A 144,179-nucleotide genomic window follows, 5' to 3' on the forward strand; every position below is an offset into this window, starting at 1 on the left:
GGATTCTCTGAGGTGCCAGCTTTTTAAAAAGCTGTAACGCCTTTTTCTGCTTTGACCCAGCAATTCCGCTTCTGGATCTCTTTACGGAAACAGTGTCTCCCAAACCTTTATACATCAAAACACGTGCTGCAGCATCGTTTGCAGCATCAGCCAAAAAGTGGAAACAACCTAAAATAAATGCCAGTGACTGTGTTACACAAATTACACTATGTCCATTTGATGAACTATGATGTCACCCTCAAAACAGCGTTCAGAAAGGGTTTATGACAGTCTGGGAAACGCTTACAACGTTAATTGATAAAAGTCGATCCCTGGGTCATAGAGCTCTCTCCGTTGCAATGACAATGATTACTACTGCCATCATTTTTCTCGTTGTTATTAGAGTGGCAGCCTCACTCTCCCCAGCTAGCGGAATCATGGCGATACAGAACTGAATGCGTTGTAATCTAGGCTTTAGCAACAGAGAAACCAATAGTCAGTACCTGCCTATACTCTTACCTGAAGCCTGGATATCTTTAGGCCTTTGGACCTTTTAAAGTCTCTTGAGAGTTTTAAAAGGAATAAAGCTTTTAAAAAGCTAAAAAAAAAAAAAAGTCTTAAAAGTGAAGGTGTGATATGAAGGAAATGCATCAAAATGCTTGCCTGACTGTCTTGGACTGGAGGCAATCTCTTTCCTCTGTTTTCCACCTGTCTGCACTTCTCCTTGTCTGCGAGGAGCCCGACTGTAAGGCTACACTGCGGTTAGGTAGCAGATTCTGAATGGGCTACTTGGATGCTAAATTATTCTTCACTTAGGAGTCTGAATTTTCTCATCTGAAAGCAGGGCTCATGACAGAATTTTTTCCCCTCCTAAACATGCATTCTCTGCGATGGATCCCCACAAAATCCCGTGAGGAGGCATTCCTATCTCCATATCACAGATGGGGAAGTGGAGGCACAGACAGGGGAAGTGTTCGCCCAGAGGCAGCTCAGAGAGCAGACCCCTGGTGCTTGGCCATACTGGGAGTACGTGAGCCCCTTGCTCATGTCATCTTGATGCCACGGCGCGGGGAAGTGGTGCTGCTATTGTCATCCCATTTTACACAGGAGGAGCTGGAGGCACAGTGGGTTAAAGGGCAGAGCTAGGGTGCCCCCCGGCCCCAGCCCCACCTGTCCTCTGGGTCTCAAGAATGCACTCAGCACGCTGTTAGCAGCTGCTCTCTTTGTGTATTATTTTCATCAAGAACCCACTCTCCACATTTGCTTGTACAGAAACAGCATCCTCTTCCCAGGTTGTATTCTGCATAAGATGACTTAAATAATTAGCCATAATGAAATCAAACCTTGCGCTGTGGACGGCATTTCCGGACATTCTGTTCAGTGCTCCTATTTTTAGCTCAGTTGCCTTTTTTCTTGGCTTTCTGACAGCCTGGATTCTTGCTCTCTCCTTTCAGGCTCAAGTTATCCCCCAAGAGGCCTGTCTGTGCCCAAGCCTCCTGTCCCTCACCTGTGTCCCTGCTCCATGGGGGTGGGAGGCAGGGAGCAGGAGCTGTCACCTTGCTGGAGGCCCTCCTCATCCTCCATCCACCTTTTCGGGCTGTTCTTGAGCCCAGGGAGCCACCCCCTGCCCTGGTGGCAGAAGGCAGCTGTGGCCTGGCTTAGCCATGGGAGCAGGCCAAAGCCTCTTGTGCCAGCCTCTGGCACATCTAAAATCGGGGTGACAGGGGCAGAAGAGGGTGGTGGAAAGAGAGGGCATGTTAAGGGCCGGGCCACCCAGAATGCCGACCTCCAAAACTTCATTGGAATAGGCGAGAAGGCTGGTGTCAGCTAACTCAGAATTCCATATGTCTCTTCCCTGCCAACTGGCACAATATAAATTATCAAGTCACAGTGGCCTGTGTGGTACACACAGACTCTAGCAGACGTGTTGTGTGCCCAGGCCACATGCCCGCAGCTCACTCTGATTCAACTGCAGCTGGGCGGCCCAGGCACTGGGAGGGTCCCACCCTCAGAACGTGCTGGGGGATCCCCTTTTCTGCCCCAGGCCTGGGACCCTCTTCAGGCGCCCAGATCAGGCTGAGCAGGACGTGGTGGGGAAGCGACACCACCAGGCCCTCCCTCATAGTGTGGGTGGATAAACGTGCAAACCGTCCTTTGCTCAGAGTGCACTGTGCACGGCCTCCGAGAGGGCCAGGCAGGGTGGAGCCCGCAGAGAGAACCAGCTCCATGACAGTCACGGTCGTGGCTCCTTGTCCTTTCCTGCCTCCCCCTCCCCACTCCCTTCCTCGCCTCTCTGGGGCCACCAGCAAATAACCTCCTGCGCCCAAGTCCTCGCTCACACTCTGCCTGAGATGCAGCCAGTCGGTAACGGGCGAGGTTCTGCTGCACGCGTGCTCCCACTGCCAACCTGAGAGGGCACCACGGCTGCCCCACAGTCTACAACAGACGCATCCGTGGCCTGGTCGCTGAAAATCAATGATGCGTTTATGACCTGAATGTTAAATGTTTAATACACTGCCCTGGAACTTGGCTGGCTCGGAAAATCACAGGTAACAAATGCATCATTTTGAACGTTCAGAGTACTTAATTGTCATTGATAGAAAACCCAGTTTCTCCCTGCCTCCTTTAAATGAACGCGGAAGCGATGTTTGAGGACCGCAGCTCTGTGGGGGCCGGGTGGCTGTCCTGGCCAGGCTGCCCGCCTGCCTCAGCCCAGGTGGGAACCAAAGGCCTCCCTCTAAGCGGTCAGCCAGCTGTCCCTGGCAGGACAGGCCAGGACTCCAGACCAAAGGCGACAGACAGCTGTAGAGCGGGGCTGGCACGGTGTCGGTGGCTAGCTTGCCAAGGCCCGTCTGTCCTGCTCTGGGGCAGCAGGTGGGTTTTCTGAGTGCAGGGCTTGCTGTTGTCGATGTGGCCCTGGCTGCTGTCTGACCTCAAGGGCTGCTTCCCCTTCCCTCTGACCCCGGGGCTCCTCCCCACCCCCTCCTCTTCCTTCCTTTGCAGAGATTTCTACAGACACATACAACCAGAGAAGATGGCCAGGGGAAGAAAACACACTGTCCTCGAAATTTCAGCCAGAGGGTTTGCTCCTGGGAGGCTACTGCGTGGAGGAAAGAAGCAGATCTTTGTTTAAGATACATTTGCATGTCCGGAGACACAAAAAGAAAGGCTGACCCCTCTGTAGGGGGAGAATTTATTCTGTGTCTCTTAGTCCAAAGCAGAATTTTCTCCTAAACAACTCTTGAGTCAAAGAGCAAATATAAACCCACCTGCACAATTCCCAAGAACCTAAGATAATGAAAACACGACATATTAGGGCCTGTGAGCAGGGCTTCGTGGAAAACAGCCTGAAATTCAAACATATTCATTTTTTAAAAAGGAAGAATGGATATAAACGAATTCAGCACTGACTTAAAAGATTAGAAAATGAAAAACAGAAATAAATGATAGGAAAGTAGAAGGAAGAATTTGATAAAGACAGAAGCAGAAGGAAGTGATGAGAAAATAGAAAACAGTAGAAAGAAATAATCTGGCACTTTGGAAAAAATAAGTGATGAGCTAATTGAGTGAAGGAAAAGAGGGGAGACTGCGCAAGTACACAAAATAAAAAAATGACAAGGTGAGAATAACCACAGAGACAAGAAAAAAATGTTTTTACTTAAGTAACTAATCTGTACTAATTTAATTTAAGCAACTATTTGCTTAAAATAAATTTTAAACTGGTACGAAATTTAATTTTCTAGGAAAAAACTGACTCTGGAAAATATAGAAAGACAAACAATTTCCAAATAAGAAATAGAAAAAATTGTTAAAGAGCCTCCCCCTCAACCCCTGCCAAAAAAAATCCCACCCAACCAGAGGGTTTCCCAGGGAAAGTCTACCCATCTTTAAACTATGTCAGGGCATAAAAAAAGAGGAAAACTTATTTTAATTAAAGAAGTATAATATTGATGCCAAAACCTGATAAAGACTGCACACAGAAAGAAATCTAGAAACCAATGTAACTGACAAATAGCAATGCAAAAGTCTTAAATAAAATATTAGCAAGGAGAATCCATCAACTGCTAAAGAATAATCTATTACCAAATGGAGTTTGTTGCAAAAGTGAAAAGGCAAGTAATATTAGAAAGTCTATTCATATAACCCATCATATTAATAGATTTAAGGAGAAAACTCTTATGATTATCTCTGTTAATGCAGACAAGTCATTTACCAAATTCAACAGTCATTCTTGACTTTTAAAAAATGCTTAATAATATATGAATTGGTAAATTCTTCTTTGACATGGCAACATATATAACATGATACTCATATAAATACCAGCCCAGAAGTCAACATCATACTTAATGAGGAAACTCGGGAGTCATTCCCATTCAAGTCAGAAACAGGAATCCCCAAACCATTACTACTCTTTAATATTGGACTAGATACTGGCTGGTGTAATTAGACAAAAGAAAGAAATTAGAGGCACAAAAGCTATCACTATTTGGGAAATTATATGACTGATAAAGAATCCATTTTAAATGAGCACAATAAGAGAATTTAGTAGGTTACTTGTAGTATTAAAATTAATATACAGAAATCAATAGCCTTCATATATATCTATAGTGGTCAACAGATAATGTGCGTGTGTGTGCACCTTATAGAACATATGATGGGAGAGAGGCCCCTGCAACAGCAACAAAAAAAGGTAGAATATCTGGGAACACATGTAACAGGTAACGTGTAAAAGATACATGAGGAAAACCTTCAAAGACCCCAAGGCTGACTTGCACAAATGAAAATACAAACCATGCCCTTGCCTGGAATCACTCAACATCGTGGATATACCAACTCTTCCTGAATTGATTTCTAAATTTAATGTGATCCTTATAATAAAAAGTACCAACAGGCTTATTTTTCTGTAACTAGAAAAGCTGATTTCAAAAATGATGTAAAAAATAAATAAAAAAGGACAGACAGGAAAACTCTGTAAAGGAAAAGTGATGAGCAAACCCTGTCAGGCAGAAAAGCACTCTACGAAGCCTGAATAACTGAAGCGGAGTGGTACGGACAGCGTGCTCCCGCCAGACCAGCGGCACAAAATTAGGAAATCAGAGAGAGACCCAAATACACATGGGAATTTAGTATGTGATAAAGTTGGAATTTCAAATCAAAGAGTGTACAGATGGACTTAAATGAAACTCTTTTGGAAGTATTAGGAGACACCAGCACCGCGAGGCATTGAATAAAGAAGCATAAGCTGTATTTCTGTTCTTTTTATAACTATTCTCAGGAGTAGGGCCGAATTAGTGCAGCAGGACAAGACGACGTTCCTGTCTGCTGCCACCACTGCCACCACTGCCACCACTGCCACCACCCAGGCCGCTTTTGTGACTCAGGGTAGCAGAGTGATTCTGATTTTGTACAGTGATTTAAAAAATACTATCTGTTAATACTGGCTCGGTGCTAGGGGATTTGGGTATATTTATCTCGTTGAATCCCAGCCACTGATAAGATAGATCTTATCCCCATTTTATTGCTGTGGATCTATTTATCGAAGAGAATCAATACCAATCTGATAGGGCTTTTGAGAGGCTTATCAGATATTTGAAAATGTCACCCTAAAGACAGACACTTAATAAATGATGTTGGGACAACTAAGTACCCCAATGAAAACAGATGAGATTAAATCCACACCTCACATTCTAAGCAGGATACAGTCCAGGAAATAGAAAGTGAAACCATGAAATTATAAGAAAACACAATGAATTCCTTTATGACCCTGGAGCAGAGAAAGCCCTTCTAATGTGTGTCAAAATCCAGAGACCAAAAAACAAAAGATTGATGAATTTAACTGTGTAAAAATAAATATATATGCCTGAAAAAAAAAATCATAAGCAAATGATAAAAAACAAGCTGAGGGGGCTGGTTCGGTGGCATAATGGTTAAGTAGGCGCGGTTCACTTTGGCGGCCCAAGGTTTGCAGGTTCGGATCCCAGGCGCGGACCTAGGTACCGCTTGTCAAGCCATGCTGTGGCAGGCATATAAAGTAGAGGAAGATGGGCACAGATGTTAGCTCAGGGCTAATCTTCCTCACCCAAAAAAAAAAAAAAAGACAAGCTGAAAAAAAAAGATAAAGTATATCACAAAGGGTTAATCTTCCTAATATATAATGTATATATTAGCTCCTAAAAATCAAGAAGAAAAAGAATAACCCAATAAAAATAAAGACATTAGTGCCCCCACTTCAGATGATAATCTCAAGTAGTCAGTCCCCAGGCTCCCCACAATTTGTCCGACTTGGCTACAAATCGGAGGTTCCCATGACCCCTTCCTCAGGTTCCATTAATTTGCTAGAACAGCTCACAGAACTCAGGGAAACAGGACTTAAGTTGACCAGTGTATTAAAGGATATGATAAAGGACACAGAGGAGTAGCCAGAGGAAGAGATACCAGGTCTGGGAGGGTCCTGAGCACAGGAGCTTCTGTCCCCGTAGAGCTGGGGTGCGTCACCCTCCCAGTACATGGATGTGTTCACAGCCTGGAAGCTCTCTGAACTCCATGCTACTGGGATTTTATGTAGGCATCCTCACATAGGCATGATCAATCATAACCTCCATTTCCAGCCCCTCTCCCCTCTCTGGAGAAGTTGGGGGGTGGGGCTGAAAGTTCAAGCTTCTAATCATGGTGGTTTTTCTGGTGATCAGCCCCCATCCAGGAGCCATCTAGAGTCACCTCATTAGGACAAAAGATGCTCCCAGTGCTCTTATCACTTAGGAATTTACAAGGGTTTCAGGAGCTCTGTGTCAGAAACTGGGGGCAGAGACCAATAAATGTATATTTTCTATTATCTCACACCCATCAAATTGGCAAAAATCCAAGTTTGACAATATACTCCATGGGTAGTTTCGTGGGAAACAGGCCTCCCATGCATTGCTGATGGAAGGATAAAACGCAGCCATCAAAATTACAACGCCTTCACCCTTGATCAGACCAGACCACCAGCAGCTGAGAGATGTGTGGCTGCAGGCCCCACCTGTCCACAGGGAGTAGGGGAAGGAGACAGGGGAGACAGTTCCCGGGAGGCTGGGACCTCTCCATGTGTACTGGGCTATATAGTGGGTGTATTAACTACTCAGAAAAATTAAATAGACTGTATTTAACCCCTTGTATCATTTGAGAACCCTCCTGGGAATGATTTTTCTCATCTAAATGCTATATGCAGCCAGACATCCTAACTAAATAAAACCAGATGAGTTTGAGGTTCTTGATAATAATAAATCAGGCAGGCCCTTTCCTCAGAGGCTGGACCCCTGTGTCCCTGGCAGAGGAGGTATGGTAACCATGGCAACTCCTGCAAGCCGGCCTTTCTCAGGCAGCTGTCACTCACACTGGAGGGTCCTGGGCGCACGGAGGCTCCTCAACTCCCAAATACGTCTCTAGCCAGGTTGCTCAGGCCTCGCTTCTACCACTGGAGGTTCGGCCCTGGGCTTTGGGTTCTTGAAGCTCCTTACACACTCCTTGTGGTTCGGAAGGTCAGGGAATGGGGGCATTCCTGAGAACACCGGTGCTGGGATGTTGTGGCATGTTTCACAGCCTCCACCATGGACGCTGGAAAGCCGAGCGTGCACATTACCAGCCCCCCTTCAGCCTGGGCTGGCTGTGGCACACTGAGGTGCAGGTGGTCATCTCCCGGGCCAGACGCTGCCCGTGACCTTGTCGAGCTGCTGAGGCAGGACCCAGCTCCCAATTCTCATCACAGGAGAACACCACCCCCTCCTGGTTTAGGCCACTGTTAGCAGGGTCTCCTGTCACTTGCACACGAGTCACAGACGGCAGTGTGGGCCCAGCTGAGAGAGGAGGAAGGACCCGCCCCCCCAGGCTGGGCAGAGGGCTCTGCTAGGTGATGACTGAGTACTGGGACAGAGTGACGCCCACTGGGCTTGGGGTGCAGAGCGTGGGCTCGTTGGGGCCCTGAGGTCTTGGCTGTGCTGGTCACGGAAAAGTCCTGCAAGAGAAGACTAGACTCAGACTCAAGGGGCCGCTCTGAGAGCAGAGAAGCTCCAGGAGATAGTGTGGTCTCCGCCTGGGACTCGGCGATCAGAATCCACTCCGCCTCCTGTAATCTGGTGCCTCTCGAGGACGCAAGAGCCGAATCCGCACTTAAGCTGAGGCTGGTACGAGCTGGGAGCCAGCTGGAGAGCAGAAATGAGACACAGCTGTGGGGGTCGCTGATGCTCTTCGTGCGTTGGAGCGGGAAACGGGCCAAACGGGAGCCTTGGTCCTTCCAGCCAGGCGGTCAGTCCTGATGCCCAAAGACACGTGCAGGTCCTGCAGCCTGCTGGGCAGAGAAGTCACGAAACAAGGGAAACCTGTGACAGAACTCGGGGTGGCAGCATTGGCCCCCAGGAGGCGAAGGGGAGGTGGGTGGGAGACTGAAGCAGATGCAGACCCCGGGGCTCCCCGGGCCCTGCCGGAGAGACCCCAGGATCCCTCCTCCCAGTGTTGCCAAGGAAGTGGCAGGAGCCGTGGTCACGCATTTCTAAGTGGCCATTAGTCTGGGCCACCTCTAAAAGGGTTGTGTGGCCACAGTGGCTCCGGCTGGTGGCAGGAAGGCCCTGGGGTGGCTGCAGGACGTGGTTACACCTCCACCTGTGATGGCCTCCAGGCAGGATCCCAGTGTGCCCGCCAAGAACAGGCCCCTTGGTTTATCCTCACTTTGATACATCGTGTCCCCGGGTCACTTCTCAGTCCGTGCTAGAAAATGAGCATCTGCGTAACAGTGAGAGGAGCGCAGGGCCTGGGACATGGCTCAGTCCCTAAAAGGAATTTAACCTCTGTTCCCAAATTAACTAATCTCACTGCCTCTAAATTTGTTAACTCTTAATTCTGCATTTTTAAAGTAAATGAAACCAAGGGCCAGCCCCGTGGCTTAGCGCTTAAGTTCTCACGCTCCACTACTGGCGGCCCGGGTTGGGATCCCGGGCGCGCACCGACGCACTGCTTCTCCAGCCACGCTGAGGCTGCGTCCCACATACAACTAGAAGGATGTGCACCTATGACATACAACTATCTACTGGGACATTGGGGAAAAAATAAAGGAGGAGGATTGGCAATAGATGTTAGCTCAGAGCCGGTCTTCCTCAGCAAAAAGAGGCGGATTAGCATGGATGTTAGCTCAGGGCTGATCTTCCTCACAAAAATAAATAAATAAATAAAGTAAATGAAACCACCTGTTGCTTACTCTTGGGGTCCTCAAGTTCCCCTTCTTTGGACAGAGTTTTAATTACGAGATGTTTCTCTGATTTAAATGGCAATGGTTTCAGCAGGTTAATGGTTTCAGGCAGGGCGCTGACAGGTGTGCTGCCAGCAGGTTTCCCAGAATCTGTCCCTGGAGACTTAGCCAAGGGTCTGACCCAACCCTGCCATTCCAAAATATCAAGTGGTCCTCTGCCCTTTGGTCTCCTGAGAAAACAACATCACATCACCCCAAATTCTGCACCTCTGTGTGTTTGTGTGCACTGCAGGTACATGGGTGTGTGCATGAATATGCATCTAGGCATGTGCGTGTACAGGCATGTGTGTGCACATGTATGCGTGTGCTGGTATATCTGTGCGCTGAATTCAGGGTATATTTTAAAAAATAAATCGCAGCTAGAGGTGGACTTGCCAGAGTTCCCATCTGAGCCCGGCCTTTCTTGTTCTCAGGAGGCCTGAGCTGAGCATGGACAGGGGCCGGTCCCCACTGCCGCCGGAACAAGACGGCCCCAGAGCAGAAAAGCACATCGTCAGAGGCCGTTCCCAGAGCATCAGTGACACCACGGTTCTTTTAGCTCAATTTATTTTCAGAAGACAGACAAATGAGACCCTGGAATAGCTCTTGGTTCTAACAAGAGTTCTTTTCTTTATAAAGAAGAAAACTGGTTCCTTGGTTTTCTCCACAGAATAAACTTGTTTTTACAAAAAAATAGTTTTTGATATATACATGCCTACTTTGGAAATCCTTTTGTCCTTGATGGCTTTAAGACCCATTTTTAGGCACATCCTTTATGCACCAACTGATTTCTCCCTTGCTTTGGCCAGGCGATCACTCTCCTTCTCGATTTCCCCTTCCGAAAGCAACTTATGTGAAATGGAGAGGCTTGGAAAGTGCACTGGGCAGGACAGCCTCAGAGAGGGCAGGCCCAGCTGTGGGAGGGTCTGTGCAGGTGGGTGACCCCGCAGCCATTAAGTGCCTGGAGGTCTTTACTTCCCCTGGGAAAAATCTGTGCAGACTAGAAACAAAGGGACAAAAGGAGGCCGACAGTCATTTTCTCTTCTATTGTGGACATTTTATCCCTCTCTTTCACAGCAGCAGTTTTAATAAACAAGTACGATGTCTGCAGCATTTTATCTAGAAAATACCGGCACCCAGGCAGGCTCCTGCAGGCCCGAGTACGAGGTGATCTTTGCAGAGCATGGCAAATGCGGCCAGTTTTTGGGACACAGGCTTTCTAAAGTCTAAGTTAGTCCCCCCACCCGTACCCCTCACAAACTCCTAGAGACCAAAAATACTGCTATCCTCAACTACATAAAGCTCGAGAGTAGCAAAACTTGTAAAAACGAAGTGTACAAAAGGAACCGTCCATATAATACATTTGCACCCTGTATACAAATTATCACCCTTTGAAACTGGTCCACGGTCAGGTATGGCAGAGTATCAATAATAGAAAAAGAACCCCAACATCCATCACACACACTTGAGCAATGGTTTGCATGGTTTTCCAAAGAGAGATATTTTCATTTACAGTTACAGTACTTGCTGACAATCTTTATGATTAAGAAGCCAGTTGAATCCCCTGGCATTGAGGCAAGTAACATCTGATTGTCACAACATACAATTCTGAGACAATAAATACAAGTAGATCAGATGCATTTCTTCATTGGATCAAGTAATTCCAGTTTAATACAATTTAGTGCATTTCAGTATCTCATTCACAGTTTGACTTCTGTCCAAATACTTTCTCAACAAAAAGTTAAGAAACTGAAAAGTTTATAGGAAAAGAAAACTCCAGGTAAACTTGTCATTACAAAGCTTAAAATTTTAAAGCAATTCAGTTGTCTTTGAAAAGAATAAGCGGCTGCTGCCGGTTGACTGTGTCAACTTCTCTGGTAATTTCCTAGGCTCCCGAAAAGGGTTCTCGTCCTTTATTTCCCAAGTGGACTATGAGAATGCCGCCGTTTCCACTGTATTAGCTACGGCAAATGCTTGTGGTAAAATAATTCATGTGTGTCCACCCCTCAATCAAGCAAAACTAAGCGTGACATCTTCGATCCAAACACTGTCCCTATGTTTTTGCGTCCTGGCCCTGATCTGCAAGAACATGGGACTCGAATGTCCGCACGCACCCTGGCAGCCCCACTCGGGGTTTGGGACAAAGCCAGGGCGAGCCAGTGGTGTGGCTGGCCCCACAGCCCACGCCCAGGCGCTCGGAGAGGCTAGAGAAGGGGGCAGAGATGAAGGCCAGGGCCGTGCTGCCTCCAGAGAGAAGGCAGGTCGGCGTGTCAGGCCCACTGTTTTAACCCTAAGCCTGGTTACACTGCAGAAAGGTTAGAAGCCACATCACACCATTGAACGCTAAGCATCGCATGCCTGGGAAGCATGCAGCTGTTGGTGAGAAATTCGCAGCATGAGTTTACGCACACGGTTGAACAATTCCGCTGAACGTCAGTCAGGCTGAGAAGATTCTATTGGGCTTGTCCTATAGGTGTCTTGGGCAGAGACGAAGCAACATGCAGAGAGTTACTTACTCCTCACCCCCCATCTGATACACATCGGCAGTCACATGGGCGTGGAGGACCTAGAGAGCTCCTGAGTTGCACGTGAGCACATGCACCGCGTTTTCTTCAGTGCTCTTTAACTGAGTGAGTGTCAGGGAAGGTTCTCATGCCACAGAGGGGAAGGAACAGGGACAGACAAGACAGATTCAAAACTGATCAATGATCCGATCTGTTTTATACAAGAAAGTGCTGCTTACATTGTCTTCTGCTATTATTTAGTGGTTCGTATAGCCAGAGCTCATCTCTTCAGCTAGTCTGTGCTTCTTGAGGACAGAGACCATAATAAGGCCATGCATCTAGTACGCCGTCGCCAAGTACCCGATGACCAGTGTCACTTCTTTCTCCGACTTAAAACTCTTATCAATGGGTAGCCATTGCAAACCCTCCTCCAGGTTTCAGTTTGGAGAAAAAGAGGGCGTACAGAAACAGTGTTCACAGATCTACAACACGCTTTCCCTCTGACCCGCTAAGCCTTTCCCCAGCGTCTGCTCACGTGCATGCAGTGGGGACAGTCACTGCTTACAATGCTATCAGAAAGACCCCAAAGAGGGAAGCCAGACCGTCTCTAGGTGCTGGTAGCTGCCACAAGTCACCAGGAACTGCCACAAGCACCCTAGAAGACCCTGGAACTTCCCAGAGGGGGGCAAAAGAACTGTGGCCTTCTCCCGAGCTGGACACATAGGGAAGGCCCACAACCCAAACTCCACTCACTGGGCCGGGCTAGAATACACGCGTGGAAGATGACAAAAGTCTCGGCACCAGAGGCCTGAGAGCAGGGCCTGGGCCTGTGCTGAGAAACATGCCAGCCAGCTGCCTCCAGGCTCTGAGCTCAGCCTGCTGGGCACTCATGGGAGGGGCCCAGGGCCCTCTCTCTGTGTGTTTTCAGCAGGGGTGGGTGGCTCTGGATGTGCACTGCAAGCAACAGAGCAGGCCCCAGCAGAGGGTCAGCAAACACCTCTCCCCAGCAGAGAGGGTCAGCAAACACCTCGCCCCAGCAGGGAGGGTCAGCAACCACCACCCCCAGCAGAGAGGGTCAGCAAACACCTCCCCCAGCAGGGAGGGTCAGCAAACACCACCCCCAGCAGCAGCGAGGGTCAGCAAACACCACCCCCAGCAGGAGCGAGGGTCAGCAAACACCACCCCCAGCAGCAGCGAGGGTCAGCAAACACCTCCCCCAGCAGCAGCGAGGTTCAGCAAACACCTCCCCCCAGCAGGGAGGGTCAGCAAACGCCTCCCCCCAGCAGGCAGGGTCAGCAAACGCCTCCCCCAGCAGGCAGGGTCAGCAAACACCTCCCCCAGCAGGGTGGGTCAGCAAACACCTCCCCATCCTTGCCTGACCCAGGACCCAGCGGGGAGGGCACCAACAACTCCAGGCTTAGAGCTCACTGCCCCCAACCATGACAGCCTGTACCGTCCCAACATTCAGCCTGACATGACAACATCAGCAACAAATGAAGCTCGGTGGTAGACGTAAAGGAAAAGGGAAAAAAAAAGCACTATTCTGCGATTTACTAGTTTAATTTAAAAAATTAAAGGAGCTTCCCTCCCCCTCTCCTTCTGAAGTGGATGAAAAGCAAAATCCACCCCTCTAAAAAAAAAAAAAACCCCAAACATTCATAGGGTAGTTTTTATTGCTCTCGAAGGGCTTGGTATTCAAATACACAAGCTGACCTGGGTTAAATCAGAAGGAAGTCGCTAAGATTTAAAACCCACCCCGGGGGTCTCAATCTCCATTTGCCTGGGAGTCTTCACAGAGCATTCATTGACTCAATGCAGAATTTACACATTATGTATTAACTTCAAGGGGAGGGAACTTATCTGGGAACTATTAATTAGATAGTAAATGATCTAAATTTGCATTTTCCTGGTAATGTATCTGCCCGGTAGTACTCTTCAACTTTTTTCCTCTAAGATTCTTTAGGTATTAGGGAATTAGCGAGTGACACATAGGCAGATAAAGACAGAGGAGCAGCATTTATGTGAAGAAAACTCAGACCCAAGGTTGTCGCTCACTGCAGTGGAAGCCCACGCTCTGCTCAGGGTTCGGCTACAGGAGCTGGCGGAGGGAGGGAGGGGAAATGTGCTGTGAGACGGAGGGAAGCTCACTTCTAAGGGCATTTTAAAGCTGCTTTGTTTTGTTTTAACCCTTTGAGCTCACAAGGAATTGTGTTCATCCGCTATCACTCAAGAGCAAGCATAAAATCCTGGTGTCTTCTCTGCCTGCTCCCTCCGTCATGGTTACCAAATAAAATTCAGTAGACTGTCGTCGTCATGAAGAACATATGCTGTCTCAAGGAATCTTCCCAAAATACATACTTAGGGCCAATGCACCATTATGTTCCCAATTCAGTTTATAATTTTTTCCATGCCTCTTTCCTCTATTTTTTTTTCCCTAGAAAATTCAACCTGCCTCCATTCAGAATGCTGGTTACGGTTTATCAGAGATAACACCCATTATTTTTCTTTCCCTTGCTAAAAAAGAGGAGGGGAGTGTGACTTTAAAAAAGCAAGTTGAAAGTTTAGGAAGAAAAGTACAATGCAGGTGCAGTTTATGGTGGAATGATTTAGCTGAGCCCAGGGAGGACTGGGGTCTGCCCACTCCTCCAACCAGCCCCCGCAGCGGGCATCAAATACACCTTCATTTGTGGAACAGACATCTCCCACTAGGGCTGCAGGCCCAAGGGAACGCTGTGAGGACATAAGCCAAGCAGAGGCTGTCAGGACCCTCTGGAGACACCCCTGTAGCAGGGAGGAGCTAAGGAGGAACTGGCATGCCCGCTGGGCACCCGCGGGAGTTGGGGCTCACCGTCTCTAGTTTTCACTGGGAAGTTGAGAGCCATCAATTGTAAAAATTAAATCTCTAAAAGCCAATGAGCTCCGTGTTAACAGTCTCCACCCACCTCTAGAAGACAGAGGTGTCACGGTGACACTGCTTTTTAAAAAGCATCCAGGAGTCCCATGGGCTGCAGGGCAGAGGTCAGCATGTCAGGGCTCCCAGTCTGCTGGGGCAGAGGGGAGCCGGTCCGGCATGGCCTCCCCTGCGCCCAGTGGAGGACTGGAGACTGAGGCCACAGGGAGAAGGGACAGAGCAGATCTGGGTACGGGAGGACTGTATGTTTCACCGAGTTCTAGGGGCCCATTCACTTTAAAACCAGATTTCAGATGTTTCCACCCAGGGTTAGGGAGGAGACAGGCAGGATGCTCTGGAAAATAAAATGGGGCGTTTGCCTACAGCCAGCCGGGTGCAGGGCTACGACCCGACCGACACTCAGCGTGTGCTTATCACCAAGAGACCTCTCTCCACGGCCACCCCACTGTCTGGAAGCGAAGGTGCCGTGCCATGCCGAGCAGAGCAGTGAGCAGGCGCTTTGGGGCGGGACCCTGTCGCATCCGTCCCCAGGAGGACAGAGGGAGAGTCGCGAAGAGAAAGTTCGCTGCGGGTGCAGGGCAAGAGGTGAGGGGCCAGGGTAAGCTCCTGAAATTACTAATAAAAAACAAAAATGGGATCTAAGTTTAAGAAGAGGAAGCGTCGAAAGGCTCCCTCCGGCAGGCAGAGTTCTTGAGAGCTGACATGGGGTACGGCCCGGTGTCCCCGGAGCAGACGCCTGTGAGCGCTGCTCCCCGAGGGGGCCCCGCGGCCCGCGCAGCGTGCTGACGGCTCCGTCTGCCGGCCTTCCCACTCCTCTACCCTTGGCTCAAGTTTTATTGTTAATATTAGTCACCAGTTAATAAGAAAAATAGTTTCTAAGTGTCTTTTTTTCCGCTCTGTGTGTTGTTCTGTTTTTAATTGAGTTAACTGGATACCACCGTCCGATCATGTGTGTTCAATCAGGGCCATTAATTATTCCTTTTTCTTAAATTCTTGGTTTCCGTAGCTGGAGCCTTTTTCTATTTCAGTTACTCCTATTAGTCGTCGCACTCCAAAGGAAGCTTTAAAGCAGGAAAAAGCGGAGGTTAGACTGATGGCTTTGCCCGACCTCCCTCCTCCCTCCTCCCCGCACCCGCCAGGTCAGCCTGTCCTGGGGCACAGATGGCCTCTGCAGCGTAGTGGCCAGAGCCCACTCTCAGAGGCCAGCAAGGCTCGGGTTGGATCCCAGCTCCCCGTGGGCTGTCACCCTGACCGGCACACGGAAGACCCCCAACCTCGAGCTGCGTTGTCATTCGCATTTGTTACCTGCCCCCACAAACCCCAGGAACATCAGGATCAGGAGGGGAGATCCGCTTGCGAAGACGCCCAGGACAAAACTGAAGAGAGGCGACAGGAGAATCGTGGCCCAGGCGAGGAAGTTGAGGAGCGTCCAGGGCCTTCGGGCGGGTTTGAACTGCTCCCCTGGAAACACCCCCTTCTGGTTGTACATCTCCTGCAACGCATCCTGAAAGAGTCGACCAGAACAGCGGTCTCTTCATCTGCTATTCTTTTAACACGAGAGAACAGTATTGATGGTGAAAAATGACTCAACTATAAAGGAGCCACGTAAATAAAGTGGAGGATTATGTACGCTGCGGATGGGAGGGGAAGCTGGCACAAGCTGTGTGGAGAACCTTGGCTGCTTGAACCAAAAGCCTGAAAAAATACAAACCCTTTTACCCGGCAAGTTTCCTAGGAAAACAATCAGTCCGTGCCTGGCACATGGTGGGTACCTCTGACCCCCAGGACTGCCGGTGTTGGCCAGGCCCCTCAAGAACCCCCGCTAGGTCTCAAGGGCGGGGATGGTGGCCATGACCCCCTGGGAGTCCAGCGGCCTGGGCACAAGTCTTGGTGTCACTCATCAGCTACATTGCCCACAGAAAGTTACTTAACCTCTCATCCCTCTGTTTCCTGGAGGCTGATGATGGGAGGAGAGATGAGCGAGGGAAGGCCCAGTGGGGAGAGGATGCTGTCAGAGCCTTTCCATCAGCGGGACGGGGGACGCTCCACACTGAGCAAGGCTGACAGGCCTAGCTCACCGACTCCTCTGCTGCTGTCACACGTAATATGGTTGTACGTTAACAGGGAGACGAAATCATGATACTTTAAGATATGTGAAGGAAGATGTTAAGAACCATATGATTCTATTTAAATAAAAACTGTGTATGACTGTGTCTGTTTGTATGGGACCAAGTTTGGAAAGACGACAGCAACAGAATCTTGGTGGTGACCCCTGGGGGCGTGGAATGTCATCTGTTTTTATCCTCTTCTATTTTGTTTTCTGCACACAATTTTCTACAGTTGTGCTTTGTACTATATAAAAATGGAGGGGCCTTAACAAACACCCAGCCTCGCAGCCTCATCCAGTCTGTGGGTAGGCACCAGCTGCTCGGCCCTTCGATGGGGCACATGGCCTGCGTTACGGGGCCTCGTGTGGTCAGGACCTGTGACCTCCAGGGCGACTGCACACGCTCCCCCCACCACCACCTGGAAGGCCCTTCCCTGCACGGCCCCCAGAACATTCCAGCCATTTCCAAGCACAATTGGCCTCCTCCGCTCTGACCACCCTGACCCTACGCACAACAGGACCTGCCTTGCTCTCTCCACCCAGAGCTGCACACGTGGCGTGGGAGCTCAGCAGAGCCTCCCCACGTGTTTACAGTACATGGTGGGTAAGGTGATCCAGGGCCCGAGACGATGACACAAAACGAGAAGGCAGAAGCTCTCCCTTGCGTGAGAGTGTGTTGTGACAGGTTTATATGAGGTTTGTGACAGGGTTTGTTTCTTTTGATCATCTGAATCTCACAGACACACACGATCCTAACACAGACGTGCTTGTATAAACTCTCCCCAGAGACCGTCAGTGTTGCCCACACACTGGGTTGTCCCCCTGGTGAGGCTCCCTGTGGGGTGAACCCTCAGGCAGTGGTGGTGCTAACCTCTGACCTTTCCTGACTTGTCAGCAATTCCACACACAAGCAAATGAGCTGCCCTCATTGCCGCCTGTTTCCACCTTCTTTCATGTTCCCGAGGCCTCGCCAGCCCACCCCCAGTAGACAGCCCACACATCTTGGGCAGCACGGCCGTGGTCGCCTGGGTCTCTTCGTGTCACCACATCCCGCTTCCTGCAGGAATGCTTTCCGTTCCCAGCGGTTACTCCAGGAGCCCCAATCCCCCTGCCCCCCCAACTCCGTCCCTCTGGGAGGGCCCAGAGCGGTGGTCCAGAGGCTAGCCTGGCTCTGCCAGCCACTAGCCGGGCCACCTCCAGCCGGTCACTCGACTCCATGAGCTGGAATCTCGCCTGTATCGGGCGTGATGACAGTGTCCCCCTGGCAGGTGTTGGTGAGGTTAATGAGGTGAATTACGGAGAAGGCCTGTTCTCCTAGGGATGGACCAGCCACACAAACACTGCTGCCTGCGATGACTCGTTGTGTGCACCTGCCATGGCTTCTCCCAGGAGGCAGCACACCATCCTTCTGAACTGGGACCCAGATCAGGAAACACATTTTATGCTGCAACCCAGTGCCCACATACGCACGCAGTGTGTGTCTCTGCAGCACATTTCAGGAGGCAACAAAACTCGCCCCGCCACGGGGGAGCATTCAGGCACATTCACTCCAGCCTGCTTCCCTGGAGGAAAGAGCTGGGCTGACGTGCAAAATGATTCCTGGAGCTGGCTCTCCAACAGTGTCCTCTTGCCTTGTCCCCAATCCCCGCCTGACCAACCTCCTCTGTCCTCTTTCAAAGCTCTGCTGAATGTGCTCATTCCGGGACTTGAGAGAAACTGAGACTCTTTCGACCCTCATCACCTCCAGACTCCCTAATGGCTTCCAGGCCCTCTCCCCCGTTCCCCAAAGCCCGGGCTCCCTGGAGAGGCCCCAGGGGCCCTACCCTCTCTGTTACTATTGGGCCAGAGTGCACGTGATATTGTGACGGTGACTCGAGTTGCCAGGAGGCATGAACATGGGAAGCTGGAACTTGGACCCATTTCCCTCACCAGCCGCTGCCTGGTCAGGGCCGGCCATCCCTCCACGTGGCACAGGTGTGGTGGAGAGTGTGAGGGGCGTGAGGCCAGGAGACCTGGGGACAGCTCCAGCCCGGCCACCCACAGGATCGTCACTTCCTCCTCAGGACCTTAGTTTCTACATCTGCGAAATAGGGAAATTGTATGGAACGACCTTTGAGGCCCTTTGGTGACCCTGTGGTCTGTTTCTATGTTATGATCGGAGCTAAAGGTAAATAACCAAAATGTAAGGGGTCACGCCTTTTGGAAGCATGGATGTTACACCAGGACCGAAGCAGAGAGTCTGGTCACTGCGGGATCTTTGCATATTCCCGGGGTGGAGGCAATGGGGCCGCAGGTGATCCAGACGCTCCACTCACAAGATGGGGAGAGAAGGGGGGACTCACACTCCACTGGGGGGTGTGGACTGGGCAGGCTCTTGGAAGCATGACCTAGAACAAGTTCACGAAGGAAGACAGCTACCACCACCAGTCACAGCATTGAGGAGACGTCTTACAGAAACTCCCACGTGGGCCTGGCCGCGCCGGGAACAGCAAAAGTGGGACACAAGCTAAAAGCTCACAGTGGGAAAACGACTGACGAAAATGGGGCCTCATCATGTGGCGGAATGCCACACAGCACCGAAGAGTGAATTGAGTCTATTTATGTCAGTGTGGACACATACAAAAACCATGGGGACTGAAGAAAACACAGGAGAACACCACACACAGTACGGTGTCCTCGACGTGAATTAAAATGTAAGAGACACGGAAAACAACTGAAATGTGGCATATTTCAGTACTATAGAAAAACAGCAAATAACATAAAAATATCCAAAATAAATCAGTTATGTCAAAACTTATCATTTGCTGCATTTGCATCAGATTATTTTAGAAAGTGAACCTTGGAGATGGAAATGAGGCCTGCGCTTCCTTCACCCCCAGAAGTCATCATGCTCGGGATGTGGCGGTTTACCCGGCACCACACACGCACGTGTCCGTGGACGGTGACTCACGGTCCCACGTGCCTGTCCTGTGAGCTCTGTCAGTAGCAGCATACCACACGCACACTGCAATCTGCTTCTGTCACATTACATTCTTGAGATTTAGTTATGTTGATAATATGTAGTTCATTCATTATATTGAGTCACAGCATACGAATACACATATACAGTGTATCTATTTCCTGATAAAGAACTTTTAGGTTTTTTTTTTGTTTCCTGCTAAACAAATGCTGTTACTTGCAAATGTCTGTGTAAGAGTTTCAAGCCTTTAAAACCTGACCCAGGCTCAGAGATGCATTCTCCTTCGCAACCTGGTGCATACAAGCCCTCTCTGCCTGTCTATCTCCATGGTGCACACACTATATTTTTTTTTCATTTAGGTTTTCTCTTTCTCCTAGAGAGAGTTATATTGTTCTTGGAAATTACAACATTTTATCTGAGCATTCAAATGTCCGAGCATAAAGTGAGTCACACTGCTCTCATATGACTTTCACTGTCTGCGCTTCGGTGGGATCACCTTTTTTATTCCTGTTAATGCCGTCACTCTTCTTTAATTGGTCAGTCTTGCCCAAAGCTTTCTATTTTGTTAATACTTTTAAGGGAAAAGCTTTTGGTGCAGTTGATGCAGTCTTTTGTAGTCTTGCTTTCTGTTTCAATAATTTATGCTATTCTTATTATTTTCTTTGCTCTACTCTCTCTGGGTTTACTCTCTTTTGTGTGTGTATATGTATGTGTATATAACGTATGTGTGTGTATGTGTCTGATTATTAAGAGGATAAAATGTGTAAGACATTTAGAAGAGATTCTGATATATAGCAAGTGCTATTTGTCTAATATCAACCTCACAGTCACTCCTGTGTGGGCAGTATGTCTCTTCTCTTTGGTTATTCTAACATCTTCTCATTGTCTTTGGTGTTCTGCAGTTTCATTCCTAAGCAGGCGTGGATTTCTTTCTTTCTTCTTTTTTTTTTTGTGAGGAAGATCGGCCCTGAGCTAACATCTGCCAATCCTCCTCTTTTTTTTTTTTTTTTTTTTTGCTGAGGAAGACTGGCCCTGTGCTAACATCCATGCCCATCTTCCTCCACTTTATATGGGACGCCTGCCACAGCATGGCCTGACAAGTGGTGCGTCGGTGTATGCCCAGGATCCGAACCGGTGAACCCTGAGCCGCCACAGCAGAGCGCAAGCACTTAACCGCTTGCGCCACCGGGCCGGCCCCTTGGATTTCTTTTTATTTATCCTATTCTAGACTTGTATTTCTTGACCCTGATGAAATCTATGTTCATCAATTCTAGTTTTAGGGCTATCATCTCTGACCATTGTTCTTCACCATTCTTTCTACTTTCTCCTCTGGACCTTCTAATAGTTACATATTTGACCTCTCAGTTTATTCTCTATATCTTTTAAGCTTCCTTTCATATTTTCACTGAAATATGCTATACTCTGAGTAATGCAGCATTACTGCATTACTGAGTAATGCATTCTGAGTAATTTCCTCAACATCTTCCAGTTTATTAATTCTCTCTCCAGCTGTATCTAACCTATTTAATCTGTTAATTAAGATTTTATTGTCAACCACTAGATTCGTCACGCCTATAAAGTCTACTTGTTTTTTCTCAAGTCTTTCTCATTTTCTCATAGGTCTTGCTCTTCTGTTTTCAATTCCTTCTTTTGTGCTCAGTCATTTCAAACACACTGATGTTAGTCTCTATCTGACAGTTCCACTAGCTGAGGCGTCAGGAGGGTTTGATCCTCCCGTTTGTCACGTCTGCCGTCCCTTGCCCAAGGTGGGTTTTGGTTACGAGCGCATCTCCAGCAGGATTGCAGCCCGGAGATCTGGGCGGCTCAGGCCTGGAGTTGTGTTCTTCTGGTTCCACACTCGCCTCTCCCAGGAACTCCAGCGAGCTGTGCCTAGAACCACTTTCTATGTTGATATTTAGGCTGTATTCTTCTGGGACTGTGTTGTTAGAATAAATTCAAACCCCAAACCTGTTTGAGGACAGGCCTGTGATTCTGAATTCCAGGGGAGGCCTTTCTAAGACCAAGGGGACAAAGGCAAGCTTCAAGGTCATTTCCCCGTGCTGGTAGGTAAATTCTCTCCAGTTTAACCTTTCTAAGGGTAAAACTCTCAGAGCGTCCCAGCTTCATGTGAGGTTTTCAGCTCTAACTTCCTGCCTTGAATGAGGTCAAACCCTTATCTTCTTTTCCAGGTAGGCATTAAAACTCACGACTTTAGGTTACAGGGACCAGCAAACCCTGCCATCAGAGAGTGGCAGCATCAGCTCGCAGGCATACCACCTGGTTTCCAGTTCCCATCCCTTTTTTGATCCTAGAAATTTCCCTTATTTTCTTGAGAGGTCGTCAGTGCATTTAAAAAGATATTTATTAGATACTGGAAGGATTTTCTGATTATCTAAGCTCCTACAACGCTGAAAATGAAAACCTAATGTCCTGTATGTTTGTGTATATGAAATAAACTGGAAGTAAGAGTCAGGGGGTGAGGCATGCAATGGGGGAATGGAGAACGGACCGGGTGTGGTTGTCACAGAATCCTTTCATGTCATCTATATTGTGTCTCATATATTAAATCACATATACACACACCCCCACATAATACATGTGTGTTAAATATCTAGAATTTCTTTTACATAAAAAAATGAAACAAATGTGATAAAATGTTATCAGCCATGGTTATATAAACATTATGTTATCCATTATACTTTTCTCCAGTTTGTTAATTTCTCAAAACATAAGAAAAAATGAAAGAAAAAAGAAAAGAAAGATTAGAAAGAAGTATCAGGGAACTGCATGTACTTGTCCCCAGAGGAAGTCAACGTGCCCCCGCCTGCCCCATCAGCTGCCCCTGCGAGACCCTTCACAGCCCCCTGAGGGAAAGTGGAGCCTTTACCTTCTCCTGGTAGAGTTTATGAAGCCACTGGGCCGCTTCCTTTTCATCCAGCGGGATCTCTTCCAGAGGAAATCTCCTGTTTTACCGAGAAGATTGAGAGCAAAGTGAATGACTAGACAACATCAAGCTGAAAAGGGGAAATAAGTTATTGTGCATCGGGGCTACTTGTTGGCCTGCTGTTTCCATTCCAGTCTCACCCTCGGTTTCTAAACACACATGAGCATCAAAGCAACTCCTCGGGCACCCACCCCGAGGACGTGGAGTCTCCTGGCACTCTGGGGGATGGCAGGGGCCTCGGGGGGCGGCTGAGAGATGCATGTATGTTCACGGGATAGCTGAAGTATTTCACAGGGATACCATGAACAGCTTACTCAGCAGATCAGGCCCCCAGTTCCACTGCGAAGGGTGACCATTTATTAGCTTCCGCAGGAATTTTGTTCTTTCTTAATAGTTCATTCTTTGGAAATAATCATGAGTGAGAGTGTATTTCATTAGGCAAAGAAGATCACGTATTTCACCAATGAAATCTACTAGCTTCACATATGAAAAGCAGTAGAGATTTAGAACTTTAATCTCAGTACCAAACAGCTGACTTCAGTTAGGACACTAATTTATTTATAAACCTAATCACCAGCGGGATTACCAGCCCCAGGGTGGAGGTGTCTACCTTGTAAGATAAAACAGGCCAAGAACCACCATCCACAGCCACTGTAGTGCCTCAAGAAGGCCAGCAGGGGGCGCTGAGCACACGCACGAGCCAAAATAGTTAAGGGGACATGGTCATCACCGGGGCCTGGCTGCCCACCTCAGTGGGCCCACAGTGAGAGAAGAGCCAGGAGAGACCTTCACAGCCAGAGGTAAATCTCCATGTTTCAAGGTATCTCAACCTTTTTGTCTCAAAGAATTGAGAACTTTGGTCTCTGCTGATCTTGACCACATCAGAAATGAACAGAATTTTCACAACACACGAGATCAGACATTGGAGTGACGCTGTGCCGCACGTCACGTGGCCTCTGGGAAAATCCCCTGTGTGCTCAAGGGAATGAAGAAGGCACATAACCTCCTAGTAAACAAAACCAGCTCAACTTGGTGAGCCCCGGAAGGTCTTGGGGACCTCCAGGAGACCCCAGACCATACTTTGAGAACTAGAAGGGTTTGGCACACAGGGACCATTTCAGTAAGGAAACCAAGTTCAGAGAGGTCTGTCTACAGAGAGGTGACTGCCGTAAAGTTTCCAACTCACTCGACTCTTCTCCCAATTTCACGTGTTTATCATAGATACACCACACACGGGTTCTGTTGTGTGTGTGTGTTACACGCGGTATGAAATATATAAAATAAGAATGAAAAATGATGAGTAAGAAATAAATACAAACATGAGCACCTACCTCCTGGAGTGGACTCAGCCACTCTGAGGACACTGCCCCAAGCACCAGCGTGAACCAGGAGAGCCCCAGGCCACCATCCCCACAGGCCCCACAGGCGAGGACAGGGATAGAGGCAAACTCCATCAGCTGTGAGAACCTTGGCTTGTTGGATTACAAATACGTGTGGACTCACTGGAATTCTGCTCTTACTTAACAACACACAAAACACTAAGTTGAAGCTTTTAGAAGTTCTGAGAATATATCTATTAAAATGAGATTAGGTAAAATATAGCCCCCCACTCTCTGCCACAAAGGGGAAATGAAGAGATTAAAGCACAGGTCCTCTCCTGCTGGAGCTGAGGGTGCACGCGGAGGCGCAGGGCAGCCTGGTGGGGGGGCCGTGGGAACATTCCGGCCTGACAACTTCCCCAGAGGAACGTAACACAGAATTGGAACAAAACCAGAGCCTCCCTTTGTACTTTCCCTTCTTTGTGCTCTGCCAGAGTGGCCCTTAGAGCACAGCCTGCCTGTCCGGAGGGGCCAGGAGGAATCCTGGAGGAGACTCTCCACCCCGTGTAGCTCCCAGGGCAGATTTCAGACGGGCCTCCCATAAGCCGGAGGGGCCGCCCGCCTTCCCTCCACCAGCCAATGCCTTTCAGAAACTTGGTTCTCTGATCCCTCTACTGCCCACCCCACCCCTGCCTCTATCCTCTTGCTTTGCACCCAGTAGGCACTCAATAAATGCTCAGTGCACAAATTAACAGGAATCGTTTCTGATAATCTCAGGATGTTGTAAGGAAGGGCTCCATAGGGCCCTACCTCAGACTGAGCTCCACTTCTTGGGGATTCTGGGGGGTCTGTAAGCTGGCTGAGCAGCTGTGCCCTGACCAGCTCCTCTGTCCTTCTGGCAGGACTGTCTCTGGACAAATGGGGTTGAGGCTGGCTGGGCAGACCCTGCTGGGCTCAGTCCCATGGCTGCCAGGAGCTGGAGCCGAGCGGGACTGAGGTCAGCCCATGGCCCTGACCTCACCTTCTCTCCTGGGCGGTCTGCATGAGCTGCGGGTCTACCCAGCTGTACACCACAAAAAAGGGACCACGTGGGCGTCCCCCTCAGGCTGGGATAGCTTATCCTTCTCCTGCCCATGGAAACAATGGTCACTGTGCAAGCTTTAGCTCACACCTCTTTCAAAAAGCCTCTGTGCTCCCTCCAGTGGGAGAGGGTCACTCCTCCCTTGGAGCATCCGGAACATTCTGCCTTCACCCCCGGACCCACTCACTCACTTTGTGCGACAGGAGTTCTCATGTCTGTCCCCAAGTATGCACCACCTCCACGTAGGGGCAGCCCGGGAGGTGGGACGGGCCCATGTGTCAAGGGGTGACGGCGAGCCAGCCCCCCAAGCCTCTGTCCCAGAGCTGGGAAGGCTCGGGGAAAGGGCAGCCAGGTCAGGCCCAACGTGTCCCCACGGCCCCCCTCGGACCACATGGGCCCCCACGGCCCCCGTGGGCAGCTCTCGGATCTCACCTCACACACATGTCCGCCTCGTACTTCTTCCCGTAGAGGATGCCCAGCAAAGACGGGTTCTTGTTCCCTCGGAAGTTCAGCGTCACATCGTAGACAGCGGCGACTGCAGGGGAGGGGGCAGAGGTGACATACTTTAGAGGACGAGCCCGCCCCTGCATCCCCGAGCAGAACCCATGAAGGCTTTTTATACGGATTCCGTCTTCCTTTGCCGGTCCTCCTCCTCCAGCCGGGCATTCAGCTGACCCACCCACTGTGTGCCCTGACCATCCGGGACATCCACCGCCTGGCCTGTTTCCCTCTGTCCGGTCTGGTCTTTGTCTCTTTCTTTTATCTTGCCTTTTTGATTAATTAGATATATTAATTTTTCTCCCTTACAAGGTTTTCAGCTACATACTTTATTATTATTTTAGTTATTTTCCATTAAGCAGCATTTTATCACCTCAAAAATGATACCAGAATCTCACAACGTGTTAACCCACTTACTTGATTCTCCCTTTTACACTACTGTGTCCTGTATTTTATGTGTAATTCACTCATGTAGTTTTGGACAAATCCCTGTTTTCATTTCTCGAAGGGCCCAGGGAACAGCGGCGGTCCCCGGCTCGGCAGTGGCCACGCTCACCTGTCCCGCGGAGGCACTTGACCGCGGTGGTGAAGCCCTTGGTCCGGGGCAGCAGGTGGTACTTGAGGGCGGGCAGGCCCTTGGAGGCGGCCACCTCCATGCTGACGCGGTGCTTCTTCTCCGTGAAGCGCGTGCCCTCGCAGTACAGGAGAAACTAGGGCGTGAGCACAGGACAAGGTTACTCCAGGTGGCGTCAGGTCGGGGACGCAGGCCCTGACGGGCTCAGACGTTTCCCACCCACATGCGGCCTCGACTGGCAGCTACACGTTTGCCGCTGAGTTTATAGAAGTGACAGGACCACTCCAGTGACAGGCCAGCACGTGGCACAATTTGAAACGTTATTTTATTTTAGGACTGCGATCTGCACTCCAGCCACACCAGGTCCCTCACAGAACAGCTCACGGCATTCCACTTCTTCTCAGAGGATGCAAAAAGACCACTTTCCAGAAAGCAGTGGAACAGGAAGGAGTTCCTGGGCAGAGCCGTCTGATTAGTGAGGGGAACTTATAAACTATTATCCATTCGCCTCAACATGCGAGCTAGAAATGCTTCACGAGAGCCAGTCCTCACAGAGCTGCCACCAGAGACCAGGAAGGAGCGTCAGAAAGGGAAATGATATGCAAACTGACTGATATCGACAATTCAGACGGCTGCCCCGTCAAACTCCAACTGAGGGGCTCGGAAAAACCAGCGGAGCCCCCACCCTGCCATGGAAGGGTGTGTGTTCTGGAGTGCAGGGTAAATCTGCTATGTGCTGAGGTATAAATGTTCCCACAGCACTGTAGCGTCACTGGGGTTTGTTTTGAAACCCAGCTCTAGCGAAGACCCTCCCTTAGAGGGGGCTCCCCAGCCTGGGAGCTGGGCTGGGCACCAGGCAGACCCCCACACTAACACTCCTCAGGGACTCCCAGATCAGCCGAGCCACGTGCTCCTCTGCACAGGGCCGGGCGGCAGGGGGTGCAGGGAGGGCCCTCAGCAGGGGTCTGGGTCCCAAGTGGGGCCGGTGGGAGCATGTGGCCCAAGAGATGTCCCCAAGCCTGCACACCCAGAGGGGGGCCCTGGCCCTGCTATGAAGCAGCCTCCCTGCTTCTTTCGGCTTTACAACTAGTCATTTAATTATTATTTATGCATTCGTGACAACTGAAATAAACCAAGCGGTCTTCTCCCAAAACGGGTGGCTTCAGTCCCAGCCACAGCGGCCGTCTCTGCAGGCGGCACTGCGCCTGGCACTCACCCACATGGACTCAGGGTAGTCAGACAGGCGCTTCAGCCCCTCGATGACTGTGTCCCGGTCCTCTTCCCATTTCCGTTTGCAGAACACGATCTCCAGGAAGTACCACGTCCAGCCGATGAGGGGCACGTACAGCAGCTCCCTCTTAGCAAGGACTTTGGAACTCTGTGGGGGGAGCAATGAGTGCACCTCAGGGCCATGAGGTCGTGCAGGTGCCCCCTGGGGACTGGCGTGGTGCTCAGTGACCTCACTGTCCCCGGGGAGACCCTGACACTTGGGTGTGGCGCCGCTGGGATCTGCTCGACCTCGAGAGTGCGGGGGTGCCGTCCTGCAGTTGAGGAAGCCGAGGCACAGACCTGGGGGACGGCGGGTGAGGCCATGGAGGGGCCCAGGGTGTGGCCGGCCTGGACTCCAAGGCTGCTCTGGCCGCCAGGCCCACGCCTTCCTTAGGATAGCTTGGGGCTGCCATCTACAGGGGCTTTCCCAGCAAGGGACACCTCAGTGTCTCAGTGGGGTCATTTACCTTTCTCCTGAGGCAGCTTAGCTAACGGAGGGAGCCCTGGGGGGACTCACAGGGGTGATAAGTGAGGGTTTATGGGAGGAGATGCGGTAACGGCTAGTCTCATGAGTAAGTCCCAGGGCCCCCTCGGTCAGCCGTGTGCTCCACCCCTAGCTCAAAGGGACCAGGGGCTAGAAACGGAGGGAAGGACCAGAGCCGTGGAGACTCCAGACCCTAGGGAGCCATGCCAGCACCTCCCTGGGACCCCACATCGCTCACCCCCACACCCTCCCAGGACCCCAACATCACTCACCCCCACACCCTCCTGGGACCCCCACATTGCTCATCCCCCCACCCTCCCGGGACCCCAACGTCACTCACCCCCACACCCTCCTGGGACCCCCACGTTGCTCACCCCCCCACCCTCCCGGGACCCCCACGTTGCTCACCCCCCCACCCTCCCGGGACCCCCACGTTGCTCACCCCCACACCCTCCCGGGACCCCCAAGTTGCTCACCCCCCCAACCCTCCCGGGACCCCCACGTTGCTCACCCCCCACCCTCCCGGGACCCCCACGTTGCTCACCCCCACACCCTCCTGGGGCCCCCAAGTTGCTCACCCCCACCCTCCCAGGACCCCCACGTTGCTCACCCCCCCACCCTCCCAGGACCCCCACGTTGCTCACCCCCAGCACGCCAAACCGCTCACACATGGTCCACCCACAGAGGAAGTCGATCTCGAAGTTGTGATTGAGGATGATGACCACGTGCTCCTTCCCGAAGCGGTCCACCGTGGCCTGGTCGGTGAACAGAGTGCACTCTGTACAGGACCACCACTCCAGGAGCATGACGAGCTCTGCAGACACACACGGAGGGACGCTGGCAAGGTGCAGGCCGCCCCGCTACAACCGGGACCCCTCCCCACAGGAGGCCAGGCCAGGCCCCGGGCTCTCTGATGCCGGGGGAGAACCTGGGTAGGGACTTCTATAGTACTTTCAGCCAGAGTGGGATTTTCTGCCAGAAATGAGTTTTGATGGTTTATGTTTAACAAAATAAGTTTTCCAAAATTATAGTTACCTTCTCTAAGCAAAAGTCAAGGCAGAAGACAAATGAAACTTTCAGAACGCGGTGAAAGGAGCGGAGGAGATAGAGGAGGAGAACCACCATTTTGGATGGACTCCTTCCTCTTTACGTCCACTAGGATCTCACGTGTGCTCCGGTTTGATGGACTGGCACACATTTCATCCACGGGACGGGAGGAGGGGGTGGTGCGTGCACACAGCCAGCCCCAGGACCCCCGTCGTCGGCAGCCCTGGCTGTGCTGGAGCCACCACAGTGGCATCACACCCACCACGGTCAGGCGTCTGAGAAGGGTGACCTCACAGACCAGGAAGCACGGCTGTCAGGCTCAGGGTCGCCACAGGACAGCCCTGGTCTTTTTGTCCTGGACTCCAACCCATCCATCTTCTGAGGGGACCAGCCCTTGGGGATGGGGCCAGGGAACGCTGATGGGACAGGCCAGGGCTTAGAGAGCGGGCTCCAAGCCTGACTGCCTGGGCCTCAGTTTCCCTATTTATAAAAAGGGGATAATAGTGGCTTCCTCACAGGGCCACTGGGAGGACTAAATGAGATACGGCACGTGAGGCTGACACCCGAGAACCAGAGGACCGAGGCTGGTTTCCCCTTCCTGACCAGTGTTCCACCAGCCCAGGCAGAAGTGGGGGACGAGCAAGCTCCCCCCCCAAAATGCTGCCCATCATGTGGCCTCTGGGTCTCAACTTCCTTCTCTGTGCACGACGGGAGCTGGACGGAGGGTCCGTCTCTCAGACACCTGAACACTCAGGAGCCACAGTTGTTTCTCCCCAGGGGCAATCAGAGGAGGAGACCATGAGGGGTCAGATCCAAGGACCAGCTTACCAGAGGGTAAGGTCCCCTCAGGGGACGCGGGCCAGGTCAACAGACAAGGCCACTTGTCAGAGTCAAACTCAGCACCTACAGTGAACCTGTCAGCCACGGGTGCTTTTCCATCCAGCTCAGGTGTGCTGAGCAAAGGCACGAGGAATGGAAAGACAAACGGATCTGAACACGGTTCTCCAGAGCTCACGTACAACAAGCACACGAGGAGATGCCCCACATCGTTAGTCATCCGGAAAACGCAAACCCAAACCACAGTGGGGTACCACTCACGCTCACCAGGATGGCTACCATCGAACAGCCGGACACGGTGAGTGTGGGCAAGGACAGGAGACGCTGTGGGTGGGAACGCAGAACAGTGCAGCTGCTTTGGGAAAGTGTTCCAGACACGGAGTTACCAGAGGTCCCAGCAACTCCTCTCCTAGGTATACGCCAGAGAAATGAAAACATGTCCACGCAAAAGCTGGTATGCAAAGGTTCACGGCAGCATTCTTCACAAGAGCCAAAAAGTAGAAACAACCCCAATGTCCACGAGCTGACGGAGGGCTGGGTCAACAGTGTGTAGCCAAACAGCGCAACATTATTCAGCTGTAAGGGGAACGCAGTTCTGACACACGCTACAACATGGAACCTTGAAAACATCATGCTTGGCGACAGGAGGCAGACACAAAGGACCACACACTGCATGATTCCATTGATATGAAACGTCCAGAACAGGCAAGTCCACAGGGACAGGAAGGTGATGAGTGACTGCCAGGGGCTGGGGGAGCGGGGAATGGGGAGTGACTACCTAATGGGGACAGAGTTTCTTTTTTGGGGTGAAAATGTTCTAAAATTAGATTGTGGATATGGTTGCAGAACTCTATTAATATACCAAAACCACTGGACTGTACACTTTAAATGGGTGAGCTTTATCTCAGCAAAGCTGTTTAAGAAAAGAAGAGCAGGGGGCCGGCTGGGTGGCGCAGTGGTTAAGTGCACGCGCTCTGCTGTGGTGGCCCAGGGTTCGAAGGCCGGGATCCCGTGCGCAGGCCTACGCACTGCTCATCAAGCGATGCTGTGGCGGCGTCCCATATAAAGCAAAGGAAGATGGGCATGATGTTAGCCCAGGGCCAGTCCTCCTCAGCAAAAGAGAGGAGGATTGCCGGCAGATGTTAGCTCAGAGCTGGTCTTCCTCACAAAAAAAAAAAAAAAAAAAAGAAGAGAAGAGCAGGCCCAAGGTAAGGCTGACTTGTGCCTCTGAAAGCACAGTTCACGGTGGGGGCTTTCCACCTCCCTCCCGGAGCCGGAGCTGAGACAGCACCGATGCAGCCTGGCGCCGGCTCTGTCCTACTCCCCCTCTCCACCCGACTCTTATTTAACTGATGGAGGCGGCCCTCCGGCAGGGCCTGGCCAAACTCCCACGTGTGAACTGGGAAGGAGGAGACTGTTGCTTCCACAGCCACTTCCTAGGGAGTGGGGAAGGTGTTTTTCACTATTGTAGTAAGAACACTTAACCTGAGACTTACCCACCCTCTTCCCACATCTCCAAGTGTGCAGTACGGTCCTGTTAACTGTAGGCACGAGGGTGTTAAGTGGAGCTCGAGACCTACATTGTCTGAGTGAAACTTTACAACCACCGAACAGCCACTCCCCGTTTCCCCCTCCCCCAGCCTGCCAACCACCCTTCTCTTCTCTGCTTCCATGGGTCTGACGTCAGATTTCTCATGTGAGGGGAATCATGCAGTATTGGTCCTTCTGTGACCGGCTTATTTCACTCAGTATAATGTCCTCCAGGTTCATCCATCTTGTTGCATACAGCAGGATTTCCTTCCTTTTTAAGGCTGAATAATATTCCATTCTAAGTATATACCACTTTTTGCCTATCCATTCATCCATCAATGGACATTTAAGTTGTTTCCACATTTTGGCTATTGTGAATAATGCTGTTATGAACACACGGGTGCAGACATCTCTTCGATGGGGAAGTTTTGCAATGCTTTATCATTAGTTTGAGAGGAATCAACATAGCTCAACCTACTGATTTTAAAAACACAAGGGCAGTGAGTGCAGCCCACTGGACGAGAGCCTGACCCCGGAACTGCCCCTCGTCAGCTGTGCAGCCTCGACGTGTGAGAAGGGGCGTCACAGCCCCCCAGGGCAGGGCTGCAGGGAGGGTTGGGAGAGCTCACACGTGCTCAGGAACGTGCCCGCCACACAGTGAACGCTCAGTGAATGCAGGCTCTCGGGGCCCTCCTGTGTTAAACAGATGCAGACACACCTGGAAGCCCCAGAAGAAGGGAGGAACGGCGCAAGTCTAAGACCCACACAGGACACTGAATCTGCTAAGAGAGATTCTTTTCAAAAGCATTTCTTCACTTTGGCTTGACGATACCTGCCTCGCTCCTGCAGGCGCTCACATCCCCGTCTACACGCCCCTCGTGTCCACGACTGCCTCCCAGGAATAACCTGCAGGTCACATGCTGGAAACCGTGACACGGGCTCCGAACAGCCGCCTCCTGGCGCATAAACGTGTGCCCTCTGCAAGGGGTTCTTCGTGCTGATTACTAACAGCTGGACAAGACACTGGAGACAACCCCGAGGACGCTCCGCACAGGCGGACAGAGGACTCCTACCTGAGACCTGCATCTATCCCGAGGCGCTCGGAAACACGGGCGCACAGTGTCAGAACGCAGAGACACACGCGGTTACTACTGCCTTCGAGGCATCTTCAGGTCGTCACGAGTGCTGGGTGGAAGCACAGGTGAGCAGCCAGGATGCAAAAAGCAGGCAGACAGACGCAGGTAAACCCCCTACAGATGTTCTAATGAGAACAAGCCCAGCTTGTCCTGTCCTGCAGAATGGTTCTATCAGAGGCTCGCTGGGGGAAGGTGGAATTCCAAGGCAGCCCTTTTCCACCAGCTGTCAGCACACGAGGCAGGGCCTTCTCAGCCAATTTCAAGACGTGTCAGTCTCTCCGTAGATCCAGCTGCCAGGGCTGAGTCCGAGAATCCGCTCACCTTCAGGCTGGGGGATATTCGGAATTAGGAGTTTTGCTGGTTGGCTCCTGGGCTCAGCACCAATCTCTTTTAGTGGTTTCCTTCATTCAAATATATGCTTGCCCTTACAAACAATGAGCAAGCCATTCTCTGTATATTTCATCCACTGATTAAAAAAAAATTCAAAATTTGCCTAATAGTTATCATTTATTACACATTGTTGTATACACACTCTGTGCATTCATTTCATGTTGACAGTTCAGCTGAGAGGCAGGCGATCTTATCTCTGTTTTACAGATGAGAGAGTTAAAACCTTGGCCGAGGTCAGCAGGGAGCCAGGGCCTGAGCCCTTAGCCACAGCACGACTCCATTGGCAGGACAACAGAGTCGCACTAGAAATGGGCTCAGGGAGCAGTGAGGAGGCCCAGGCGTCACAGAATGAGAATAGGAACATGTGTAGAGTTGAAAATAAAACAGTAGCTCATTATTAGTGGTTATTAAAACTCTAATGTGATCCTCGCTCTCACCATATGCCCACGGACTCCAGGAAAGGCTTCACTCAGCTCTAATTCAAGAAGGACTCCAACTCATATATTTAAGAAATAAACTTAGGGGGAGAACATCCCCAAACTCAACAGGTCACTTGGGGGGAATCCCATGGGCCTGCAGGTTCAGTGGACTGGGGGAGACTGGGGCTTTCCGTGGGTGTCTGTGTTCCTTCCAAATATTAGGGGATTTTACATTAATCTTCTTAACTTCTAACTCGTGTTCTTATTCTTATGGTTTTGTCTACTTTCTTGCCTTTTTTAAAAAAAATCAACTTGTCTTTGCTTTTTAATCCATCTTTTTCTACTAGTTAGGAAGTTATGTTTGCTGTCTCTGTTTTCCTACCCTAAACTTAGTTAATGCAGTCTAAAGGTAAGCTCTCCACACTCTTCCTGACAAATCCAGGAACGGTGGAATCCTGACTCTCATCATCCCTGTGCCTGACAGATAGGCCACCCTGGCTGTTAGTGGCCCCGTCTTCAGCCTCACAAATCAGGCATTATCATTATTTCATACGGTTGTTTAGAATGACCGATTTACCAGCTTCTCTGGCTACCGTTCTTTCTGTAACTCAGACTCCACATTTGTGAGAGCCCCTGTGCTTACTGAAGCACACCCTCTAACAGAACGGCAGGCGACGATCACCTAAGGCCATCTAGTTCTTGTTGGCAAGGTCGCCTTGCTGGGTGTGGAGTTCTGGGCTAACGGTCGCCTCCTCTCAGGGTGGAGGTGTCCTCGTTGTTGTGCCCAGTCTGCTGTCTGTCTGTCATCTTCATAGGCACCAGCTCTCCCGTCTGGGTGTTTTAAGATCTCCTCTTTGTCTCTGTGGCATGTGATTTCGCTGTGATGGGTCTAAGTGTGGATTTCTGTTTATTTACCCTGCTTAGGACACATTAGCATCCCAGAGCTACAAAATCCTGTTTTTCATCAGTTCAGGAAAATTCTCACCTCATCTTTTCCAATGTTGCTTCTCCTTCCTCGCTCCTTCTGGGACAGGAGGCCAAGACCTACTTCATATAAACACAGACCTTCTCATCCTTTCCTGACTTCTAACTCCTATTTCATGTTTTCATCTGTCACTCCACCGCACTCTGGATGCCCGCTTCATGTTTATGTCTGGTTTATGCGGCCTCTCACCAGCTGTGTCTAACCTGATGTAAAATTCATTCATTAAGTTTTTACTTTAAAAAATATTCTACAATGATGATTTTCATTTATAGAAGTTCTATTTGGTTCTTTTTCAAATGTGGTCACTTTGGGTAGTCTTTCATCAAAATCTGCTGTTGTATGTTTGCTGTTTTTCATTGTTAGCTCATATTTGACTATCTTAATCTGTGTGCTTCTTTGGGCCTGTACCCAGGATATATTCGTGTTTGCCTCTGCTGAGTCCAAGGGGCACATCAATCTGCTCCCCCTCGCCATCCCTCGGGCATCCTGGTTTAGAGCCAGTCCCCTTCCTACAGCTGCCCAGGCTGGGGCTCTTGAGAGGCAGTGTCAATATTCCATTTCAGCGCCACCTCCTTTCTACTAAAGGGATGGGGGACGGGGCTGAGAGATTTCCTTTATGTACTATGAACCCAGCAATGCATTTGAAGCCAGTTTTACCCAGGATTTAGCTGTTTTGTAGTGTTTTAACCTCAGAATACTGCTGATAAATGGTCTATAATTTAGGTTTTATTAATTGGTATGTGCCCTTTTGGTATGTATTCACCTTACCCAGTAATACTCATGAATAACTCCTTGGTATGTTTTATATGATAGGATTTCTAATTCTCCCTTCCCGCAAAAAAGTGGACTTTTATTTAGGAAAAAACTCCTGGGAACTGAAGCTATTACACGTTTAAGGCAAGCTGAAAGTAAAGACTAGGCTGCTGTTCTGTTCAGAGGCTGTGGGACTCCTGTGCAGACGGCTCAGCCGACACCGGCAGCCTCCTCAGCCGCCTCCTCTCATCTGCGCCTGAACTGGGAGGGGTCACGGAGGCCGTGGGACATAAAATGTGCATTATTTTCTCTGTATTATAAAGAAGTATGTTCTCATGCTTAGAAACCTAAGCGGCACAACGGCATGAAATAAAGAGCAGAAGTCCCCGCCTCCCCCACTCCCTGGACAGCCACCGTGTTCTTGCTCATCCTTTCAGGGTTTGTCTGTGCAGGCACAGCACCTATGGGTGTATACACATCATACGCACGTTATCCTTAAAAATAAACAAACAAATGGTAGCATACTACATACTTTGTTGTATACCTTCCTTTTTCACTTAAAAATATATTTTGAAGATGGTTCTCTGTCAGTGAGGAGAGACTGCCCTTGTTTTCCTTATGGCTGCATAGGATTCCATGGACATACCACAATTAGTCTCCACTAACGGCATTTAGGGTGCCACCAGTTCTGTGCTAATAAAAAAAAATGATAAAATGAGAATATCTGTACATATATGCACTTTTGCAGATATCTCTCTAGGTTACGTTCTTATTTTGTGGCATAATTGGGTCAAAAATCATAACCGTTTAAACTGTTGAGAGCTACTGGCAAACTGTTTTTTAAAGATGTACCTAATTGCACCCTCTAACCCACAGTGGCTCAGAGCCCCCCCGTGTCAACCGTGGGTCTCGCCATCAAGTCTCTGTCCACCTGACAGCTGAAGACCGATTTTGTATGTACAAATACACACACATACACAAGTACACAGAGAAAGCAGATACATCTACACACATATATTTAATTAAGAGGGGGAAAGAGTCCTTTTCTTTCAGATACTGAAATATTCACAAGTGAAATGACGGGCCACCTGAGGTTCATTCATAATACTCTGGTGTCGGGGTAGCTGGTGGCAAGGGGAAACAAGCCTGGTCATGTCCTGGGAGCTGTTGGAGCTGGGTGATGGCATACCGAGTTTATTATTCTCTTTATTTCTATTTGTTTTCAAACATCCGAAGTACTATGTTAAACCATACGATATTGCCATCTCTATGGGTCTAAATGGTCGAATGTTGGAAAGTCACAAGGTTCTACCTAACGAGAGTTTGGGGTTGAGCATCTTTCCACATGTCTGCTGGCTGGGAATAAACCTTTAGTGCTTCTGAGCAGCCCTCAGTCCCCGGTCTGGGGGACGAAGCCAGGCCCATTATCTTCCTGTCACACTGTCATAAGCATTCACCCCCCAGGAGCCCCCATGTGGGACTGGTTTGGGATCATCTAGCAGAAGGGTCTGCTTTCCTTACCTGCTCCCAGGACCCCACCTCCCAGCGTGCGCAGCGGGCAATACTCACGGCTCCAGAGCGAGTAGGCGAGGCGACAGTTGAGCCGGCGGTACAGCTGCTTGTTCAGGGGCCAGAGGACTAGTGTGCATAGCTGGACGGAGTTGATGACCAGCCCGCTCACCACGAAGACGAACCCGATGAGGAGGTGCACGATGAACTGCGTCTTCAGGTAGGCGAGCAGGCCCATGGTCGCTACTCAGTAGCGAGTGCAAGGTCCTTCACTGAGAACAGCCGTCCTGGAAGGGACGGGACAGCGTCAGGAGATGGGCCGGGATCCAGGGCCGGGGGCTGCAGGCGGTCCTCACACAGAGCCCCAGATCAGGAGTGCCCGAGAGCAAGCAGCTTGCCCACCAGGCACTCGGGGACCTTTCCCTTCTGAAAGTAACATATAGGGTAGATGGGTGAAGTGACACACACGTCATTCATACACGCATCACGCACACTCACACCATGCACATACCAGACACACACACACACTGCCACAGACATACCCATGCATACAGGAAAGGAAGAAAGAAAAGACTAGAAGGAATGAATCCAAGTATTAGTAGTGATTATCTTGAGGGAAAGGCATTACAGGTAATTTTTATTTTATTTTTTTAGCATCTTATTTAAAAGATCAAAACTGCACATGAAATCTTTATAAAGACATATCCATAATACCTCAACCAATGCCTTTTAATTGCCAAGCTGTTGTGCACTTTTTTAAGCTGAAAGGCTTTTGTTTTGGTTCTAACACAAAAGTGGTGACTCCCTCAAGAACTTATCCAGTTTTTTCCCCCTTTTCAACTCGCATTTCTTGGTTTCAAAGGTGAAGCCAGAAGCTCACATTTCCTGATTGTGCTTGTTCTGTGAGCCACCCTATAATCCCATGTGGACAGAGACCAGCCGGAAGCTGTGATTCAAATTCAGGCCTGGCCCGTGACGCCCCCGCCCCCTGTGCTGCCCGTTGTGGACCCTGCAGACCCGGTCCTCTGGGAAGGTGCCCCGTGGGCTCTCTTTGGTGGTGGGGAGTGGAGCAGGCCCTGGAGAGTGATGAAGGCTCCCCCTACAATCCAGGGTTGCCCTGCTTCACGTCATGTGCTGAGCACACCTGGGGGCACAGGGATGGCTGCCCACAGTGGTTTGAAAACGTGTCTGCGAACGCTCCGCTCCTCCCTTCAGAAGGTGGAGCCTGACTCCCTTGCTGAACGTGGGCTGGACACAGGGATCCGCTCCTAACGAATGGACCGTGCCAGAAACGATACAACAGGATTTCCGAGGCTGAGCTAGACCAGGGGCGGCTTCCTCCCAGCTCTTGGTCCCCGCCTGGTTGGCTCTGGGAAGCCGGCCGTCGCGTCAGGACAACACTCGAGCAGCGGGTCCCGCGTGTGGATGAAGCTGGGACCTCGCGCCAGGGGAAGGGGCCGCAGTGGAAGCGGATCCTCTGGGCCCAGCCAAGCCCGCAGAGGCCCACAGCCCTGTGAGTGACCCCGACCCACCCAGCCGGTTGTGTCTGAAGTACTGACCCCGAGAAACTGAGGGTGAGGAATGTGTGGTGCTGTCTTGTGCCACTCTGTGCTGGGCCATTTGTTACGGAGCAACAAAAATCTAATTCATTACTCAGGTGAGTAGCGTAACTAACACACTGCTCTGAGGGGAAAGGAAAGAAAAGGCAACGGGGTAGCAAAGACGCTTCTTAGGTGCGGGGTCCGGTGCAGACACTTCCCACATACCATCCCCTGAACTCGCACACACCCCGTGAGTGGACACTCACATTGCCCCATTCGACAGGTGAGCAGAGGAAGCACAGAAAGGTTAAGGGGCTTGTTCAGGGTCACACAGTGAGCAGCAGGAGAGCCGGATTCTGATCCAGACAGTGAGACCTGAGCCCTTGCTCCCTCCATGGGGCCCTCTACGGTGGGCTCCCCTCTGTAAGGCAGAGTCTCAGGCCCAGCCCAAGGCGGCACCTCTTCTGGCACTAGAGACACTGGCTTTGAGCAGACCTGGCATGGCCACACATCACCCGGCACTCGGCCGGCTCTCTGCACCCCAGTGCTGCTGGAGACCGGCTCTACTCCCACCTCTACGGTCCTGGGTGGGGGTGCACGCTTTGCCACCAGGGCAAGAATAACCAGGGTCCCCAGGAGCCAGCCTGCAGACTGGGACATTAGCTGTGATGCTTTTAAAAACACATTCCCAAGTTCCACGCTGGACCTGCTGATTCCATCGTAGGGCATGAAGTACAAGAATCCGATTTCAAAACCAACTTCCTTGAGGTACAGCTAACACACAACTCACAGGCACGCACTGAGCGCGCACACGCGTCTGTGTGGACGTGGGCCTTCATCCAGGAATCTACTTTAACCACCGTCCTCGGGGTTGGGAAGCGGCCAGCGCCTGGTCTGTCCCCGAGTCTGGTCTAGTCCATCCACAGAACCCCAGGGAGCTGCAGCTGCTCTCGATGCGAGTTTCTCACAGCTGCCCACTGCACGCCGCAGGATGGGCCAGCCTCCACCTGCCAGGCCCCGAGGTCACCCTGACATGGCTCTTCTCCCAGGTGAGAGGGGCAGTTGGCATCCTCTGAGGCCCCGGGGTGCTCACCCAGGTTGTCGTATTTATTCAGGGTGATGGGAAAACGCGAAGAGCTGGGTGCTGGGCCTTTTCTCAAGGGAACCCCCATGTGAACCCTGTCTTCACACGTCAGACGCACAAATCACCCCATCCCGTTCATGTGGCGCTTTTCATTCACATTCAGACGCTGTTGCTGGGGAGCGAGGAAGCCTGAGCCTGTTTCTCAGTCCCTCCATTAGATAAAGATGGATTGTTCCAGAAGCCTGGCACCTGCACAGCCTGGTTCTGAGGGTGAGGCGGCTGCCTCCTGGGTTTGTGGCCCCTGTACAAGCCGCCAAGACCCCACCTCCTCAGGGCAGAGGACGAGCCGCACTTAGCACCTGAGGGGAGACACGGGTGGCATAGCCTCCTCGGCACAAAAGGGACAGAATGGACTGCTGGCCAGTCGGAGAGGGGGCGTGGGCCAGGGGCTCAGCAAGGCTGTGCAGAACACGGCTCCACAGCAGGTACCCGCACCGAGCAGCAACACGACGCTTGGTTCTAAACATGTCCTCCAGGACACAACCCCAGGCCCTTGGGGGCACCCGGCCAGAGTTCTGTGGGGCGGGAAGGGCTGGGGACCCCAACCAACCCTCCCCCCAGCTCTCACCTTCCGAGAAGGGGACCCTTGGTGGTTCTGACACTGTCCCTCCAGGTGCTTTTGCTGCTAATTCCGAGCCTGTGGTTCCTGTCGCCAAGCTGCTCGAGGCTCAGGGCCGCGTGGTGAAGGGCAGAGCGGGGAGCCAGGAGCCCGTGGACCAGCTCCCCACCATCTCACGAGGGGCCTGGCCCCGCCAGCTGGGCACTGCCCTGGCCACTCTCAGACTCGACTCTGGTGCCTCTTATTAAGGGTGAATTGTATCCCCTCAAAAAGATATGTTGGGGTCCTAACCCCCAGTACCTCAGAATGTGGCTGTATCTGGAAATATGGTCTTTACAAAGGTAATCAAGTTAAATGAGGTCATTAGGGTGGGCCCTAATCCAGTATGACTGGCGGGTATCCTTTTAAGAAGAGGAGATCAGGACACAGACACACAGAGGGGCGACGGCATGAGGACACAGGGAGAAGATGGTGTCTACAAGCAGATTCTCCTTCACAGCCCTCAGAGGGAACCTGCCCTGTGGACACCTGGCTCTCGGGCTTCCAGCCTCCAGACTGTGAGAAAAGAGATGTCTGTTGTTTAAGCCCCCAGCCTGTGGTGCTTTGTCACGGCCGCCCTAACAAGTGAACACACCTCTCTTACAAACATCCAGGCCTCTTCGTTCCCAGATCCTGTAATTCTGGAAGTACACAGGCCCCTTCCCACATCCCGCTTAAACTTGGCCCTGCTGTCCAGGCGGCCCAGGGCCTGCCAGCGAACCCTGGCCCGGCCCCACTGTGCTCAAGGGCAGACCCCCTCAGTCCCCTGCACCTGCCTCAGGGTCCATCACCAGACGCCCCTAGAACCCTCTCTCCCCAGCAGTGGTCCCTTTGTCCCTCCTCCTCAAGAACTAGCTAGTCAGATGGTCTGACCTTCGGATCTTCCCAGGCACCCCCCCACCTTTCCCGAAACCGCCATATTTCCAACAAAGCCTTTCCACAGAAAAAGAAATTGAAGTTGAGTCCACCATCCTCCACACTATCCACAGTGGCGGCAAGGTGCCTCCATTTCTTCACTCTATGCAGAGAAGGGAATGGCTTTCTTTGCGTGTGGAGGGCTGCTATTTCATCTACACACGGGCTCACTGTCTGTCCATCCATCTGTGTGCCTTACACGCCTCTGCCAACAGTGTCTAAACCCCACAGGCGGGGGAGCAGCACCGCATCTGAAACTGCACCATCATCCTAAAACAACAGCAAGTGCCACCCACGGCGCTGGAGCAGGAGCCACCCAGCACTGTGGGGCACCACTTCAGGTGACCCGCTGCCCTGGTTCCCGAAATCCAGGGAGAAGGTGCAGCCGTTGATGACCACTCTGGGACCAATCACCCCTTGTGACTGTGCTCAGAGCCCTGCAGCCTCCCCTTGCTCTCTCTGAGCGGTCTTTCCGAGAGCAGCTCTAACCTTGAGCAGATGGCGGCTGGGAAGGGAGAAGACATTAAATATGCCAAAAGTGCATCATTTCTGATGTTCTCGATGGGATGTCTGAAGTACAGGATAAAAGGAACTGTTCAGGTGTATGTGGATTTCAACGATCCAAATTCAAAGTCCATAATGAAAGAGAACCAAGAAATGGCTGTTACTTTCCCTCTTTCCTTCTTTCTCTCCCTCTGTCCCATACACCCACCCATCGACACAGGACCCTTCCCACGTCCTGCTTAGACTTGGCCCCTACCCATCCACTGACCCATCCATCCACCCATCTACCCTTCCTTCCTTCCATCCATTTACCAATCTACCCATCCATCCACCCACCCACTCACCCATCTATCCATCCATCCATCCATCCACCCACCCACCTACCTACCCACCCATCCACCCATCCACCTATCCATCATCCTATATTTGAGTGCCTATATGTGCAGTGTGCAGAGCAGACCTGGTCTGCTATGAGGCGGCAGAACGGAAAGGGCATGCTGGCTGACTACAGGGCAGGATACTGGGGCTGAGCCCTAGGTTTTTGGTTTGTGTATGAATAGTTCTGTTGTTTCCAAGTCAGGAAACTCTGGAGGAGAAAGTCTGAACAGGACTGACTGGTGGAGACGAAGGACAGTAGGGAGATAACACCATATCAGATATTTTTAAAGTATCTTAAAATAATTTAGGTGGCAACGTTTACTGTTTAGAACATAGCCCAGAACCAGGAATAACCCCCGATGCCTGCTGAGCTGTCAGCCTAGGTATTACTAGTGAAGGGCACACCCTTTACTCACAGCAGGGCTCCTCAGCTCCCAGCGGCCCCTCCCTACTCCTGCTTTAAGCACAGCTGGGACCAGCGTGACTGGGCGGTCCCCTGGCCCACAGCCAATCTGAAGCGCCAGACGAGAACAGAGGGAAAGGCGGACGCTGGAGGCAGACATCCTGCTGACCGTGGCACACGGGGCAGTGGCAAGCCCGTGACCTGAGACGGCACCACCTCAGAGGGTCCCAGTGCTGGAGAGCAGGTTGGCAGACCCTGCGGCCCTTCGATGACATCACAGGTGAGAACATAATGCAGCAATTGTCCCCCTGACCCCACACAGTGCAGAGAGAAAGGGCTGGATCACACTCCCTGGGTTATTTAGGAAGGCTGGGAAGCAGGAAGGTATTTCCACAAGTCCAACTAAAATTTTAGATTAGACAAACATGATCCTGTTTTTGAGGTTTAAAGGGGCCAACTTCAGTTCTTGGGTAAATTCACTTATAGGGACTACCTTATCTTTCAATAAGGCTGAAAAAACATTACTTTTTTTTTGGCTAATAATCATCTGTTGCCATTCCAACCTCATCAGCATTTGGAATCACCAAGAGGTCTAGAGATCGAGCAGGAGAAGTGAAATCATCACTATTCGCAGATGGTAAGTTTGTACCCTATAGACCCAAGAGAACCCACTGTCACCAAAATGCTACTATAAACCATAACAGATCACAGTCATGTTGAAAGGAATAAAATTAACACAATGTACAGAAATCAACATTCTACTAATGTTCAATAACTAGTCCTAACTGAAGTAATAGAAAGGACTAAGACAATAGAGAAGTTTCTTTCTTTCTGACTTACCAGCTCCAGGTCACTGGCCCCAGGTGGTCATTTGGGACAATGGAGCAACCTAGGAAGCCATGCACTGAAGATGGGGGAGCTCCCAGCATGTGATCCCAGCTCCCAGGGTCCTGGGAGCTCTGCCCCCCATGGTCATCTGGGGCCCAGAATGCTGGGAGCTCCCCTATCTTCAATGCATAGCTTCTACGTTGCTTCACTGTCCTTCTCTAGCAGGCAGAAAGGGGGAGAATTGGAAGCCCAGGACTAGGGATTCCTCTAAAGCAAATGGTGTGCAAGCTCACAGTCCAAGCGCTTAGTGACCAGAAGGAGGACACAGCCCCATCGAGTGTCCAGGCAGCCAGGGGAGTGCGGCCCAGTGGGCACACTCCATGTGCACATGTAAAACGGAAGGCGCGGTGGAGGAGAAGACCCCGGGCACATTTGCAATAAAAAGACAAAACACCTAGTCACAAACTTCACAGGAAATAAACAAAGTCTATACAAGGAAGCCTGAGAACATCCTGAAAGATATAAAAGCAGAACTAAACAAATGGAAAACATAGGCAGCAACAATCGCCCTCCCCGTGCTCACGCCCAAGCAGCAGCTGCCAGCCCTCCCATCAAGATGCAGAGTCAGGCCCCCCGGCCCTGGAACCGGGGCTGGCTTCAGGGCTCACCCCAGAACTAGAATGCATGGGAGTGACGTCACACGCTCCGAGCCTGTGCCTTCAGAGGCCTTGCAGCTTCTCCTACACCCTCTGGGCCACCAAGTGAGGAAGCTCGGGCTAGCCCACCCAAAGATGGGCCACATGGAGCAGAAACGGACCCACAGCGCCAGGCAGGCCGACTGCAGCCACAGGAATGACCCCAGGTGAGACCAGCAGAACCACTCTGCTGAGTCCAGCCCAAACAGCTGACCCACGGGATTGTAAGCCAATCAAATGGCTTTTAAATTGGCTAAATGGCAATAAAATGGTTGCTTTAAATTGCTACATTTTGAGGTGGTTGGTTAGATATGAATACATAAATGATACACCAACCCTTCTTTATAAGTTAATTTATAAATGTAATTGAATCCTAATTAAAATATCTCACCCCCAGAACTAGACATGCAGCTTCTACAGTTCACATGGAAAAGCAAACAGGAAAGAAAGGCCGTGAAAAGAACGAAGGAATAGCCCTAAAAGACTTCATGACATACTGCAAAGCCTTGATAATTAAATGAGCGTGGTCCTGGCCTGTGAACAGACTCGCAGACCCGTGAGACAGACCAGAGTCACCAGTGTGCTGACCATGAGGGCCGTCTGGAGGCCCTGGGCACCTGGAACAAGTGTGACCTGCAGCCGCTGGGTGGGGACTTGGAATCCATGTGCACTGAGCATTGCTGCAGGCTAAGCAAACAGCACACCACACACAGGTAACCACTCTCCATTGTATTTGTGTTTAGTCGAGTTTGTATTTCTATTGTATTTAGATACTGTTACACCAAATAGAATACAGAATTAACTTAAAACCATTACTGGGCTCATGGGAATCCTTTAGTGTTACATAATTTCTCCATCAACTGGTATAGTCAAATTGATGCTGGCTCTGATATCAGTTCCCCTATATTAAACCAAGCATATATGAGGTTAAAACCAAAAGCACTCATCCTTTTTCCCTGTTTCTCTAAGTTACATTCACATGTAGATATTGGTTGTGTTACAAATTATTAAAAGCCTGGGTGGCCTCAAGCTGGGCTCACACTGATGTTTTGGCTAATTACCAGTTCTTGAGGTTTGTTACAGGGAAACTGATATCAAGAAGCTAAAGCTTCTCAGACCTCAACTCCTTGGCTTCCTGGCACCAGAATCCACCATCCACCACAGAGACACAGATGGCTGAAGGACACCCACCTGTGATTCCCTTATCTCACCCTCCTCCTCCCTGCCGGCAGCCTTACAAGGCCAAACGCAGGCTGGTGGGAAAGCGCTGACCAGCAAGGCCACAGGCTCCCCCTCCCTACAAGCAGTTACATTCCTCATTACCTTTAAACCCATTGCCTCCCATCTTTCGGGGAGACAGGACAAATTGGAGAGCTCTTGTCTCCCGGCTGACGTCACCCAAGGTAAAAATTCTTTCCTTGCCATAAGCCTGGTGTTCTAGCTTTATTTGGCCCCTCTTGCGTGGCGGGTAAAGAACCTGGGTATGTATCCGGTAACAAAATGACATATCAAACCACCCCTCAGGCCTCGATAACAGAACTCTGCCTTTGGAGCATGGGGTCACTGTGGGCTCCCTCCCACCACCTGGTTCCTGATGCGAGAGCTCTGCTATTACAGCAGTGCCCATTCTGGGAGTGGAGCCCCTGCCCCAGATCTCAGCCACAAAGGTAACCTCACCCCCAATTCCAGCAACTGATCCAGAGATGGGCATGCAGCCCAGTTCCAGGCAGTGGGACATCGGGGAGCAGTCTGCAGGGGCTTCCAGGAAGGCGTTTGCTTTCTTAAAGTGAGACAATCCCTCTAGCACTGCCCCTTTGCCCTTCCGCCCTCTTGGAGTGAGGGAGGGGCGTCTGAGGTGGAGCAGCCAACTCAGGGGCATCAAGCGACAAGCCTGAGGACAAGGACCCCACGGTGGGCAGAAGTGGAAGAGATGGGTCCTCCACGGCACCAGTGAGCAGCTGCGACCATGCCGGCGGCTGCCCCCTTCAAGAGGCAGAGAGGACAAGAGTCGCTGGTATTTAAACCGCCATTTCTGGGACTTACAGCCAAAATCCCTCCTGGGGCACCACCATCGTTTCTGTTACTGTTACTCCCAGATGTCTGGCAGACAATACATTGGTGCTCGGTCAAAGTTTGCTAAAGGATGACTCATCTTTACTATACATACATTTGTGACAAACAGCAGCATGACTTCTTAATCTCGTGCCACTCACATGTCATTACGAGCCGCCTCAGTGAGAAGTTTCCTGAAAGAACAAGGTGACAGGAGAGGCCGTGCAGCACTGCACCTGACAGTCTCTCTGAGAATCGCAACATCCTGTCAAACACGCAACAGGCCAGGCCAGGCGGCTAGAAGGAGGTGACTGGACTCAGGAGAAAGGAAACTGCCGATGTTTCTGATCTCGCTGGAGACACGTGGGGGCATCATTCCAGGTAGTAAAGGTCAAACAAATAACTCTGGGTGGCCTGGGTTGAGGGCAGGAGCCATGCACAGCCAGCACCCATCCTGACCGCAGGCTACTGGAGGAGCCACGTGGATCAGGGGGTCCCTGGGGCGCCAGGCCACTTCTGAAGGAGGCAAGAAGCCCCCAGCCAGGTGCCATCTGAGAAGGGAATGAGAACACAGACAAGGACCAGGATGGCAGAGAGCTGTCACTTCCCCAGTGTGTCTGCCTCTGGGACTGTCTCCACTGCAGAAACGTGGACCCTGGCAGGGAGGGGGTGGCTGGGCAAGGAGAGTGTGAGGCCATCGCCAGCCTGTGGACAGTGAGGGCGTGGGGCAGAATCCTCGGGACAGAGAGGGCCATGGTGCCACCAGACGAGAGGCAACTGTGAAGGACCTCCAGGGCCCCTCACACCCCACCTACCCCAATTCCCTGAGCTCCAGAATCTTTTGTCTTTTTGAGGTTGTTCTGATGGTTCCACCAGCTTGAGTAGTGGCGATGTTTGTGGCGGGAGGTGGGAGGGTGTGCAAAGCTCCTAGGCCTGATGACTGCACAATAGACTGTGACAAGCATCTGGGCCTGCAGGACACAGCAGTGCTCCTCACACCAAGGAGGCTCGCGGGGCCACAGCAGAAGATGCTCTCCAACCTGGGCCGATTGTGGGACCGAGTCCCAAAACACACACCCATGCACATGCACACATATGCACACACACATGCACTCACACACAGGCACATGCATACACGAAAAGTCACAGCTAAGCTGACTTGGACGTAATCTTGTGACAATGAACTGCCCACTATAATAATGACATTTCACTCAGAGAAACAGATGGGTGTTTCTCTATAATTATTTATATTATTTCCTCTCTCTCTATACATAATTATATTGTTTGCTCTATAATTATTCAATAAGTTGGTTGTTAATGCACTTTTCTACACATACATTATATTTCACAATTTAAAAAGTGACATCAGAGTTCTGGCTTCCCCTTGGGAATGCAGAGAGCTCGTCACGCCCACTCTAGGACAAGAATAAAGCCAGACAAATTGCAGTTCATGACTTTTCTTGACCCCATCAGAGATCTGAGGTGACAGGACAACCAACTACCAGGAAATCTGGGGCAGATGGGCACCTGTCTGGAGATGGCACTGAGCATGGGTCCCTGGGGCAGCTGCGGACGTTGGTAGCAGGAGCTCCGCCAGAACAACTGAGACCTGGGGGAGCCATGCGGCCGGGAGACTGTGAGCCCCAGAGCTGCCGGCGGGGCTCACCTCCTGCAGGCTTTTCCTCCATTACCCCGTCCATCCCTCCCCTACCAGGTGTTACAGGGATGCGGTGAGGTCTGAGAGAGCTTCTCCCAGACAAACATAGCGACAGAGTGCGTAGGTATTTAACAGTGTTTCTATAACAAGAACACAAACCTTAAAGGATGAACAAGGCCATTTACAAAGACAAAAAACGTTGTCACATTTGCTATTAAAGAGGCATCATGAGTCACTTAAAAAATAGATTTTAAAAAAGGTAGGGATTCAAAACGGAATAAACTAAATGGGTTTCAAATACCCATCCTCAGCTCTGTTCAGAGCTCCCCACACATCCTCCTCCCCTGACATGTCACTTCATGGATCCAACCACAGCCCCCTGAACCTGGTATGGTCTGGAAAAGGTCAGACTTATCCCCAGTCATAGGAGGAGGTGTGTCTCCTATTTGAACTTCCTGTCTGAATATAAACTGAGAATGTCTCAGACACACAAATCTGAGATGAAGTATAGTTTCCAAAACATTAATCAGACCCATAAATATAATGTTAAGTAGAAAGTGAAAGGAAGACTGTCCTCAGTGAACCCCATGGTACCCACCTTCTTTGGGGGGTGGTGTTAACAAGGCGTGCAGTGCACTGAGCAACCAGCCTGGAGATGGCACACGGCCTGTAGGCAGCAGAGCTGAGGCGTGACCCCGGGACCCGAGACCCCACGACCCAGGGAGCCAAACCCAGCCCTCTTCCTCCCTTTCCCACATGTCGTTACTTCCCCAGACTGGACGATGGAAAAGGCCTGTGGTGGGGGGCTGGACACGGGCATTCAGGACCACAGGCACGCGCCACACTTCCCGACCCGGGGCTGGCCCGTGCTGCCCCTCCTGCTCCATTCCCACTTTGTCACTGGGGTCGGGGCTTCCAGGACAGGCAACAGAACCTATAAGCCTACTAGTGACCCCCTCAGTCGCCTGGGAGGGGCCTGGGTCTGGCTTCAACAGAAGGAGACGCTCACCTGGGGGGTGGAGCAGGTGCCTGAGGTCAGAAACGACCGCTGCTCCCCTTCTGCTGCACCCCTACGATGAGAGCCTCACCCTGAAATCAGTTCTTTCAGTAAAAATAGGAAACGCCAGTGGGGTCTGATGAGATCTACGGGCAGTCCCACCTCTGCGAGTCCTTACCGGCTCCCCTCCTGTCTTGAAGAAAAGACACGATTTACAGACACGTAGGTCCTATACCTACATTTCTCCTCACTCTGTTTCCTTCAACATGAATCCGCCCCTTTCTCAGGCTTTCTCTTTTCTTCTGCTTTCCACCAATCCCACACAGTTTACATCAAATCCGTGTGTTCTCCAGTCTCTCCCTCATACTGTGGCTCCGCAGCCATCAGGACGGACCGCAGGCATCTAAGGCCCGGCCCTAGGCGCTGGTGTGACGCCTCGGCCATCTTCCTGTGAAATGGGCGCATCCTCGGTGGGAAGGAGCCCTCGCGCTCTTGGAGGAGAATTACCAGGGATGTGCTGAGCACTCTAGAAAGAACACGGCTGTTTCTGAGGAATAAGCCTTGCTTTTCGTTCTTTTTGGGGGAACCAACCTCTTTCTGCGACCCTTCCAGGTAACCCGGCTGAGGGAGGACAGGTCAGCAGCTTAGGGACGACAGCTCCTTCAGAGCAGACCTATGCCCACAACTTCCTTCCCTAAAAGTCAGAGAAAACCCATGGCACAGGCTGGCGGGCACTCTGCCCCTTCCCCACCCCAGCGATCCTGCAGGGCCGTGAGAGGGGACAGCAGGGACCCTGCAGCACCTGCAGGGGTCTGGCCCCGTACCTGGCCTTTTCTCTGTCCTTCCCTCTCTGCTCGGAGTCTCAGGCAACCAGGGCCCCAGCTGGGCGTGAAGCAGCGGGACTCAGGCAGCAGGACGCGGGGACAGGGCAGGAGTGGCCCAGGGCCCACCTGGCACGCACCTCCCGAGCATGAAAACAGCCATGGGCTGGCGGGCTGCCAGGGCGAGGGGCGTGCCCTCGCATTTCTGAGAGCACTCCTGGGGCGTCCGGCCACAGAAGTGGACTGGGACACGCATTCTGCCACGGGGGTGACGTGTCGGGGCCGGGGCCCCGCTGGGCTGCAGGCTTACATTCACGCTTGGCACTGAGGCCGCAGCTGGTCACAGAAGGAAGGAGCGAGACGGGAAGACGGACACATCTGGGGCCAGCGAACGTCGAGGTCCACACCCTGCACGGCCCCCTCCAGGCAGTGTTGCCAGTGCCCTTCCCTGCGGCCTGCCTGTCAGCACTGCCCGCTTAACACGCGGAGCCCCAACCCCGGGACGGCAAGAAAGCGGTCACACAACACCATCACCCACAGCAACCTTTCCATCCGGTCCCCTCCTCACGCTTGACCTTAAGTGAAGCTGTCTGCTGACCTTGCTAAAAACGTCCTTCCACCTTCACTAAACGTGGGGGTCCCCTCCTCACGCTTGACCTTAAGTGAAGCTGTCTGCTGACCTTGCTAAAAACGTCCTTCCACCTTCACTAAACGTGGTGCCAAACGACGCCCCTTGCCCCAGCATTCCCTTCTATTTCTGGAAAGAACTGGCTGAGGTCACTGTGGAGACACGAATGCCCACGTCCCCTTGTAACAGCTACAGTGCTGCCAAACACAGAATCTTCTCTACGGAGGACCCAGCAACCAGCCTGAGGCTCAACGTCTCTGCCCTCCAAAAGCCAACCCCCCACATGCCCTGCAGGTCAAACTGGATTAGCAGAAGCCTCAGGAGCCCACAGGTTCCAGAGGCTTCCAGGTCGCATTGAATGGCACCTGGTATATGCCATTGTAACTCTGAAGACACCTCAAGAGTCGTTAAATTTCATAAACAACTTTCTTAAGACCAAGCTTTAAAACAAAAGGGCGGATTCACATTTGCTGTGAGCTGAGAAAAATGAAGTGTAATGCGTGCCCTTGGGCCCTCCCTCCTCTTCCGCGGGGCCACCTGCACACTGGGCTCCAATACTCTGAAAGTCATGACCTACAGCCCAAAGTTCAAGGAATCCTTGAAGTTAAGGAATCCTGAGGAAATCAAGAGAGGAGTGGGAAGGTGAGCGTTTAAGGACAGGTGTTGTGTGTTATGGATAATACGAAAAAACCAGAGACACGAGGAGCAACCCACCTCACGGGCTGCTTTCAGCCACCAGAAATCAAGCTGTGGAGAGTACTTACTAACATGAAGACGCATCCACCACACTGCTGGCTGAAAAAGGTACATATAACTTATATACCATACATATACGTTATTATAAAACACACACACACCCAGGAAAAACCTGAACCAGAACGCTGTGGGGGTATCTCTGGGTAATGAATAGTAGGAATTTTTTTGGTACTTTTCTGTTTTTCATTTAAATATTTTGTCATGGACTAATTATTACTTATATAATTATAAACTGTTATTAAAAGCAAAAAGACATCTTTGAAGTTAAAAATTGCTTCAAAGGGTCATTGATAGCAGATAAAGATGAAAATGTTTCATAGATGCCACTGTTTAAGTTAACCGTTTCTGAGCCTGGCCCAGATCGGCAGGATGCCCACAAGCCCGTGAGTGGCAGCAAACGCTTGTTGTTCTCTGCCAGCTACTTTGGCGATGTTTGTCGTGCCGGTATGGTAATGATACCACCTGCTGTTACTCCAGAGGTTCATCTTGTGATAAAATTACTCTTTCTCCTAGGCAAGCATTCCACCACCAAGCAAGGTGACAAATGCTTAGAAGCGACACCCCTCTTGGGAAAGCTTTCAAGGCCTGTCTGCAGAGGATGTCAAGGAGGGAGCCAGAAAGAGGATGCCCAAAGGCCCCCAGGAACACTAGGGAGGTGGGCGTATTGGCTCTGCCACTAGAGAGGTGGGGCATCTGTCACACTAATCTTAGGGATCTTTCTTAGATTAAATGAAACTAAAAAGTTAGACTAGAACTTGCTGGCTCCATGTGTGTATTCAATTGGTCCACACAAGGCACTTCCTGATTCCATAAATGTTTGGGGAGACCTGCCTACAAGTTTTACCATCCAAATCAATCTTTCAAAAATACGAGACGGCCTTTATCTAAAAAATGCCAACGGCTTAGGAATGACTTTGCAACATTTAAATTTTTTTAATTGCTTTTAATTTTTAATTCCTTCTAATTGCATAGAAACTCCAAGTCCTCCCTCTTACATCTGGCAGAGCTGCTGGAAAATTCTAACAGAAGTGGAACACTTGCGCCCACTTCGCATGAAGGGCCAGGCACTCAGCCCAGTCTCCTTTGGAAAATGCACCCGGAATTATGGCTCTTCTTTCCTGTGTAACTCCCGCACTCCCACTACACTGATTTTTCTGAATTGTAACATATACACCAATTAACAGGCCTACTGACTGAACCAAGATAAGAACAATGCCTTTCTACTACGGACGGCTCCTTTCATTATGAACATCCTGAAACGCTGAAGCGCCCACCAGCAGTGGCCACTTCACCCGCGCTCTCGGGCTGAAACCTTCAGGTCAACAGCAGGAACGCAACCGGGTTTTCTCTAGAATCTGATGCCTGAGCACAATCCAAAACGTGGTCACTCTACACATTTCACAGACTTTGGACCCTGGCACCAAGAAAAGTAAAATTTCGTCCCATGATCCTCCTCCTACTTTCCCCTGGACCCTTTCCTTTCCCATGAAAATCTGGCTGAAATAAGCCACACTATCAGCAAGAACACTCTGACTCAAGTTCTTTTACTTTCTTATCACTTTCTCTAATCCCTGCCCACACCTTTGTAAATAGCCCCTTTATTAACTAAATCCTCGCTTTACACAGCTCCAATACCATTTGTTTTCTCTCAGGATCCTGAGTGATACAAAGAATGAAAACAGAAGTTATGGCAGTCTCAAGGTTTTCAGAAAATTCAACTTCTGCTCATCCTTTGTGAAAAGATTACTTGAGGACATAGTTGAGCAAAACAAGGAAGAAGCTAATAAAGGGGAAGACATGGGATTTAAGAAAAAGAAGAAATAGCCCCGTTACACAATGAAAAGAAGTGCCAGGACAACAACTTTATAGATGGCCTGGAAGGAAAGTGGTCCAAATTAGAACAGAAGTCTTTCAAGAAGAAAGTAGAATTTGTTCAACAAAGAATATGATCAAGGAGCTGGAAGGTTTTGATGTTGAAGAAAGAATATGTTTCTTTTCTCAAAAATAAAAAGCAAAGCAATTAAGATTTTCAAGTAATAAAAAATGCTATGCAAGGAAATTGTGATCCAAATGTAAATCAAATTAACGTGGGGCATGATTCTCCGCAATTGGTTTAATAAAGAGCTTAAATCTTCCTCCTCCAGCAGCAAAGACTTAACACCTTGGGATTCTGGTTCCTTCCCTGGAGTGTCTGAAGCAACTGACTTTTAAAAATTTTATTGTGAGTACTGTTTCTAGACTTTCAATATTTAGAATCAACCTATGAAAGAAGCATGGAGAACTTAATTATAACTACAGAACAGAACATAAATGTCATAAACCCCAAATATTTTACATAATGGGGGTCAAGAATTATTTGTCTAAGTTGATGCAACAAAAAGTGAAAGTTTAAGTACATGAAGGTTTTAAGGGAACAGTAAGATAACTAAAAATCATAATCTAACTGAGAAAACGGAGCGGCAGCACTGGTGAGGAGGTAGGAGGCATGTTAGTTGACTCAATCCCTAATGGCGCACAGGTACGTTTGTGAGGGTGAGGGGTTGTCTATTGTATTCACTGATAACCAGAAATCTAGAGCAGCACCTGGCACGTGGTAGATGCTCAGTAAATATCAGTCAGGGAACTGAATAAAATTAACAAATCAAGAAACAGAGGCATACGCAAACTATTCAGAATGAGAACAGGACTAATTCTAAGTGGCTACCTTTGCAGGGCAGCGGTGTAAAGAGGAGGCAGCTGGGAAACTGACTGTTCTTTGAACCAGTGAGTGTTACGATTTTTATAGTAATAGAAGTGTAAAAACATTTTAGTGCACAGATTAATGTTGATTATGAAATAACATCATCTTTAACAATAGAAAACAGGTCCTTCTGTAACCTAGTCAAGCAAAAATGATCTACAGGAGGTTTCAATTCAGTCCACGAGTCCATGTCCACCGCCAGCCCCCACACACCAACTGCAATCTCTCCACCAAAGAGGAGTAGCGTGTGCTGGTCACAAGCACATCGGGCCCAGCGTTCAGGAACTGGATTCTTGTCTGTGGCCTTGGCATGTGACATGATCATTTTGAATTTGTTTCTTGTTTGAAGATAAGAATAAGATAAACTTTCTACCAGTACCACAGCGTGGCTCTGAGGATCAAATAAGAACAAGCATGAAAGTTCTTGAAAAATCTTCCAGTTATAGGATCCCTCCCTACCTTGTAAACAGACTGAGGTCTAAAAGATCCTTTAAAAGCCAATTTTTAAAGGATATTCAGGTTCCCAGGCCGGCAAACAAAGGTGCTATTTCCCCTACGAATAATAGTGTTTGAATCCTCTAGAGCAATTGTAAAACTGCACAATACAGCTGCTAATTCCCAAAAATCACTTGCTACAAGAGGGTCTCGTTGTCACATTAGTTTGGGAATTCTGCGTGCCCCACTCCATTGTGACAATTGATATGCACTCGGAGAAGTTGTGCAGGAAAGAAATGGTCTGACCAGCTACTTTCCCACGCTGTGTGCTCCGTGAAGCCTGTGCTCTCTCTTGTAAGTTTCCCCAGTTCAGACTCTTTCCCTTGGCAGTCCGCATTAGCGAGGTTTTAACACTCACACACGTTTCGTCTGGAAGGGCACGGTTGGAATCTGATTCTTGAACATGGTTATAAATCACTAATATTAAAAACAGTTGCTGCTAGGTTTTGGTGCTAGTTTGTCTTTTTAAAGACAGCCCAGAGGGATGGGTACACTTTAACTGAGATAATGGGGAAACTTACCAACAAACCAGCCCTGGGAGCCCTTGACAGGCGGCACTGACTACACCAACCACACCAACAGGGTGTGTGCATGTCCGTGTGCGTGTGTGTGTGCGTGTGTGTACGCAGGAGAGTGAGCTAAAGTGCGATTTCTGCTGGGGCCTCCCCTCACCGTCTTCATACTGTACACAAGCTGCCAAAACGTCTCTCTCCTATTAAGGTATTTCTCAGGGGCCCGAATTCTTTTCTTTGAAGATGAGGAGAAGGCTTAAGCCAAATATCGAATGGCTTCAGCAATAAGGTCAATGAACTCATGAAACATTTGAGATTGAGAGGAGGGCAACCCAGCTCTTACTCTTTTCTCCACAAAGAGCGTGCGGCTGCCCCCATCTCGGCTCCCCCCCATCTCGGCTCCCAGACCGCCTCCTGCTCCCCGCTGTCCTCAGCACAACGCCTCTCCTCGGCAGCGGGAAGGCGCAACGTGGATTTTACCAGGCTCTCAGGTCATGCCCAATAGTACGTGGGTCGGCAGGTTACTTTAACCTCACTATTATCTAACAATTTAAAGAAGCATACTTAAGAGTTTATGGTCCAGTGTGCATTTCATGAATCTTAATAAAGTGCAACGTCTGAAAGCATTTACTGCTGACATTGTTTGAATAAAAACAACAGTGACCTACGAGAGATGGCAGATGCATAGTTGAGAGTCGGAACCAACATTTCTTACATATCCAAGGTGCGTCCTGGGGATCTTACATCGAAGCTGGAGCAGGGCTTACCGAGCAAAGTGTTGCAGCCCAGCCACTGTGCCCCAACGTGCCAGCTCTGCAGACAGACCCGCAGGGGACATGGCTGGGCTCCACGAGCTCATTCACCTGGTCAGAGGCTCCACGTGGCACCTTCTGTGACCTGGCAGCTTTGCCAGACTTCCCTTCAGAAAGAGACCCGTCCTCAGGGTGCAGGGGCATTTACTTCCCCAGACCACACGCTGACCACGTCCAGTGCCCTTGCTAGCAAAGGGTTCACACCTGGGCCTGAGGAGACTCTACAGGAAGAGTTCTCGCCTGCAAGAGCAGCAGATGCGGAAATGGTCCCTCTCCTGGACGCTGCGATATCGTAGCTGCTGCAGCCATCCGTGCATGGCAGGAAGACGGGGCCACAGAGCAGAGCAAGGGAAAGAACAAGGGTCTCGGCTGGCTTCTTGGAGCCAAGATTTACATTATCTACAGCTCAAAACACCCCAGTGGAGGCCGCGAGCCTTTTCCTTGGAGAGCTTAAAAACTCACGAAGTGGAGCATCCTCAGTGGAATGGAGGTTTCCTCTCCAGCACCTTCTGACGCAGAACTGAGCCTGGACTTTGTCACGTGAGTGGCCGGGCTCCCAGTCAGTGCTGGTCACAGGGGGGCAGGAGGAGCCCAGTCTGCAGGAAGGCCTTCCACCACGCCAACTCGGAGCTAGTGCCAGCCCGGAGCAGGACACGGGGTCACCGGGGAGAACAGCAGCTGAAAAGGCAGCCCAAGTCCAGTAATAACTGGGGAGGAGACAGTTCTGTAGACCCCGAGAAGGAAAACCTCAACATTTTCTCCCAGTTCTGAGCATCAGGGACGAGGACAGGGACTCGGAAGGGCTTGGCTGGGGCTGCCTGACTCCTCCAGTCAGGTCACAAGCTTCAAGAATGTCCTTTGAACAGAGTATCTACCCACTTGTGGATCAAGCGATCATTTAGTGGCTGGGACAAGTGTCAGAAGAGGAGACGTCAGAGGACAGACGGGACTAGAAAACCAGCGTGCACCTCCCCTGGAGAGGGGGGCGGTCTGCTGGGGGGTCGTTCAGACGGCGCCCCTTCTCAGGTCAGGCCTGACTGACCAGCCCCACCACGCCCCGTGCGGGACCAGCAGGGAGGCGGCCTTCAGAACCTGCACAAGCCGCCTCTCCTCTTGCTGTCTCGGTGGGCCGTCAATAACAAAGTGACGAGGTGGAGCAAGCCCTCGCTGCCGACACACCTGCCTCCCACCCAGGTGCCCAAGGGCGGCCCCATACGGGGAGGCCACCTGTGGGTGGGGGTGCAGCACACCTGTGCCAGGGCCCTTCACTCCCAAAAGTGTCCCCAAGTTCATGACAAAGTAAGTGGTCGCTCCTCCTGTGGGGGCCTCCTGGGGTGTGAGGAACCTCCTCACCAACAACTGCCTTCCCTCACACTCACCGAGGCCCAAAACTCCTGCAACAAGGGACGAACACCTCTCTTCCCCTCACCGGGGCTAATTCCTCCCTAAACCCCACACTGAGGTGTCCCTCTGTCAGTTCCTTGTAATTCTCTTTGTAAACTGTACCAATCATTTTTACCTAAGACCTAAAATGCAAATACCTCTGGGGCATAAACTCATTCTAAGAAGTAAATGACTACAGAGTCTGGGAGGACGGGGCTCCGAGCTCGTGGCGTGGGGCAGGAAAGGGCCACGCTGCGGCCTGGGCACACGGGTCGCAGGGGCCCTGGAGCCAGAGGGACAAGCCCTGCCCCGTCTGACGGCCTTGCTGCCTGCAGCGCGCCGCCTTCTCAGAAACAGAAGCAGCATTAATCGGATCAACAGAAGAGAAAGCTTCCTGATGGGAGACGAGAATTCCCAACCAACCAAGTGTGTCTCAGGGAACAAAAATAATCCAGAGACAGAACCTTCGGGACAGCAGACGTCTCCTCACAGGAAATTACCACGTTCTCCAGCTCTGGAAAATAAAGTCAGCCCCAGACCTGGGGTTCTGGTTTTCCCCACGGCCCCCTGAAAACACCCACCATCAGGCAGGTGCTGGCCCCGTCTGGATGACACCCATCACGCGGTGCCATTATCATTGCCCCGTGTACAGAGGTTGTCATGTGCAGAGACAGGGCAGACATCAGTATCCCATTTTACAGACGCAAACTGGGGTCTCAGAGCACACATGCCCATTTACCATCACAGCCTCGTGAGTGGTCGGGCTGGAACTGAGCCTCCAGAACCCCAGGCCAGTGTGGCCATGACGCCTCTCCGATTCCCACCTTCGTAGTGAGAACGCATGTGCACTCCAGTCACGACAGCCAGAAAGGGTCATCAGCGATTCGCCATAAACCAGCTCATCATTTATGGGTACAGCAGGTGGCCTCCCTTTGATGGAAACTACCCATTTTCTGCTTAATTTACAGCCTACCTTGTAAATCAGCAGTCCCCTGGCAGCACCCTCCCTGGGAGACGTGAGATAAGAGGCCAGAGAGCAATGCGGAAGCGGACAGGGTGAACTCCGCTCGGAGCACGGGGTTTTTCTCCTTCTCAGGAACTTACCGAGCCCCTACTGGTATGCTACGCAGCAGGCTAAAACCTCTGAACCTTCTGCAGGAAAGTTCCAGACAAAAAAGCATCCATTGAAGGGTAGGATAACCCCACAGGACCTGGTGAGGTGGGGCTCAGCTGAGCTGCACTCTGGAAGTAACCAGACGATGGAGACTCGTCTCCCTACCCACCACGGGGTCCCCGTCCCAGGGGGCAGGGGACCTGCAGAGAACGGGAGGGGACGAGCCAAGGGAAACAAGCACCCGGGAGCCCCTCCCCAGGACGGCCCGGCCCCCGTGCCCAGGCCACGCTCACCAGTAGAAGTAATAGGCCAGAGCCACAGCGACCAGGGCAGCACACACCCCCGAGAAGAGGCAGGCCGAGGAGCTGGCCAGCATCTCGGACCCCTTGTCCCAGGAGCTTCTGAAAGTTGGTGGAAAGGAGACTGGAGGTGAGCGGCGTCAGCCTTGGGCCAGAGGATGAGGAAGAGGGATACGCCGAGGTCCACCGCCTATGTCTGACAGGCCGTGGCTGCTAAGACCATCTGTTCAGCAAAAGAGGGGCACATGCACTCCTGGGTGCGCCTTCCTACCTCCCAGCACCCTGCGAACGAGGCTCAGAGGCCAGCTCAAATGAAAGCAGGAATTCCCTGAAGCCGCACATGAAACACAGCCTCTCCTTGGCCTGCTAATCCAATAAGCGGCTTTGCCGGAGCCGCTGTAAACAGGTGGCGTCACGGCTCGGCCAGGACGCAGGTCGGTGGCCCGCCCCTGCACCTGCCCCCAGGCCTGCGGACCCAGAGCGCACACCCCATTCCCCTACCTTTCAGAAGCGATGGAAACCCCGACAGCACGACAACCCCGACACCAGCGTGGCCTGGGGTGGGGTCACGGAGTGAGCTAGGGTGGTGCCCCTGTGCCTGTCCATTGGGCTAGAAAGACCCTGGAAAGGCCTCCAAGGGATGGACAGACATCCTGCACGTGGGGCCAGGTCCCGGCCCATGGGTTCCCCGGCCTCCCCACCCAGATGGACAACGGATCCAGAGGCCACACACGTGACACCCAGTTCCCAACTCCAGGCCCCTCGTTCTCAAGTGAAGAACTGTGCGAAAGAGGCGCACCTCTTATTCTCCGGAAGACAGCGTTGAATAAACCAGAGGAGTGGACGAGCAGATGCATGAAGGTCTGCTGCTCCCCCACGGCTCCCCGGCCTGAGGCGTCAGAATCTGCCATGAAGGAGCTGAGATGAGAGAAAGCAGTCCTGGGACAGAAACATCCCGAAACCTGCTCCCAGTGCAGAAGGCCCTCAATAGACACACGAGGAACAGGAAGAGAGACTTGACTGTGAGAGTGTCTTGCGGATTCTTCTGGCAGATGTACCCTCCTTCAGGGTTATCACTCGGTACTGGGATGAAATGGAAGTCATTGCCTTGTGCATCTTCTGTGGCACGTGACCCAAAAGACCCACTTCCCACCAGGCGACTGCCCAGGCCACTCTTGCCCTGCCTGGCCACAGCCCCCTCCAGCCCTGGCGTACCCTGCACCCTGTACCCCGCATGGTGGGAGGACCCCACAGCTGGGAAAGCCAGGCCCCGCCCCCTGTGCTCCACAGTGAGTCTGCAGTGTGCGAACGTCCCCGTGGGACCCTGAGGCGCCTGGTCCTCTGGCCTCTAGACAGTTACTGTAAGGCTCCTTCTAGCGGCATCTTTCTGTCATTCATAGTCTGGCCTCTGGCCCAAGAAGCTATTAGGAGAGAAGGCGGGTCGGTACTCCTCCACTTAGTCCACTGGGAAGGACTGCCCTGAGCATCACATTGCTGGCTAAGGCCTTCCAATTCCTTAATCCCCAAAGTAGCCGGAGGAAGTGCTGACCTGGGAGGACTGGCTTTCCTAGGAGGGGACGGCTCCTGGTGAGGCGGAGAGCCTGAGTTCCCTGCTGCGCATCCAGACCCCGGCCTTTCTAATAAACAATGAAAAGAAAACCCTCTACTCTCAGAGAGCTATGCAGTGCTCTATGTCTATACAACCACCACCCAAAGTCAGGCAGATGCAGCTCTAAGACCCCTGGAGCCCCTGGCGTGCCTGAGCCATGGGGACGCTGGCCTGTGAGGCTGCAAAGCCCCACTGCTGGGCCGAGGGGGCTGTGGGTGCCACCTTACATCTCTCTCAGGTCTTTAGAGGGGCAGCAGATACCCTGATTCAAAGGTTCCAGGCAGTACCTGGAGTGGACCTTTGCCCTGAGGCCATTTCTCGTTTAAAGATACTTGTGAGGACTTTCTGAGACCCGGGCTGGCTCTGCCCTCTGACAGAAAGCCTGTGTTTTCAGGACCCTCTAGTACTTCACTGTGCCAACCCTTTCTCTTCCATGCTGCAGACAGAATGACTTGTCTAAAGTGGAAATTGGGACACAGCCCACCCCCCACTGCCACTGCCAGCCCCGCCCCCAATAGCCGTCTTCTGAATTCCAGGCCTTTCAGACGCTCCCCACGTCCTGTCTGCAGCCTCCTGCTGCGTTTGCAGGGCGGGAGCCAGGCTGGCCCCTCCGCAGGAGGGCGGGTGGCCTTCGGGATTCCTGCACACCCCACACCACTGCAGACTCCTCTGAGCCCTCGTCCTCGAGACTGGACACCCAGGGCTCCTCCGGGCCTGTCATCAGCACCGTGGCACCCCAGCTGTGCTGGGTTCCCTTTTCCTGTTCTCTGCTGGCCTCTGGGCCCTGGGAGCAGTGACGGGGCCTGCCCTCGGCCCCAGGGCTCAGCATCATCCCTGTGCACAGAGTTCTCGACGTGAGAGGGACAGAGAACAGAGGAACAGCCAGGCCGCACCTATGTGGTTTCCACGCGGCATCATTCCTGGTCCTCGATGCTGAGCGCCCAGCGGGCTCCAGGGATGCGGGTCTCCAGCTGATGCGGCCCCACCTCTTCCCCTCACCTTGGACTGTGGACCTCTGGGGTCTTCAGCGTATCACAGAATGGGTCCTGGAGGAGAGGGTCCCAGCACAGCCTTGGCCATCCCACTGGAGTCAGTCCCAGCACCCTCCCCCACTTCCTGGCTGGGCCTCAGTTTCCTCAACTGCAAAGCGGGAGTAATAACCGTACCCACGGCAATGGATGGTGGCGGCGTTCAAGAGATGACCTCAGGGACAGCAACCAGAGAAAGGCCTGACGTGGCAAACACCAAAAACGGTTAGCTCTGATAACAGCGTCATCATCGTTCCCAAATCTCCCTGTGGAGGAGACAGATGGCAGAGATGAAAAGGAATCCCTACGAATTCTCTCCAGGCTACAGACGGGACTGAAACAAGACCTCAACCCTGTTTTTGGTTATATTAACCGTACGGAACATCAAGATAGTTGTTGCTTCTTATTATGCTCCTTAATTACTCGTGTAAAACGCAGCAGACCTAGAAAATTTAGAATCTTGGTTTTACTTATTTTGAAATAAAGTTGGCATAGGAATTTTGCCAAAATCCTCCTCCCGTAGTGTTTCTGCTGAGTGGAGACACCCACGCGTGGGGGGTCCTGCCTGTCACTGAGCGGTAGGCCCGGGCTCAGGCCTCATCAACCAGGGGCCCTCATCGTCCTTGGCCTGAGAGTGGCCCCCACCACCAACATCACTCCGGCCTCTGTGTTACTATTTGGGTTTCATTCTCCACGTCTCTTTTGTAAACTTAAGGAGAACAAAGCTAATTTGAACGTATTGCACAAGAAAATGTTACAGGAATACAATATCTCTAGATTACTTCCCTGGACCTGAAAACTAATGATTTATAGCAAAATATTAAGAGAGAAGACCTAGGATTATGTTGATAGAATTTCCTGGTGGTTTCCTCAGAGCAGCAACAAAAAAGGCATGTTTTTAAAACTTTTCTTTAGACTAGATAAATTTTCTCATGCAATTTCCACATTCCCTTTCTCATGCCACTAACTGAGAGAAACTCAGGTGTAATTAATCGTTCCTATTTCACTAGCAGTAACCGATACGACCACCAGACACGAGGAAGCATGCAATGATAAGTTTGCAGTTATTATTATGTAGTTTCAAAGAGAAGTTCTCGATGTTATCCCCACTGACACCCCCTTGTCCAGCAGAGTACCCCAAGTTGTCCGCCCATGGACGGCGAGGAAGCAAGGGGAAGGGGGCCCCTAAGGAGAGTCAGTGCCCCTTCATCCAGTACCTGCTGAGCCCCGAGCTCCTGCTCCAGGATACAGGGAGCAACGGCCACATAAATACAAAGCAGACCCTCAGAGAGTGAACCCTGAGAAGGGAGATAAAGGTGCCTGAGGCTGGGGGAGAGAGAAAGCTGGCCCTTGGGGCAACCCACACCGGCCTGCAGCAGCCACCGGTGCTCACAGGGTCCATGGTGGACGCCTGCAGGAGCCGTGTCTCTCTCCGGCTTCCAGAACGGATACACGATCACACCTCCAGGGGAGGGGCAGCTGGGGACAGCGGCAGCCAGCCCTGCCCACGCCTGCTGGCAGAGCTGAGCGCCCGGGTCCTGGGCCCCTCCGGGTCCCTCTGTCAGTCTCCTGCTTTCTGAGCCACCCTCTTCCCGGTCCCGTTCTCTCTGCGCACCTGCAGTCCAGGTGTGTGCAGGTCGGAGCTCTGACCATTCCCCTGCCTTACTCTGGCCCCACACAGAAACTGGGATCTCCTTTCTGCCAGCCTCATCCTCTTGGCCTGGCCCTCCAGGGAGACCCCACCTGGAAACATCCCAGAATCGGGTGCTGACAGCCTCTCAGTTAACTGGGAGTGCTTGATAACACTGCAGTCTGCGAGAGGAGAGTCAACATGGAAACTCAGAGAGGCCACGCGGGCCATGCCAAGATGCACGGATGAGAGGTCAGGGAGACCACACCCAGACACACCAGTGAGAGACCACAGAAGCCACGCCAAGGTCACACTAAGCGATAGGCATATACACGAGTTATTCATTTAATGACCACAACAGCTCTGCTCTGTCGGCACGACTGCCAACCCCAATAATTCTGCCCGAGATCCCCAAAGAACTCTCAGGCCCAGGATTTGAAGCCAGCTTTGGCCGACACTGGCCTCTGAGCACTTCGCTGTCCCTGCTGTGGCCAGTTCTACCCCACACTCCCCAGAAAGAAACCTTGGCTTATTCTGTCTCCAGCAGCTCCCAGGGGCCAGGGCGTGTGTCCCAGCTTCTCCACGCCTCAGACGCTCGTTGTTAAATCACAGGTCATCACCCTCTCTCCCGTGGTTTCCCCAGAGACACTGTGTCCATTCCTGACATCCTAAACCTCAAGAAAATGGGTCCTGCCTAAACCCACAGAGCAGCAGCGACACAGCACTGAGTTTCCAGAAGGAAAGAAGGCTCAGAAGTTATGCCTCTGGCTCTCAGGGCTTGCAAAACACACTTGTCCCGGGCGGCTGAGACGCCCTCCCTCACAAAGTCCTGCTGCACTTATGAGGGTAACGATACGCCGCCAGCCCACCGGGAACGCGCCATCTCACCAGCCTGTTTGTCCAGATTTAGCGCAGCCTTAGAACCGGGAGAGAGCTTGGCGATGCCAGCTACACGGTGCAGGACCATCACCAAAGGGGAAAGTTGCCGCACTCACTCACTTAAGACTCCCCCGGCCTCGGGAGGGCCTCACCGGCTCCCTCCTGCTGAGAACGCCACACCCCACGCCTCTTTCTCACGCCCCGAGCGCCCTCCCCACTGACTGCTCCCACCACCAGGAGCTCCTGGAGCTTTTCGGCTGCGCTTGTTAGGAAAGGTTGTGAGCTTCTTGAGTTTTCTCCTCTGGTCCAAGGAAGGAGCAGGAGGGGGCAGTGTTTGCAGCCCAGAACTTCCTAGAGAAGCATTCTCCAGTCCCACACACGTCCACGCCGTTCCGGAGGACACAACCGAGGGCGCCTTCCCTTCTGCTGGGACCCGGCCTCGGACACACAACTGTGCCGCCTGCGGGAGGCGACTTCCCGCCTTCGCTCGGGGAGCTGGGCAGTATCGTATTCTGCAATTCAACCCAAGCTGCCCTTGCACAGCTTTAAACACACAAATAAATAAATAACAAAAATAAAGCCCCACAGGAAAAGGCTCTTCGCTTTGACTCGCTCTGGGGAAAGGAGCCGGCGGTGGCAGAGCTCCAGAAATGAGGCTGGTGCTCCTGGGGACCGGCTGATACAATGTCCCTCCAATCCACACCGGGACGCACGGAGAAGGCGGGTTACTATGCAAACCAAACACGAGTAAACAGTTTGAGGTGTGAGCCCAGGAAAACCAGCGCCAGGTCTCCAGTGCTCCGAAGCGTATTTAGAAACTTTCTACCCCAGACGCTGTTTGTGCAACTCGCAATTAGTCTGCGGTGTTTATGCAGGCTGGTCGGGATGAACACGCTCGGAGGGTGTGACCGGCAGCAGGTGTCCTGAGATAACACTGCACTCGTGGGTGAGGGCCTCACTTGCTATGAGACGACCAGCTCCCCTCTAAGACTCGGGGTCACCCTGCACAGCCTTCCAACGCCGTGTGACTGGGCTCTCTGGCCCTCAGCCACCTTGGGTACCGTGCGTTCAGATAACGAGAACACACATTTTTTCAAGACTCTGAATGTTGGGACTGGCTGGCAGGCTGTGTTTTCTGATTGTGTGATCTTCTAAGAGGCAGTGACAGTCAGCGGTAGATGATGGCAAGAAAGACATGTATGCATAGCACTGAAGCATCTGCAAGAACTACCCAGTGGTCATTGAAGAAGCAACACCACAGAACAGCAAGAAAGAGAGCTGCATGTGGACAAATTCCAGTTTGTTACGAGATAAAATCAAACAGCACGGTATTCTGCACGGAGCCGACAGACATGCGACACACCCTTCTTTGTAAATCGGACACTGTTTCCAGAAACTGGCACTGCCAGCTTGAAACTCATTGCAGACAGAAAACTCCTACACGGAAAGCAATTTTTAAGCAAAATATAGTTTCAGACATGAAACCTGTTTGAACAGTGATCATGAATCGTAAAATTCATATGAATCCGCCTGCTTTGTTCCTAACCATTTCATCTAAAAACCACTATTAAACTCTCTATCAAAGCTCCGGGCTAAGTAACTGGCAAGCGCACACCGCAGCCTGGGGGCCCCTGTTCCCAGGCAGGAGCGCACAGAACCCTCCAGAGGGCAGTCACTCTGGTCTTCCCAATCTCTTGATGAAAGTCATCCTAATTCAGGAAAACAAAACCGTGGAGCTGTGATGCTGCCAGCATAGAGGTTCTTCCCGCCACGTCTGCGGTAGATGTTCAGAACACAAAACAACCTGGTGTCTGGACCCCACCCTGCCCTCTCCACACACCCACCTCTCCCTTAGAGGCACGATGACGACGCTCCAAACGCGTCTCAGCCCTCATCTCAGAGCTGAGGCTCGCTCTCTCCAAGCTGAACTAAAGGACTGAAACTTGAGCCAGTGTCGTCAAACAGGCCAGGGTTGGGCACAGCCTGGATCTTTCCGGCCTCCCCAACCGGCCCCCAGCTGGCTGCACCAACATGCGCTGTGTCTCCAGGCCAGACCTGGCTCTCAGGAACAACAGTGTGAAAACAGGGCTTCAAAGGGTGACCTTTGGGACAGGTCTCCCCACCTTCACTCAGTTCAGCGTGTAGAAAAATATCTGAGAGAGACGGTTTTTACAATGCAAATTTACAAAATGGCAATTTACTAAAAAGACTCAACAAGACACACAAAATGCTCTCAGACGCCCGGTTTCCTGGAAGAAACACCAGCTCTGCTCTTTGCCATGTCTGCCCTAACACCTAGGAGTTAGTCTGTGTCTGGTTTTACTGATAAAAAACTTCCTCAGATTTCAAAATTAAAAAGTAATATAAATTAACATTTTTTTACTTAGACAAATTTCCTCCTAAGCAATAAAAAAAGATCCAGCAAGGAAAAAATATGAAAGAAAGAGAATCAAAGTATATTCCCCAAGTCATGAGTGTGTATATAATCCTTGTAAATCTCTAATTACAGAGTTAGTACAAACCCCATTTTATGCCCATATATCCCCAAAACGTAACTCTGTCCCAGCCAGGTGGAGGTTTTCACGGCACACCTTCCAGAAAGGTTACGATGATTCCTTCCTGGGGCTGGAAGCATCAAAGCCCCGAATGACCGATGACCGAGAGGGCGTTGGTGGACATCTGACCCCCTGCAGTAGAGCTGTGAACCGGGAGCCGCCACGAAGTTCTCCAGCGGTAGAAAAGGACAACACAAAACTTCACGCACTGAAGCTCATGAGCAACTTCGTCCCCTGTGCAGCACCCAAGATTCGGAGCGCGACGTTCTGTGCTCAGAAGCCTGGGGCCTGGGTGAAGAAAGCCTCCTAGGTTTTATTTTTGAATGTGGGGATGCATTATTTTTCTAATGTTCAAAAGAGAATGAGAACAGAAAAGCCCCCTGGGCCTCCCGTGGTGGATACCACCATCTGTACTGAGCCAGAGTCTGACCAGCTTGGCGGATTGCCAGCCCTGTCTCTGCCCGAGGAGGGCAGAGACAAAGATGTGACAGCTGGAAAAGACGGACTCGCAGGTCCCCCAGCTCCCAGAGGTGGTACAGGTGTTCCCAGGAGCCCCGCCCGGCGCCCGGCTCCCGGCTCACTGCACCCGTGGCGGCAGCCAGGCCCAGTTCCAAACCAGACAGGGAAACAGGGTCGTTTACCAGCCCCTAACGTACACCCATTTCTGCCCCACAGGCTGTCATCTTGTTTGACAGGTGCTACAGCGTTCTCCAGCTCTCTGAGCATCCTGAACACGCTGCATGTTTTCCAGTGTCTTTTCAAACTGTTTCACAAAACAAATTCCAGCTGAAGAGAAATCTGATTCTGACTCAGATTTTGTGCGTCTCAGTGTCAGACTGCCCGTGTGACCGCGACCTTGATGGGGAGTTTTGAGCTGTTTTGCTGAACCTCCCTCCGTGTGTGGCCACCTCCATCTGACCGTCAGAGGCCTTCAGTCCAGACTGGGGAGGAACAGCGCTCGGGCTCTTGCTGTGCTGTGACGTGGGGACGTCGCAGCTCTCTGCAGCGTTGAGAGCCTTGTCCTTCTTGCCCTCTCGACCCCCAGCTTCCTAGAAGACTGCAGCCCTCGGAATAGGTCAACAGCCATTCTGTGTTCTTCCCTCCCTCCCTCCCCCCTGAGCTCCTCTCACCAGGAGGACACCCCCAAGCCAACTCCCAGTTTTAAGCAACAAGCTGGCTGTATGTGTCCCCTTCTGCAGTGGAGCACCTGGGTGGGGCCTCCAGGTGGCACCTCCATTGGCCCTCCCCACTGCTTGGCATCTCAGTTCCATTTCTGGGCCTTGGGGACATTTACCTTGTTTTTGAGTCAAACACTCTGTTGCTTGGTTTCCGTGGGGGACGGGCCTGTCCTCTCACAGTTTACCAATCACTTTCATGTTCATTTTAGTGATTCTGATCATTTTAGTGTCCAGCACTTCCCAAGTGCTTTCTACACTGGCAGAAACTCCCTTATGAGGCTCCCCTGACCCCGGAAACCAGAGCGTTGAGTGCACCCCCAGCCGGCCATCCTCCAGCTGCTCACACTCCTGCCCCTCGAGCTCCAGGTTCAGCAGGAATCAGTTTGTGTCAAACGTGCTGACGGCAGTCACTGTTTCTGTAGCTGTGTAACTTAATGACATAATACGGAGGCTACAGAAACAGGAATGCAACATGGCAAAGCGGAGGAGGTCATCCCCTTAAAATCAGGCTGACCCCCGGAAACATCTGTAAATCCAAGGAGCTGGTGATCAAATCATGGAGGAAGGGACGACGTCAGCACAGAAGAGATAAACGGGCCTTTGGAGGACTCTGCACTTAGAGAGTCACTGGCAGCCGAGGCGCTCGGTGCTCAGTGCTCCTTAAAGAAGTCAGAACTGGGGTCACGGGGGCAGCACTGCGGAGCGGTAAATGTGGGTGGATGACGAGGATGAGGATGACCACGACAGCCCCTGGGCACCCAGGGCCGGGCTCTCCAGGGCTCGGCACCTCTTGCCCCCATGGAGCCTCCCGCCCTGCCAGGTCCCAGTGCGGGTAGGTGGGGACTCGGCAGGGCTGGCTCCAGCGCCCCGCGCCTGCCCTACTGCCAAGACCCTGGACGCCCGCTCTAAGGCTCTAACAGTCCTCCCTGCACCCGGCTCTTCTGACCCCACCAGGCACGGCCCGTCGGCGTGCTCTCATGGGAGCTCGGGCGCAGCCTTGCTGCCCCAGGGCCAGGCACTGCCACACCTGCCCCTCGACAAATGTGGGCAGGCCCACATTTTATGGTTTTCTGTACCCTCTTTCCCCTACAGGTCCTGGCAGTGACAGTAACCAAATATCTAGTTGTGAAATGAACCATCGATTGGTGGCTGTCTCTTGAAGACAACTGTCTAGTCAAATGTCGAGTCATCACTAGGGCAAATCTTTGCAGAAAAGAACTGTTTTCCCCCAATCCCAGTACTCACCATCCTGACACCGTGCACAGCGAGGTGAACACTGGCCGGCTCTGCCACAGACGAGTATTTCTGTCATTCACCAGCAGACCCACCTAACGGGGGCAGGGGGCACACAGCTTAATTCACGAGGAAATCTTTTCACCTCCTGCCACTTGTGCCCGAGGTGGGGCCTGTGCCCAGCCATCCAGACCCCAGGCCTGGCCGTCTGCCCATCCACCCCGGCGTCACACAGGACGGCCGGGCAGGGCGGCCAGAGCACTGGCTCTCACCCCACACCACACTCGCCGGTACCCAGTCGATTTCAGCTCACAGAAACTAAACCACAGGAGAGACCACAAAGAACTCTTCTCTCTGAAATGTCTGGGTGCTTATTTTTCAGCATAAAACCCACCAGAACTTACTGGCTCACGTTTATTCTCATACACGCATGGTCCCTGGGTGGGTGCCTGTCTTCTGAGAGCCAAACGCCGGAGCCAGGTTCGAGCCAGCCTTGGGGCATCCCAAATAAAATGACACCTCCAGTCCTGCCACACAGACTTGAGTACATGCTCCCCCTTCAGAACTGCTTCCCCTGTCACTTATGAGTTAACCTGAAAATAATCCCAAAAGAACAGGCTCATTCCGCCAAGGAAGGCAGGAGTGACCGCCCACCAGCCACCTCCACTCTTGGTGAACATGTTACTCAGGAACTCTCCAGATTTCACAACCGCTGGAGAACTGAGCTACGAGGCAGCACGTGTTGCAAGCAGGAGCCTGTCCCGGGCAAAAGTTTAAAGATAACCCTCCACCACGGGCCCACCAAGAGGAACAAAGTGAGCCGGGGAAGTCAGTTAAATGTGCTGGGAGCTGCATTAAAAAGTGAAAAGAACAGATGAAATTAATTTTAATAGTGGATTTGATTTAACCCACTAGAGCCAAAATATCATCATTTCAAGGTGCAGTCAACATTAAAAAGGCGTTAGTGAGACAGTCCACCTTACTCTCTACCTAGTCACCAGGGTGCGTGTGGGTTTTTCCCTTCAGCGCCGCTCACTTCGGCCTCTCTGTTTCCGATGGCTCAGCGGCTGCAGGTGGGCTGTGGCATCCGACACCGGCCCGGCCGGCTCTGTCACATCTGTCACTCAGGTGACATTTGTGGCTGACAACTCTTTTGAGCGTCCTGACCAGGGGGACATGACAGACTTGGAAATCATTCTGCTATTACAGCCTGACAGAGCCCAGCGCTGGGTTTAAGCACGGAGAGTCCATAAGACAGATCAAAACGTCTTATTTACTCAGTCTGGGCCTTTCTTTTGGAGCTCAGAGCGAGGACGGACAGACACCAGCCATGGGGACTTCCACACGTTAACTAGGAGCAAATGCTCTTCTGCGGGGCAAGCAAAGGAGGGGAGAAGTCTCTGGATAACTGACTAACCCCAACCCTGCCCTCCCAGGGCCAGAGCTCAGGAAGGGTCCAACCCGCAGAGGGTGCAGACTTAGAGACTGTAGGGTCTGAGATGCTCGGCCCTCAACTCCCCTTCTCTCCCCCGCAACTGCTCAGGCGGCTCATTCCGACCTGGGAGCAGGAGGGGCTGCTGCGGGGCTGCTTGGCGTGCAAAGTCTTACCCGTGGGCTCCCGGCCAGACCTGCAGGGCGGTCCCTCCGAAGGATGTGAGTGCACCGGAGTCCCAGGAGGCGCCGGCTATTATCCTGCCCTCAGCCCCTCCCAGGCGAGCAGGCAGGAGCTGCAGGGGGCGCCCACAGTGTCCCTTCTACCCATGACCCACACTCTGCAGGGGAGGAAGGCAGCAGCAGCCAGGAGCCTGGCCTGCTGCAGGGCCCAGGGCAGAGTGCCCGGCTGCCCACGTCCAGCTGGACTGGTACCAACCGAGGCAGGTGAGCAGCAGGGGACAAGTCTGCCTGAGAGGGTGGCTGTCCTCTCCTCCTTTCTCTTACTTTCACGAAGAGACTGAAAGCCAGGACCTGACCAGCCCCCACACTGAGGAAAGAAATGAAGTCAACATTGTAGAACAGCCAATGCGCGTGGAGCGCAGAGAGGGAAGCGCAAAGAAATGGGAAAGCTTTCTCTCTATCAAATTCAGGTCAAAGGTCAAGGATACAGTTTCTGGAATACCGACTACTCTGCCAAGTGGCAGGAAGGAGCTGGCTGCCGATCTGAAATTCACTCTCCCTTGCTTCTGTACCAACAAGATGGACACTCTGCCAGGCAGGCCCTGGGCCTGGCCTAGAAGGTGAGATCCTAGCCCCCCTGCAGGGAGGGCCACATCTAGCCAAGGAGATGGAGGTGACAGCTGCTGGGTAGAGCTTGGGGAGAGCTCTTCAAAACAAATGGCCCCGATATGCCCTTCTCCTCCTTCCTGCCTGGAATGCAGATGAAATGGTGAGAGAGGAGCAGCCTTCTTGAGACCAGCAAGCCATAATCAGAACAGAAGCTGCAGGCTGAAAAGGATATCAGAGGGAGACTGGGTCCCTGCGGCTCTGTGTTACCCCCCAACCCCGGGGCTGTCTTACTGTTAACAGGAGAGACAGTGACCTGCCCTGATTTGTTTCCTCACTTGTATGTGGGCTGAACCTGCCCAAACAGGTGTGGAACTCTGGGGCAAATGTGTATTACATGGTAGATCCCTGAATCAAAGCAAACCATATCCTCAGCTGCCCATGAACCCCCAGTTCATGAACACGGAGACACACCTGCAGGTCCCTGGCTTCTGCTGCACCCTGTCTCAATCCCGACGTCTTGTCCTTGTGTTACCCAATGATTAGGTTACAGGGGATCACACCCTGGATCCACCGTTCCCAGGTACAGACAGCTGGGGACTTTGAAGAATACCCCATCAACTCTGCACAGTACAACCACAAACCAGTCTTGGAAAACCTCATCGCCTTCCGGGCGTGCCCATTCCTTCTTATGTCTCTCTTTTTTCCTGGGAATATTACTGCTGTCAGCCTTGGGAGTCATTTTCTTTATTGCTGTGAGCCTAACCTGCTGTCTCCCACGCCTATTCCAGGGCTAAGAATCTGCTTTGTCCCAGCCTATGTGATCACAAGTGCACCGAACAAGGGGAATCTTGCCCTGACAAACACCTCCTGCCACTTCTACAGTAACCACTCTGGACACTCATCTGAGCTTAGAAGGAGTAAAGTCAGCAGCTAACAACTTGGAGGACTTAACCCAACACAAATGGGCAGAACAAGTCTGGGAGGGAGTCCAGAAGATCCTCCCTGGCTGACCTGGTCCCGCCTGCTTGTAGCTGTTTTCCTCCTCCTGCCATTCGGGCCCTGCATCCTCAATCTGCTGACCTTACCATATTGTAGAACACACCCACCGACGCCAGGACAGTTTACAGCTGCCATGGCAACGGCAGGATATAACCACATAAGGAAAGAAAAGAGGTGGCACCCTTACTCCCCAGAAAAGCCTGCCCATTTCCCCAAATAACTATGAATATTCTCCCTTTCATTACCTAGACCCCTTATAACAGCTGCCTAATCACCCCAGGAGCTGAGAAGTCTATTTGTGAACTCTATTCCCACTTCTCCATTCTTTGGCAAGGGATGGATTGTGGGTACAAGGCCTCCGAGGAGCTCCTCTGAGTGTGGGTTGGAGTCCCACCAGAGTGAGATGAAATTGGTAACACTTGTGGCACAAGCAGGAGGTCTACCCTGGCCAACGTGCTGGTGTGTGCAGGTCCGCAGGAGCCATGGAGGCTGCCCCCAGCTTGGCCCCCAGCACGGCCCCCAGCGCTGCTGGACCCACTCCCACCTTCTCAAATGCACTGTGCTCTCCAAGGTCTCTGCTCCTCATGCCAGCATAAACACTGGCAGCTGGTTTTCTGGGAATCACACTCTTCTGCAAGTGTCAGAGGGAAAGGGACAGACGCATGCTCACCAACCAGGGCCCGGCCAGCCGTGCGCAGACTACCCCGGGACGCGAGTCAGGCCGACAAGGGACAGGCTCTCCACACATGGACCCGAGGGCTGCACTCCGCCCCCAGCGCTCTGCCCGCTGGTCACCCAAGGTGTGCCCACCCTCTCGCCTGATTCCACGGCAGCCTTCACTGCACAGAGGGCTCTGTCCTCGGACGGGAGCCCCTCGAGGACACTTTACAACTTCCCTAGCATAGCACCTACATATATTTTTTATTTAAAAAAAGTCAAACACAAAAAAGCCCTTCACTCCCTTTGCTGCGCTTGCTCAGCCCCCTGCACTGTGGTGGTGCTGTGTGGGCCCTCGAATCGGGGAAACCAGCACCGCGCTGACTGTCCTTCCTGGAAATCGTGCCGCACGTCTCCACCAGCTCCACCCACTGGGCTCCCGCCTGGAACTGTACCTTCGCCTGCTCCCCCTTCTTCCTCTGCAGCCCCTGTCATCTCCCCCACCAAGACGTGCGCGTCTGCCCGCCCGCCCACCCTCTTCTAGCCTCTCTCGTCCTCTCAGGAGCTGCACATGATGCTCTCCTTCACAGGGCCATCTCCTCAGCACCAAATGTGTGCCAGTGCCTCCCAGCTGGAAAACAACACGGAACCAACACAGAACCCTCCCCAGAGGTCACGTCCCGTCCGCTGCACTCTGAGTTTGTGTCCTGCCCTGGTCCCAGCTCCACGCTGCGCCAGGAGGTCTGACCGAGGCACACTCACTGCGGCCAGATGGCTCCTCACCGCAGACAGCTCCCCACCTTCCCCACAGCCAGGGGCACCACCACGAACCCGCTGCCGGGCCCCGTGCAGGCTCCTCTCGTACATATGCGTGTGCACTGCACACCACACGCACCCCACATGCACCCCACAGTCACACGTACACCACACACAGGCACACACGCACACACACTCAACCCCCAGGCATGCCTGGCTGTTCTCCACCTGCTGCTGTCACCCAGCCCCATTGCCCTCTCCTGACTTCCTCTCTTGTCCCCTGCAACCCATGGTGAAGCCAGGGCTCCCTCTGTCCGGTGAAGATCATGCCAGTGCCCTGCGTCTACCCGGTGGCTCCCACTGAACCAAGAACAAGAGCCACCCCATGGTGTCCACAAAGCCCGCCCAGAGCCCTGGCCTGCTCAGGCCTGCGGTCTGCACTCTCCCGGCTTCCCACCAGCCTCACCTCCCTCCCTCCCTTGCCAAGCTCCCTCCTGCTGGGGGGCGTTTGCTCCCTGCCACCTCCTGGGAGGGGTGGCCCCTCCTCCACCGGCGCCATCCAGACCCCCAGGTAGATTCCTTCTCAGCACCGGTTACCTGGCGTTTCACGTGTGTCTGTTTCTTTATTTATTACTGCTGTCTCGCCTCCCCCGCTGCCCACTGGGATGTGGCCCTCAGGGCTGAGAAGGGCACTATAAATCTGGGAAGAACAGACGGACCGGGAGTGGGACTTCACACACGGTTAATGTTTATCTGTGTCACCTCCCCCACGAGCCCCTGCCCTCCAGGGGCACTGAGGTCCGCAAGTCATTCATCTCTGCCCCTAACACTGAGGGGGGTGCCTGGCATGTGGTTGGCCCTTGACTAAAGTCAGTAGATAATTAAATAACATCTATGCCACCTGACAGCAGTGAAGGTTGGTGGTGCATGCTCCCCTCTGCCAGGTTGCCTGACCTCCTGTGGGGGGCCCTTCTCGTAGGGGCCTTGGCGAGTCCATGTAATGACAACCCAGGCCCTCTCCTCCCCGACAAACCACGTTGGACACCAAAGCTCCAAACCCACAGGTGAACGGGGACTTCCAGCAGCCATAGAAATCCCAGACCAAAGTCTGCCTTCACTTCAAAGCTATTTGGGTTTTCAAAGTGTTCAATGGCTTCTCTACAGGCAGCTTGACTTCTGAAAGAGACAACACACATTGCTGGTTATGGTATTTTTCTAGCATGTATGACATTAAGTGCCACAGGAAAAGCACCCCAGCTCCCCACGGAACATCTCACCTCCCCACGCGGCCTCCCAGGACCAACAACCAAAACCTCCCTCCTGACCTCGCTCTCCTCTCGCACACCTGGACCATGGGATTAAGGGTTTTAACTTCCAAAAAGGGAAATCTTTTTCATTAGATATAATTTACCCCAAATAAAGAAGCCTACCTTCTCACAACAATCAATCAAGTATTTGTTAAACCTGCACAAAAACAGCACCGATATAAGAGAAATCAGTAAAAAGATATCCCAACACTTGTGCCTGCCGCCCATCTCCGGCAATCTCCCTGCCCTCAGGGAATGTTCTCCACCACACTCGTCCCACACGGACCGGGGCGGGCACGCCCAAGACCCCCAACACCAACCTGCCCACCCCGAGACTCCAGAGGTCAGCATCTCGGTGAGAAGTGGTGAGTGTGATCCTGGAAAACCAGCCCAGCCGCAGCAGCGGGGAGCTCACTACGGATGAATGGAGGACAGCAGTCAGCCCCTCGTTCATTACCAACAAAAACGACTCGTCAGAGGCACCAAATAACTGAACCATCCAGAAGTTGTTCATTATTGATCAAGGCCAAAGTCTCTTCAAGTTCTTAGCATCACCTGAGCTGGGACCAGACCGGCAGCTCTCTCTCCTCTCAGCTCTGAGGCCCACACCATCTAGGAAACTGCTTACACACAGACACACGAGGAACGAGAGTGGTCACAGCACCACTGCCAGCCAGTGGGCCTTTGGCCAGTCCAGGAAGCTGCCAGGGGCAAATTAGCAAATAGAATCTAACAGCACATTAAAAAGACAATATATCATGACCAAGTGGGGTTTGTTCCAGGAAGGCAAGGATGGTTTGATAGTAGGAAATCTATTAATAAAATTCATTGTATTTCATTAATAAGAATGCTGGGCAGATAATTTAACAAAATCCAACCTCATTTCCTGATAAAAACACTCAAGAAAGTAGGAGCAATTTCAAATATTATCTATACTCATTCTATGCTTCCCACTAAGGTGACACATTCACTATACAGTTCCCTGTCGGGTGATAATGTCTCAGCCCCAAAGTCAGCATTTACTCAATGGAAAAATGCTAGAGGGATCCAGCCAACATCAGGAACAACACAAAATGCCCATCACTGAACAGGCCAATCACACTCATGAATACAGATGGAATACTCACAATACATATCAGCACACTGATTCCAGCCATGTAGTTACAAAAACAAAAAAACCCCATGACCAAATTTGGTTCATACCAGGACCCAGGAATGGTTTACCATAGAAAGTCAGTTAGTCTAATGATTGACAATAACAGATAAAAGAAGAAAAACATGATTATTTCATTAGATTCAGGAAAAGCAGATGATGAGGTTCAACACCACTCGTAGCTGTTTAAGGACATCCACCACGGAGGCTTCAAGTCCTCAGAGAACTTAGTGCAGCCACTGTGATAAGATAAGCAAAAAAAATACGAGAAATAAGGATTGGAAAGAAGAAAACAAGCTTTCCCCATTCGTAGATGATATGATTGTCTACACAGAAAACCCGAGAAGTTCTTGAGGCAAGTTATTGGAAACACCGAGAGTCAGCGAAGTTGTTGGTGGAATATCAACAACATTACACCCACAGCATCACCTTCCTTCCTCTCCAGGTCTGCCCGCAGCCAGCACACTTCCTTGACAGAGGTTCACAGTCACTTTGGAGGGACAAGGAAGAAAGCAAAGCGGCGCCAGAAATGAGACGGGGCCACCTATGCGTGACATTCACTTGCGGGCCAGGCCTGCTGGGACTTGCGCCTCCTCTTCAGCCTCCGGGGCTGGACCACATGAGCTTGACCGCCCCTCCCGGCTCGGTCCTGGTGTTTCTATGGACATGCCTCCCAATTTCAATCCACACGGAAGCAATGGGAGAAAACTTCAGGGAATGCCAAGAGCCCAGTCCGAGGGGGCAGCTAAGATAACTCACGGGCTACAGAAGCTGCTTCTGCCAGAGGCTCATCCCCATTAGTCCCTCTGCTCCAACCAGACCCTCCGCATAAAGCCACGCCAACGCGGCAGACGTCTGGTGCACTCAAGAGCCACACTTCAGTGTTTAGTTCCATTCACTAAGAGATAAGGAGTCGCCAGGCAGATGGTGTCTGTGAGAAAAGACATAGCGCCCTGACACGGTGGCCTCGTGGCCAAGCAGAGTCCGACAGAGGCCAAGCCCCATTTCTGTCTCTGCTGCAGCTGCACTTTAGATGCTCAAAGGACAGCAGCTTTGCTCACGAATGCTGCTGACTCAGTCAATAAATGCATGTAAACGTGCCTGCACACGTTTTACGTGTGTTCCAACGAGAGGAACACAGTACGGAAAGTTCCAGAAAACCGACGCCCCTCAGTAGAAAAGGAATCTGGCCCAGGCGACCGTCCATGTAGAGCCTCCCCATCACCCCTGCCAACTTAGGAACAGCACGAGACAGAAATGGAGAGCCGGCTCCACACCAGCAGGAGGCAAAGTCCACCTTCCAGCGGGTCAGGCATCTGAGCCAGGCGGTGGTTACCCAGACATCGCACAGCTGTGAGGGCCAGCATCCACCCCCTTCACAGACACTGTCACCACTGCATTCGCCTGACTCCCATTGGCCCCTCAAAACAAGAATGAGTTGCCAGTTCCACAATGCTTTCTGAGCCATACATGCTCCCAAGTCTTAAAAGCATACTCTGGTTCTCATAAACTGAAGGCCGGGTGACCGCACTCTGAAACTACCCCACAGACGTTTCTTATAACATGCGTGTGTATGTGTGTGTGCACATATGTATGTCCACATGTGCTCTTTAGAATATGCACATAAAGAGTCTTGTTAAATGAGACAGATCTATATGGACTAAAAGACTTCCAAAACAAGTTAAAATCGAGTTGCACAGATGTATGTTATAACATACAAATAAATTTTTAGAAACTCTGCATATGTATGTATGTTCTTTTTTTCTTTTTTTTGTGAGGAAGATCAGCCCTGAGCTAACATCCATGCCAATCCTCCTCTTTTTTTGCTGAGGAAGACTGGCCCTGGGCTAACATCTGTGCCCATCTTCCTCCACTTTATATGGGACGCCGCCACAGCGTGGCCTGACAAGCGGTGCGTGCCCAGGATCCGACCCCGGGCTGCCAGCAGCGGAGCACGCGCACTTAACCACTACGCCATGGGGCCGGCCCTGTATGTACGTTCTTATGTGTATTTTTACAAGTTCTGGAAGGATAAACCATTTTGTTTGGAAAAAGAGTGGGATTTAGGATGGAGTAAAAAATGAAATTTTGATTATTTATTAGATTTAGCTCAGTGTTTAATTTTTAGAAGCATGTATCACTTTTATAATTAAAATTTAAATATTAAGAAAAAAGTTACCTTGCTTGCTTATTAAGCTCCAACCTTTATATCTACAGTGGTTACAACAGTCTAATCAATTATCTTGAACACTGATAAGCTTTGTTTTTTAAGGAAGAAAGCTTACCTTGCAGGATATATGCCTTCTCTAGACACAACTTGGCCAGTCAAAGCCTGAGCCCTTTGCTGGGCCCCTCGTGTTACCTTCAGAGGGCAAAGAGAATTCCCATCACACAGCCACAGTGTGGGGATCCACGGTGGAGCCAGCTGCACCCAGCCCTCCACCCGCCTGCTCTATCAGGCGGGTGGAGGGCTGGGTGCAACCCTTCCCTCGGCCCACCCTCCTCCCTGCTGTTAAGGTGCCTCCGGTGTTAGGGCCTGGGACGGAGGTTCGAGAACACGTGGGCCACGGCAGGTATGAGTGGTCTGTGGTGGCCTCGGCTCTCCTTTGGGGCACACATCACACCCTGCAGCAGGGGTGCAAGACCAGCCCAGCCTCCGTCTCGGTCGTGATGAAACAACCCTTCTGCAGAAAGAGGCTGGGGGCACAAACCCTCTATACCCTAAGTCCTTGGGGTTCCCCTCGTTCTAGAACTCATGAAACAGTGGGATCCCAGCAATAGGGGAGGCTGCCTGTTTCAACCATGAAACACCAAAACATCACAGACCAGCCTCATCTTCCTCAGAGAGTGTTCTGGGTCTCCCAAAGCTCCCAACCCAGCCACCCTGGGAACAGAAATGGGCAGGCACCCGGGACTCGCTCTTCACGCTCACACTCCCCGTAGGAGACCCGGCCCCACACGGGGTTATTTTCAGGTAGACTCTGCAGGACAGCCGACCAACCTCTCAGGGGCCAAGAGGGGTCCCTTGCTCCCGGCCCCCATCACTCCCTTCTGCTGCAAAGAGCAACGTCCCCAGCCAGCCTGGAAGCGCTGGGAAGCGGGGCTCTCGAAGAACGACGGGCAGAGGGAGGAGAGAGGAGCCCGGGAAAGAAGCATGTTGGAAAGGCACCTTTCGAATGCCAGTACCTAAGACAGACTAAGGAAAAGCTGAAAATCATCTTAAAATTTGTAAGAAAAATTAGTGGAAAACTAGTTTGAGCTAAAATTGCAATAAGTGAGCAATTTTAGAGCAATAAAAAGCTGATCTGTTCTACAGGTCATCAGTGAAGGAGTCACGAAGCAAAGTAACAAACATTCTGCCCCCAGGGCCACACAGAGCGGATTTCTCAGGTACATTCAGATCCCAGAGCCCTCGTGAACCCCCAAGAATGAGCTCCAGTCAGCTGAGGGCCTGCCGCTCGCTGGGCTTTTCCTATCAGCCTCTCACTTCTGTAGGGCTGGTGCTGGACGAGACGACCAGCACAGGTGTCTACCAGGGCACCAGGATCTGGCAGGGACACGATGGACATACCCCGCCCTCAGGGCATGGCAGGGGGCCCTGAACCCCAGAGGGGCCCCATGCGGGTGAGCACAGGCAAGTCACTTATCCTGAGCCTGTATCTGCAAATAATATTTGCTCCACATGGACGGGAAGAGAATTGAATGAGGGATTTTTAAAGTGCTCAGCCTGGAGCCAACACGCACAATAATAATAAAGAGAGTTTTCCATGGTGACTGGACCAAGTCACAGCCCCACGACGCCTGAGTGCCCACTGCTCCACCCCCTCAGCAACTTGGGCACTGTCTTTGTCATTTGAGCCATTCTGGTGTTGGATAGATGCCACATTTGTGGTTTTTATTTTTCCTTTCTCTGATGACTAATTACATTGTGCACCTTTTCAGATGTTTATTAGACATTTAGACATCATCTTTTGAGAGGTGCTGGTTCAAGTCATAAATGAATGATTTGCTTCAAATTTCAAAATTGATGGGTACTAGTGGGGGGGGGGGCGCTGTTTTGCTATACCTTCCCTCACTCCTAAAAGTGGTAAATTGTGGTCAATTAATCCACGACAAAGGAGGCAAGAATACACAATGGGGAAAAGACAGTCTCTTCAACAAATGGTGTTAGGAAAACTGGACAGCCACATGCAAAAGAATGTCACTGGACCACTTCCTTACACCATACACAAAAATAAACTCAAAATGGATTAAGGACTTAAATCTAAGACCTGAAACCATAAAACTCCTAGAAGAAAACACAGGCAGTAAACTCTTCGACATCAGACTTAGCAATATTTTTTTGGATCTGTCTCCTCAGGCAAGGGCAACAAAAGCAAAAATAAACAGGTGGGACTACGTCAAACTAAAAAGCGTCTGCACAGCAAAGGAAACCAGCAACAAAACAAAAAGGCAACCTACTGAATGGGAGAAAATATTTGCAAACATATATCCGATAAGGGGTTAATATCCAAAATATATAAAGAACTCATACAACTCAATAGCAAAAAAACAAACAATCCAATTAAAAAATGGGCAGAGGACTTGAATAGACACTTTTCCAAAGAAGACACACAGATGGCCAACAGGCACATGAAAAGATGCTCACCATCACTCGTCATCAGGGAAACACAAATTAAAACCACAATGAGATGTCACCTCATACCTGTTAGAATGGCTATTACCAAAAAGACAAGAAATAACAAGTGTTGGTGAGGATGTGGAGAAAAGGGAACCCCGTGCACTATTAGTGGGAATGTAAATTGGTGCAGCCACTATGGAAAACAGTATGCAGGGGCCTCAAAAAATTAAAAATAGAACTACCATATGATCCAGCAATTCCACTTCTGGGTATTTATACAAAGAAAACAAAAACATTAATTCAAAAAGATATATGTACCTCAATGTTTATTGCAACATTATTCACAATAGTCAAGATGTGGAAACAACCTAAGTGTCCATCAATGGATGAATGGATAACGAAGATGTGGTATATGTATACAGTGGAATATTACTCAGTCATAAGAAAGAATGAAATCTGGCCATTTGTGACAACCCACATGGACGTAGAGGGTATTATGCTAAGTTAAATAAGTCAGACAGAGAAAGACAAATACTATATGATTTCACTTACATGAGAAATCTAAAAAACAAAATAAATGAACAAATAAAACAGAAACAGACTCAGATACAGAGAACAGACCAATGGTCACCAGAGGGGAGGGGGGTGGGGGGATGGGTGAAATAGGTGAAGGAGATTAAGAAGTGCAAACTTCCAGTCATAAAATAAATAAGTCACGGGGATGTAATGTACAACATAGGGAATACAGTCAATAATATGGGAATAACTTTGTATGGTGACAGATGGTAACTAGACTTATCATGGTGATCATTCTGTGACGTATAAAAATATCAAATCATGATGTACACCAGAAACTAATATAATATTGTATGTCAATTATACTACAACTTTAAAAAAAGTGGAAGTTGTATATGTATAACTGAAGTCGTTTCGTTTTGTCAATGTTGAGTTAATCTTAAGAGATGCTCTGTTATAAATCTAATCTGGGAATTTCCCACAGCTATCACCAGTCCTAAAAAGCACAATGTTTCCAACTTGCCATTCTTCCTCCCACTCTTTTTCCCAGCCTTCAATTGTTACAGAACTGTGAGGTTCCCATCCCCAGACATGAGGGAGATGGTTTCCATCTCTAACCTCCCCCAACTGCATCTTTCTGGGAGAGGTCTGGCTGATGACTAGTGACCCTCAGCTCCCCTCCCCTGGAAACAAACCATCGTGCCTGCTGTGCACAGTGCACAGGGCTCCCAGATCAAAGCCCCTGGTGCCACCCCCAGCCCTGGGCGGCCATTGCAGCCTGCACCTCAGGGGGCTCCAGCGCCCGGGGGAGGATCCTTTGGACTATCAACTGCCAGATGATAATCAAAAGGAAAGGAATCTATCGAGATTCAACTTGAGGATACAATGTCGTGTGATTTTCTTTTGCACAGAACAGGAGCCTGCAACAATTTAACAGTTGAAACCATAAGCTGTGTATTATTAACTCAATTACAGCAAAAAAGGCAAAGAAACTTGTTGATTCAGAATGTTGGAGAAGAGATGCTCAGAGTGCTAGTTAGCTGAGAGCTGCCGTGTGTATCATATTTATGTTACCAAGTTATCAAACAAGCACTCATAATAAAAGACTTAATTCTAAAGAGACATTAAACACAGCAATTTTAATTTGAAAACTAAGGAGGTACTGCTGTGCTCGATTCACATATTTAAGCAACATTATTTTAAACAAGTCATGACTATAAATATAAAAAGTATAAGATTAGCATCAGGTTGCATCAATCCTACTCATATCCCAAAAGTTTGTTTCACAACTAGTAGCTCTCAGCACCCTATTTGCTGTAATCATTACACAGGAGGTTAAGTTGCCTGCCCACCGAGGACTGGGGACCATGAGTTAAACTTGAAAACTTCCAAATGTAACGCTGGGACTAGCTCTCTGCAGAAAGCGCCTTTTTATTTTTATTTTTTTGAGATAACTGGTTTATAACATTGTATAAATTTCAGGTATATCAACAGAACTTGAAATATAATGAAGTACACCAGGAAGCACTTTACAAGACAGATGTCTCCAGCGTCCAAAGACGAAATGTCAGGAAGAGGCATCTGCTCAAGGCTTAAGTAATATAAAAGGAACCTGTCGCTCCACCCCCTAACAGTAGCAGATCCCAAGAATGAGTGTGGGCGCAGAAGGGAGGTGGTCGGCATGGACCTGAAAGGAGGGTCCTGGACCATGTAGGGTTGGGACACGGGAGGGTAGGGGAGAGGCCCTGGGTCACCAGAGGCCACTCTGTGGAATATGCTCTGTCCTCAGGCTGGGACGAACTAGGACCCCCCATTTGTGCTCTCTGCCAAAGCTCCTGGTTATCACTGGGCCTCAGGGGGCTCCCTACAGGAGCAGACTGCCCCATGGCACCAGGGATCTCCCGCTCCCAGCAAACGTACACACTGACCACCAGGTCACTGGGCCACCCCTGGGCATCTGAACCGGACAGCTATGTCTGTCTCAACGAGACACATGGACCTCTGGGTCTGCCAACAAAGACCAGCTCCAGCTCCGCCGCGGTGACACCCCCTGAGCCCCCGCAGACGCCCTCGGACCCAGCAGCTCTGTCGCCTGGACCCTCTGCTCATCCCTCCAGGACAGAACAGAAGAGGAAACCGCATTGGATTTTGGACAAACGGGAACTGATTATAATAAATATCCTTTGGCTGTAAGAAAACTTTAAAGTATACAAGCCCTTTAAGAAAATTAATCAACAACGCATTAAGGCCTGACTGTGCCCCACACGGTCCCTTCAACTTCATTGAAGCTGGATCAAGGCGGATGGACTTCTGCACCTGCCAGCAAGAGCCAGCGGCAGATCACTGAGGTGGGACCTGCTCCAGGGCACAGAAATACACACACACATACACACACACACACACACACACACACACACACGCCACTCAAGCATCGGCCGCCTCCTTCTCCTAACTTACCAAGGCACAGGGTCAGCAGAGCGGGGGAGCAAGCGTCCTTAGAGGTTTCCAACCGGAAGGCCTGGAGGTGGAAGACACAAACACAGATGACGCATGCAGGACTGGAAAGACAGTGACTGGAGTACGGGCATTAGAAGGACCCACGTCGGGGAAACTGACAACTACGAATGCACTTTATTCCCGATGAACTGAGTCTCCTACTAACTTAAGCAAACACCAGGGACACAGCCTATGTGGGGCCTTTTCGAGCGCTGTTACTTCCCATTGCCTGATAAAGAGGCCCAACAGACGGCCCATAACTGAACGAACTGGAGAGATCCAGAGGTCACACCCAGAAAAGACTGCAAAGCAATTTCAGTCTCCCCGCAGGCTGTCGGAACAGCTCAAGGTTGGGGGGCCCCTGCCACGCGGAGCAGAAGGGCCTCCAGGCCTCTCGGCACCTGAATGCTGACATTCTGCATTTCCGGGCACAACAACTGTGCCCGACCTCATTTGCACTCTGGCTCCCTCCCAAACCCCGTAAACCCCACATGGGGCTCCTTCCAGGCTGCCCAGCCCCTCTCCAGTACAGCTGCAGCCTGAGACCAACAATGCAAAACCCTAGGCTGACTGACTAATTTTGGTCCTTGTTTTTGTTTTAAATTGTGGTAAAATATACATAAAGTTCACCATTTTAACTATTTTTAAGCACACAGTTCAGTAGCACTAAGCACATTCACTTTGTTTCACAAGCATTACCACCGTCCATCTCCAGAATTTTTCGTCTTCCCAAACTGAAACTCTGCCCCCATGAAACACTAACTCCCCACCTCCCTCCCCCAGCCTTCTACTTTCTGTCTCTATGAGTTTGACTACATTAGGGACCCATGTAAGTGGAATCACACAGTATTTGTCCTTTTGTGACTGGCTTATTTCACTCAGCACAGTGTCCTCAAGGCTCATCCGTGTAGCAGGTGTGAGTGAGAATTTTATTTGTTTTTAAGGCTAAGTAATATTCCATTGTATGTATATACCACATTTTTTCTTCTATAAATCTTATAGTTTTAGCTTTCACATGTAGGTCTGTGATCCATTTTGAGTTAATTTTGTAATACAGGATGAAGTAGGGTGAAGGTTCATTGTTTTTGCACATGGGTGTCCAACGGTCCTGGCACCACTGGTTGAAAGTACTATCGCTTCCCCATTGAATTCCGTTGGCGCTTCTGTTGGAAACCAACTGACTATAAATGTGCAGGTGTGTTTCTGGAACCTGCTCCCTTCCACTGACCTTCCACAGTGTCTAGTTACTGCAGCAAGAGGGAAAGTCTTAAATCCAGCTAGTCTTTTGTTTATCTCTTCAAAACTATTCTGGCTACTCTAGGTCATGAGATTTCCATGTAAATTTTAGAATACGCTTGTAAATTTCCACAAAAAACCTTGCCAGGATTATGGTTGCGATCACACTGAATCTATATGTCCATTTTGGTAGAACTGACACTTTAATAACATTAGGTCTTCTGGTCCATTAACACAGCATAGCTCCCTGTTTATGTAGGTCTTCCGTAATTTCTTTTGGCATATTTTTTGGTTATATTCATCCCTAAGAATTTCATATTTTGAATGCTATTGTAAATGGTGTTTTATTACAGTTTTTATTTATTTTATTTTATTTTTTTCATGAGGAAGATTCCCTCTGAGTTAACATCTGTTGCCAATCTTCCTCTTTTTTTTGTTTGAAGAAGATTCACCCTCAGCTAACATCTGTGCCAGTCTTCCTCTATTTTCTATGGGGGATGCTGCCACAGCATGGCTTTATGAGCTGTGTGTAGGTCTGTGCCTGGGATCTGAACCTGAGAACCCAGGCCGCTGAAGTGGAGTGCGCAAACTGAACCACTACGGCATGGGGCCGGGCCCCTACAGTTTTTAATTGTTCAGTGCTAGTATATAGAAATAAAATTAATTTTATTATATTGCCCTTGTATCCTGTAAATTCACTAAACTCACCTGTTAGTGTTAGTAGCTTTTTTTTTTGTAGATTTCTTAGGATTTTCCACATGGACTATCATGCCCTGTGTGAATAAAGACAATTGTACCTCTTCTCCATTCTGTATATCTTTTATCTCTTTTTCTTCCTTACTTTTCTCATACAATGTTGAATAAAAATGATGAGAGCAGACAAGCCAGTCTGAGAAGGAAAGCTTTCAGTCTTTCACCATTGAGGATGATGTGATTTCATAGATGTCCTTTATTAGATTAAGGAAGTCAACTTCTATTCTAGTTTGCTGAGAGTTTTTTTTTACCACGAATGAGTATTAAATTTTTTCAAATGCTCTTTTTTTTTTTTTTTCACACCACTGGGACAGGCATATGGTTCTTCCTTTTTTTGTCTGTTAATATAGTGAATTATAGTGATTGATTTTGAATTTTAAACCAACCTTGCATTCCTGGTATAAATCTCACTTGGCTATAAGGCAGTATCCTTTTCACACATTGCTGGGTTTGATTTGCTAAAATTTTCAAATTCATGAAGGATTTTTCTCATGAGGGATATTGGTCCACAGCCTTTGTCTGGTTTTGGTATCAGGATAATGCTGGCCTCATAAAATGAGTTGAGAAATGTTCCTTCATTTTCTAATTCCTGGAGGACTTTGTGTAGAATTAGTATTATTTCTTCCTTTTTTTTTTTTTAATAATTTTATTTATTTATTTATTTTTCCCCCCAAAGCCCCAGTAGATAGTTGTATGTCATAGCTGCACATCCTTCTAGTTGCTGTATGTGGGATGCGGTCTCAGCATGGCTGGAGAAGCGGTGCGTCGGTGCGTGCCCGGTGTCTGAACCCGGGCTGCCAGCAGCGGAGTGTGCACACTTAACCGCTAAGCCACGGGGCCGGCCCAGTATTATTTCTTCCTTAAATGTTTGATAGACTTCACCAATGAAGTCATCTGGGCCATGAGTTTTCTTCATTGGAAGGTTTTTATACACAAATTCAATTTTTTGATAGATACAGGGTTATTGGGTTATCTATTTTGATTTATTGTTTTAGTGATTTGTATCTTTCCAGGGATTTGTCCATTTCATCTATGTTGCAAAATTCCCTGGCATAAAGTTTTCCATAATACTCCTTTACCATCATTTTAAGATCTGTAGGATGTGTAGTGATTTCTCCTTTCTCATGTCTGACTTTGGTAGTTTTTCTTCTCTCTTTTTTTTCTGATCAGTCTAACTAGGGGTTTATCAATTTTAATGATCCTTTCAAAGAACCAAAGTTTGGTTTCATAGATTTTTTCCTCTTGTTTATTTTCTATTTCATTGATCTCTGTTCTTTGTTATTTTTTTCCATTGTTTATTTTTTCTGAAGTTCAAAGCTTAAATCATTGATTTGAGAATGGTTTTATGTTCTAATATCATCATTTAATGCTATCAACTTCTCTCTAAGCACTGTTTTACCTGCATTCCACACACTCTGAAACATTAGATTTCAACTTTCTCTCAGTTCAAAATGTTGTCTAATTTATTTTATTTCTTCCTTGACCCATGGGCTATTTATAAGCGTGTTTCTTTAGTTTTCAAATATTGGGGGATTTTTCCAGATATTTTTCAATTACTGATATCTAGTTTAATTTTTTGTTGGTCAGAGAAAATACTTTGTGTGGTTTCAGTCCTTTTTCATTTATCGAGATTTGTTCTATGGCTCAACCTTGGGGGCTGCTCCATGTGCACTTGCAGAGAAAGTGTGTCCCACAGTAGTTGGATGGGGTGTTCTATAAACACCAACTAGCAATGCTCAAGTCTTCTATATCTTGACTGATTTTCTGTCTACTTGTTCTGTTAATTATTGAAAGAGGAATGTTGAAATCTCCAGCTATAACTGTGGATTTGTCAATTTCTCCTTTTAGTTCTATCAGTTTTTGCTACGCATATTTTGAAGGTCTGTTATTAAGTGCACACATTCAGTATGTCTTGTTCTCTCGAAGCACTGACTCCTTTTATCACTATAAAATATCACTTTTATTCCTGGAAATATTTCTTGTCCTGAAATCTAACTTGTCTGATATTAAAATACCCACTTTGGCTATCTTTTGGTCTATCATTTTCTAATCTTCTATTTTTAACCTATCTGTGTCTTTATATTTAACGTAGATAGCACTTTTATCTAATCTTTTTTATCTGATCTGACACTCTCTGACAAAATGCTTTTTATTTGGAGTTTTCAGGCCATGGACATTTGATGTGATTGTCAATATGGCTGGGTTTAAATCTGTCACCTTTCTATTTGTTCTATCTGGGTTTGTTTGTTTCATTTTTTTCCTTTCTTCTGTCTTCCCTGGATTCATGATTTTTTTCAATGATTCTATTTTATTTCCATTATTGGCTTATTAGCTGCACTTCTTTGTTGTTTTTTTTTAATGGTTGCCCTGGAGTTTACAATATATCTCTCTACTATAGCATGGTCTACCTTCCAAGACTATTATAATGAGTTTAATTTTATTTATTTATTTATTTATTCCCCTAAAGCCCCAGCAGATAGCTGCACGTCATAGTTGCACATCCTTCTAGTTGCTGCATGTGGGAGGCGGCCTCAGCATGGCCGGAGAAGCAGTACGTCAGTGCGTGCGAAGGATCCGATCCCGGGCCGCCAGCAGCGGAGCACACGCACTTAACTGCTAAGCCACTGGGCCAGCCCCTCCAAGACTATTACAATACCCCGCGTGCATTTTAAGAATTTGAAAACAGTTTCCATTTTCTCACTCCTAGACTTCGTGCCATATTGCTGTCATATGTCCTACTTCTACTTATAAACTCTACAAAACGTTATTCTTACTTTTAATTTAAACAGTAAATTATCTTTTAAAGGGCTTTTTTAAAATGAGGGGTCAAAAGTCTATTATATTTGCCTGCATTTTTGCTGCTCTTTATTCCTTCAGATCCAATTTTCCATCTGGTGTCATTTCCTCTTTATTTCCTAGAGTGCAAGTCTGCTGGTGGTAAATTCTTTCAGCTTTTGAATGTTTGAAAAAGTCTTTATTTTTCCTTCACTTTGGAGAGACATTCTGTTGGCTATGGAACTGCAGGTTGAAGATTTTTTTCTCTCGGTATTTTAAAGATGCTCCTCCATCGTCTTCTAGATTGCATAGCTTCTGATGAGAAGTCTGCTGTAATTTCATCTTTGTTCCTCTGCACATCATAGGGTTTTGCCTCTGGCTGCTTTTAAAATCTGCTTCTAAGATTTCCAGCAATTCAATTATGATGTACATTGGTGTGGTTTTCTTCATGTTTCTTCTGCTTGGGGTTTGTTGAGCTTCTTGGAAATAAGTTTTCATCAAATTTGGAAAAATTGTAGCCATTGTGTTTTCGAAATATTTCCCACCACACACACCTCTTTTCTGGATTCAATTTTGTATTTATTGTTCCTCTTGATATGGTTCCGTAGATGCCATTTTCTCCTGTGTTTCATTTTAGGAAGTCTCTAGCACTCTGTCTTCCAGAACACTGATCTGATCCTGCGATGTCTGACCTGCTATGACCCCATCAGTGCACTGCCCTCTCTAGAGCACCTATTTGGTCTTTCCATATCTTCCCTTTTCTCATCTTGTTCATGTTCTCTGTGTCACTGAACACATGCACATATTTATAATGCACGTTTCACATCCTTGTCTGCTCATTCTGTCATCTGGATAGATGTGGGTCCACTTGGATCTGTTTCTAATGACTGATCTTTCTCCTCTTCTGGGATTTATTTTCCCACTTATTTGATTGGCAAGTCATTTTGATTAGCTCCTGGGCATCGTGAACTTGATGTGTTGGAGGCCGAGTTTTGTTGTTGTCCTTAAATAGTGTCAGGCTCTGTTTGGGGATGTCATTAGCTTACTTAGCATTAGTTTGGCCCTTTCGAGGCTTCTTTACGCTTTGTTCAGGTGAGTCCTGAGCAGGGTCGCGTCTAGGGTGTGGGCAATGACCTTTGAGGACTCCACCCAACACCCTCTGAATTGTGAGGTCTGGTTCCATCTTGCTGGTGAGAACACACATTGCGTTCCCAGACCTGGTGACCCGCAGGAACTGTTCTCCCTCCTCCTCTCCAGAGCCTCCCCCCTCAAGCTGGTGGCATCTGCACACACATGCACAGATCAACACCCAGCTGAGGACTAGAGGCCCCCTCAGCTCTCAGAGCTCTTCTCTAGGCAATCCTACCCTCTCCAGTACTTTCTCCACAAATTCTAGCCTTCCTGGAGCCCCTCAATGCCACACTCTGCCTCCACCGGCTCTTGGGCTCCTCTCCTTGTGCTCAGCTGGACCCTGCAGGCAATAAGCTGGGAGGGCAGGGGCCCTCTTCACTCCTGCCCTCTCTGGGGGATCCCTGCCCAGTGCTCCTGCTGGGCAGTGTCTAGAATGTGGAGCGTCACGTTCTTGTGTTTGGTTTTCCAGATGCTGGAGGTGGGATGTGAAGTCAGGTCCCTGTCATCCCGTCATGACTAGAAGTAGATGTTGGAATCTTGCATTTTTAATTCAGTTTTTCACTAATCCACAATGGGCATCTCTAATGGATTGGACTGATGTAGGTTATCTGAGAAGCACTGACCTGCAAATCCAAAGCAGAACCTCAGTCTCCAGAAAATTCCTGACTACGGCACAGCTAACAGAAGCCATCCTTGAAGAGAACAAAAGCATTTACCTTCTTCTTCCACTTGCAGATCACTCACGCTCAACGGAAGCCTTGCATGAAAAGCACAGGTGCTAGTTTAGAAGGCCACCTCAGGGCTGTTCACCTGCCCACGTTAATCCAGAACAGCGAGCCTGCAGTGAATTAGCCAGAAGACAAGGCAGCGCCGGAACAGTACACTAGGTGCCAACAACACCTTGAGACGCTCAAGGCCCTTCTTCTCAATAATTCTCTCCAATTTATTCAGTAAGGCCGAGATCACCACTGACGTTCAGTCACGGACAGCTCAGCACTTGACGTCACCTTTTCTCCCAAGCCTGACCTAGGGCGGGGGCAGAAGAAGCTGCACAGAAGAGGTGACGCCTGAGAAGTCTTGAGAGATGCCCAGAGGCTCTCCAGGACCTGGAGCAGGTGGGGGCGGGATGCTGCTCCCTGCAGGGGCAGGCGAGTGCAAGGGCTACTGCACAGAACAGGACGGCATTCTCCGAACCACAGCGGAGTGTTGCTCACGAGGAGGAGCACGCACTGCAGTGGGAGGCAGGGCCTTCATTTTCTCGCTTTGTGTCCCTTCCCAGGGCGCTGAGTAAGACCGAGAACATCCTGGTATTCAGTCACAAAGAGCTCAGACTTGTGAGAGATCTTTCTATATTCTGGATACAAATCCTCGGTCAGATATGTGATTTGCAAATATTTTCACCCATTCTGTGGGTTGTCTTTTCATGTTCTTGATGGTGTCCTTTGAAGCACAAAGGTTTTTAATTTTTATCTTAAAAGTAGCCAGAGAAAAAGGCAGATTACCTTCAAAGGGAGACAGCCTGACAATGATTTCCTATCATACAAAGATGTCAAAGGCAGTGGCTGATCCCGTCAAGGTGCCAAAGAACCTCACTGCCCACCAAGAATGCAACAGCCAGCAAACTCACCTCTGAAGGAGCAGGGAAAACTAAAAACACTTCAGACAAACAAACGTGGGGAGGGTTTGCTGCAAGTGGACTGACTGAAGGAAGGTCTGATGCATGTATACTTCAAGCAGGGGAGAGTGATCAGGTGGAAAGCCAGAGACACAAAAACAAACAAAAAGCAAAGAAAGTGGCAAATATGTGTACAAATCTAAATCAAAAACTAAGACTGATAATATAGTGGCGATGTGTCGTGAGGTTAAAAAAATAAAGACACAACAACGCATCCATGGGAGGGGGAGTTTGGGGTGTTCTCAGGTCCTCGGATCATCCTGAAGGGTAAAGGACTGGTTAATTTTAGACTTTTGATAAGTAAGAATGTTGTACTTTCCAGGAAAACCATCAAAAGAACAGAAAGAGTCTATAACTTCCAAATTGCTAGAGGGCAAAAAAATGAAAGAGTCAATAACCACCTCAAAAAAAGCAGGAAAGGAGAAGGAAAGGGGAAAAACCTAGCACAGATGAAACAGTCAGCAAAATACGAGGTGGCAGATTTAACTCAAATCCATCAGTAATTACATTTAAAGTAAACCAGATATAGGCTCCAGTTAAAATTTTCTTAATTGTCAGACTTAAAAAAAAAGATTGCCAAATTTCAACTTAAAAAACACCTTTTGGGGCTGGCCCGGTGACGTAGTGGTTAAGTTTGGTGTGCTCCACTCCAGCGGCCCAGGTTCGTGAGTTCAGATCCCGGGCGTGGACCTACACCACTCACCAGCCATGCTGTGGCAGCAACCCACATATAAAGTGGAGGAAGATTGGCACAGATGTTAGCTCAGGGTGAATCTTCCTCAAGTAAAAAGAGGATGATTGGCAACAGATGTTAGACCAAATCTCACCGAAAAAAAAAAAACCTTTCATCATATGCTGTTTATGAGACACATCTAAGACATAAAGATACAGAATGGTTAAAAATAAAAGAATAGAAAGGGATATACAAGCAAACCCTAACCAAAGGCAACTGGTTCAGCCACATGAATTTCAGACAAAGTAGACATAAAGGCAAAAAGCATTAGAAGCAATAAGATCATAATAATAGACTCTTCATTCACAAGGGAGACACAACAATTTTAACAATGTAGCACCAATAACATGGCCCCCAAATACATAAAGCAAAACCTTACAGAGGTGCAGGAATAAGAAGACAAGTCCACAGTGATAACTGGAGACTCTAACAGACCTCTCTCAGTGATTGACAGAACAGGTGGACATAGCAATCAACAAGACACAGGAGTTGTCAAAAATTTTCTGGAAAAAGGCAGAGAGCAAATATTTTAGATTTTTCATGCCAAATGGTCTCTATCAAAGTCATAGTGAGATCAGCCATAGACAACACATAAACGAGCGGGTGTGGCTGTGATCCCACAACATTTTATTTCCTGAAACAGGTGGCAAGCCAGATTGGGCCCACGGGCTGCAGTTTGCCAACATGATATAGAAGGTTTGAACAACACAGTTAATAAATTTAATGAATCTACACAAAACACTACCCCCACCAGCTGCAGAATACAATCTTTTCAAAGACACACAGACCACTTCCAAAATTTGACCATATGCTGGGCCATAAAGCAAGTCTCAACAAACTCAAAAGACAGTCATCAATCAGCATATTCTTTGATCACAATGCATTGACGTGGGAAAAAAAAAGCAACAAAAAGATATTTGGAAAAATCTCCATATGTTTAGAAATTCAAAACAGTTATCAACAATCAAAAAATAAATCAATTAGATATTAGAAAACCTATTGAATGGAATAGTGACAAAAATATTTCATATCACCACTTACAGGCTGCAGGTGAAACAGTTCTCAAAGGGATGGAAGGTTACACTTAAGTGTGTGGTAGAAAATTCTAGAAAGCTGAAAACAAATGACCTAAAACATAAGAAGTCAGAAAAACAAAAAGTAAATTAAAAAGGAAGGAAGGAAATAATTTAAAAAGTTGAAATTAATGAAAAAACAGACAGAAAGCCACAAAGTTGGTTCTTTGACAGGATCAATAAAATAGACAGAGTTTTGACAAGGGAGACAAAATAAAGAGAGAGAAGTGTGGATAATGTCAGGAGAGAGAAGTGGGCACAATCATGTACTGCAGAATTTTTTAAATAAGAGGGTATTATGAACAGCTTTACAGCAATAAACTTGAAAACGTTGCTAGGAGGACAAATCTCTAGGAAGAATAATTGACAAAAATACACTGAAGAAGATACAGAAAACCCAAAGAACACTAGAACCTTCCAAAGACTGCTGCGGAAGTCCCACCGCAGCCCCGGGGGCCCTGGAAACCCTGCGTGCTTGGCCTGCTGCCCCCTTTCCTCAGTGGGGACCACCCACCCTCTGCAGATGCCCAGCATCTCCGGGCCTGGCTGGCCAGAGCCTGGGCCTACAGACCCACAGAACAGGGTGACACTGTCTTCCTCCAGATCAGCTTAAGGAAGAAACTGGCAATCCTAGGTAGAGAAAAAAATTTAACTGAAGGTTATTTATTCAAGAACCGAGTAGAAGTGCGGAGAATGGAACCTCACCCCTGCATGGCAGTCAGCGACTGAAGAGCAGGCTGTCAACAGTCTATCCGGACAGCCCGAGAGCCTTTTGCTCTGGGTCCCAAACGCCCACCCTTGTGGGGTCCTGAAGGAGGGGCGGCCACCACGGGAGGCCCTGGGGCTCAGATGGAACACTGAACTCTCACTAACTGTCCAGAGCCCACGGTCCTGCCGCCATGCTTGGCCACTGGGCTGAGGCAAATCCTTGTTCTTCAGTAAAACCAGTGCTTCCATTAAAACAAAATCTCTTGTGGGGGTGAATATTATATTTTTGAAGAAAAAGTAAAGCATCATGGTTAACTGAATTATGAAAGGTAAGGGGGGGAAGGGAGAGCAGAGACCAAGAAACACAACACACAACAAATAGCCAGTGTCTGCTTTGGAACGCCCACACTCAAGGTCAAGTCCTCAGATCTCTCTGAGACCCCCAGCACCTGGGCACACCCAGCTCAACCGTCCTGGCCAGCGCTGTGCCTGCGATGACTGCAGGGTCCATGCAGGCCAGGCGGGGCCCAGGGAGGGGCTGCTGTGGCTCCTGATTAGGAAATACTGGGCTCCACTGAGAAACTGCAGAAAATATGGCAAGAAGGAAGGGGAGATACAGAAAGACTAGAGATTATTGGTCTTAAGCCAGCGTGTGGGTTATGAAAAGCTGCTGTATTGAGAAAGGCATTACCTGCCTCACCGACAGTCATGTGTTTTCACGACATAGAAAGGAGGGGGGTGAAGAGTGTGGGTAGAAGGGGGGGGGACAGTGGGGGAGGGAGGGAGAGAGAGGAGGGGAGGGGGAAGGATAAAGGGGGTCACATGAGAGGAGAGGGCTGGGCAGGGGCCGCAGTCCTGGAGACTATCCTGGGATGTGCACGAAGGTGCCACGTGCTCTGGGACAGGATAACACCTGCCTCGTGACAGCAGTGACCAGCTGGTCAAAGGTGCCTCTTTTAGGAGACAAACACCTATGCCCATGGCAGAGATCCAGCCCTACAGCCAGCTGAGAAGTCCCCAGGACCCAGGGGTCCTTCCTGGAGGCCGCTTGTGGAGGACACAGGGCTGGGCTGAGTAAGGAACAGGCTGCTCGCTGGGCCGTAGCTCACATGGTCTGATGGGTCTTCCCGTCCAAGGGCCGAGAGTCGGCCTGGTGGGGGGGGCAGTGAGCTGCAGTGACGTCGGGGTCCCACCGCTCATGGGAGGGGGGTGGCAAGGAGCCCGGAGCCACCTTGCTCTAGGCCGTGTGCCTCCGGGAGACCCCGGGGCTGCTGCTCTGACAGTCCAAACAGCACTGCCTCCAAGCAGGCCAGCCCTCAAGTGGCCTCTGAGCGCCTGCCAGAATCACCCAGCCAGGTGGGGACAAGAAATAGCCTCATTTGTGTGACAGTTCCTGATCTATAGCACCCCTGGGCTTCTCCTCTGAAATGTCCATGTGCCAAACATTCCCTGAAGTAAGGGCAAGCTTGCTCTCTCCCTCTTCAGGGCCCCCATAGGGGTGTGGCCCTAAAGCCAGGGTTGCCCAGAGGGCCCCCAGCCACCTGGTGTCTGCTCCCTCGGGCACACGAGGTCCACACGACAAGGGAGAGACGGCATCCGGGGCTGCGGCACAGGACACTGCTCAGCGGCCAGCCTACCGTGCCCAGGGCCCTGAGGACAGAGACGACAGGTGGAGCTGGGCAGCAGCTTCCTGTAAGCCCACCCAGGGGCGGCGCTGAGGGGCCCTCTGACCCACGGGTCCCACGGGACCTTACTGCTCGCTCCCCAGGGACGTTTATGGCAACGGGGGGTGGGGTGGCGGTATTCATTGTCATGGCGACGACTGGCCCTGCAATGCCCTGTCCACCGGTACCACCTGCTCTCAGCGCTCAGAGCCTGACTCCGCTGGGACACCAACACCGCGTGGCTCGGTTGTCACACACGCCGAATGTTTCAGGAGCGCAGCTACCTACAAGATACGCCCAGGAGGACGTTCTATGCCTTGTCACCCCCAACACAACGCCTCCGAGGGACCAGGGCTCCGGCCCACCCCCCTCTCAGTGCGCTTGAGCCAAGCAGGGCAGTATGTCCCGGGGTGGTGCCAGATCACCCCGTCTTCCAGTGTAGACGTGCCTGAGCAACTCCAGACTGGAGGACAAATCCTTTTGAAATTCTGGGTGTGGACAATCTACAAAATTCATTTATATACTTCAAAAGAGACACAAGATATTTTATTAATAATAACATAAAACACACTTGGTGGTTAGTATTTGGCAGACCCTGTTCTAGCATTTTACACGTATTGACTGCGCTTCTCTGAAGGAGGTATGGGGGCCAGGAGGGTAGAGACATACACGTTAGCCCACCCTCTCCTTTACTCCAGGGGACGCGGGGCCCAAAGATGAGGGACTTGTCCACTGTCCCAAAGCTCCTCTCTCCTGAGGCTACTCAGAATCATGAGGAGCACCATCATGGAGACACGACGTGAGCCACAAACTCGAGCTCCGTCTGTAATTTTAAGTTTTCTAGCGGCCACAACAAAAAGTAAAAAGAAACAGGCAAAAATAATGTAATTTAGACTTTATTTAACCCAATATATCCAAAATGTTATCACTTCAACATCTAATCAAGATAAAAGTATATTAATGAGATGTTAACATTCCGTTTTTCACACTAAGTCTTTGAAATCGGTGTGCGTCGCAGACTGACAGCGCCGCTTAGCCCAGCCCGGCCACGTCGGTGTGTCACGCCCCACAGCACGGCTGCAGACACAGCACACGCCCCACGGCTTATTGATCTTTTCCCTTTACGTCTTCTTCTAAGAATCTTAGAAGATTTGGTTTCACCAACTCTTTGGCTTCAAATGTATCTATAATGGTTGATTCCTCCACTGGATAGTAGGGACAGGGGGTTCAATATTCTATGTGTTTTCATACACTAAAATATTTACTTAGAAAAAAAGAAGCTAACTCATTCCTGGAAATACAATACAATCACAAGTACCAAAATAAAAATTCTGACAAAATTATTAAATACTTGTGACTTTCTTTTTCTTCTGTAAAATTTGGAAGGAGAAGAAACTGATCCCTTTCTGGAAATAAATATCTAATAAATGACAAAGTATAAACGAGGGGCCCGCCCGGTGGCGCAAGCAGTTGGGTGCGCACGCTCCACTGCGGTGGCCCAGGGTTCACTGGATCGGATCCCCAGTGCGCACCGCTTGTGGGGCCATGCTGTGGCGGCGTCCCATATAAAGTAGAGGAAGATGGGCACGGATGTTAGCCCAGGGCCAGTCTTCCTCAGCAAAAAAGAGGAGGATTGGCAGATATTAGCTCAGGGCCAATCTTCCTCACACACAAAAAAAGTATAAACGATAAATTATCATCACTTCCTTTTCAACTTTCTTTTCTTCCTAAAATAGTTCTTCTTTATAAGAAGCCTCTCTCTTATTTATATTCTCTCTGTCTCTGTGTCTGTCTCTCCGTGTGTGTGTGTCTCTCTCTCTTTCTTTCTCTGTGTCTGTCTGTCTCTGTCTCTGCCTCTCTGTGTCTCTGTCTGTCTGTCTCTCTCCCTATGTCTGTCTCTCTCACTGTCTCCCTCTCTGTCTCTCTCTCTGTCTGTCTGTCTCTCTGTGTCTGTCTCTCTGTCTGTCTCCCCGCCCGCACCGGCCCCCTCACCATGTTAGGAAAGATCAACTCTGTAGTCAAACCACCAGCCTTGTGACAAATCTCTACTGTTATGCACAGTTAACACACTGCCACTTGTCACGTGTCAAATGAAACACAACGTCCAATAAAGCTTATCTGAAATGCTCAGGTGCGCTGCCCCTGGCTCCGCATTAGCGCACAGGGGCGGGACAGGTGCCTCTCTCTACCCGTGCACTTGCTTCCGGTCTTTGGTGGATGGATGTGAGTGGGAATAAGAATAATTGGCAAAGTCACTGTGGTTAAATAAGCCTGTCCTACCATGAAAGTGACTGCAAACTTTGAAATTTATTTTCCGAAGGCCACAGGACTATATGTGACCCCCCACAAACAAATGGCAATAAACAGAATTGCTGAGAAAAGGGAAATTATCCCGTCTGAGCCCATGAGAATCCCTGACAACAGAGCAGGAGAGGCCATCTCCCCAGGAGCCTGAACTGAGCTCCGTGTGACGTCCCCTGGCTTGTCATCCTTCCAGGGACTCCCGGATGCAGCCCTCACACCCCCCCGAGAAGAACACGAGAATCGATGGACAAGGCGCCCGGCTCGTCCCGCCAAAGAGCCAGGTGAGTGTGGCACAGCAAGCCGCCGCCAGCAGGCCCAGCTCCTCTCGGACTGCTGGCTTTGAGGGGAAGAAAAGATGCTCCTCTCAGATTTGCTGAGCCATGAAATGATTCAGCAACAAGGAAAATGAAAGGTTGGCACAATCTCGGGGTACCGCGATGACAGATACACACCAGCTTTGGCCGGACTGGTGGGACAGCTGATGGAACACACAGCCTTCCCGTGTTCTAGAAACACGGCCGGACACAGCAAGACACTTGGTGTGACGCCACCACACTTCTCCAAGAATAAACAGTAAAGAGACGGACAAACCCACCACCTTCTTCGTCTGCACCCAAGGGAAGACAGAGGAAGCCACCTCGGAGGACGAGAGGCACGCTGGGACCCTCGGCAGAAGCCCAAGGGCACCACCAAGGGCCGGCTTCAGGACAAGCTGGGCAGAGCCAGCCTTGGCTCTATTCTCGCTCTCCCTTCTCAGCGCTCACCGATCTCAGTCACCTTTTTCTAAGTGCCACTGTCCCCGGGGCAGCCCGGCCAGGACTCGCCACACACCGCCAATGCAACGTCACTTCTCCAACACACACGGGGTGCATAGTCTATGCACACCACTTTACAAAGTGCTTTCACACACGTGAGTGCTGGCTGCTTACATCTATGTCCACACAATGGAGTCAAGTGCAACCCTCATGGTCTTTACCTCGTGACAGGGCAGACGGCAAAGGTGAGCAGGACATGTGAACCGAAGAAAGCGGGCCTCAAAGACCATATGCAAATGTGGTTCCAGCACGCGCAGGCGTGTGCGTGCATGTCCTCATTCACACTCGGGAGAGGGGAGGCCTCCCTCGAAAAGTGACAGCCAAGTTGGAGGATGAGTAAGAACTCACCAGGCAAAGGGGGAAAGAGTGTCCAAAGAAAGTGTCCAAGGTAGAACGCGGCTCAGTGGAGAGGCCTGAGGACCGTGGGTGGTGGGAGCACTGAGCATGAGGAAGAGGAGGGGCAGCATCAGTGGGGAGGCACTGTGGGGGACCAGAGCAAGGGGGTGACAGGGACCACATGTGGGCTGTAGAAACACGACTTCAGATGCACCATAGGGAATGAGTTTGATGGGAGTGGAGTTGGAGGCAGGGAGACCCTTAGAGGGCAGTGGAAGTGGGGGTGGGGGGTTGTGAGTACATGACATGGGAGGTGGAATCAGTGAGGTTCAACTTGTGACTGGCTGGGGGAGGGTGTGAGGGACATGGAGGAAAGGGGGTCACGGGCAGGGTCCAGGGGTCTGGCTTGGACACCAGTGGACAGTGATTTCATTGCAGGAGACAGGGAAGACGGGAGGAAGGTTTGTGGGTGCCAGAAGAACAGACAGGAAAGGGCCCGCTGAGATTGGGATGCCTGACCTGAGAGAAGATGCGCAGTCTGCAGTGGAATACACGGCCTGGGGTTTTGGAATCGGAACAGAAAAGGAGAGAGAGAGCTGGAATCACTGCCTTACAGGTAATTAAAATACAAGGAGGGATGTGAGACCACACGGCGGGAAGACAACCTCCACAGAGCCCCAAGGATAAGACCATTTTAGATGCTTAATAGTCTTTTCCTTAACATTTATTTTCTAGTTTCAAAATCTGACACACTAAGATGTAATAATCATCTTCAAAAAAAGTCATGATCTTGAACTAATTATTATTAACCACTTTTGAAAAATCAAGCTCTTTAACTATTATTGGTATACACCATGTATTGTATATGCATGGTAGTTTTTCAGCTACCGAACAAAAGTTATTTGGAGAAAACTGTTTAAATGGTGACTTAGTCTGCCTATTGTAAAAGAGCAGAAATCATCTCAGCTAAACGGATGATAGAGAAGTCAACAGAAAGTTAAGTTTGTTGAGGACAAAATCTGAGACACCTTTTGCAATTGTGCCCCAAACTGGTTAAAAGCACCTGATAACGATTTGCTGGGAGGGAGGGTCCTCCCAGCTTTACACTCGCTGGATGTGACGTTTGTCTCCCACAAGGCAGCTCTAGGACAGGATAACATTCCCCTCACCTCAGCTCAGTCACTGAGGTGTACGGAAATCTATGACACTCCTCTACTCTCGTTATCGTTTTATTCAGCAGGAGTTGTACAGATTCACCCTACCATTCGCAATGTCTTCAGAGAGTCTTGTTTGGGAATCATTTTCCTTCTTAATCAATGACATTTTTAGAAGTCCCCTTTGTGAGTCCAGAAAATGAACCTAAAATGGCTCCAGGTCAGTCCCACTCCTGGGCTCCTTGCAGAAGCAGAGCCTCTCCAGGGAGACTTTGCCCCGTGAACCTCGTGGGAATCTACAGACAAAGCTCACCCGAATATAGGCCCACAGTCCAAAATCACAAACCCGTGAGTTAGTAGCTTCAGGGAGCAAGAGGCAGCAGAACAAGTGGTGGAATTAACCCTCAAGGAATTTAGACTTTGGTATTACATTTGGTATAATTATTATTTTGGGATTATTAGTTGCAGTGTATAAAATAAATATATTTAGAGACAAAAGAGGAAATTGAATATGTGCAAGGAAAAGAACACCAAGCCAGAGAAGAGGCAGATGTGGAAAGAACAAAAGAGAACTTTTCAGAACGAAAATGTGTCATTGAAATGAAAAGCTAACGAGCAGGCTAGATAGCAGATTAGACGAGGTGAAGACGGGGTTGGTAAACCAGAAGAGAAAGCTGGAGAAATTACCCAGAATGCACCACAAAATGACTAAAAGATAAAAAATGTGAACAGGAGTTGAAGAGGCTTGGAGGATGGTATGAGAAAGTCAAGCACAAGGTAGAAGCAAAATTCAACAAAATAATGGCTGCAATTTTTCCAAAATTACTGACAGACACAGAACTTTATCTTCAGGAAGCACACTGAATCCAAAGCAAGATAAATAAAAATAAATCCATTCTAGAGATGCCATAGTGAAACTGAAGAGACCCGGGGGTCAAGAGACTATAAATGTAGCCAGAGAGAAAGCCTACTGCTGACACAGGAAGGACAACTGAATTGACAGCCGACTCCCCACAGCGACAACATGAGCCAGGAGACGGTGACATGATATAATTCATGTCTCAAAACATGCCAGAGTCAGTGCCACACGGACCTCGTCCTCCACCCACAAGGCTTTCAAGCTGAAGTCAATAATAAAAATATAACCTAAAATCCCATGCAGTTAGAAAATAAAAGTGCCTTCCATGTCACTCATGGGTCACAGAAGAATAATAACAGAAATTTTAAAATGCTTAGAACTGAACAATGAAAATACTATACACAAAAATTTACAGAATACAGTACAGCAGAATCAAGAGGGAAAGTTATAGCCTTAAATGCTTATGACAGCAATAAAGACTGAATATTAAGATACCATACTTAGAAAAATAAAGTAGAAGTTAAGCTTTCAACTCAATAATCTAGAAAGAGAACACGAGAATAAACCCAATGAGCATAGAAAGAAATAATGACAATGAAAGCAAAAATTAACGACATAGAAAACAAAGATGCAATGGGGATGATCCACAAAGCCAAAAGCTGCCTCTTTTCTTCCTGAACAGTAATAAGGTAGATAAACTTCTGCAGAGATGAATGAAGGAAAAAGGAAGGCAAAACAACTTCAGGAAGGGAAGGGGAACTGAATGTCAGATATAGTAAAGATTTAAAAATTAAGAAAATTTTATGACCTTTGTACCAAGAAACTAACAACTTGAATGAAGTGGACAATGTGGAAAACAGCTCTAAGATGACCCCCCATCGGTTCACAACCTCTTGTGGTCCTCTCCCCTGGAGGGGGCTGGACCTAGTGACTCTCTTCTAACAGAGTACAGCAAAAGTCACAGGAGGTCACCTCCGGGGTGAGGTTTGACAACATGTGACTTTCCTGCTGGCTCTTTCTCTTGCTCTTCCTGTGTGCTCACTCTGACGAGCAAGTTGCCACACTGGGGAGGCCCCAGAACCACAACTGGCAAGAAATCGAACCCTGACAACAACCCAGGAGTGAACTTGGAAAGGGATCCTTCCCCTGTTGAGCCTTCAGATAAGACCACAGCCCCGGGCAACACACTGATCACAGCCTGTGAGAGACCCCGAGGCTGACGACCCGGCTAAGCTGTGCCCAGATTCCTGGACCACAGAAACAGTGAAACAATAAGTGTTGCTGTTTGAAGCCAATAAGCGTGGACGTTACTCGTTACACAGCCACAGATAATGGATGCAGATCACTCCCTAGGAAAATAACTTCCCAAATCTTATTCAAAAACGACTGGAAAACCTGGACAGATATACAACTATTAAAGAAATCAAACCAGGATACAAAAATTGATCCACACGAAAGCCAGGCCCAGACTAAGAAATTACATCAGAGATGTATAATCTCAATCTTACATAAGCCTTTTACACAACAGAAAAAAGAGGTGATACCACCCAACGTGGATCATGAGACCAGCATAATCCAGACACCAACCAAGATGGATAGAAGGACACAATCCAGACACTGGCCCAGATGACAACAGAAGAACAAGGGACAAGTGTAAACCAAACTCACTTCTGAACACAGGTGCAGACAATTCTGAACAAACTCAACACAGTAATGTAGTAAAAAATCGTATCTCATGTCCAAGATGAGATATTTCCAGAAAAGCAAGGACATCTACTCATGTACTTAACCAAATTAGCAGATAAAAGGAGAAAATCTTATGTGATCAGCTCAATACATGCAGAAAAAGTCTCTGATGAAACATTTTCAGTAAAATATTCTTAGAAACAAGAGAACTTTCTTAACCTGCAAGGGGGCATCTACACAGAAATAAGCATTCTCCTTTTTTGTAATTTCGTTGTTTTAAACAGGTGACAAAGTCTAATGAGATATGTTAATAACCCACTCTGCTGCACCATCCCACCCCTTACGAGAAGTCACCGCTCATTTCTCGGCTCTTCCTCCAGGCGCGTCATCACTCCAATACGGGAAATCTGAACAGGTGCTCTGATCCCCTTTAACCCTGCACTGTTCCCTAACAGTGTTCCCTGGGAGCTCTCCCTGGGGGTACGAGGGCTGCCTCCATTTCTAAAGTACAAAGCATTCAGGTCTGCAGGCATCTCCTGGTTTACCCAACCAGCCCCTGGAGACAGACCCTTGGGTTGTCGCCAGTGCTGAAATGCACAGCCCTGCCTTGGTCGGCTCACACCTGCAAAGGTGTACCTGTAGCATGAGTCCCAGGAGTGCAGCTGCCAGACGGAAGGACAGACGCCCTGGCCACCACGTGACCACGAGGAGTCCCCTTTCCCCCCACAGCAGCTGCACCCTTCACTCCCTTCAGAGCCTCTTGGGGAGAGTGCATCCCACTCCAGGACGTTGGACCACTTATTTTGTGAAATGACACCCCCATCCCCTGTCACTCCTAGCTGTGGCCAACAGGACATTAGAGCTCAAGGGTGTGCTCTGAAACACACTGACTGCCACTGCGTGGTCTGTCTGCTTTGATTCCCAGGCACACGACCAGGCAACAGGCCCCTCCACTCTCCGCCACTCTCCCGTCCTCTTCTCTCGTGTCAGCTGTATCCTTTGGACAGTGATCCACCCTCACAGCCGTACACCACCCTCCGGGCCCCTCTGCCCTGCAGGCAACCCCTGCTCCGTCACCGCTGGCGCTTCGCTGGACTGTCATCTTGCAGTTGGCTGGCACTCGTCCTGGAGATGCTTTCCCCAGGAGGGCTCCCACAGCACATTCCCTGAGCTCTGATGGGCCCCGGGAGGACAGCTTGGCGGGACACAAAGTCTGTGGCCCCATGTTCTCTGCTGGACCCTCTCGCTGTGATGGGGTGTGGGTGGTTCTGTGGGAGAGTCGCCGGCCACCTGCTTTTCTTTCTTTGCTGGGCAACCATCTCTCAGACGCCCACCAGATGTTTACCTCAAACTTCCAACATTTGCAAGGAGGGGTCTCTCTGTTGCCCCCTCTGGGTGGCGCAAGGCCCTTCAGCACCCAGGCAGCTCCTCTCCTACTTGAGTGAAGCTTCTGGAAGCATCAGTCTGTATAACTGCTGGCTGCGTTGTTTTGGTTCCCTGATTACGCATAGTTGGTTACTGAGGATACGCCTGTCGGATTCCTTTGCCTGTCTCCTGTGTTTATAATTTTCTCTTTAACTCTTTTTTCAAAACTTTTAAGCACAATATATGTATAGAAAAGTGCACACACCTTAAGTGCACTTAAACGCTTCACAAACTAACACACCGTGTAACCAACATCTGGATGAAGAAGGAAAGGGCTCCCAGTGTCCCAGACGCCCCTGCATGCACCCCCTGCCCCCCGCCCTGCTGGTGACACCCTCCTGACCCCTGGCAGCACGGCCTGGCTCTGCCTTTGTACTTCAGAGAAATGGAATCGAAGGTACGTACACTCCATGCCTCCCTCCTTCTGCTGGGCGTACCTGTAAGAGTCACACTTGCTGTTGCCTGTGGTGGTAGCTACTTCGCCTTCTTTCCCATTGTGTGAATACACACCACTTCTTTCTTCATTTTATTTGGAGACGGGTATTTAGAGCGCCTCCAGGGTTTGACCATCATGAATCGTGCTGCTATGAACATCCTGCTCCTGTGTCCTGATGAGCACACACTGGGGGCACACCTAGACGAGAAACGGCCTCTTCTGCAAACATGGCATGCCATCTCCAAAGTGCTGTTCCCATGCACATTCACTCCAGAGCTCAATTTGCTCTGCATCTTCGACAACACTTGGAGTGGGCAGGCCTTCGACATTTTAGCCACCCTCTTGGGGCAGGTCAGCATCTCACTGTGGCTGTATTTTTGCATCTCCACGATGACCAATGAAGGCAAGTCTTTAATATCCTCATCTCTTTATTTTTCTTTCTGTTTGTTTGCCTCCTCTGATCCTAGGAGGAGCAGTGGGAAGATTCAGAGCTAAGCAGTCTCTGTGTTTGTACCGACACCAGAAGGGCAAACGTCAGCAGCATTTCCTAAAATCAGGAACAAGATGAGCATGCCCCATCATGCTCCTCCAACACTGTCCTGAAGGCCCGGTCCAGGCAGGAAAACAGGAAGGAAAAATATTAAAGGAAGAAACAGAGCCATCACCATTCCCAGATGATTTGGATGTCTGTGCAGAGAATCCCCAAAATCTACAAATAAATTATAAGAAATAGAGATTGGCAAGGTGATTGGTGATAAAATCAGTACCCCAAATCAACTGCATTTCTGTTCAACACCAACAAGGAGTTAGAAATATTTCTTCAATAAAAAAATAAATTTACATAAAAATAAATAAATTTTAAAAACACCACTTATGAAAGCAACAAAACTAATAAGGATGCCTGGGAATAAATTTAATGGCAGAGTGTAAGATAGTATGTGGAATATTATAGAGCCTTAGTGAAAGCTATTCAGGAAGATCTACATTAATGGAGACATATGCCATGTTTACAGCAGGAAGACTTAATATCATAAAGACTAAAAATTCCCCCCAATTGATCTACAGAGTCAACGCAATTTCAGTCAAAATCCTGACAAAGTTTTTCATGAAACGTGACAAGTTGATTTTAACACTCACACAGACAAGCAACAAACAGGAACAGCCCGGTGCCCTAGACACCTCAGGTGAGGGATGTCCAGACAGCGGGTAGAGAGCTGGGCAGTTACGATGATGCGGGGCTGAGAGGCTGCCCATGCAGACACACTGGCCAGGGGGACAGAGAACCAAATGGAGAGAACCTGGACACATGGCTACAGTCGCACCACAGGTCAGCAGGGAAAAGGACCGAGTAGTTGAGGACTGGTGTGGGGACAACTGGTTCTCCATATGGGCACAGACAAGAACCAAGCCCCTACTTCCCCACACACAGTCAACTCTGCAGGGATGAAAGGCTGCAGTGTGGACAGCAAACTTTAAAATTTCTATTCTATAAGAAAATACAGGCTACATTAGTGACCCCAGGGTTGGGAAGGACCTCTTAGCAACACTAAAAAGGCATTACCCATAAAAAAGATGGATAAATTCTACATTAAATTAAGGATTTCTATTCACCAAAATAAAATAAAAAGGCCAGACATGACTGGGAAAAGATATCTGATACACACATTATGACAAAGGATTAATATCCTGAATACGTAAGAAAATATAGCATATAGATCTACAACTAAAGAATATATAAGAAAAAGACATAACCCAATAGGAAAACGGGTGAAGGAATTCACAGAGGAAGAAGAGTGTATGACTAACAGATATAAGAAGACACTCAGCTTCATCAAGCAGGAAACACAAATCCATGCTGCAATTAGACAACAACGTTTTGCATCCATTCTGTTTGCAAAAATTAATGACAATACCAAGGGCTGAAGAGCGTGTGGGTCACCTTACACACTGTCGGTGGCTGTGTAGCTTGGGACAATCGTTCTGGGAAGGAGCCCAGTCTCACGTGTAAATTCTAACGCACCCATACTCACCACCCAGGGTTCCACGTGGAGCACACTAGGGAGCACACATGTCTCTACACGTGAACCAAGAAACGTGGACACAGACATTCCATGGAAACAGATCAAGATCAGGAGTGCCTTCTGGCAAACGTATGGATGCATTTTCTCAACATTATTTTTCACATCTTCACGTAGATTTAGCAGGGCCTCCTGCACGCACTGAGAGACATAACAGGCTCCTTCGCTTCCCAACTGACACTATTCTCTTGGTGCCTTCTTCCCTTCTCCTCCACTCCATCCCAGAACCCATGGCCTGTCTCCAGCCCCCGAGCTGGAGACAGGATGGACAAGTCTGGTTTCCATCTGCACTTGAAGTCTTGGGTTTCTGTTATTCGTTTTTTGCTCCTCTTGCATGCATTTTGGAAGTGCCCATTTTGTTCTCATTTAATTAGCTCAGTTTTATTTCAAAAATCAAGCAAATATTTTAAACCAGAGTTTGTAAAAATAGTGGCCCACAGGCTGAATTCAGGCAGGAACATTTTTTGTTGCCTGCACAGTTTGTTAAAAATAAATAATTCCATATAAAAATCCAGATTTCTGGCTGGTTTTAGCAGACCAAACATGTAGCAACTCTGGTCCTGCCCCCACCTGGCGGTGTCCGCTGGGTGTCAGGCGAGCTGAGTGTGAGAGAAGAGGCACTCAGTCAGCACTCATGCGCGCACGGCCACCCGGCTCAGCCCCACACCTGCATTCACGGGCTCACACGCCTGCCTGGCCCCTGTTGGATCTGTGTTTACAAATTTCATGTGTAGCTTTGTTTACAAAAAAAGAAACATTGAGACCCAATTTCTTAAATTGGGTCTAATCACTAGAATTTAAAGAAAAGAAGTGACAGGTACAAAGCAGTCAGGGCTCCAGGAAAATGCCATGCTAGCCTGGAGCCAGACCTGAACTGCAGACACTTTCTAACCAACGTTCTAGAACGTAAGTTGTAGTCATACGTGCCCTGAGTTAGAGAAGTGACGTGCTGCCGTGTGTGCTCTGGCCTCTAGTCTCCATCTGGAAGCACTCTGGGTCTTTCTATCCCTGGACCCCTTCCCTTTTGTACACCAGCTCACTGCTGCTTACAGCTAAGGAACTCACAAAACAGCTCTAGGAGACTGCAGGGACCATGAGGCTTGCTCTACAGCTAAACCAAACCACCACCCGTGTCATGCGATTATTAACACGTGATTCTTAATTTAGGATTATTTTTACCGTGTTCTCCTGTTTTTGTGGATCGCCAAGTCACTAACCTGGTCTCTGAGGCCGTCACGGATCTTCACCACGCAGACCTCCTTTAAGAGAGCCTGCCACATGGTGAGTCTTGGGCTGCAGCACCGCTGGGCCCCCCACCCCAGCACAGGGAGAAGCCGAGGCCACACTCTGCCAGGCAGCTCAAGGGGGCACTCAGGCAGGGCCCAGCCCTTGGGGATGAGGGGATCCTGGCCTGAGGACCCCAAGGCTAAGACTCTCAGAGCTGCGTCTGAGGCCTGAGGCTCTTCCTCCCTAGTCCTCCACCCTTCCAGTCTCCTCTCACAGGGGTCAGACCAGCACGGCAGTCTGAGGGCTCTCTCCGCCTCCTGCCGCCCCCTCCCTGCAGCCTCCACAGTGTTTCTCCCCACAAACCTCCTGGCACTTTTCATCTTGGCCCCCTGCTTCCCATATATCCCAAACTGATGAGTCTTCATTTAACAAGTTGACTTCTGTCTTATTTTGGCAAGAATTGCTGCTATCAAACCATATTTTGCAAGGTATACCAATTGATCAGTTTTTCTCTGAACGTAAGGATTACATGTATCTTAACAGAAGGTACATTCATTTGTTCAATCACTCCAATTAGACCAGGACAATGGTCTAAGTTAGAAATCAATCTATGAAAAGCTCAACCCAGTCATCAGCACGTTCTGTATATGAAGAGTCAATAGCTCTCCATTTCACTCCCACCAAGTGTATGATGAAAGCTGAGAGCAAATGAATTTGCATGAACTGAGTTTCCTTTCTTCCCCATCCAACACCATATCTAGCATACATCTAGTGTTTCGGATGGGGATGGCTGATCCCCCAGTCCACCAAGTGTAAGCTTCTACAAGTGAAAAGTTTTAAAATGAATACTTCCATGAAGACAATCACTTCGTTTCCGTTTTAAAAAATGTAGATTTTCACATACTGAGTTTTCTGAGCATCAAGGTGGTTGGGACTCAAGCAGACCTTTGTTTGAAATCTGGGTTCACCACTTGCTACCTGAGCAGCCCTGGCGAGGCTCTCCCACCTCTGATTCTCCATCTGTGTAATGGGCAACACGCTGTCCTTACAGGGTTGTTTTGAGAATTAAACAACAAAACAAGCACATAAAACATCTCACAGAGGCGCAGTAATTGCAGCTGTTGTTATAAAGTCATAAGCAAAGCCTAAGTTACAAGGCAGGGGACACATTTAACGTCAGCGTATACTTATCAAGTTTTCAGGTCCGGAAATGGTGGGATGAAAAGAAAAAGAGCTGCCATCTCCAGAGCTCCAGAATTCAGCTCCCCGACCTGGTTTGCCACTATCCGGGAACACCGTCCCGGGGGGAACAAGAGATCCGGGTAAAGGTAGTTCCCCCCAGCAGCTTGTTAATAATGCTAGTGGTAAAATTCACTACTATTGATCTTTATCACGGATTTCATTCCCCACCCACTTTCAGAAAGGAATGGAGACGTCCACATTAATGATGCACGGCCACCCCGCGCGGCCTGGGGACAAGCCTCTCGGCTGCTGGCATGCTGCCCTCACCCTGAGCTTTAGTTTTTACCCTAGGTGATAAAAAGCGCTCTGGCCAGGTGGAGGAATCCTGCCTGTTACGTGTTGAAGGACACGTGTTTCTTTCCACTTGCTAACACTAACGTCTAAAATGTAGCTATCTGTGACCCTTCTAGCTATGCCTGGGAGAAGACGTGGCCAATTACACCACAGCATCAGGGCTGGTTAAAGCCTTCAGCCCTGCAGGGAGGACTTGGGCCAACTTTCCCATCCACACTGCTCCTCCACATCCCAAGAGAAACACGCAGATGCCGTCCAAGATCATCGCTGCTTCGGTCACTTGCACTTTGCTTCACAAAGATAATCAAAACACGCACAGCCAGGGCTGGGCAGCTAACTGAAAGTAGCCGTTTTATTTTGGAATCTAGAAAAAGTGTATCCACCAGAGTGATCTGGTCTGCCCATTTTTATCCATGCTTCCCATGGGTTCTGCTACACAGGGCTAGCTCCTGACGTGTGTAAAACGGTGGTTTGAGAAAACACGGCGGTGTAGTCGCCCGCTGAAGGTGAGGTCACAAATCGGGGTGGCCAGAATTTAAACTAAGATCCGTGGACTCCCATCTTCTCAGACCCATCAGTCTGCTGAAAGTCTGTAAATTTTTATCTCTGGTCAAATCAGAGACAGGAGGGAAATGTTGAAATTCTCATAAAAAGGGAAAATGAAAAGCAGAAGTGGTGTTTGACAAGAGCCAGATTTACTGGGGTTTTTTGGGAGGAGGGTCTGGTTAACTTGTCCAATCACCTTTCACCCCTGAAACACACACCTCCCACTGACTTTCAGCCTGACTTGACCTGGGAGACAGCAGAGGGAGGCTGACAGTGTAGACCAGGGCCCCGCGCTGTTAGCGGTTGGCCTCCCCTCACCACCAAAACCCACCTCTGGCAGAAGAAACGACTTCCTCTTCCACCCTCGTCTCCCTCTCTGGCCTTGTCAAAAGCTAATATTTTACTGTTACAAGTTGTGGCTGGTTGATATTTATAGAGCAAAGCAGTGGACGGGACTGGCTACATTGGCCTGTTTCCTTTTCAATGACTCGTGTAACTCAGATCTCCAGTTACTCCGTCCTCTCATTGAGAAATTCACGCTACAGTAAGGTTGGCCTGAGGTTGGTAAAACAATTGCTCAGGAATTTCATGGATTTTATTTCTGATTAACCAAAGAATGCTTGAGGTTTAAAGGAGTTGTTTCAAATTGTAAAGTGAAACGACTATGACTTAATCTATCCGCTTCATAATAATCGTGTGTGCAGGCGCAGGGAGCATCCGGGCAAGCTTCTAGAACCCACACTCTGGCAGTTCAAGTGTCCCTCCTGCATCTTCCTTTACCATCCTACACAACTTCAACCCTGCTCTCGAACATTATTCAGTAAGATTCAGACCTCTTGGCAGAGATGCCCGGGTAGGGCCCCACACAGGCTCCAGCCAAGCGCAACCACTCCGCACGCACATGAAGTTTGGTTCAGGACATTAAGGCACCTATACCTTCCAAGTTACGTCAATCCCACACCACTTTTTTTTTTGAACAATGTAATTAAGAAGTTTCCTAAGAGTGACCAAGAAATGGATACAGAAGTGAGTTGTAACAGTGGCTAACTGATGGCTAACTCTGAAACTTCAAGGGGGAGAGAAGGGGCACAGTCATGATCATCCGGGGAGCAGTAAGGAAATGATCCAATTAGAGAATGTTCAGAATCTGACTGAGACCCCTTATGAAGCTTTTAAACAGAAAACACGTTGATTAGCAATCCCTAAATGAGTATAATCAGCCTGCAGAGCTGCAATTTACATGTAGGGGCTCTTCCAGTTTAGATCCAGCAGCACTGTGCCCCATCGACACCAGAACACCGGTCACGGCCAGCCGCCAAGACACCAATCGCGAATTTGGGCTCTGCGATGATTTTCATTTTCAATATTGGTGGCCGCTTCCCATTCCGGTCTGTCTCAAGGCCAACAGCCCTTATTTCTCCTCCTCATAAGATCATATTTCCTACGAAAAGGAACCCAACTGCTCAAGCATTCTCTTAGACAGGACTTTTAATATTGTGCTTAAAAAAAAAAAGTCTGGGAGGCCATTTGTAAGAGCATTTTCCCTATTCCACTGAACTTCTCTCAAAGTTAAAAAAAAAAAAAAAAACCCAACACTGCACAATTTTTCAAGGTAGCTTCAACTGCTAATAGTCCTTTCCTGAGACCCTCGGGATGAGACGATCCAGGGTCCTCTGGGCCGCCCGGGGTGGCGGTGGTTCTCCTCCCAAATGGCTCATGGATCACTGGCCGACCCCATCAGCTGACTGGAACGGTGGAAATTCACTGCCGGCCTTTGGTCCCAACGCCAAAGTCAAAGCCGAGGGCTCCGCACAGCAGCCGGGCGGGCGCACCTGCCGCCCGCCCTCCGGGTCAGCAGCAAAAAGTGAAACTAACCCGCGGCTGCCGGGTCGCGGGCCCCGCGCGGGTCCCGGTCCCCTGCGCCCCCGAAGCCGGGGTGGGGGGGCGCGTCCGCACTGGAGCGGCGGGGCCCGAGCAGAGTCCGCGGGGAGGGGGTGTCGCGCCCTCCCTCGGCCCGGCCGCCGGTCCCCTCCCGGGCCGCCCCCTCCCCGCCGCCCCGGGCCCAGCACACCGGGCTGCAGCGGGCCGGGAAGCGGCCCGGGCCCCCGCCGGACAAGGCCCCGGGGAGGCCGGGAGGGTGACCGGGCCCGCGGCCCCCAGCCCCTCCTCCCGCAGGCCCGCGCCGGCCGAGCGCAGCCGGCCCACTGCGGCCGGGACCCGGGCCGACCCCGGGCGGCGGGGACCCGACCCGGGGCGCCGCGCCGCTCACCTGCACCGCCGCCACCTGCTCGTCCCCGCGCGCGGGGCGCCGGCGTCGCCTCCGGGCCGCTCCGGCCGCTGCGCTCCGGCCCTGGGCGGCCGGCCCTGCGTCGGGCCTCAGCGAGTGCGGCGCCCGCCGCCCCCGGCCCCCATCCCGCCCCGCCCGCCCGCCGCCCTCCGCCCTCGGCCCCGCCGCCCCGCCCCTTCCTGTGCGCGGCGATCCCCCAGTCCCGCGGGCGCGGGGGGCGGGCGACACGCGGGGGGGACGGGGACCCGTGGGGGACACGCGGGGGGGCGGGGGGACATGGAGGGGGACACGCGGGGGGGACGGGGACACGTGGGGACACGCGGGGGCGGGGGACATGGAGGGGGACACGCGGGGGACGGGGACACGTGGGGACACGCGGGGGCGGGGGACATGGAGGGGACACGCGAGGGGACGGGGACACGTGGGGACACGTGGGGACACGTGGGGGGACGGAGGGACATGGAGACACGCGGGGGGACAAGAGGACACGCGGGGGACACATGGGGAGAGGGAGACATGGGGACACGCAGAGGGGACGGGGACACGTGGGGGGACATGCGGGGATGACAGGGGGACATGCGGGGGGGTCAAGAGGGAGGACAGGAGGACACGCGGGGGAGCCAGGGGGACACGTGGGGGGGTCACGAGTGGGGGACAGGGTGACGCGCGAGAGGAACACGTAGAGGAGGGTCTGGGCGCGGCGCCAGCGGGCAAGGGACTGGGCCGGGTGGGTGACGGATGCGGCAGGAGGAGGACGGGGCAGCGCTCGGGGCCTGTGGGGTGGGGGAGGGGGTGCGGGACCAGCGAGGTCAGTCGAGGCCGGTATAGGCGGTGAAGGAAGGGAACTCGGCAGGGGTACCGGGGTGGGGGATGGGGGCGTGGGGGGGAGCGTGGCGGGGACAGAGGGACAGATGGACTGGCAGACAGTGCTGCGGGCGGTGTGGACCGCTTAGACTCCCCCTATCCCCCTGGGGGTCCCCCCTGCGGGCACTGGGGATGTCTCGGTGCATGAGCTCCCCCCTCCCGGAATCCGGGTCGTCATCCAGGGGTCACCGTGGGGTGGGGTGGCAGTAGGGACCCTACTGGGAGCCGGTGCTCCAAGCGAGGGTCCAAGCGAGGGTGGCGTTTCAGACCCACGTGCCTCCCCGTTTGACTTATTCATAGTCGGCACTGGGCTGGCAACCTTGTATCTTATTTTACCGGGGAGGAAGCTCCCCAGAACTGGGGGGGGGGGTGGAATTCTCCCTGCACTGGCCTCCCAGGCTGTCCCCCCATGCCCGTGGTCACTGATGGCTGTCCCCTCCTGGCCCAAGAGAGTCACCTGAGCTGCCAGACTGGGCTGCCTGCATCCCCCACAGTGCACCTGCGGGGGTGCTGAGCCTGGGAACAGCCGGAGGGAGCGCCCCAGGGCAGGACTGTCCCGGTGCTGGGTCCACTCTGCCTTCTCTACTTGATACCTCGTGTGACCTGAGCCTGCTCCGGTCCTGGGGCCAAGCTGCACCTCCTGAGTTGGACAAGTTGCATTTGAAAACCAGGTGCTCTTACTGTCTGCTGTGCCTTCTTTTAAGCCTCCCTGAATTATTTCATAAAATACCTAGACTGAAATAAAATAAACATATGTGCACCTGTTCTACTCACAACTCCCCTATCCTTGAAAAAGCAGTTATGCTTTGCAGCGCTGGTGGAAAGTTAATATTTGTAAGACCTTGGACCCTGCTTCTGCCAGTCATCCAGCCCACAGGCACCTGCAGATGTGTATACAAGGGTATTCTTGCAGGAGATAATTACAAAAAACATGAAAACAACCAAAAGAGATTGGTTTAATAAACTCCAGAATATTCATTTAATAATATTTTTAATTTAAAACATTAAAAAAATTTAATGTGGTAATTCTATATATGTTGATATTACATAATCTCCAAGATCTAAGTTAAAAATAAACAATAAAGAGGTGATGCGGAGCAAGGGGTATACAATGACCCCTTTCCTGTGTTAAAAAGCAACATACGCATATACATGTCCAGAAAACTGGAAGTATAAACATGACACTGTTATTGGCTGGACAGGAGTAACTTTTTATTGCATGCCAGGCGGTAACGTTTAAATTTATCAAATACACACACTTTATCACTACTTGTTAAAAACTAAGTAAAACGGACCTCATCATTTAGACATTGGATGGCCCCTTAATAGTTACCTGGAGCTTTTAGATCAGCTCAAAATACTGTGTTGGTCTCAACAGCATAAAGCATCATCAGTCTAATCTAATCTATATTTAATTAGAATCTATGACCATTCAGACCCGAGCTGAGCAGGAATTGGCCTCTGGAAAAGCTCGGCTGAACATATGAGCAGAGTAACATGTAAACAGAACGTGGAAGTCAGCCAACCAGCCCTAACCTGCTGGCTGGGCCTGCGCAGCCCAGGTGCTCAGACTGAGGGGACATGGTCATCGCTAGGACTTCCCGTGAGCTTAGCATGTGTGTGTGTTATTTCACCTACTTATCAAAACCAGGCCAGGAGGTAGAGACCATTGGCATCCCATTTGACATCTGCAGAAACGGAGGCACAACAAAGCTTCATACATTGCCCACCAGTATAGAGCTGTGGCAGAGCCAGCAGCCCACCTCCAGGACTCCGCCACGGTGCCGTGGCTTCTTATGACCGCGGTAATGACGTTTCCTTGTGAGGACAGAAACTCAGGTCCCCAGCCTCCTAAGTTAAAATTGAGAAAGGAAAATTCTTATGCAGAGTATTGTTTGCCCCAGATTTGTACAAAGAGGGGATTTCTGCAATGAATGAAAAGAAGGAAAGTGGTATTAGAGTACCTACCAGGAGTGTGAGCCAGGCCCTGGGAGAAGGACTCCCCTGTTTATTGTTTTTTCTAATTCTCATAAGGAACTTGCTGGCGTCCCATCTCACAGATGGGGCCCGAGAGGTGATCCCAAGGTCAAATGACAGACAGCTGCCCACCTCCAAGCACAGAGGGGTCTTTCGGTTCTGAGACACTCTCATTGGAGAACTTTCCCATCAAAGCCCACTCAGGTGCTTGGAGCGAAGGTATGGGTTCTGGGCAGATTCAGAGAGAGGACGGCCTGGCTGGCAGACAGCCCCAGGGAAGGCTTTCTGGGGCAGCTGGGCACAGCCATCAGGTCGTTGCTGCTGCCCAGGGAACTGGGAGCCAAGGCTCAGAGCTGGCCTGTGGCCTTGGACAGGTCGTTACCCATTCAGGTCTTAGTTTCCTTTTCTGTGAAACCAGAAGGTTCCCACCCCTGACTTCCCTGATCCCCAAGAGAGTGTCAAGACAGCACAGCCATGGGGCTAATTCAGGCATTTTTAACAGTCTAAGGCAAACTTAGATGTAAAAGTTTACCAAAACTAAAGATAAGAACTTCGCTGGAAATTTATAACCCCAGCACGTTAACACCAATCTCAAATGGACAGATGTTACATGTTTTTGATTAATACACAATAGGAAAACAGTGATAACATATGCAAATTTTTCAGGAGACAAACTATTTTAAACATAGGCTTCTACGAGGGCAAAAATCATAAAAGGGATTTTCTGTGGCAGAGAGACGGGAAGCCCCAGAATGCCCTAAGACCCCACCCTCGAGTGACTGTTGAGAAACCGTGTTCAGTCTGGAGGTGCCGAATCAGACAAAACTGTTGATGTCCATCAGACATCCGAGGGTCAGCTGAGAATACAAGAGTGGTGTGCAGAGGGGGCACTGGAGAGGAGCGGGGCCTGATCAGCCTGGAGGTCCAAGTCAAGGTCACAAGAGCGGGTGAAGCCAGTACCCAGCCAAGTACAGGCCTCGGGCACTCGTCCAGCACGCAGAGAAGCTGTGTGTGCAAGGGTAAAGGCCTGGGTTTGAATCTGGCCTCCACCTTCTATTAGCTGGGAGGGCGGGCGCCCTGCTCTGCCAAGTGAGGATAATAGTTAACTTCCGTACGTGGTTGTCATGTGGTGGGCACTGAAGACCCGGAGTTCGGGGCCTGCTCCCACGAGAGCGCCCAGCTGTTAGCTGTGGACTGTCTTCAGCATCCTTTTAGCGAGTCCCACAGTGGAGTCAGGGGGGCCAGAGATGGAGGGCAGCTGGGTCAGAGGGTAGGCCGAGGGGCAGAGAGAGAAAGACCAGAACCAGGCTGTGGGATGCAGCCCGAGGCCCCCTCCCCAGGCAGCCCCAGCGAGTCCCAGAGGGCGGGGTACCAGCACTTGTCTGCCCACGACCCGATGCCCCAAACAGGCAATCTTTGCTCTGAGGCTCAGTCAGTTACATCGAGGTCTAAGGCTCTGCCTGCCCAGTCCTGCCCCTGCTTTGTCTTTCACAGGCGTTACAACGCCCCCCAAGCCCCTGGCACCCTAACCTCCCTCAGTGCATTCTGCTTGGAGGCCCCACCTGACACAGGACCCTGCACAAGAGACCGTGCTTCCCCTTCGCTTAGAAATGCCGCTTGACCAGGGCACTCCCGGGGGCTGCACCCCGACTCTGCAGACAAAGGTGGGCCTTCTGTGCATATGCATGTTCCTCTCCCCTGAAGGCGCTCAGGCCTCTAAATCAGTAGAGTGGTCAAGGCTCCTCTTAAAGAGGGAGCCACTGCCCTGGGCAGGCTTCTGTCCACAGGGGCGGTGCGCAGGAAAGACACAGTAAATGTGATCTCCCCCTCCACCCCCACCTGGACACACACACACTCAGGCAAAAACTTTAATTCTTTTCTTTGCACTAAATCATTTTTCAAATTGTTCTCTGGAGTCTACAAAAAAAAAATGTACATGCGGTTTCTGAAAATTCACCTGTTCAGATTTAGTATTTCTGATGCATGCAGGAGAACTCCGACCCATCTCACAGACCCACTACGTCATCCAATTCCTGAGAAATAGGAAAAGGACCAGGTGAATTCGCACAGGGAAAACCATTCTAGAGGTTTCTCTGAAATTCCACCCCCGTCTCTCATCTGCAAGGCCACCTCCCAGGGGGCCTTCCTGCTCCCTTCTCTAGGGGCGCCCTCCCAGTCTCTCCTGGCACCATCCTTCAGTGTCCTCTGAGCTCTTGTCACCTTCTGAGTTCCTGCCGGCTTTGTCTTCATTGTCTTTCACCTTCGACCTGCCAGGGCCCTAGAGCGGGCGCTCCCTGAGAACAGCGCCCACCTGGCCGCCGCACCCCCAGCCCCCAGGCAGCACCTGGCTCCCACGAGACTCCCGCCACCATCCGTGCACTGTCCACATGAACAGATGCAAACACACTTTCACGGGTGGAAGGCTCTGCAACCAAGTGCATCCTGGAGACCTCTGGACCGTGGGTCCACAGGGACGAGCATGCTCTTAACTTTACATCTTGTGTTACTTTGTTAGGGCTGCAGTAATAAAGTGTCACTGACGGGGTGGCTTAAACAACAGAAATTTGTTGTCTCACAACTGCACAAACTAGAGGTCTGAGATCCAGGTGTGGGAGGGCTGGTTTCTCCTGAGGCCTCTCTCCTTGGCTTGTAGAAGCCATTTTCTCCCTGGGTCCTCACATGGCCTTCCCTCTCTGTGTGTCTGTGTCCTGATCTCCCCTTCTCATAAGGACACCAGTCGTGGTGGATTAGGGCCCACCCTAGTGACCTCATTTAACCTTCATCACCTCTTTAAAGACCCTGTCTCCAAATACAGTCACATTCAACACATGTGGAATACAGGACTTCAGCATATGAATTTAGGGGTGACACAGCCCCCTAAACACTCAGCCCGTGACACGTGTATTCTCTCTTTTTATTATTTTTTGCAGTACACATGTATCACTTATGTAACACTGAAAGGCATTTTAAAGTAACCTATGTCTTACAAATACAAGAACGTCAGGGGAAGGAGAGCTGTAACCCAAGGAGCCGCCATCTGAGAAAGCAGAAGTGGCTCACAGGGAGACATGGGGATGCTAATTAGCCAGGTCAATTAGCAAGTTCCTTCTTTCCCTGCTGTCCACCACCGCTGGGACTCAGCTGCGTTGCCCACCTTTGGGGAACAGGATCTCAAGGGACATTGGTGGGGAAGAGAAGACAAGAACACGAGTAACAATTTGAGGACAAGAGCGTCCCCTGACACTGTCCAGGGGTCACGTTCCACAGGAAGAGTCCCAGCCCCCTGCCGACCTGGAGAATCAGAATCAGGGCCGAGAATCTCAACATAATAATAATAATGACGGTGACGGGGACAGCCGACACCTGCTGCGTGACCTCACGTGCAGGACCATCCTTGGTGCTTTTTACGTAATCTCCCAACATCACTGAGAGGTTGGGACCGTTGTGTTCCCTGTTTTCAGGTGAGGAAACTGAGGCACAGAGGCTGGGCTACTTGCCCGAGGTCACACAGTGGGGAACATCAAAGCCCGTCCCTTTGGCCGGAGAGCTTGTTGGCTCAACTCCTTGTGAGTAATTGGAATAAAAGGGGAGGCAGCCCCTCAACCCCTGACAGAAAACCTGCCCCGGTCAGAGCTGCCAGCCACCCGCTGACCACGGAGAGTCTGGGCAGAGAGCCGCTGCCCAGGAGGGGACGGGGTGGAGGCCCCCGCAGGTGGGAGGTTGGCCTGGACCGTCTTGACGCCCCTCTCAGCCTCATGGCTCCAGAGAAAGCTGGTTCTGGTCTGCAAGCAGGATGCCTGCTCGGGAGGCGGTGCTGATCCATCTCCCATCTCTCCTGGGGACGCACACGCCTCCAGCTCCTTCCACAGCCCCCTCCGCCAGTGGCCAGATCCCTGCTGGGGCTCCCAACTCCACAGCTTGTGACCTTGGTGTGTTTGACCTCTGGAGGAACGCAGGAATCAAAATTCCTGGTGCAGAGTTGTTGTGAGTGTGAAACGGGAAACAAATGGGAAGCACCACCACCGTCGCTGCCAAGAGACCCTACAGACACCAGCCCCCGCACCCCCCTGCCCGGGCTGTGCTGTCTGCAGAGGAAGCCCCCGGGGTGGGGGTGGGGGTGTCCGGCAGGCCCCGGGCGTGTACGAGGTCACCGTGAGCACCACCCAGCGGGGACTGCACCAGCACCAGACAACCTATAACCAAACTCTGACTAAGACAACAGTGGGCAGACGGCTGAGCGTCAAGCCATCTTACAGCAAACCCAGCAATCGTTTACTTTATAACCTGCATATGGGAGAGGTCGTGGTTTCTAGACATTTCTGCCCTGTGGAAGACTAGGTTTGGATTTGTAAGATCTCCCTATGGCCCAGCCGCCCATACCAAGTGCGCGTGCTTCTGACAGCTCCCATGGACCAGGGACCGTGGAGCCTGCCCATGAGGTAGGACTCTTTCTCTGTGGGGGCACCCTCATCCCCCACTCTGACCCCTGCCTGGCCCCCAGGGGGATCTGCTCAGTGGCTGCCTTCTGCTCATCTCCTACCACTTTCTTTGCACATGACTGGGCTTCTGCACTTGGCTTGACTGTCGTTACTCAAGAAAACAAGGGCTGGTGTTCATCGAGCGCCTATGGAGCGTCTGCTCCCACACAGGCCAGAGCCCCCTTCCAAGTGCCAGGCCAGTCGGGGGCACCCTGACCACCTGCCTCACTGGGCCTGTTCCCCAGGACACTGGATCAGCGTCCACGCCTCCAGCCACTGCCACCCCCTGGGGCCGCCAGTGCCCTGTCCCCATCAGGCCTCTTTGCTATGCAAAGCCACACAGTGAGGGCCACCCTGCACCACATCTCCTCAATGGTCGCCTTCAGGCATCTGGCCCACGCACCCCCTTGGGAGCTGGAGCCACTGCCATTGCCCAGCTGCGGCCAATGGCACAAATAGCCCCGATCCTATTCAGCTCTTCCCATCAAGAGGTGGAATCCTCCCCCACTCCCTTGAACCTGGGCTGCCCTTGTGATTGGCTGTGGCCAAATCACAATGCAGCAAAGGCTGTGCAAGACGTGGCTCTCAATAATGCCACTGAACTGTACACTTAAAAATGGTTAAAATGATAAATTTTATGTTGCATAAATTTTACCACGATTTAAAATAAATGAATGAATTTTCTTTAAAAAAGAAGTGGCTTTAAAAGGACCTGCTCTTGGCTACCCCGTGATCCACCGTATGGATGGCTAGCCTGCTGGACACTGAGAGGCAGACAGCCCAGTCACCCTGTCACCCCAGGTGACTGCCAGCCAATCAGTCATGACATCGAGGCCACTGACCACCAGTTGACTTCATATGCTGGCGAACCCAGCCAAAACCAGCAGAAGAACTGCCCCTCTGAGCCCAGCTGAACTGCCAACCCACACAATCGTGGGCTAAATAAACAGCTATTTTAAGCCACTAAGTTTTGTGCTGGTTTGTTACACGGCTATAGATAGCTGATACACCAGCTAATTACCTTCTCTCTGCCAGCTCTCACTGAAACAGGTCTCGGCACGCTCTTCTTCCAAAATCAATGGGGAAGACATAACTAATACCTTATGTTTCCGTGAATAAGGAAACAGTCCTTGCTATTTTATAGCTGTGATGAGTTGATACATTTCAAATTGCTATAGCATTCGAGCAGCCTTAATGTTGATCTAAAAAGAAATGAAACCTGTGGTGTTCGTTTATCCTAACCCCACCAGGAGGCTGCTTGAATCATAGCTCTGAGAATCATAATTTTATAGAATATAATGTATGGAGTGTCTGACTGGGCTGGTTTTCAGAACTTGCTGAACTAAATTACCACAACTCCTTTACAGTTTTGCGTGAGTGAGGATCAAGTTGGGAACTGGGTGGGATTCCTTTTCGCTGTACAACCTGGCTGGGCCCCAGACTCCCTTCCAGGGCACACTGTCCGCCCCCCCAGCTGTAGACAGAAATCCTGCCGCCGAGACGCCGCCCAGTGTGAGGAATGGAGCACACTCAGCTATCACGTGCTATCTGCCCAGCCCCAGCCAGGAGCTGGGGATGGAGAGGTAGACTCCATGTGGTGTCTGCCCCCGGGGGGCCCAGGCCCAGCCAGGGCACGTGCCCCACTCATCGATACAAGAAGTGTCGTGAAAGAGGCACAGAGTGCAACGAGAGAACAGGGCAGGGAAAGATGAAAACAGCCCCACGGGGCGGAGACGGTCTCGTCTGGTTGAGGACATGGAATCTAACAGAGCCTCAGAGGACGGCTGAGAACGTGCCAGGAGGCAGAGCGTCCAGAGTGATAGAGCAGCAAGTGCAGGGGCTGTGCCTGTGTCTGCGTCACCCCGGCCCGGGGCCGTCCGGCCTCTGCACCGCCCCCTGCCCCACTGCTCTCGCTGAAGGTGGGAGGGACATCCACAGGGCCAGAGCCCCGGACACCGTCCAGTCTCCATCCTAGTGGGATTCCACTACCTGCAGTGACACTCACAATCTAGCTAAAGTGGCTTGCTCTCCACTGAGCATGTGCGTCCTGGTTCCCCGTCCTCCCCGGCCTGCGTCTCTGTCCTCCACACAAGCCTATGAGGGCGGTAGTACTATTCCCATTTTATACTTGAGAAAAATAAGACTGACAGGCATGTTCCTGTTCTCACAACTAAGAGCCAGATTTGAAGCTTCATTTGGAATGAACACCAGTTGATGTAGAAGGACATAGCAAGGGAGCAAACGCTTTCCCTCTGAGTCAAATCGTTTTGGTTGAGAGTTTGGGACCAAAACCTGCAGCCTTCATTTTTAAAAAATTTTTATTTATAATTTTATTGAGACATGTTTTACATATCATTCAATGCACCCACTTCAAGTTTACAGTTCAATGGTTTTTAATAAATTTCCTGAGTTGTGCAACCATCACAAGTCCATTGTAGAACATTCCCATCACCCGGATAGGATCCTTCTTGCGCATTTCCTGTTAATCCCGTTAGCCCCCTACCATCACCACTGCCCCAGGCAACCACTCATCTACTTTCTGTCCCTGTGGATTTACCTATTCTGAACATTTTATAGAAATCAGAGCCCATATTTTGCAGGAGTTATGCACATCCGAAATCTCAGGATCTGCTACCCATAGGAGCAACAGCCCTTCCCTCCCTCTTGTTATCGTCCTGGGGCCTCGCTCACCAGCTACCTGGTGGAAGGTATCTGCAGATAAATGAAGTGCGTCCACCTGCCTGGTCACCGCCCCTCCCCGACAGTGGGAAGGAAGGGGACCCAGTCACGTGGAGTGTGGAGCATGGCTGCTCTCTCTGCCACCCCTGCTTTCTACATGGCCCACCTGTTCTCTCAGCTTTAAGAGCACGTAGTGATGTCCACAGCCCTGTGGCCACAGCAAGCTTCCTCTGGAAGGCAGTGAGTTTGAGAATGTTTGGTTCTCTGCCTAGACCACAGGGAGCATCGTGGGAGCATGGGATAGAGGAGGCCAGGCGTGTCTCCTGAGCACGTCCTCATGGCCAAGTGTGGCTCCAAGGGGACACCCACGCCTGCGGGGCCCACCTGGCCTTCTCAGCCAAACAGGACAGCAGCTCAGAGCCTCTTCCCCGGCACGGCAGCCGGAACCCAGGTTAAAACCTAAGCCGTCGCTGAGAAGGAGGGGCACTGTAAGCAGTTCCATCTCCTTGAAATTTATCTACAGATAAGCTCTCACCGGACTGGTCGTTTCTCTCCAAGATACAGCAAACGTGTCCTCATTTTCTGTGACTGCCATGGAGGAAGTGGACCCATGAGGGTCTGGTACCCCAGGGCGGCTTGGGCAGCCCAGCTCCAAGTAGATTCCAGTTAAATGCAGTCCCTTCGTTCTGCGCAGATGACAAACTACGCGGTTACCTCCCTCCATGGCATCTCTCCCCCTGCTGCCCGTCCCCTCCCCACTGCCACCACTCCTGCCACTGTCTCTGTAATGGCCCTTTGGGCCTCACTGCGCCTCGCATTTCAGCACGTCAGCGTCTATGCGTGCGCTGCTGCTGGCTGGATTCGTTCATCCTCCTAAGGTGCAGGCTGGCTGGACCCCTCCATGCCCAAAGCCGTCAGTAACCCCCTGCCTGCAGGTTTCAGTGAAACCCCTCACCCTGTGGTCCAGGCTCTCCAGCTGGGCTCCTGCTGGTCCTGTCGGAGGTCCGAGGACACGGAGCTGAGAGAGGCTCGAGTGCGAGGCTTTATCTGGGAGGTTCCCTCCCCAGGCAGCTGGAGGGAGGGAAAAGGAAGTGAGGCCGGAGGGACAGGAGGGGCCGGAGGAATTCGGGGCACCGTCCACACTGGCTGCTGTGTCTCAGCTCCAGGTTGGGTTGCCTCAGACAGAATACTTGTGCCCTGAGGTGTCCACGGAGGCAGGAGGAAGAGGGAATTGACCCCCTGGACTCCTTCCTGTCCCCCAAAGCAGATGCCCCGGCTCTCAGCTCCTCAGGGTGGGCCTCAGCCACAGAGAGCTGTTCCCAGCGGTCATGAGGTTCCTGGGGACTGGATGAGCGGGGTGAGCCCAGCCATCCCGGCCCAGCTTGGGACACCGTGACGGTCAGTGTCCACCCAGAGCTCCCGGAGGAGCTGGCTGAGGCCTTGTGGGGCCTGTGTCGCCGTGCACCCCTCCCCTGCCCCGTCCTGCTTCCTCCACCTCCCTTTGCGGGTGTGGATCCTGATGCGCCTGCAGCTGCAGTTAGTATAACTCAGCTAGGCCCAGACTAGCTGTCCCCCAAGTCATATGTTGAAGCCCTGACCCCCAGCACATCAAAATGTCCTCCTGTCCTCCCTAAACCTGCCCTTTCCTGCCCCGTTGAACAGCTCTGCCCACCGGCTTGGCTGGCAGCCTGCCCTCCCTCCACCGTGGTTAGTGGGTGATGCCCACCCCCCCACGTGCTCCCTCATTTCTCCACTGAGCATGTCTCTACAGAGCACCTCCTGAGAGCTGGAGCCTGAGCTAGAGCCTCGAGGGCGGGGCCGTGGCCACAGCCCCCTCGGGGCCCTGCTTCGGGGTGGGTGGAGTACCGGGTCAGGACCCACGCGTCCTCATGGTCCCATTCTTTGCAATCCTTGCTCTGTGACCTGATGGGTATGGCGAGACTCAAAACATGCTCTCCCCAACTAAAACTCCAGCCTTACAGCCAGACACCAACAACGGGACAAGCAGATCTGGGGTCTGTCGTCCTCTGTCTGGTACTGGGCTGAGTCACGTTCACATCACACACACTTTGTGTGTATGGTGTGGCAGCTTATGCAAATTAATAGAGTAAATATATTGCTGGGGGATGTTTAAAATACTGGAGGACTATTTTCAAGCAATTTAGAAGCAATCTTCTCCCAGAAATTGAAATGCTAATTATAAATAATTATGATCTATTTACCGAGATAATCAACACTATTCTCCTGGTCTGAGCTTCTGTCGGTGTCTGAAAGGAGACACTGCCCTCCCCAGCCATCGGCCACGTGGGTGAGCCGGCTTTGGTCTCCCCGCTGAGCTGTGGTTTCACTAACTCCAGCAGGTCTCCACTTGGCTCCTCCCAGCAGCCTCCGCCCTCTGTCCTCTCTTCTCTCCTGGCTCTGGCAAAAACTCACGTGTACCCCGCTGAAATGTGCTCCTGAGAGCTTCAACAAGCTGCTTCCGCCCTGTCTGGGCCAGTCTTCTGGGTTTGAATCCTGGCTCTGCAACTTATAGCCGTGTGACCTTAGACAGGTTTCTTAACCTCTCTGTGCCTCAGTTTTCTCATTTCAGATGGGGATCATAAAAGTACCTACCTCTTAGGAGGGTTGTGAGGACCAAAAGAGATCACGTGAACAGGGCCTTACACGGCGCCTGGTGTGCGGCAAGTGCTAAATAAAATGAGCTGTGTTGGCAACGCTTGGTGTGGGGTTGATGACCCTCCTTGTCAGCTCCTCCTCCCTCCACTCATTATGGGAGGTCAGGGGTGAATTTTACACTCTGAATTATTCACGCATTTACCTGTTTTACTCTATAAAGCAGTTGTTCTAAAAAGGTGGACCCCGGACCAGCCCGACAGCAAGACCTGGGCGTGAGGAAGTGCCTTTTCCCACCTCACCCCAGACCTGCTGAATCGGAAACTTTGGGGTGGGGCCCAGCGATCTGTGATTTAATAAGCTTTCCAGGGGATTCTGACACAGGCTCAAGTTTGAGAACTGCGGCTACAAAGGCTCTATCTTAAAAAATAAATAAAAATAAATTCAGCAACCTAGGTTGCAGGGTTGCATAAGAAGAGAAAGCAGAAACTTCCATCCTTTCCCTTCCTGTACCAAACAAGATGACTTATCTGTTATCACAGATGGCCACACTCAGCCCTGCTCTGACCCTGAGCCCCCAACCAGGCCCAGGGTGAGTGTCCTGCTGTAACTAATTACCACAGGCGGTGGGGTGGGGGTGACATAGACAGCCAAGTTTTACTCTCTCACGGTTCTGGGAGCTGGAAGTCTGAGGTCAAGGAGTCAGCAGGGCGGGTTCCCTCTGGAGGTGTACGGAATGATCCGTCCCAGGCCTCTCTCCAGCTTCTGGGGGTTGGTGGCAATTCTTGGGGCTCCTTGGCTTGTAGAAGCATCACCCCAACCTCTGCCTCCATCTTCACACGGCCTTCTCCCTGTGCGTGTCTGTGTCCAAAGGTCCCCTTTTTATGAGGACACAGTCACATTGGATTAGGGCCACCCAACTCCAGTATGACTTCATCTTAACCAATTACATCTTCAATGACCTTATTTCCAAATCAGGTCACACCCGAGGTACTGAGGGCTAGGACTCCAACATGTGAATTGGGGTGGGGGACACAGCTCAACTCATAACACCTTCAGACTAACGCCCAGATGGAGACTGCACACAGGTCCCCCTGATTTTACGGGCCAGCTTTCCAGGACTTCTGATTTGTAAAGTGGACAGGCTGTCCGCTTAGACTTTCTGACCCTGGAGCGGAGCATGGGGAGCACGCTGCCTGTTGAGAAAGGGCCCCGTCTCCCTGCCCAGGCTAGCACGACGCCCCCTCAGCCCTGCGCAGGCGCACCACCTGGGCGTGACCTGACCTCCGTCTCCACCTCTCCAGGGACCAGGTAACAGCACATCCACCTCCCTCCAGGGCTGGTCCCTGACTCAGCGCTTGTGGCCACTGGCTTCCTGCCCCAGAGCCTCAGCCGCCCAGGGAGAGTGTGCTGTCCCCGTGGGAGGGTACGTGCATTTACAATGGAATCCAGTGTGAAAACGGGTATTTGTTTACAGAACTTAGAATACAAACAACTTACAAACTGCCTTTAGCTAAATAAAATTATGGATTTCTATTTAATATCTGCTCTCACGAACATCGTTATTTTTAAAGTAATTAATGCCACATGTAACATCAGAGATGGGATCAGCTATAGAAGTAACTGGGGCACCTTCCCCTTGGTTGCACTACCCCAGGGTTCAATGTTGAAATGTTTTGATAAAGACAGTGAAGAGGCCTCTGCTCTCGCCCGGGTGTGCGTGTGTGTGCTCACGGCCTCTATGGACGCTAGGGGTTGGAAGGACCGCTTTCTGAAGGTGGGTGAGTGCTCATGTCCTCAGAGTGGCTGTTCCTGATGCCCGTGGAGGTCAGACCTGCTCAGAAGTCCTGGGACCATGTTGGGGTCATGGTCCTCTGGTCCCATCTACACCCCGTCGGGGGGTTCAAGTGCATGTTCTACCTGGGGGTCTGCTTCAGGAAGGAAGAGGCCAGTGTTGGCAGGCTTGTAGGGGAAAGGAGCTAACGAAAGACTCCCCTCGAGGGTGCCCCTCGGCCCTCACCACTGCTTCAAGCTGACGCTGCCCTCCCCTCCCCCATGCCTGGCAGGCCACTTTTGCCCCCAGACCCCACCCTGAGGGACTGGGAACTGGGCCTCAACTTGGGAGGCCTCCGAGGGAGGGGCCGGCCCCATCTTTGCGGGCCCCCGGGGCCGTTGCCATAATGTGAGCCCAGCAGCACATCCACCTCACGGCCAAGGAAAGATTCCTGATGAGACAGATGTGACCCAGCGAGGCCCCAGCTTTGTGCTAGTGGGGCCAGGACCCAGCCCAAGAAGCCCCAGGGCATGGGGGTGGTGGCTTGGTGCAGACTGGGGTGCCCAGGACACCCGAGGGAGGAGAGGGTGGCCCCTGGTGTGGACAGAGGTGAAGCCTCAGACACGAGAGAGCTTTGATGTCAACCTTCCACTAGCGCTGTGAGGCGTGAGTGCCGGGCTTTGAGGAGCTGCAGGAACGGGCGCAGAGCCCAGTCCACGGTCCAGGCCCACCTGAGGCCCGAGGAGGTCACCCACCAGGTGGCCTCCCAGGGCCCCGCCAAACTGAGGAGGGAGGCATCCACCAGGCAGGTTCCTTTGGAAACGTGTTTGTGTCTACACCACTGGCTTCCTACTCCTTAGCTGCTTCCAGAACACTCTGATGGGATTCTGGTGGCCTCGAGGCAAGAGGACAGGTTTACAGGGTGTGCTTACCCGGTGCGTCTCCATCCCGGGGAATGTTCGGGGGACGGGGACCAGGCAGGAAAGCCATTTCCGTGAGACAAATACCTGAGGTCTGACTTTCCTGCGGCCACTGTAACAAAGAACCACAAACGGGGCACCTTAGAGCAACTGAGGTTTATTCTCTCCTGGTTCCGGAGGCCAGAAGTCTGAGATCAAGTGTCAGCAGGGCCGCAATCCCACTGGAGGCTCTGGGAGAGGAGTCTTCCCGCCTCTCCCAGCTCTCGCAGCCCCAGGCATCCCTGACTCGTGTAGGCATCACCCCACTCTCCACCTCTGCTGTCATGAGCCTTCTCCCCACGTCTGTGTCTTCTCTCGGCCTCCACGTAAGGGCGCCAGTCACTGGATTAGGGCCACCCTGCTCCGGGCTGACCTCATCTTTAACTACTTCTGCAATGACCCAGCTTCCAAAGAAGGTCATGGTCACAGGTACGGAGGTCAGGACTTCGACGCGTCTTTTTGGGGAGACAATAAAACCACCACACCTGACCAATCGTAGACACAGCCTGACAAATTGTAGGCCTCAGCCAGGCCTGGGCTTCGCTGCCCAGGTGCAATCTCTGCACTCGTAGGCGAGGACAAACACACGAGGGACTCGAAACCCCAGGGTTACAGGGACTAAGAGATCAGGTACTCCACAGTCCCTCAGTTCTAGAGCCCCCGGCTGAGCAGCTGAAGCAGTTCCAACCTGGGGGAGGGCTAGAGAGGGCCCAGCTTACCAGACCCACCCACGCCCCTTCCCACTCCAAAGACTCCAGGGGAAACCAGCCCAGGCCAGCCGACCAGGACAGAGCCTCTTTATGGCAATTCCTGAACAGCAAGGTTTCTACACTTGCTTCTGCCCACCTTCTGCCCATCCCAGCTGACCTCCCTACCAGACCAGGCACTGGCACCATCCCCAATGGGGTGAGCAATCGTCTTGCCCCCTCCTAGGCCAGCCCTGTGCCCACGTCTTGACTCTCTCCCCTCGGGTCTCTGACTCTGGCCCCCAGGCCCCTGCGTGGCCGAGTGTCAACCCTCTGGGCACCGCCTGTGTGTTGGAGGCCCCCGAGTTTGGGCGCTGTGGGTCATCATCAGACACAGGTTATGGGAGCAGAGACAGCCAGCAGGCACTCACCCTGGGACACAGGACCCGGGGCCCGGGAGGGACAGGCCACGTGGGTGCCTGGGGCTGGGCGCTCCACAGGACCTACAGAGGCCCTTTGGGTTCACCGTGAATTTAACAGTGAGTGCCACCTTGCTGCTACAGCTTGGGACTCAGCGTCTCTTAGATTCAAGGAAAGCTACTGGATTTCGGCACGGTTCTGGTCCTCAGAGAGTATAACCCCACAGGAACGCACACAGGACAACGGGCAAAATAGAAACTGGCTGGATTACGTCACCCCCGCGAGACGCATCCACTACGTGAACAGAGATGGGGGGGCACTGGCTCTGGATTAAATCTGTTGGCGTCACTTCTGAGGATATCGATATTTGATATTTGATATTGATGTCTGACATTTCAAAAGATCTCTGAGGCATGGAGTTGAATAAAAAAGCAAATATCCAAATGACACGTTATATGATGCCATTTATGGGGAAAAAACTCAACTTGCATATTACTAACTATATGCACTCTGCGGATACATTCATCTTTATATAATACTTAGAAAAAGATCTGGAAATCTTTTTCCAGAGCTCTCAATGCTGGAAGGAAGAGACCAGGACTGGGGCTATGAGGGACTTCAGCCCTGCTCAGTAATTGTTGGGGCTTTTTCATGTTTACCACTTTATTATAAAGATGCAAATGGACGGCTGGATGAAAAGGCAGGGTGAGGTCCAGAACGGTCCTGAGTGTGGAGTTTCTGTGCCTGCGGGGTGGGGGTGCGCCACCCTCCCAGCACGTGGATGCATTCACCAATCCAGAAGCATCCTGATCTGTAATTTTTCATCTTAGAATTTTTACAAGGAGAATAAATTTCTGTACCACTTGGGTAGTTAAAAGTTCGTTTTTAAAAAGCCATAGCATTTTCAAAAGCGACAACCACAAAACCAAACCAAAAAGAAAAGGTGCTAGGCAGGGCATATAAAGAAAGTGTTCCTTGGCCAGCCCCAGTGGCCTAGTGGTTACGTCCAGCATGCTCTGCTTTGGTGGCCCGGGGTTTGGTTCCCAGGTGTGGACCTACACCACTCATCTGTCAGTGGCCGTGCTGTGGCGGTGGCTCACATACAAAAAGAGGAAGATTGGCAGCAGAGGTTAGCTCAGGTGAATCTTCCTCAGCAAAAAGAAAGAAAGAAAGAAAGACAATGTTGCTATGAAAGAAAGCATAGGGAAGCTGAGCTGAAATGATGGAGCGTTTCGTTTGCCTGGACACCGTCTGGCAGCTAAGGCAGAAAGGGAAACACCAACGGCTGCACAGATTTTGGTTTCTGATGACATAAAGGAGACACGTTTATCTAAAGAGAAAAACATGTCTTTCTCCTGGAATTGAGTCAGCAGGAATTCATCATGTGGGTCCTTGGAAAAAAGGCAGAAGTGACACTGTGGGTCTTGGTCCCGTCTGTGAGATGAGGGGCTGCACCGGACACTGAAGACCCCTCCCCACTGGTGACTGTGGCCAGCTTCTCCTCGGGTCCCCCCTGCGCTCTGTGACAGCAGGAGGATTGGGGACCCCATGGCTGGGGAGGGGGCTGAGGAGCCTCCCACACCCACAGCCTCCCCTGTGTGAGGACAGCACCGTTTATCCAGACACGCGGGCGGGGGAGCTCGGGCTGCTGTGACGGCCGTGAGCATACAGCTCTCACATGAAGTCTACGAGAAGATCTTATTTTTTAAATTATTACTATCATATGCCCATTCTGCAGTTGAGGAAACTGAGGCTCAAAAAGTTGATATAACTTGCCTGAAATCTCACAACTAGTGAGTGGCAAACCCAGGATCATTTGAACCCAGGCTGGCTGGTGCCAGGACCCAGGGGCACGTTCTGTTCGGTTAGCTAGTTCTGCACATGGGGGCGGGGGACAGATGACCAGCCCTGCTGAGCCGGAACTGGAACACAGGAAAACCCTCCCCACACTCCTGCTGGCTTGTTTTTTGTTTTTTATTTATTACTGTGTAAAACATACCTAACAGAACATTTACCATTCTAACCACTTTGAAGTGTGTCCAGTTCAGTGGCATTAAGTCCATTCACACTGTTGTGCAGCCATCACCACCATCCGTCTCCAGACTTTTCCGTCTTCCCAAAACTGAAACTCTGTCCCCATTAAACACTGACTCCCCATCCCCCTCCCTCTGCACCCACCATTCTACTTTCTATCTCTGTTTTGACTTCTCCAGGGCCCTCAATAGGTAAAATCAAACAGTATTTGTCTTTTGTGACTGGCTCATTTCACTCACATAACATCCTCAAGTTTCCTCCGTGTTGTAGCAGGTGTCAGAACGTCCCTCCTTTTCAGGGCTGAGTCATATCCCGTTGCACGTATAGACCACATGTGTTTATCCATCCATTAGTTGGTGGACATTTGGCTTGTTCCCACCTTTTGGCTCTTGTGAGCAACGCTGCCGTGAATGTGGGTGTGCAAATATCTCTCCGAGACCCTGCTCTCACTTCTTTCAGGGCAGACGCCCAGAATGGGACTGCTGCATCGCGTGGTAATTCTGTGTTTAATTTTTCGAGGAACTGCCAGACTGCTTTCCACAAGGGCTGTGATTCATTTCTTGCTGACATTTTTCAAAAGATCTTTTTAAAAAAGGAAAAAAAGAGTAGATACCAGGAAGTGCTGTTTGGCCTAAAGGATGTAAAGGGAAGCCTTCTCTCAGACCCCGGAGGGGCTTTGGGAGGCTGCAGTTGTCACTGTGCTTCCAGCTACAACAAAGAGTCCACGCCTGGTGTCTGCCTGCTGCCACTTCCCTGCCCACCCTCCAGCTTCCCGCCGGCCCCATATCCAGACAAGCTCATAAAAGAGCGGGGGTTCAAACCAAGCAAGCCCCTGTCCTCATGTGGGTACCCACCCTCCCACCCCCCAGTAAAAGCCCAGCCAGCTCCCCTTCCCAGCTCTCGAGCAGTATACAGAGCTGCTTGGGAGCCCGCCCTGCTCTCCTCAGAAAGCCTCGGCATGTGAGAAGCGCCCTCCTGGTACGTGTGTGGCATCATTAGTCTCCACATCAGAACTGAATTTTGGGTGGGGTCCACCTGGCTTCTGGGGGTAACTGCCACATAGCAGTCCCAGCAGGCGTGCTGAGCAGCACCTTCTGAAACACCTTCTGGCTGGGGCAGCACCAGGAGGCAGGCCTCGCCACGCAGCAGGCTCCGGCCTCGAAGGGCCTGGGTGCTGCCCGCAAAGCCAGGGCGGGTGGGAGAAGCCCCGATGGGCCTGGCACTGAGAGCTCCAGCATCCAGGGCCGTGCAGGGTGGTCTAAACCACAGGGCAGTGGGCTCGAAACCTCCACATGCTCCTTTTTCACCTGGGGTGGCTTCTTGACATCGTGTGAGCTAACTCCAGTCCATCAGGGAGAGACAACAGGAGGTCAGGCCAGGGCTGCCGTTAACGTCCCCAGTCCAGCCCTGAGCCCACGGCACCCGCCAGTCCTCGGCCGCAGTGGATGGGCAGGAGGTCAGCTGGGGCGTCCACCACGACCCTGCCCAGGGCAAATCAGCAACAGCCTGTGCCTTGACCTGCTCCCGCAGCCTCCGCAGTGCACACACACCACCCATCTCACTTGCACCCCATCCATGAGGCAGGGCAGACGCTATCACTATCCTATTCCTCCTCGGGGTAGAGGATAGAGAGCCCCACTCGTGGTAAGGGACACCTCCCTAGGAGCAGGAAGTGGCCCAGCGAGGCCGAGGGAGCTCTGACCCTGCTGGACACCAGCTGGGCACGGCTCAGGGGCCACCCAACATCAGAGACTCACGCTCCTGGGCAGGCAGGCCTGGGGTCCAGCCCTGGCTCTGTGTTCATCTGCTGGGGGACCCGCACGGTGGCTGCCCCTCTCTAGGCCTCAGTCTCCTCATCCGTGGAATGGGGTAATAACAGCACCGGCCTCGGCAGGTCGTCATTGGGAGTAAATGGGTTGGTGTGTGAAGAGTGCTCAGCACGGGGCCTGGCACACACGGTGCTCTCACTCTGTCACTCTGGGCTGCAGTCTGATTTGCCCATAACGCTTTCTCAGACCGGCCCTCGATTACAGACCTGGGCAAAGGCGAGTGCTCAGGCTCAGTGCCAAGTGCTCCTCCCAACTGGCTGGGTCCCTGGACCATTATCATCACTTCACTTCTCCAAGCGTCCGGTCCCTCGTCTGTGTGGGGAGGGGCTTGGGCCAGGGGTCTCGTCCAACTCCAGCCAGTTAGGATCTGGGGCCCAGGTGTCAGGTGTTGAAAGGGAATAAAACACCTGGATGCACCTGCCTGCCACCTCCCCTTCCTCCAGAAGCGTGGTGCTCGGAGCACAGCCGGCTCCTCCCACCTTCTCGCACGCCCTGCACTCGAGGGTCTCCCCCTTATCATCCATGAGGCCTGTGCTGGGGGCTGCACCATTTGTCCACAAACGCTCTCCTCCTGGCCCTGGAGGGCTTCCCTGTGGACAGAGCAAACTCCCCACCCCGTGGCCTTGGGCTTGGCCATGATGCCTGCCCACAGAACATGGGGAGAAACTAGAGTGAGCCGGCTCTGTGCTGAGGCTGTAAGAGGCCGACAGGTTTCCTCCCCACGTGGGGAGAAGAGATGCCCAGGGAGCCACTGCTCCTTCAGCCTGAAGACACGTGGAACAGGGCTGAACCTCACCTGAAGCCCAAGTCCACCAGCCCAGGCAACAGCAGCCAAACCACACCCAACGTGCAGACTCATGAGCAAGGAAGAAGCGTCTGTTGGCATAAGCCACGTCACCACAGTTCTGCTGCATTTGTTACGCAGCAAAACTGACCAGCACAGGATCGCATCGGCTTTACCCACCGAGGGAAGCAGCGCACCCGGGACAGCAGAGCAGCCTCTCTCCCAAAGACTCAGGTGTCACATGGGGAATGCAGTGTTTCCCAGACAGAGCACTAGCAGGAGCCCTCCATGCCAGCTTTCCCTATTCTGATCCCAGAAGGCAACAGGGATGAGAAGGATGTGGTGAGTGGTAAGGACGCGGGGAGGAGGAGAAGGTGACACCCGAGGTCAGCTCTAACTTCCAGGCCTAAGCATCGCTGTCTGAGGACGTTTGCACTAATTTATCCATTCGACAAATGCTGGCTGAGTGTCCGCAGTGCTCGGCACCTGCGGCTGCGGCCGTGAGCAGAGGACCGACCCCTCCCTGGTGGGGCTGACGTCCTATCGGGGAAGGAAAGTCGACTAACAAATAGCTACGTAAGAAAATACATAGAATGTCCAGTAGCGACAGCTCAGCACACACAGAGAGGGGTGTGCATGAGGAAGGTGGGGCAAGCAGCGAGGAGGCTAGAGCAGCTGGTCTGGGTGTGGGGCATGGGGGTTGGAGCTGGTTGAGGGTCTGCAGGGCCTATGGGCCACGGAGAGCCTTTGGCCTTCACCCCGAGAAAGCCAAGTTGCTGCTGGAAGGTTCTGAGCAGTGGAGTGGCATGGGTTAAACATATGAAGAAGCAGATCCCAAGATGAGGCCCCCCAATGTCGGTCCTCATCATTAGTATTTTGTCCTCATTTTAAAAGTTGTAGGCACGCTGACTGAAATAAGTCAGTCACAGAAGACCACATATTGCATGATTCCGTTTATATCAAATGTACAGAACAAGCAAATCTATAGAAACAGAAAGTAGATGGGTGGTTTCCCGGGGGGGGAAGGGCAGTGGAGTGGGAGAACAAGACGGTTGATAGCTAAAGGGTGATTCTTTTCCTTCCTTGAAACTTTTTTCCCCTTTTCAATGTATTCATTTGGTCCTTTACCATTCTCCAAATATGATGGCATTTTTTAGTAGTATTAAAAATATAGGATCTTGGGCCGGCCCCGTGGCTTAGCGGTTGGGTGCGTGCGCTCTGCTGCTGGCAGCCTGGGTTCGGATCCCGGGCGCGCACCGACGCGCCGCTTCTCCGGCCATGCTGAGGCCGCGTCCCACATACAGCAACTAGAAGGATGTGCAGCCATGACACACAACTATCTACTGGGGCTTTGGGGGGAAAAAAATTTAAAAAAAATTTAAAAGATAATATATAGGATCTTTATACATTTATGCTTTCAGCCGTTTCAAACATTAGTCTGATACTGAAAATGTCTCCTAGTTGTCCATTGGAAACGGTTTCTTTTTGAGGTGACAGAAATGTTCTAAAATTGACTGTGGTGATGTTTACACATATCTGTGGATATACTAAAAACCACTGAATTGTACACATTAAATTGATGATTGTACGGTATGTGAATTATATCCCAATGCAGCTAAGAAAAAAGTTGGGGCATATGTTAATGATCTAAGCTGCAGAGTTGAAACCCATGCTCCTCAGACACACTGTGACATCTCATCTCTCCCTCGACTGTGGTCCTGGCCACAGGTCAAAGTCCCAGCCTGGCCCCCTCCCAGTGGGCACGGGGCAGGACTAACCAAAAGGCACTGCCCTCAATCCCAGGAGACCCCACAGGAGAGATTAACCCCTGGTGGGGGCGATGGGTCTGCAGACCCCCTCGTGAGGCTCAAGGCACATTGGAAATGATTCTGTATGACAGAATAGATTTTGTGTTGGCTTTAAGCCAGATCTTTTCTTTTTATTCCATCCCTTATAATAGGGCAGGCTTGGAAAATCAGGTGTCAGGAACACGGGGGTGCCTCTGAGTTGTTCCCCAAATTACTGTGCAGCTCAGAAAAGTTTAACTAGTTTAGTTAATTTCATGTGATGCTCTGAGCTCCTTGAAAGGAAGCTGGGAACGTGCTATTTAAATCCAGGTCTAATTTTTGTCCTTATCTGAAAAAAGCAGCTGTGAACAGTACCTGCTTCAGAGGGCTGCTGTTCAATTTAATTGTTTCTTAGCTTTCGAGTTTTCCTGTAGTGAGATTTGGTGCCAGTGCTTGTGATATAAGTAAATATGTAAACCCGACCAGGATGTTAGCGGGAGGTAAGAAGACAAGGCTCCCATTTCTCGACTCCTTCCTTAGGGCTGAAAACATTCAAAATGTCTTCTCAATCCCCTGGCCTGGCCTGGCCCCAGTGCAGTCCTTCTATGGACATGACTACACTCTGCTCTCCCGTGGTGGCCTTGCCCACATGAGCCCTGATCTTCAGCACCACGGCCAGCTCTGGATTCTCACATTTGGGTGAGAAGCTTCCTGCCTAGCTCAGCCCAGATCTTTTGTTCCATTCCAATGTTTTTCCAACTCAGGCAATTAGACCATGGCCCAACCATATTCCCATGGCCTCCTAGCAATACCACTGCACACCAGCTGAGAAGACAGCACGGCCAGGAGGTGCCAAAAGAACATATGATCTCTAGACACACAGTCAGTCCATGGACCATTTCCTTTCCTGGGCCCCTAAACCCCAACACCACCAGAATGACCATCATTGGTTACACAGATAGAGCTGAGGAGCTAGCAAAGCTGGACTACTGACAGGGAGAGCCATCAAAATTAGAGAGAGAGAGAATATCTTAGACATACTTTAACACTGCATTTGATGTTTAAAAAAAAAAAAAGAAGCTTCAGGAATAGCCACTTTCAGAACGGCAGAATAAGGACCTTCAAAATCTGTTCCTCCATAACAGCAATGAAAACATTGGCAAAAATTATGAAAACCAACTTTTTCAGAACTCTGGAAATTAACCAAAAGCTTGTAACAATCTGAAAAACATTTATTCAAGAAAAACAGCTGAAAATCAGAAGAAAAATGAGCGTTGTGGCATTTTAGCTTGCCCTATCCCCGTCCCCCTCCACATTTATGCAGTAGTCATGAAAACCAACAGCTTCACAATCACAGTAGCCACGAGAACCAGCAGCTAGAACCCCCTAGAGGGGCAGAATGGGTGTGGAGAGCCCCAAAGGCCCCATCTCCTGATAATTGTCATTATTTGGTAGCTCCCTGAAAACCCCTACTTGCAGGGCTTGTATTTATGTGACCTGACTCAGACCTTACTTATTGTGAACAGGTTTTTCCCTGGGATGATTGCTGAAAACCATCAGTGGCAATTGTTTAACATCACAGCTGTCTGAGGCAGCACTACTTCAATTGAGGCAAACAAGAAATTGACCAAAAACTTAAAGGGAAAAGCTGGGGAATGAGGCATCCATAGGGGGCTTTGAAAGGCCCTGACATTTTCCTGGGAATCTATAAATTACAATTATTAATAGGAAGAAATTTGGGAAATTCACAAATATGTGGAAATTAAACAACCCACTCCTAAATCACCAATGAGTCAAAGAAGAAATCACAAGATAAATTAGAAAATACTTTGAGATAAATGAAAATACAACATACCAAAATTTATGAGATGCAATGAAATAGTGCTTTGAGGGAAATTTATAGCTGTAAATACCCACATTAAAAAAGAAGAAAAATCTTAAATCAGTAACCTAAACTTCCACCTTATGAAATGAGAAAAAGAAGGGCAAATTAAACCCAAAGCAATCAGAAGGGAGAAAATAATAAAGATTAGAATAGAAATAAATGAAATAGAGAATAGAAAGATAATAGAGAAAACCAATGAAACTGAAAGTTGGTTCTTTGAAAAGATCAACAAAATTGATAAACTTTTAGCTAGACTGACTGAGAAAAAAAGAAGACTTAAATTACTTGAATAGGAAATTATAGAGGAGACATTGCTACTGGCCTTATAGAAACAAAAAAGATTATAAGGTAATACTATGAACAATTGTATGCCAAAAACTTAGATAGCCTAGATGAAATGGATAAGTTCCTAAAAAGACATAAACTACCAAAGCTGACTCAAGAAGAAATATAAAATCTCAATAGACCTATAACAAGTAAAGATATTGAATTGGTAATTTTTAAAAAACTACCTACAGAGAAAAGCCAGGCCAGAATGACTACACTTGTAAATTCTACCAAACATTTAAGGAATAATGAATACCAATCCTTTCCAAACTCTTCCAAAAAATAGAAGAGAAGTGAACATTTCCCAACACGTTCTATGAAGCCAGTTGTATCCTGATACCAAACCAGGCAAAGACATCACGAGAAAATAAAACTACAGACTGATATCCCTTATGAATATACACACAAAAATCCTCAACAAAATACTAGCACATCAAATCCAGCAACATATAAAAATGGTTACATACCATGATCAAGTGGGGTTTATCCCAAGAATCCATGGTTGGTTCAAAATGTGAGAATCAATCAATGTAGGACACCATAGTAATAGAACAAGGGATAAAAACCACAGGATCTCAGTAGATGCAGAAAAAGCATTTGACTAAATCTAACAACCTTTCATGATAAATACTCTAATAAACTAGGAATAGAAGGAAACTTCCGCAACATGACAATGGACGTCTATGAAAATCCAAAGCTAAAATCATACCTAATGATGAAAGACTGAATGCTTTCTCCCTAAGATCAGGAATAAGACAAGGATGTCCATGCTCACCAATTTCTATTCCACATTATACTAGCGATTCTAGCCAGTGCAATGAGGCAAGAAAACAAATAAAAGGCATCTATTCACAGATGACATGATCTCACATATTGAAAATCCTAAGGAATCCACAAAAAAACTATTAGAACTAATAACCAAGTTCAGCAAGGTTGCAAGATACAAGGTCAACATACAAAAATCAATTGTATTTGTTGAACAATGAACAATCATCAAATGAAATTAAGAATACAATTTCATTTATAATAGCATCAAAAAGAATAAAATAGAAATAAATTTAACAAAAGACATGCAAGACCTCTACACTGAAAACTACAAAATATTACTGAAAGAAATTAAAGAAGACCTAAATAAATGGAAAGACATCCTCTGTTCATGGACTGGCAGACTTAATATTGTTAAGATGGCAATACTCCCCAAGTTGATCTACAGATTCAACTCAATCTCTATCAAAAATTATATGGAAATACAAAGGACCCAGAATAGCCAAATATCTTGAAAAAGAAGAACAAAGTTGGGGGACTCATACTTCTTGATTTCATGACATTACCAAGCTACAATAATCAAAACAGTATAGTTCGGGCACAAGGATAGACATACAGATCAATAGAATAAAATTGAAAGTCCAGAAATAAACTCTTACCTTTATGGTCAACTGATTTTCAAAAAGTGTTCTACGGCCATTCAATTAGAAAAGTCCTTTCAACAAACGGTGCTGGCATAACTTAACATCCACATGCAAAGGAATGAAGTTAGACCTCTACCTCATCTTATATACAAAACTTTATTCAATATGGACTGAAGACCTAACTGTAAGAATTAAAACTACAAAACTTCTAGAAGAAAACATAGGTGCAAATCTTCACAACTTTGGATTAGATAATGGTTTCTTAGCTATGACACCAAAAGCACAAGCAACCAAAGAAAAAAATTGACTGGACTTCATTAAAATTAAAAACTTTTGTGCTTCAAAGGATATCATCCAGAAGTCAAAAAACAGCCCATAGAATAGCAGAAAATATTTGCAAATCATACATCTGATAAGAGACTTGTATCCAGAATATACAAGTCAACGATAAAAAGACAAACAACCAGGTTAAAAAATGGGCAAAGGACTTGAACAGACATTTCTCCAAAGAAGATATACGAATGGTCAATAAGCACATGAAAAGATGTTCAACATCATTAGTCAGAAGGGAAATGAAAATCAAAACCACAATGAGATACCCACTTTACACCCACTAGGATGGTTGTAATCAAAAGATGGACAGTAACAGGTGTTGGTGAGGAAGTAGAGAAATTGGAACTCTCATTCCTTGCTGGTGGGGATGTAAGATAGTGCAACCATTTTGGAAAACAGATTGGCAATTTCTCAAAAGGTTAAGTGTAGAGTTACCATATGACCCAGCAATCCCACTCCTGGGTATACACCCAAGAGAAACGAAAACACATTCACACAAAACTTGCACACGAATGTTCTTAGCATTATTCATAACAGCCCAAAAGTAGAAACAACCCAAATGTCTACCAACTGATGAATGGATTAAAAAAATGTGGCATATCATACAATGTTCCATTATTCTACCATAAAAAGGAACGAGGTCCTGATACATGCTACCACATGTAGCATAGTGATGGAAGGGGAGCACAGCATGGAAATGGTGTGTTGTCCAGTGGGGTCAGCTGGATTTGTTAAGAGGAAGCTGTGTGCAGGGAAAGGTCTTTCAACAGAACACAACTTACTCTTCCGAGAGTTGACACTGGATGTGAGGTGACCTGCATCGCATTCCCAACAGAGAGACGGGCACGGTCCCCAGGCCTCAGCCAGAGAACGGCAGGTGCTGTGAGGGCCCCTTGGGGCTCGTCCTCATCACTGCACTGCCATGTGTGGGGCTTCAGGAGAGATTGTTGAGGCTCAGAGTAGCTGTTCCTTGAGTAAGGACCCTCCCAATGGAGGATGGGTTTCCAGGGGTGGAACCCCAGTCCCTGGACCTCTCCGTGGCTGCTTTTGGGGTCAATGCTGCTTGTCCGCTGCAAGGAGGCAGAAGGCCTATTTGGGGGAGGCAGGAGCACTACGTTCTGGAGCAGGGGTGACACTCAGTGAGGCCAGCATTGGGGGCGGGGGACCCGGGTGTCCACGGAAACACGAAGGGAGAGCCAAGGGCCAGCTAAGTTTGGAGAAGGACATGCCCTCCAGGCTTGCTCTTCTGGAGTGGTGGTGTGGCCTGGGGTGGTCTCAGGGGGCTGGCTACACTAGGGACTGTCTGTGGCCCTGCTCTGCCCCAGGGGGCACGTGCAGTGGCCCACCTCCAGAGGCCCACCAGCTGAGCGATGGAGAAGACTGGCCCAGTGCTCCGTGAGATGGCCCATCCCAGGGCTGGACCCTCATCCTGTGCTCAGGACATCTCCAGAGCAAGGACACACACACACACCCCCCACACACATACCCACAGACATTTAAAAAAATAATTATTGAGTTAAATTCATACAAACCAAAGGTAACCATTTTAAAGTAAACAATCAGTGGCATTTAGCACATTCATGATGTTGTACCTCCACCACCATCAGTTCCACATTTCCCCCCTTCACAGTAACACCCCTACCCACTAGCTGGTTCTCTCCATTCCCCCTCCCCCAGCCCCTGACAACCACCAAGCTACTTTCTGTCTCTGTGGATTTATCCGTTCTGGACAGTAGGTACAAATGAGGTCATAGAACACGTGACCTCTTGCGTCTGGCTTCGTTCACTGAGCACGCCGCGCCTGAGGTTCCTCTCTGTTGCAGCCTGTGTCAGTGCTTCACTCCTCCTGACGGCTGCGTACATTCCATCATTGTGTGGGGATCCACACTGTGTTATCCAGTCATCCGCCAGCGGACACTTGGGGTGTTTCCACCTTTGGGCTACTGTGAATAGTGCTGCTAGGAACATTCATGAGCAAGTATTTACTTAAGTCCCTGATTTCAGTTCTTTTAGGGACATAACTAGGAGTGGAATTGCTGGGTCATATGGAAACTCTGTTTAATCCTTTAAGGCACTGCCACACGGTTGTTTTTTTTTAAACAACCTGATATCTGATATTCTTTTTTTGTTTTTATATCTTTTTTGTCTGTGTGTGAGGAAGATCAGCCCTGAGCTAACATCCATGCCAATCCTCCTCTTTTTGCTGAGGAAGACCAGCCCTATTGCCAATCTTCCTCCTTTTTTTTTTTTTCTTTTTTCCCCTTTTCTCCCCAAAGCCCCAGTAGATAGTTGTATGTCATAGTTGCACATCCCTCTAGTTGCTATACTTGTGACACCGCCTCAGCATGGCCGGACAAGCGGTGCGTCGGTGCGTGCCCAGGATCTGAACCCAGGCCGCCAGCAGCGGAGCGCACGCACTCAACCACTAAGCCATGGGGCCGGCCCCTGATATCTGATATTCTTAAGCCAGCAGTGAGACAGTGATTATGGAAAGCCAAGAAAGTACGAGTTGGGGTGGAAAGGTGCACAGTGGCCACTAACCTAGGGTTGTGGTGGGAGGTGAAGACTGAACTTCCTTCCAGGTCACCAGCAGCTGCCTTGTCGGCAGAGAGGGACTTGGGGAGAGGCAGCCCCAGCTTCTCCTTCGCGAGGTCACGGGACTGCTCGGGGCCGTCCACATAGGGCTAGAGAGAGGGACGGGGTTCCGTGCAGGCCCAGGCGAGGGCGCTGCGGTCCCGGTCAGATCTGGAAGCATGGTCAGATCTGGAAGTGCCTTCCCCTCAGGTGGTGCTAGCACGACTTGCTGAGGGGTTAGGTGTGGAGGCAGAGGGTGAGGGAAAGAGAAGAATCTGGTGTTTTACCGTGAAGGAAAAAGCAAAATCCAGAACAGGTCTGAACGTCCACAAGATCACACCACGCGGGGTCCCTTGGCCCAGTCTCAGGTGCCTGGGAAGCTCTGTCATTTGGCACGGCCGAAAGGGAGCCTTAAAAACGAAAAGCACATACACTCTAACAGCCCAGAAGATTCAGCCTAGAAGGACCGATGAGAGAAAAGCAGCCCCAAGGAAGACAGAGCTGGGATACAAAGTGGGGCAGTGGAGGGGGCCTGCTCCCTGGGCCGCCAGCAGGAATGGTGCACCATCACATGCCCCACCTGGTGCAGAAGGGGACAAGGGGCGGCTGACCCAGAGAGGGGCTGCTGTCAGGGGGCAGAGGGTGGGGATTTGGGGTCCTTTCTTTGGACAAGGGGCTGATTCCAGGGCAGGATAGGTGAAGTCCAGATGGGCCTGGGGCCCCTCATCATGCCAGAGAGCGGGGAAGCTGGCCGACCACCAGGAACGTGGGGGCCGGCACGGGGGCTCCCTCTGGCCAAATGCGGGTCGTTTTGAACATAGAAAGGAGCAGTGAATGATATCGACTGTAAAATACTGACTAAATGAAAACCCATGAGTCCACAGTGATACTAAAGAGAGAGTGAGGGAAAGAAGGAAGCAAATGTCATTTGTCACCGTGAGGTGACATTAGCAAATTCCTCACTCTGAAGATGGGCATTTAAAGGGAAGCAATTATGCTTTACCCTGCCCTCTGCTAGTTGACTGGAAGAGCTTTTCTTTACAGAAAACCATCAGCTACTAAATGAGGAAGGAGCAGCAGGCGGAGACAGCCGCTGGCCCGCGAGCCCTGAAGAAAGAGCTGATCTGGTCAGGGGCCTCCGTGGACGCCAGGGCCGTCGGGGAACGCTGGGTGGAAGATGAGTGCTCATCATGATGCTAAGCCATGACATGCTCATTGCAAAAGGGAACCTTTACAAAGGAGAGAGCTGGTAGTCACCATGGCATCAAATTTGGCATCCGTATCTGTGGGACACATCAGGGGCCTCCCGATGAGAGACAGCGTGAAGTACAGCATCGCCCGTGCAGGACCTTGCAAAACACTTTAACCTGAATCAATCTAATCCTTTAGACCAAGGCTCTTAACATTTTTATGCCATGGACCCTGCTTGGTGGCTGGTGAGCCCTATGGACCCCTCCTCAGAATGATGTTGTTCAATTCACAAAATAAAACACATTGGATTACGAAGGAAACCAATAAAAAAGAAAAACAGCTATCAAAATATTAAAGAAGTAATATTGTTACTGCATTTAATAACTAGATGATGCATACAACGTGTAGGCAAGTTACAGGGATGTTTCTTTTTCTGAGGACGTGAGTCTGAAGGCTGTTGCGTGGTTGAATAAGCACATGGAACTGTCAGGTGTTATTTTCACATGTTGATCAACAGACGACTGTGGGTGAGGAACACCGGAGAGCAGAGTCGACGTCTGAGCCACTGTGAGCACCCGTGAGAACAGCAGAGGCAGACCTGCCCGACGACCGGCCAGCCCCGTCACGCCAGCGGCCACAGCCGGGACCTGACCCCAGATGATCTGCCGCCCGCCAATGAACTACCGCAGCGCAGAGCCGCGAGCACCACCAGCACTGCTGTGGTTAGCTGCCTCCAGTCTTCGCTGAAAGAGGGGCTGCATTTGGGTTAGAAGTGAGTGACGTGACTTTCCCCACCTCGACGTGGTGCTTGAGGACATCTGCTCTAGATGTAACTTTCCATTCACAGGCGAGGCTGGGGAGAGAGGAAATGGCGAAGTGACGCTCCAAGGAGCCAATCTGACAAGTCGGAACGTGGACCTCCTACACTGATCTGCTGTCTTCAGACTGTCGTGGAAAGAAAACTCTGAGGGGAGAAGGGGATGTTCCACTGCCACAGGACAAAAGGGACCTGACACTGAGGAGGACATGGGCCTCGACTGGACGCTGGTTCCAAAAATCAGCTCTGTATGACACATTGGTAGAACTGGGGAAATGTGAGTATGGACTGGATATTGGATTATAATGGGAAATTTTTGTAAACTTTCTTGAGAAACACACACAGCCAACATGGCTGTTGAATCTTTGGGGGATAGATTGACAAAGTGTTCAGTTCTCAACGGGTGGGCCCACCAGATCCTCTCAGGGTGTCTGGGAGGACAAATCTACCTTCCCGGCAATCCCAAGATGCTCCTTGATTTTTATGTTACTCTGCTGACGCCTGCACTGACGTCAGAGGCCAGAAGCAACGGCGGGGGAAACCGCCTGAAATCCCGCCACGTGTCCAACACGGAGGAACCACAAGGACACTGTGCTGAGTGAAACAAGCCAGTCACAAAAGGACAACACTGTGTGGTTCCCCTTCTATGAGGCCCCTGGAGTCGCCAAATTCATGGAGACAGGAAGGGGAAGGGTGGCTGCCAGAGGCTGGGGGAGGGGGAGGGGGCGCTGTTGCCTAACAAGGTCAAAGTTGCTGTCCGGGATGACGAAAAAGCTCTGGAAATAGATAGTGTTGATGGTTACACAACATTGTGAATGTATTTAATGCCACTGAACTACACTTAAAAATGGTGAAAATGGTCAATTTATGTTATGTACATGCTACCACAATTAAAGCTGCCAGTGCCTTAGCACGGATCAAGGCTGTGGCGCCACACTCTACTAGTGGACACTGGACTCTGCACACCGTGCGCTCGCAGTGCTGGATGCAACAGGCAAATGATAATCTTCTTAAATCTCGGCCCTCGAGGACACGTGTACTTCACATGTAACGCAGAGGGCACTCCTGCTGCAGAGGGAAGTGCTGCAGTCGTCTGGAAAAGCGCCTGAGCGTGTGAGCGTGTGTGTGCGCGCGTGTGTGTGTGTGTGTGCGCGTGTGTGTGGCGAGCTGGACCAGGTGCTGCTCTCATGGAACATCAGTTTTCCTTGGAAGAATAGCTGGTTACTCAGACTTGGGTGCTGGGGAAACCTTTTCTGAAAAATGAATCATGATCCTCTCACTTGAGGGAAAACAATTGAGTTTTTGTTGTTGATGATATGATTCAAACTTTCAAGCAAAATTCAAAAAAAGTTAGAAAGCCCAGATTTACCACCATGAGCTTGACAGCCTCCAATACTTAGGGATTTTCCTGAGGAGGTAGGTGGCGATATTAAAGAATGCAGTATTTTGATCTTAGAGAATGACTGTGTCACCACCGGGGAGGTCTGCATAACTCACTGAACCCGTTTTGCAAATGGCCCACGCACAGTCACGCACGGTAGATGATCCATTCAAAGCGTCAGACAGACCGATGGATATCAATGCATCGGAACATAAAAATGAAAAGTTCAATGACACGGTTTCATATTGTACATGACAACGAACCTCTGCTGAGTTCTGTTGTGCTATCAAAGAAAAAAACCCACGAGTATCTTAGAGGCTATTCGAACACTCCTCCCT

At 50.5% G+C, this 144,179-nt stretch overlaps 1 protein-coding gene and 1 long non-coding RNA gene across 3 annotated transcripts; one reads left to right on the forward strand and one right to left on the reverse strand.

The window, feature by feature from the left end:
• Positions 1–11,939: 11,939 nt before the first annotated feature.
• AGPAT3 (1-acylglycerol-3-phosphate O-acyltransferase 3) lies at positions 11,940–111,141 on the reverse strand. 2 transcript variants are annotated; one of them, XM_087418009.1, is made up of 10 exons: positions 111,023–111,121; positions 82,565–82,625; positions 36,552–36,778; positions 28,530–28,699; positions 27,349–27,510; positions 26,115–26,268; positions 25,493–25,595; positions 22,604–22,679; positions 15,956–16,154; positions 11,940–15,711 (listed from the first exon to the last, which is right to left on the reverse strand). In XM_087418009.1, the coding sequence occupies exons 3-10, from the start codon at positions 36,727–36,729 to the stop codon at positions 15,623–15,625; spliced, it is 1,131 nt and encodes a 376-aa protein (XP_087274135.1). In that variant the 5' UTR covers positions 36,730–36,778; positions 82,565–82,625; positions 111,023–111,121; the 3' UTR covers positions 11,940–15,622. The 2 variants fall into 2 exon arrangements, with proteins under 2 accessions (XP_087274135.1, XP_087274136.1); XM_087418010.1 differs by lacking the exon at positions 82,565–82,625 and having other exon boundaries at positions 111,023–111,141.
• LOC147913387 (uncharacterized) lies at positions 42,135–45,952 on the forward strand. Its single transcript, XR_015548700.1, has 3 exons — positions 42,135–42,254; positions 42,546–42,611; positions 43,895–45,952. It is a non-coding gene; the product is annotated as an uncharacterized LOC147913387 (long non-coding RNA).
• Positions 111,142–144,179: the final 33,038 nt, after the last annotated feature.

The sequence above is a fragment of the Ceratotherium simum genome, chromosome 27 (assembly GCF_057802395.1).
Source record: "Ceratotherium simum simum isolate JZ-2026a chromosome 27, ASM5780239v1, whole genome shotgun sequence".
NCBI lineage: Eukaryota > Metazoa > Chordata > Mammalia > Perissodactyla > Rhinocerotidae > Ceratotherium > Ceratotherium simum.

Bases quoted from the DNA above. Each gene is read 5' to 3' on its own strand.
- AGPAT3 (XM_087418010.1), bottom strand. From the start codon at position 36,729: ATGGGCCTGCTCGCCTACCTGAAGACGCAGTTCATCGTGCACCTCCTC. The intron at 27,511-28,529 runs GTGAGCAACGTG...CTCCCCCCACAG, and splicing joins AGCGGTTTGGCGTGCTGGGG to AGTTCCAAAGTCCTTGCTAA. The intron at 25,596-26,114 runs GTGAGCGTGGCC...CCTCCCCTGCAG, and splicing joins CAAGTGCCTCCGCGGGACAG to TCGCCGCTGTCTACGATGTG.